The sequence below is a fragment of the Dryobates pubescens genome, chromosome 13 (assembly GCF_014839835.1).
Source record: "Dryobates pubescens isolate bDryPub1 chromosome 13, bDryPub1.pri, whole genome shotgun sequence".
In the NCBI taxonomy this organism is placed as follows: domain Eukaryota; kingdom Metazoa; phylum Chordata; class Aves; order Piciformes; family Picidae; genus Dryobates; species Dryobates pubescens.
Genome location: NC_071624.1, coordinates 18,062,357 through 18,206,535, shown reverse-complemented (window position 1 = coordinate 18,206,535; position 144,179 = coordinate 18,062,357). Strand labels below are relative to the sequence as shown.

At 42.8% G+C, this 144,179-nt stretch overlaps 2 protein-coding genes across 8 annotated transcripts; one reads left to right on the top strand and one right to left on the bottom strand.

Annotated features, from left to right (window-relative positions):
• Nucleotides 1-67,075: 67,075 nt before the first annotated feature.
• PDCD10 (programmed cell death 10) lies at nucleotides 67,076-80,769 on the bottom strand. 4 transcript variants are annotated; one of them, XM_054166673.1, is made up of 9 exons: nucleotides 80,609-80,769; nucleotides 75,266-75,358; nucleotides 74,030-74,242; nucleotides 73,368-73,421; nucleotides 71,946-72,063; nucleotides 71,265-71,391; nucleotides 70,902-70,980; nucleotides 70,521-70,603; nucleotides 67,076-67,361 (listed from the first exon to the last, which is right to left on the bottom strand). In XM_054166673.1, exons 3-9 carry the CDS (start codon nucleotides 74,123-74,125, stop codon nucleotides 67,280-67,282), a joined length of 639 nt encoding a protein of 212 aa, XP_054022648.1. In that variant the 5' UTR covers nucleotides 74,126-74,242; nucleotides 75,266-75,358; nucleotides 80,609-80,769; the 3' UTR covers nucleotides 67,076-67,279. The 4 variants fall into 4 exon arrangements, with proteins under 4 accessions (XP_054022648.1, XP_054022649.1, XP_054022647.1 ...); XM_054166674.1 differs by lacking the exon at nucleotides 80,609-80,769 and adding an exon at nucleotides 77,001-77,017; XM_054166672.1 differs by lacking the exon at nucleotides 75,266-75,358.
• Nucleotides 80,770-80,979: 210 nt separating this feature from the next.
• On the top strand, nucleotides 80,980-143,433 carry SERPINI1 (serpin family I member 1). 4 transcript variants are annotated; one of them, XM_054166185.1, is made up of 10 exons: nucleotides 80,985-81,052; nucleotides 111,114-111,242; nucleotides 113,231-113,498; nucleotides 116,381-116,611; nucleotides 119,614-119,808; nucleotides 120,698-120,902; nucleotides 131,657-131,754; nucleotides 139,681-139,767; nucleotides 140,566-140,655; nucleotides 142,626-143,433. In XM_054166185.1, the coding sequence occupies exons 3-10, from the start codon at nucleotides 113,249-113,251 to the stop codon at nucleotides 142,700-142,702; spliced, it is 1,233 nt and encodes a 410-aa protein (XP_054022160.1). In that variant the 5' UTR covers nucleotides 80,985-81,052; nucleotides 111,114-111,242; nucleotides 113,231-113,248; the 3' UTR covers nucleotides 142,703-143,433. The 4 variants fall into 4 exon arrangements, with proteins under 4 accessions (XP_054022159.1, XP_054022160.1, XP_054022163.1 ...); XM_054166184.1 differs by lacking the exon at nucleotides 111,114-111,242 and having other exon boundaries at nucleotides 80,980-81,052; XM_054166188.1 differs by lacking the exon at nucleotides 111,114-111,242 and having other exon boundaries at nucleotides 81,005-81,025.
• Nucleotides 143,434-144,179: the final 746 nt, after the last annotated feature.

Here is a 144,179-nt window from a genome sequence, read left to right as displayed (position 1 = left end):
TTGACACCCATCCATTAGATACTGATTCACATTGATAAGATCCCCTCTCAGTCTTCTCCAAGCTAAATGGCTTCACATCTATCAGCCTTTCTTTATCAGAGAGATGCTCCATTCCCCTCAGCATCTTTGTAGCCTCTGCTGGACTCTCTTCAGTAGTTCCCTGTCTCTCTTGAACTCGGGAGCCCAGAACTGGACACAATACTCCAGATGTGGCCTCACTGGGGGAGGGGGGCGGTGGTGCAGAGCAGAAGGGGAGGAGAATTTCCCTTGACATGCTGGTCACACTCTTCTTGATGCCCCAAGGTGCTATATGCACAGGTGTTGTATCACTCTTACACACATCTTGAGCTTGTAGAAAATGATTGTGAAATACTCTGTTGTGAGTTGAGAGTGGCTCTCATGGCAGATATGAACCTGGATTTTCAATTGTTTAGTGTCTATATCCAGAATTTGTAAGTTAAGATGACTAAAGATACTGGTATAAAGCTGACCTTAAGTGACACTTAAAGAATAAGAATTTTTTTTTCACTCAAGCTTGGAAGCCCAAGTCAAACTTTCCTTTAGAAATGTTGGTTTCAGACATTGACTTAGAAGTGCATTTCAAAAAGATCACCAACACCCACCATCCAAAGAGCTGCCACAGCATGTTTGTTTTCTTTTGTGGAAATCTTATTTCTCACTGGAGAAACACCATACAAAGAAATAGGATATCTCCAATGGGTTAGCTTAGCATGTAAACCTCAGCCACATTAGGGGGCTGAGGGCAGAGGGGATTTTAAAAGCATCTCACTTCAGCTCTGGAGAATCCTGCACCAAACCCATCATTCTGTTTATCACCTGTGCTGTCCTAAAGGCATCATCTGAAAAGGAATAAAGCCAATGGGACTCTTCTCATTTACTTTAATGGGCTTTGGATCAGTGCCCACACGTTATGTTTCAGAGATAAATATATCTTTAATTCAGTCAAGTTTTCCACAACAGCTTCTATGGAGATCAATAGTGAACCTACTGATCTCCTGGGAGAAGAGATGGGACTCACGCTCACTGTTCTGCTCTCCTGCTGAAAGCTTAAGCAAAAGTAACCTGGATTTAGGCAGCAGTAATAGCAAACACACTTTAAAGCATTTAACTTCCTTCTGTTAATAGCTGTCACTAACTACTGCAGCAACCTGTCTCATGTGAGTAACCATCTCTAATACATTCGCTGTTCCCCAAAGCCGTTTAAGGGATTAACGTGTACAAGTACCTGGAGTACTGTATCCCCTCCCAACCCTTTGGTTTTAAAGTAGGTTTGCCTTGAAAAATAAAGACTAAAACAAGGACACAACTAAGCTTATCAAGAGAAACAATTTGGTTAATGCACCAAGGCCCACATCAAGCAAGAGCCAGAGCTGTACTGAGAGGATGCTGACCTGACTGAAGCAGTGTTAGCTGGGTTGCCCAGGCTGCCTTTGAGAAGGAATTGATGGAGTGAGCACCTTTTGGGGTTACACAGAATCCCAGAGTGGTAGGGGTTGCAAGGGACCCCTTGGGACCATGTAGCTCAGCCCCCCTGCAGCATAACCCAGAACAGGTTACAAAGGGTTGCAATGTCCAGGCAAATTTGAAATCTCTCCAGAGAAGGAGACTCCACAACCTCTCTAGGCAGCCTGCTCTAGGGCTCCTGCACTCTTACAGCAAAGATGTTTTTCCTTACATTTAGGTGGAACTTCCTGTGTTCCAGTTACTGCCCGTTGCCTCTTGTGCTGTCACTGAGCACCATGGAAAAGACCACAGCCCCATCCTCTTGCCACCTACCCTTTAGCTATTGATGAGCATTGAGAGGATGCCTTCTCAGTCTGCTCTTCTCCAGGCTTCACAGTCCCAGGTCTCTCAGCCTCCCCTCATCACAGCGCTGCGATGCTCTCGGTAGCATCTTTGTAGCCATCTGCTGGACTCTCTCCAGCAGTTCCCTATTTCTCTTGAACTTGGGAGCCCAGAACTGGAAACTGTTCCAGAGGTGGCAGAGTAGAGGGGAAGAAGAATGTCCCTCAACTCTTCTTCATGAAGCCCAGGAGACCAGTGGTCTTCTTGGCCACAAGAGCACATTGCTGGCTCATGGTTAACTCAGGGGATGATGAGAGCTTAAGAAATACTCCCTTCTGTCCCAGTTTACCTGATACTTGTGTTTACCTTGCAGCCTCTTTTGAAAGAGAGTTCAGATCTCTGTATTAGAAAGCACTGTATTACACAGGGGTTGTGATAATCTTGTCCTGTGTGGCTCCATGGGAATTGCTCCATCACATGCCTCTTTCTTTCTTCCTATAGAAAAGGGAATCAGAAGCAACTTCTGCAATCCTCCTTAGTCAACAGGAGGGCTGCAGTTCAGCCCAGCCCATACCCAGGGCATACTACACAAATGCAAAGAAAATTCCTCAATCTGTCACTAGCTGAACAAATGAACGTGAACAAAACAGCTTTAGCCTAAAAGCAATCTAGTCTAAAGCAGAGAAATATTGCAACATTTAAAGCTCTGGAAATATATGATTGAACATCTAGAAAGCTTTTAATCTGGATGAGTCTGAGATAAGGCTGTTGTCACCTATGGGAGTCATCACAGGCACGTTGCAGATCAGTAATGTATTATCCAGCCTGTGTGTGCTGTGTCTCTAGCAAGAGCATTATTTGTGGCCATTTTGCAAACATTCATTGTCACTCTGCCTGTTTGAAATTCGAGCTTGCTCAAGCGTTGAAGGAAGAGATGCCATAAATAATGTTGGAGAAACTTCTGAGATTGACCAAAAAAGCTTTTCTGTAAATAAAGGTGACACTAGTATAAAGCCCAATATATTGCCATCTCCAGGGATTAGAAGCAGGTGTTGTGGGAGGGCAGGAATCTTCTTTGTTCAAAAGCAGAGAGATTTAATTTCAAGCCCAGAGGAGAGAAATAATCACGCCTAAGTCACTCTTGCCCATTTGCACTCACACCTGCGTGGCTCTGCTGTGGGGCAGATGTGCACCAATCACTTTCCATTTCTGGAAGGCAGGAAAGGGCATGGCTACAGCAGATCGATTTTTTAACAATTGGCCTCTGCTTGAAACTCCTCAGGTTTGAAATTAAGTTTAACTGATATGAAGAAGAAAATGTTTTGTGTGAGCATCAGGCAGTCAAAAGGGAAAGTACCCTCTGCTCCTGCGGTGCTGGCAGATACATCTTTCTGTCACCCTCCATAATAATCACCTCTCTGCCTCTTCACCCCTTCTGATCAGCCAAAGCCTATCTACTGCCACCCTGCAGGTAAGACCCTCCTGGTGATCTTTGCCACACCATTTACAATCCTCCCCAAATATTTGTGCGTAAGAGCTGCTTGTTTCATTTCACTAAGCCACTTGATTATTCTAATTATCTAACTTACAGTTGGAGTTCCTCAGAGCAAGGATAATTTTTCACCACTTAGAAAGCATCGAGCATCTAGCGTGTGTGTAATTGAGGTCCTAAAGTCATCAAAGCAATAATGCAGGAGAGCTGTAAAAAGCACAAAAATTGTCAGAGAAAATATCAGGCAGAAGATAGGAGATACAGTTCTGGAGGGGAGGGGGAAAGGAAGGAAAACAAGAAGAAAAAAATTAAATTACTAGTCATTGAGTCTTTGGCTTAATTACTTAGCTTGCTGTACTTCAAACTAAGTTCTTGAAGTATAGCAAGATTCAGCACTCCAGATTCTATGTCTGTATACATTCTATATAGATACAAAAGAGATACACAGATACTTCAGATTCTACCTCTATGTAAATTCTATATATCTCATAGATACTTCAGACTCTATAGCAACTGCTGCCTTAGTTTTAAGTTCATCTAAAGAATTTAGGGTAGGGATGGGTTTTAATGAAGCCTGCCTCTTAGAATCATAGATGGGTTTGAGTGGGAAGGAATCTTTCAAGCTCAACTTGTCCAATCCCCCTGCAGTTAGCAGGGACATTTTCAAAAGATCAGGTTGCCCAGAGCCCCATCCAACCTGACCTGGAGTGTTTTCAGGGTGGGACATCTACCACTCACCTGGATATGTAGTACATGCCTTGACAGTAGCCTGAAATGTTTCACCAGGGGAAACCAAGACACTGCTTTAGCCTAAAGAAGGCAAAGGAAGTACCATGAGCACAAACTATGATGGCCACAGCAAGATCAGAGGGCTGGAGCACCTCTACTATAGGGACAGGCTGACACAGGTGGGTCTGTTCAGCCTGGAGAAGGGAAGGCTCTAGGGAGATGTTATAGCAGCTTTCCTGTACCTGAGGTGGGCTACAGGAAAGCTGGGGAGGGACTTTTTATAAGGGCTTGTAGTAATAGAACAAGTGGGATGGCTTGAAGATGGAAGAGAGGAGATTTAGACTGGATATTAGGAAGAAATTCTTTACAGTGAGATTGGTGAGGTACTGGAACAGGTTGCCCGAGGAGGTTGTGGATGCCTCAGCCCTGAAAGTGTTAAGGCCAGGCTGGATGAGGCTTTGAGCAACCTGTTCCAGTGCAAGGTGTCCTTGTCTATGGCAGGGGGTTCAGAACTAGATGATCTTTAAGGACTCTTCCAACTCAAGCCATTCTATAATTCTGTGATCCTGTATCTATACAGATTTTAGATACATATATAATAGATACATAAATACTTCAGATTCTATATCTATATAGATTTTTGTATCTATGCCACTAGATGCTGAAATGCTCTGAATTAATGAACATCTATTTTATAATACCCATTAGCATATTACTATGCAATTATGCTCTTGTAGGAGGTTTTATGTACTTTAAACTTCACATGGTGCTGGAAAAAACCCAAGTTTTGACCTTGTAAACAGCTATACACTTGAGCTTTAGGTTTTGTAAGAGCATATGTATGTCCTATTGAATTCAGTTTGACTAACATAGCAAATGTTTGCAGGATTTGGCCAGGAGAATTACACATGCAAATTACATCACAACAGGACATTTGTGCTGATTGACTTAAACTTGAGGACGAGCCAAAATACTGATATTATTTTCTGTGAGATATGTAAATTGGTTTGAATGAAGTCCATTTAATAGTGAGAAAATGTATTCCAGCAGAAATGATAAGACAAACGCTCAACCATGCACTGCAGAGAGCAGTACTTCCTGAGCACAGCCTGCATCTGAGGCTGGAAACCAGCTCCGTGTTTTCTTCCTATAATCTGACCTTGCTCCTTAGTGAATAGCAAAGCTCCCGGTGGAAAAAGAATTAGAGCTTGAGGTTTCAGAAAAAGGACCTCTTCGAACATTTCTGTCAGTTTAGGCAAGCACTTGAATAGTCAATTACTTCTCCCAAATTTATCCAGAACAGGTAGTAAACTGGAAAAGGGAGGATATTAAGTTGTCTACAGAGCTTTCATGCCCTTTGGAGCCAAAAAGAAGATCAGAATAAAACAAAGTCGGAATACTGGGGTTGCAGGGGAGGATGTTTCATATCCAAACAGACACAAAATACTGTTCTCATTTTTCATTCCCAGGGAGAATAGCCCTGGTTGCTACGAGTGGTGTTTTGCTACCACCTAATCCAGCCAAGGTCCATATGTCATTTGCATATGGCTGCACAGCTCCAAAGGGGTATCTGATAGAAGTGTGACATCGTGTTCAGGGTCAGTACCTATTTAATCTGAATTAATGAATATCAAACCACAGGGACGGCACATGTTTTAGGAAGAAAATCTTTGCAAATATCAGCTTCCTCTCTGGCCTCAACCTTTTTAGGGTTAGAATAGGAAGCTCTTAGAGAAAGCCTTCAGTTTGGAAGAGGAATGGCAAATAACTTCACTGGACCCAAACTCTAGCTGATTTTTTAAATCAGATCTGAATTTAATCTCTCCCAGTTTTAAAACACCACAAGAGCATCTAAATGCTTAGAAACTTCAGCTAGACATCAGTCAGAGAAATATTTCAAAACAGACCCCCCCCCCAAAAAAAGAAAAATCCATAAAATAACCTCACTGATTTCAGTTACTTTGATGAAAACCACAGAACAAACTAGAGAGATGGGATCCGAGTTCAAACCCAAGAGCTGTGTAAGGATGAGATCCCAAGTAATGGCTGAAAACATTGCCCCTAAGAAGAAAGAGAGTGCATTGTAAAAACTAATAGCATGTGGCAAAGGCAGTTTCACTCTGTATATGACATTCTTTATACACACTTTCTTTTCTAAGGGGAGGTTTATTTTCCTTCCAGCTTTGCTTGCTTCTTATTTCTTTTTATCTTGCCTTCACTGCACCCTCGCTCACACAGTTGCCTTGCTTTTTGTTCCTGATCATGAATGTCTTTTGGGAACAGGCACTCCTCATCAAATGCAGCTTTCAAGGCTACAAAACAGGAGTGAATTCCACATCAAAATCAGTTATACATTTGGTGAGGTATACTGTGAAAGTCAGGCTGCTGAAATAAGAAGAAAAAAAAAAAGACCTCAAGAACTCAACTTCACAGAGAACAACACTGAATTTTCTGCTTCCAGTTCTGCTGAAAAGTTTAGCTTTGGGGTAATTTTTCTTCCAGTTAAGGATCTGAGGCTTGTTCAGACCTAAGGACCACACTGTGTTCTTCTCTCCTTTGTACCCTTTGAGTCCATTGGCCAGGTCTAACAAATCTGATGGAAGAGTGAAGATCTCAGGGAACTTAATTCCTACAAAACTGGAAAGCAGATGGAAGGGATGGAGAAGAAAAAGGCTTTCCTGTGGAGAAGTACAGCAAGGTAACTTTGGTGCCCATAAAGTAGCAGGGGAGGACAGCTCTTCTTGGGAGATGCTCCTGTTCCTGGGAAATCCTCAGCCACAGCCAGCACCTTGTTGGGTGCTGAAATCAAACTCAGTAAATCTCAAGGGAGAAATCCCTGCTGCTTTTGCAGCTCCTTATTATTTTTCTTTCTTTCCCACTTAAATCTTGGTAATAAAAATCAGCTGAAGGTTCTGAATTGACTGAAGGGAGAGGCCTTCCACCCTGTACATGCTGCCTGTACCAAAACCCACCCTGTGTTAAGCAGAACTTTGCTTTTGGTTTCTCACAGTGTGGGGTTAATCCCCTGCTCAATGCAGGGAGATGAGACTTCTCCCTTCTTTTAATGTATTATAACTTCTGTCCTGCCATTAAGAACTCAAAAAAAAAAAATTATCAAATTCTCCTCTGTTGAAATGAGAGCATTAAAAGTCTTCACTGAACATCTGCATGACTGAGCAGGTTTCCCCTGCAACCATGTATTTACATATATACGGGCAGGCTGATCTTCAGGGATTCCTTCAGTCCCAGATTAAGGACAAGATTCTATCTTCTCATGTGCAAATATCCCTCCCACTAAAGTCAGATTAGTTCATGAATAAGAATTAAATGATACTCACTGAGCTGTTACTATGACACCTGATAGCATCTCATTTAAGCAGTGTAGGCTGGAAGCCTGGGCTATTTTCCTTGGGAAAGAGGCCTGAGGAATCAACCTGTTAAGGATTTCATCTGCTCTTCTATCCTTAACAGGATGATGAGCGTTAGCTCATTGGAACATGGGTGAGCTGCAGAGATCAAAATTGCTGCAGACATTTAAGCTGAAAGGTCACTTGCATTTAACAAGCCTTGAATCCAGCAGGCAAAGACTGGATTTTATTCCCCAGTGATTGGTAATGCTGTAGAGACCACTAAAAAAATAAAATCAAAGGTACACAATAGCGAGCCCTGCTCATTACTGCTTAGGCAGGAAATGGTCCCCTCTGTGAAGAGTGGGAAACTAAGAAGCAAAAACTTCAAGACAAGTTTTTGCCCAAACTGGAATCTCACCTTACAGCTATAATTACAGGTACTTAGCTCTTGGGAATGCTACAGGAGTTTATCTATTGATTTCAATAAGCTTAGGATGAAACTTGCAATGGTTTAAAGGATTAGAATTTGAGAGATGTAAGCTGCCTTTATGGCTTCAGTTAATTAAAGGGTACATTAACCTCCAAAGCCAAAAAAAGCTAATTAATACATTAGCAGGGCTTTATACTTCATTTCAGATGCAAGAAAGCCATTTAAACACACACTAAAATGTGAACAGTTTTGACTAGGAATTGTTGAAGTTAGCTGCAAAAAGGATCTCACACAAAAGTACTGCTACCCTGACCCAAAAGGCAGCAGGGCGCTGCTCTTGGCTTTAATGGGAGATGGTTGAAAGCCTCACACAACACACCAGGTCCCAGTGCCTACATCTGCAGCACAGCCACTGCAGGAAAAAAATCTCAGTAATCAGTGTGCTTGAGGCAGAACTGGGTCCACAATGCATTAAAATACTCAGTGGCACAAACTGGCCTGACACGAGGGAGATGTCTATTAACCATCCAGCTGTTTCCTCTCTGCATAGTGGTGGCTGAGAAGCCAAGTCCACTTAGAAATAAACTGCAGCTCTGCTAACAGCTGTGCTTGTTCAGCTGGGTAATGGTGATACTCACACATTCAAGTTTATGAAGATTACACTTCATTCAAGTTTTCCTTTTACAACAGCACTGCCCACACTATTTCTGTGCCATTAAGGTTCATTTATCTCTCATTTTGAGCAACTCGCCGGAATAGGGAAGCGCAAGACTTACCCTTCTTTGGCGTGATGAGGATGAGGTTTGGGTAGTTAAAGTTAAATAGCAGGAACACACTGAAATGCTGGGATCATCTGTATTAAAATCATAGTATTTTATATCTGTTATGAGAAAAGCAGAGAGAGGTGGAGAGAGACATGGAGCAGAGGCACTGCTAATGAAGTCCTCCTTGGGAAATGACATCCCTCGGTCAGATGAAAACAGGCACCTGATTTTAAAAAATTAAAGCCCATATGACAATTAATCCTGCTTCAGAGTATTTAATGTAAAGATTGCACGTTTGGCCTTGCTGAGTCAGCTGCAGAGTGTCTAAAACAATCAGGTTCTCTCACCTCATTTCTTTCTGTGAGCTTAGCTATTAACCTTTGCTGTCCGTCTCACCGACAGCTGATAGCATCTCACAGATGAGCAGCAAATCCTGACCTTTGAATAGCTGATGTTTGTATCTCCAACCTGTGATCAATCCAATGTTGTAACGTGCATGGGTCCTAGCTTCTGATGTCCTTCACACCACAGCCAGATGGTGAGCTGTTGTGTTTTGAGAGCTTTCCTAAAGAATCGGGAGAAACTGCAAAACAAATTGCAGAGCCATCAAAAAAACCTCATCAGAGCTGAAAAGACACTAATGAATGCACAAGTCGACTTCTTTAATGAATCAAATTAAGTAGTTATACAACCCTTGCTGAGAGGCAGCCTGACATGAATGGTGCAAAGGTGTCTCTGAACCAAGACAAGACCTAGGTGGCAAATCCCTATTTTATTGAGACTGGTAAAGCTGACACTTGATTGGAACTTGGCTTGCTCAGTAGTAGGAACACCTAAACCAGAATGGTGTCTGGAGGGGCTTGGTAAAGACAAGCCACAGAAGTAATTGGGGGTTTCTAGCCTCCTTCTTAGCAGTATGTTTACTTTCAAAACATTTCCAACTTTGTTCTGTTTCATCAAACATTTCTTTTTAATGAGCAATTAAAGCCATCAGCAGGGACTTAGACATCCAGAGCTGGTCTGGGAAATGAGGAGTTGTCTGATGTTGCTGGGTTTAGATTGTAACTCAACTAAGGAGCAAATTACTTCTCAAGTCAGCCAAAGCAAATTCTTGCACAGCTTTCAATCTCCCATCTTTAGTCATTTGACACTTGAATGACGCTTACATTTTCCAAATGGACTGAGGGGAGGCTCTCATTTTATTAATCCTCAGACCTGGACAGAAATCATCTGGTACAATAGCCAAATTCCCTCTCATGCTCTTGGATTATTTTTTTATTTGATTTTTAAATTTTTTTTTCATCTGCTCACAAATGAAAATCCCTTTTCTTTGGTCAAACACATTCAAAAGTCAGTATTTCAGACTCTTTCAATTAACCTGTAAAGCCTCCTCCAGTGCCTGGTGAAAGAAGTTCTGATTTTTCCACTCAAACTCAGTAGGTAATGGAACATGTCCTGACAAAGTATGAAGTTGTTGAGATGGGATTTTACGTCTTACTACTTACTTGAAGCCTCAAATCAGCTGCTAAGCAATAAATCTTGTAGTTCTCTATTACCTTAATCTCATTTTAGCACAGATGGTAAAAGCTAGTGACCTTTATTTTTTGCTTTTCTGTGCTGAGAGTTGGAGTAATGAGACTATAATGAAGGTCTACTTATTTTCCAACAGGATAAGAAGACTCTGATTTTCAGAGCGCCACTCCTCTCTCTTTTCCCTGAAGTATTTGCTCAGGGAGAAAAACAAAGCCAGACTTGTTTGTGCCATCAATCTCCTTGAGGGCTCCAAAATTCAATGACCTAAACCTATCTTAAAAATCCAGGTTTCCTGAAAACCCAGATTCAGTTGTGCTTCTATGCTAAGATACCTTTTTTCATCTAATCTTCAGAATATTACTCTACTAGACAGACAAGATGGTTACAGGCAAAGTGTTCAGGACTCCTGAACAGATGTGCAGAATAAAGACATGATTATTTTTTGCTCTTTAAGACACAGTCAATTCTTTATGATCTTTTAGGGGAAATAAAGTTACTTTCCTTTCATAAAGCCAGATGCCATTTGAGTTAAAGAGCCAAAGCTCTGCCCGCTCTAGATGGGGTCCTTCCCGAGTGAGATGAACACAGCTACTGCAAAAAGTGCTGGGAAGCTGGGCCAGCCTCATGAAGGTAATAGTCAGAGAATCATAGAATCATTAAGGCTGGAAAAGACCTCTAAGATCAAGTCCCAGCTTCAGCCCAACACCACCATGCTCACTGAGCCATGTCCTGAACTGCCATGTCTACATGTTTTTTGAACACCTTCAGGGATGGTGGCCCCACCACCTCCCTGGGCAGCCTGTTGCAGTGCCTGACTACTCTTGCAGGAAAGAATTTTTTCCTTATATCCAATATAAACCTCCCCTGGTGCAACTTGACGCCATTTCCTATTGTCCCATCACTTGATACTAGGGAGAAGAGACCAGCCCCCACCTGACTCCAACCTCCTTTCAGGGTATCGTAGAGAGTGAGAAGGTCTCCTTTCAGCCTCCTCTTCTCCAGCCTAAACAGCCCCAGTTTCCTCAGCTGCTCCTCACAAGACTTGTCCTCTAGATCCTTCACCAGCTTTGTTGCCCTTCTTTGAACATGCTCCAGAACCTCAGCATCCTTCTTGTAGTGAGGGGCCCAAAACTGAAGGCAGTAGCCAATGTGTGGCCTCACCAGTGCTGAGTACAGGAGCACAATCACTCCCCTGGTCCTGCTGACCACACTATTGCTGATTCAGGGCTAGGATGCGGGTGGCCTTCTTGCCTACCTGAGCACACTGCTGGCTCATATGCAGCTGGCTGTAGCCCAGCACCCCCAGGTCAAACAGCTTTGATTACTACTTTGTTTTGTGAAAAGAAGCCCGTACTGATGAAAACAAGCAAGTGCTATGTTGCATTTGTTGCTGAAATAGTTAGATGTCTTTTGAAACAATGACACTAAGAGAGTCCCTTGGGAATCAGTTCAGCCCCCCTGTCAAAAGCAAAAATGTCTGGGCAATAAAATGTGAAAATGTCAATGGAAATAAATCTGTGCCTGCTCACAAGTCACATCACTCATGGCCTCCCCAGCCACAGCAAACTGAGTGTAAGTGTCTCCCTCAAGGTCAGGCTCACAGGAGGAGTCTGTTGGTATTGATCCGGGGAGCAGTTAGCCACCGCCTGCTCCCCATTGCTCACATTTAGATGGTGCACACGCTGTCGTCTGTGGGCTTTTCCTCAGCTAGGGAGCTGCCAGGTTCAGCCCTATCTGAAAAGCATTTTCAGGGGGCTATTTTTTATAAGCATATGTTTTATGTATTTATCTTAAAAATATCTATTTAGTTATCCATGTATGCAAATGTGGCACGAAGCAGATCTTTAAAGAGGCCTGGAGAAGAGGAGGCTCAGGGGAGACCTTGTTGCTCTCTACAACTACCTGAAGGGTGGTTGTAGCCAGGAGGGAGTTGGTCTCTTCTCTCAAGCAACCAGCACCAGAACAAGAGGACACAGTCTCAAGCTGCACCAGGGGAAGTTTAGGCTCGAGGTGAGGAGAAAGTTCTTCACTGAGAGAGTCATTCGCCATTGGAATGTGCTGCCCAGGGAGGTGGTGGAGTCACCGTCCCTGGAGGTGTTCAAGAGGGGATTGGACGTGGCACTTGGTGCCATGGTCTAGTCATGGGGTCTGTGGTGACAGTTGGACTTGATGATCTTAGAGGTCTCTTCCAACCTTGGTGATTCTGTGATTCTGTGAATACAGAATACCAGTTTTATTGCCTGCCAGCTACGTAGTCAGCTTTAAGCTGACAAAAACATCTTAGTGCTCTGCTTATAGATAAATGGCTTTGGACTTGATCTTAGATGTCTTTTCCAACCTTAATGATTCTATGATTCTTTTTCCTGTGCAACCTGCTCCAGGTGACCCTGCTCTAGCAGCGGGATTGGGCCAGATGATCCCCAGAGGTCCCTTCCAACCCTCACCATTCTGTGATTCTATGAAACTTTTATAACATGGCTGCAGAAAGAGGTCTGAAACTCTTAAGTGTCCTTCAGTGGGAGGGTTCTTATTATTTTGTTTTTCTCTGAAAGGAGTAGTTGAAAACCAACCTCAGAGCATTCTGTGCTTAGATATACGTGTAACAAGGGAAATTATGTCAAAATAGCTGTTTACCACTTTGCTGCTTCATGTTGTTTTGGCAATTTAAAGTTTCCTTCCTCACTGAGTTTTTTCCAGAAAATCCAGAGGGCATCTTGTGCCCTGTCTTTATCCTGAGATGGTCAGAAATTGCTGTTGTTTCAACAATAGGATGAAGAGAGGGGACATTCAGATGTGTTTGCAAGTCCATGCAGCTTCTGCTTCAGCAAGCATAAGCAACAGACCTAGTCATAGCAAATGTATAGTCAGATCAAGAAGGCCTTTAAATCCAAGAGGAATTTCTTCACCATTTTAGAGAGCTTTGGATTAGGTAAAGATCCCACTGCAAAGAGTATGTGAAATTGCCTCCTCGCACCAGCAGAAGCTAGATGTTTAGCAAGTGAGCCAGAAAGGAAACTTACATAATAAGGCTCCTAATCATCTTTTTTAAATGAAATTTTAATTATGTAAAAAATTAGTAACTTGTCTAGAGGTTTGTGCATTACCATAAATGTCTCCAAAAAAGAACATACTCTTAACAACTGCCTCACATCACTGAAGAACTGGAAACTAGGACATGTTGCTGTGATCCCAAAGCAATTTTTCCTAAAAGCACTGTTTCTCAGGAATCTGGCTCTAACAAAAGACAGGGGCCCTCATGAGCTGCCTTCTAGTAAAATATTTACAGGAACACCCAATAGCCAGTTGGTTTATTTCATGAGCTTGTAAAAATGTACCAAAAGTGGAACAACCTGAGCTATTTATCTCTAGGTACTTCTAAAACTCGGAGAAAAAAAACCCTTTGCCATCCTCTCCCCAAAGCCATCTGCCAAAGCACCTACTGGGCTGGAAGGTGGAAGAAAGGGCTGCTGGCATCCTTCCATGTTGGTTATCATGGTTGGGAAGAGGCAATAAATGGCAGCACCTCCAAAAACTGCAGAAGACTGCACAAAATGGCACTTCTTCAGCTGTTTGCTGTTTTCCTACCAGAGTAATAAAAAACTGCGGTGTTTGGCCCAGTTCAGGTCTGGTTTCTAACTGCTGTGCAGAGTGCAACCTAGGGGGAATGCTCTGAAATGAGATCCTAGGTTCTGTAGTATATTAAAAATGTTTTTCACTCCTTCTTTTTATCTGCTGCTCAGTCTAACAGGTTCTTTATCCCATATAGAAATAAACCCACATGTAACAAGATTACCTTCCATTTTAATTCATTTTGATGATTCAGATGGCATTGCTAAGATTAAATTTGTGAATGCCATCTAAAAAGTGTTTTCATACTCTTAAGTGTTTAGGGATTTTATGTTCAGGAAATTTAATGCAAGGAAGTATTTTAGTACAATTGCATTTTACTCTGCTTATATTTTGCATAGTCCAATGCTGCAGAAGGTTATCGAAGAATGAAATGCTCAAAAGCACACCAAAGCTATAAAAATTAATACATCATACTGTCAGCAGGGCTAAATATTATCTTTTGTAATGGTGTCTAATAAAACCCACATCATTTTTGAGAAAATAGACTCCATAAATGTAATAATAAAGCCATGCAAACTATATTACAGAACCACAGAACTGTCAGGGTTGGAAGGGACCTTGAGGATCATCTAGTTCCAGCCCCTCTGCCATATGGGCAGGGACACTTTCCACCAGATCAGGTTGCCCAGAGCCACATCCAGCCTGGCCTTAAAGACATCCAGGGGTGGAGCTTCCACCACCTCTCTGGGCAACCTGTTCCAGTGTCTGACCACCCTCATGGGGAAGAAGTTCTTCCTGATGTCTAATTTAAATCTTCTCTCCTCTAGCCTGGATCTATTCCCTCATAGTCCCGTCCCTCCCTGACACCCTAAAAAGGCCCTCCCCAGCTTTCTTGTAGGCCCTCTTCAAATACTGGAAGGCCACAATAAGGTCTCCTCAGAACCTTCTCTTCTCCAGACTGAACAACCCTAACTCTCTCAGCCTGTCCTCATAGGAGAGGAGCTCCAGTCCTCTGATCATCCTCGTGGCCCTTCTCTGAACATTTTTCAGCACCTCCAGATCTTTCTGGTAATAGGGACTCCAGAATTGGACAGAGTACTCCAGGTGGGGTCTCACAAGAGCAGTGTAGTGAGGACGAATCACCTCTCTCAACCAGCTGGCCACACTTCTCTTGATGAAGCCCAGGATCAGCAATCAGGCATCATGCTGTACCATCCCCTTTCCATCTGAAGGAGACATTTTCTAGCACACAGACAAGATGCACTCAGGGCATCCAGGCAATGCTGGGAAATTCCATTTGCTCTTTGCACATCACAGGAATCCATGTTCTTGACTGGAGGAGGGGAAAGCAAAGCATAGAAAAGTTGGGATAGCACACAAATTTATTTAAAATATGGTGTCTGTTAAGCTAGCAGACAAACAGATCAAATTGGAGATCCTCTCAATGTTGGTGATGGATTTGGAACACAAGCTCTATGAGGAGAGGCTGAGGGAGCTGGGGTTGCTTAGCCTGGAGAAGAGGGGGCTCAGGGGAGACCTTCTTGCTCTCTACAACTACCTGAAGGGAGGCTGTAGACAGGTGGAGGTTGGTCTCTTCTCCCAAGCAAGCAGCACCAGAACAAGAGGACACAGTCTCAGGCTGCACCAGGGGAGGTTTAGGCTGGAGGTGAGGAAGAAGTTCTACACAGAGAGAGTGGTTGCCCATTGGAATGGGCTGCCCGGGGAGGTGGTGGAGTCACCATCATTGGAGGTGTTCAGGAGGAGACTTGATGGGGTGCTTGGTGCCAGGGGTTAGTTGATTAGGTGGTGTTGGATTGGTTGATAGGTTGGACGCGATGATCTTGAAGGGGTCTTCCAACCTGGTCTATTCTATTCTATTCTATTCTATTCTATTCTACTCTACTCTACTCTACTCTACTCTATTGTTATTGAATAAAATCTTGAAGTCTTGCATTGTTCTCCAAAACATTTGGTCTGAAGTATCCTAGATTTTTTTGTCCCCTTATCCAGTCTTGACATAATAGGTCAAAGGACATCACTGCCTTTTATGAGTTACCTACAAGTAAAATTGCTGTTTATCCCCCACACCAAAGTTAGGAGATTCCCCTTCAAGAAAAGGAGTTGTTTTTCTTTGTGTCTTCATCCTCATCAGCCTTTCTTTTTCTTGCACTTGTTGTTTTCTTTTCCTTTTTGCCACATCCTTCCTGTGAAAGGCAAGAAGGTTTGTAATTTGCTGATTTTCTTCTTAAAAGTAGGGAGTGGAGAGTTGCTTGGAGCTTGAATAATTTCTTGTAGTCTTCAGATAAAATAGGCAGACTCTCTTGTATATAAATATATCAGTTGTCATCTTTCCCCCAAAGGAATACAGAGACAAAGAAAGCAAGCACACCTCTCCCCTGAGACATCTGTAGAGCTGCAGTATTTATTTCTACCATGGCAGCTCTTAAAAGTGTTGTTTTAAAAAGTCAGAATAACTGCTGTACCACAGCTACTTTGTATCTCAGATTTCTACCCAAGTACTGCCTAAAGAGGGGAAAATTGTTCCTAACATGTTCCAGCCTTCCACAGAAAGAGCTGGTAAAGCTGGACCTTGAGCTTTGCTCCAGTGACACAAAGGGATACAGAGAAGAACTAGCAATGAAGCCTCCTAGTAAGAAAATGGCAACTAGCAGGGCTGTATTTTTGCTATTAAAAGAAATATGTTGATGGATGCAAGTGCTCACCATGAGCAAAACTGCACTGTCACCCATCTGCACATGGCTCTCTGAGGGGCTAACACCACCAGTGTGCTGGGACATCCTGGGCAGCAGATAGGGCTGGGTACCTTCTCACTGGGACTCACAGAGCAGTCCTGATCAAAAAAATTACAGACAGGAAGAGTCTTAAGCTTCCTAAGGACCACTGCTTACTGCTTTTGGTCCTGGGTTTTGGAGGATTGATAAGGAAAAGTCTCCTGCTGCTAAACCCTTTTTGTGGGAGGGGGAAATAGTTTTTCTTTAGCTGCCTTTGTGATTTGCAGAATGGTTTGGTTTGGAAGGGGCCTCAAAGATCTTCTAGTTCCAGCCACCCTGCCATGGGCAGGGACATCTTCCACTGGACCAGGGTGCTTGAAGATACATCCAGTCTGGCTTTGAGCACTTCCAGGAATGGGGCATCCACATCCTTTCTGGGAAACCTGTTCCAGTGCCTCACTGCCTTCACAGTGAAGCGCTGACCACCCATTTCAGTCAGTTAAATGGTTCCCATAAACTTTGCTCATTAGCTTAGACCTGAAGTTTCAAGCTTTGCTCCATTTTCCCCTTTGCTGAAAGATAACCAAAGGAAGAAATTAAGAAATAAAGTCACAAGTAAAACCCAATTCATTTGCACTTGTCCTGTTGAAGTCCAGTCTGTGGCTCAGTTGGTGACACATAAGACCTTTAATGGGAAGGTCATGAGTTCAAGCCTGCAGTGGGCACTAGTGGCCTCCCTACTCTAGTCATGGGGTCTGTGGTGACAGGTTGGACTGCAGTGGGCACTAGTGGCCTCCCTACACTAGTCATGGGTCTGTGGTGACAGGTTGGACTTGATGATCTTTGAGGTCTCTTCCAACCTTAGTGATACTGAATAGCAATTACTGAATATACTGAATGAGAGAGTTAAATAAATAAAGAGGATTTCCTGGTACTCCACCTGTTTATTCCATACTCTCACTTGCCTGATCCAGTAGGAGACACTGGCTGGCTTTGTCAGCAGCCATGATAATGGATCCAGTTCCAGCATAAGCATCACCCCCTGCCATCAGCTTGCCTCCCCAAGGTACTGCAAAGCTTCCAAGGGAAACATAGATTGCTCCACACTGCTCCTAGAACAAAACTGTGGCCAAATGAGCAGGCTCAGCAACTCTACATTGAAGCAGTCTGCACTGTGCATGAATTTACAGTTCCAGACACTTTTAAAATATGAGACGAATCTGCAGATAAATTCCAACCACGGGAGAGTGGAAGTGCAGGTTGGTTGCTGGAAGCATTCATGTCCCTGAGCAGTGCAAAACACAAAAGAATGATAGCACATAGAAAATATTCTTTCTGAAATCCAACCTTTCTTTTCGTGAGTGCTGTGATCCAAAGTCAGTCTCTGTGTAAACAGCTTTCTCTGGAGGTTTGCAGGTAACTGGTGAAAGTGAATATAGATGGAGGGAAAACCCAGAATCAATATCCCTGCGAACAAGTTCAGATTGCTTTGCAGATGCATGAGGCAGATTTGAAAAATGCCCAATAAAAGCAACAGAGAATATATTTTACATTCTCAAGACAAAAAAAACCCCACCAGCTGGAGAAACCAGTACAAAATCAAAGCTTGCCATGATGTATGTCCTGTGCAACCTGGCTGAGGTAGGGCAATTTCCTGGGCTAGAAATCTGTACACACTACGATTCCACGTTTGCGGCCAGCCCGGTGTGGTAGGTTGAGAGAGGGCTCAGCTCTCCCTCCTCCACAGAGCAAGAAACCACAGCTAACTCAGTCGAAGAGCAAAAGCTATATATTTACAAGCATATATGGAAAGCAGGTTATATATAACACAATATATACAGGTATTTACAATATATACACAGAAATACACAGCAAAGACAAATAACACAACAAAAATCCCTCCCTCAGGGAGGGATCCCCTCTTTGGAACCCCCTCTCTCCCCCCCTTACCTCCCTTTTTCCCAAAAAAGGGGTTAGAGAGAGAGAAAGGCAAGTTACTAAGGAAAAGAGTTGTTAGCAAGCTTCAAAAGCCCATGCAGAATTAGTGTTTGCTTATCTGAAGGCCAAGTCCAGCAGTTCGCAGAAGAAGCAGGCAGGGAGAACAGGCTGAAACACCAAACTCCCCCAACTCCCAAACCGAACTGAACTGAGGAAAAAATTTTCCAACCGCTTCACAATCTAAAGCTGAATTTTTGTTTATCAACCAATGAAATTCGTTTAGAATATCAGAATGTTTTGGTTCTAGTACCAAAAACATTAGCCAGTGTGTTCCAGCAGTGTTTGTTCTTAAAGGCACAGCCTCAAACGACCACAGTCCACCCCTTTCTAAACAATTTCATTGGCTGTTCGTACTGTCCATCCAATCCAGAACAATATTTACAGTTCGTAAGTTAAGTTCATCGTCCATTCCGGCTATACTCAGATGTAGATGATTCAGAAGTCCAAGAAAATCCAAAATCAAGAAAATGGAAAACAGTTTGTCTCTCCGCAGACGAAGCGAAGAAAAAGGGAAACAGGGACTCAGGGACTCTCAGTTGACTCAGGGCTCTCAGGGTTCTCAGGGTTTGTGCACCGTAGATTCCTCAGGGACTCTTTCCTTTGGACGCGCTGTAGCTGTACAACATTCTGAAATTAAACTCTCTCAGCTAAAGTTAAATCTCTTTGTGGAATACACTGAATTTCACCATTCTCTTGCATTACCCAATAAGTGTGACCCGGACCTTCTGCTGAAACCACCCCTCGGACAGGTTTAGCCTCTCCTGAGGGCGAAAATACCCAAACAGTTTTACCTAACAGATTCTTTTCCCTAACAACAGGAACTCTATCACCTTCTACTTTCTGTAGCAGATCAGAATGTGCAGGTCCAGCTCGGTTCACTGAACCTCTACTATTCACCAGCCAGGTTGCTTGTGCTAAATGTTTCTCCCAGTTTTTCAAAGATCCACCTCCCATGGCTTTGAGAGTGGTCTTCAACAAACCGTTGTAGCGTTCAATCTTCCCTGCAGCTGGTGCATAGTAAGGAATATGGAAAATCCACTCAATACCGTGCTCTTTTGCCCAGCTCTTTACAAGGTTGTTCTTGAAGTGAGTTCCGTTGTCTGACTCAATCCTCTCTGGAGTTCCGTGTCTCCACAGGATCTGTCTCTCCAGACCGAGAATGGTGTTGCGTGCAGTTGCATGTGGAACTGCATAAGTTTCCAGCCATCCAGTGTTTGCCTCTACCATAGTAAGCACGTACTGCTTACCAGAACGAGAACGTGGTAAAGTGATGTAGTCAATCTGCCAGGCTTCACCATATCTGTACTTGGACCATCTGTCACCATACCACAAGGGCTTAATTCTTTTTGCCTGCTTAATAGCAGCACAAATGTCACAGTCATGGATGACTTGTGTGATAGCATCCATGGAAATGTCTATGGATCTGTCACGAGCCCATTGGTATGTTGCATCTCTGCCTTGATGTCCCGACGAATCGTGAGCCCACCGAGCTAAGAATATCTCACCTCGGTGTTTCCAGTCGAGATCAAGTTCAGAGTCCTTGTCTACTTGAGAAACTCTTGCAGCTAGATCTGCCTGATGGTTGTGCTGCTGTTCCTCAGTAGCTTTGCTCTTGGGAATGTGAGCATCAATGTGTCTCACTTTCACTGGAATTCTCTCGATTCGATCAGCAATGTCTTGCCACAGGTCGGCTGCCCAGATGGGTTTTCCTTTCCTCTGCCAGCCATTCTTCTTCCAGTTCTTTAGCCAACCCCATAGAGCATTGGCTACCATCCATGAGTCGGTGTAGAGATAAAGCTTTGGCCATCTCTCACGTTCAGCTACGTCGAGAGCTAGCTGGACAGCTTTTACCTCTGCAAACTGACTGGATTCTCCTTCTCCATCCTTCGCCTCTGCAACTCGGCGTGTTGGACTCCACACGGCAGACTTCCACCTTCGCTTGTTCCCGACGAGACAACAGGAACCATCTGTGAACAAAGCATACCACTTTTCATCATCAGAAAGGTCATTGTAAGGAGGAGCTTCCTCAGCACGAGTTACTCTCTCCTCTGGAGGTTTAGCACAGTTGGTATCTTCAGGCCAACTTGAGATCACCTCCACCAGACCAGGTCTTTCAAGATTTCCCATTCGAGCTCTCTGTGTTATCAGAGCCATCCACTTGGACCAGGTGGAATCTGTAGCATGATGTGGTGTGGAACCCTTGCCTTTGAACATCCAATTCAAAACTGGCAATCTGGGAGCTAGGAGAAGTTGTGATTCAGTTCCAATTACTTCAGAAGCTGCTTTCACTCCTTCATAGGCAGCTAGAATCTCTTTCTCTGTTGGAGTGTAATTAACCTCTGAACCTCTGTAACCTCGACTCCAGAAACCAAGAGGTCGTCCACGTGTCTCACCTGGAGCTTTTTGCCACAAGCACCAGGTTGGACCATTGTCACCTGCAGCCGTGTACAAAATGTTCTTAATGTCTGGACCATCTCGGACAGGTCCCAGACCCACTGCTTGTACCACTTCTTGCTTTATCTGGTCAAAGGCTGCTTGCTGTTCAGGTCCCCAGTGGAAACTGTTCCTCTTTCGAGTCACATCATACAGAGGCTTCACAATCTGACTGTATCCAGGAATGTGTAGTCTCCAAAATCCCACTATCCCCAAGAAACGTAGAGTTTCTTGCTTGTTCGTGGGATTTGCCATGGTAGAGACTCTATTTACCACATCCACTGGAATGTGTCGGCGTCCATCCTGCCACTGCACTCCCAGAAACTGGATCTCTGTGGTAGGACCTTTCACTTTGTCTCTCTTGATGGCAAAACCTGCATTCAGGAGAATGTCCATGATTTTGTTACCTTTCTCGAAGACTTCCTCAGCAGTTTTACCCCAGACGATGATATCATCGATGAACTGGATATGTTCTGGAGCACCACCTTCCTCCAGAGCATCATGGATTACTGCATGACAGATGCTGGAACTGTGGATCCAGCCCATTGGCAGTCTGTTGAAAGTGTACTGGATTCCTCTCCACGTGAAAGCAAACTGAGGCCTGCATTCCTCTGCTATGGGAATAGAAAAGAAGGCATTAGCAATGTCTATGGTAGCATACCATTTGGCCTCTTTGGATTCCAGCTCGTACTGGAGTTCCATCATGTCTGGTACTGCTGCACTCATAGGCGGAGTTACTTCATTCAGGGCTCGGTAGTCCACTGTCAGACGCCAGTCTCCATTCGGCTTTCGCACAGGCCACACTGGACTGTTGAAAGGTGAATGAGTTTTGCTGATGACTTTCTGACTCTCCAGCTGACGAATCAGATTCTGAATGGGCAACAAAGAGTCACGGTTGGTTCTGTATTGTCTGTGATGCACAGTCTGAGAAGCAACCGGCAACTTAATGTCCTGAATCTTGTGTTGTCCCACAACTGCAGATTCATCAGAAAGTTCAGGTCTAGCAGACAGCTTCAGCTTTTGTCCATCAATTTCTACAGAAGCTACTCCAAAAGCCCATTTGTAACCTTTAGGGTCTTTGAAACGCCCTTCTCTCAGAAAATCAATTCCCAAAATACAAGGTGCATCAGGTCCGGTCACAACTGTATGCTTTTTCCATTGTTTACCAGTTAAGCTTATATTAACCTCCACTTTACTTAACTCTTGAGATCCACCAGTGACTCCCAGAATAGTTATGGACTCTGATCCCTGATAATTTGATGGCAATATGGTGCACTGAGCTCCTGTGTCAACCAAGGCCCTGTACTTCTGAAAGTGTGAAGTGCCAGGCCACTGGATGTACACATCCCAATAGATTCTGTTATCTGTATTACCCCTCTCCTCCCCCTGGCGGGAGGCAGGGCACCCCTAGTTATGGGGAACATGTCCACAGGTGCAACGAGCACACTGAGCAGTGTTAGAACTGGAGTCACTGTTGGAGCTACTAGAGTTGTCCTGGGGAACTGTAGAAGTAACAGCTACCCTTCTGGTATTGCTACCTCGGGTTCTGCCACTTTGCAGTTCTCTCAGTCTCCTGAAAAGATTAGAAGTTGGTTGACCATCCCACCTGTTCATGTTCTCACCAAACTGATCACGCAGGGTAATCCAAATAGTCCTACGTGACTGCCTTGGTGGTCTGTTTTGGTTTGATCTGTTTTGGAATGACCTCCTTGGAGGATGTCTATTCCTCACAGATGAAACCTGTACCCACCTGGAGGAAGAATTGGAATCATCTCTTTGTGCCAATTGGGAGAAGGTGTTTTTAAATTCATCCTTCAGCTCTTTCATGCAATTCTCCAGTTTTCCAGACAGAGTTTCAATGGCTGAAACCAAAGAAACACGTGTCATGCTATCATCCAATTGTCTCAATTGATCAGTGAATTGGCCAACCGTAAGAGGAGCTCCACCATAATTTCTTGCTACAATTCTGCTTGCCAGAATGTTTGCATAATTAGAAGGAGCAAGCTTGATGAGCTTTTTAGTAAGACCATTTCCTACAGGAACATCATCAGGATTCAGAGATTCATGTTCACCATAGAGTACCTCTCTAACAGCAAATTCTCTCAGACGCTTGATTCCCTCATCTATGGTAGTCCAGGGCTTAGGATTCCATGGAAGATCATCTCGGGAAGGGTATCTCATGAGAACCGCCATTAGAAGGCGTATCCACAGATTAACCTTACCGAGAGCCTTGCCTAGATGTCTATCTATTCCATTATCCTTTGAGAGAGTTCCTAGCTGGGCTGCTGACTTGTCTCCAACCATTAGAGCTGGAGCACCTGTATCATAGCATCTACCAAGCCAAGCAAGAACTGGCTCCTTATCTGCTCTAAGATAGTCTTTTCTCACATTTCTAAGCTCCTCACGTGGTGAAGAGCAGTCGGTTATGTCATCTTGTTCTTGCTCCTCTGCCTCCTGTTCCTCAACTTGTGGTCCCAGCAACCTCTCAAGGATCCCTTTAAGCTGAGAAGCACCACCACTAGCTGCTGTCCTACCAAGAGATGCATCTCGATCCTCTGATGATCTCAATAACTCAGCTATATTTTTAAGACAGATTTTCTCTTCCTCCCCAGCAGAAGAACCTTGCTGTGCATCCCCGTCAGCTCCTGAATCAGCTTTAGTCTTACCCTTCCTTGTTGTTAAAACTGCTACTTGCTTTACTGGAGCTGTGTTTGGGTTTCCAGCTGCCTTATTATCAGAAGCTGATAAGCTTTGAGACAGATTAGTTGCTTTGGAGGACGCTTCCGCTCCTGCCATGGAAGAAGGAGGAAATGACTTTGCCTCGTTAATGGTGGCTGCCTGGGACACAGGAGCCGCCATGTTTGGGGCTACTGTAGCCCCTGGCTGCTTGCCAGAATCATCACCATTGCTATTCAGAGCTGCCTTGCCGATTGACTTTTTAGCTTTATCTTTAACTGACACAGATTCTCCATTATCATCCTCACTGGATGTTCCTGAAACAGAGCTAGGGTGGCGTTTTCGTCTTTTAACCCTCCGTTTTATAACAAAACATGCCTTGGACACTTTTTTCTCCCGGTACAGTGCTACCAACAAATACACATTAATTATCATCAGCAGCAGGACTACACACATCAAGAAAATCAGCTTTGGATCCCAGCCATCACTTAAAATTACCCTTTCACCGAGCGGAATCTTAAACTCTTTTATCTCAATAGGGAGTGTGCTAGATGTAACATTCCTGTACTTTTTAACATAAAAGAATTCCAGGCACTGATCATACAGAAGCCGAATCTTGTACTTAAACCACAAATATAATTTTTGCATTATATATTTACCTATCTTATCGATAATCATACCCAGGCAATACTTGTAGATCAATACACCAAAGACCGAGAAGAACAGACGCTCAAAAAGCCAAAACACCTTCATGTTTGCTCGTTCGACTTAAGCAAGCAATAAATCAAACTAATTTGTCAGCAAACCCCGAGTTGGGCAGCCAATAAATGTGGTAGGTTGAGAGAGGGCTCAGCTCTCCCTCCTCCACAGAGCAAGAAACCACAGCTAACTCAGTCGAAGAGCAAAAGCTATATATTTACAAGCATATATGGAAAGCAGGTTATATATAACACAATATATACAGGTATTTACAATATATACACAGAAATACACAGCAAAGACAAATAACACAACAAAAATCCCTCCCTCAGGGAGGGATCCCCTCTTTGGAACCCCCTCTCTCCCCCCCTTACCTCCCTTTTTCCCAAAAAAGGGGTTAGAGAGAGAGAAAGGCAAGTTACTAAGGAAAAGAGTTGTTAGCAAGCTTCAAAAGCCCATGCAGGATTAGTGTTTGCTTATCTGAAGGCCAAGTCCAGCAGTTCGCAGAAGAAGCAGGCAGGGAGAACAGGCTGAAACACCAAACTCCCCCAACTCCCAAACCGAACTGAACTGAGGAAAAAATTTTCCAACCGCTTCACAATCTAAAGCTGAATTTTTGTTTATCAACCAATGAAATTCGTTTAGAATATCAGAATGTTTTGGTTCTAGTACCAAAAACATTAGCCAGTGTGTTCCAGCAGTGTTTGTTCTTAAAGGCACAGCCTCAAACGACCACACCCGGGTTTAGACTATTTAAATTCCCTGTCAGCATCAGTTATGATCAAATCATTTCACATAAAAAGGGAAATGGATCCATAACAAGACTTACTGCTTTGTTGTTTGCAAGGCTGTTCGAACCTGCAATTAAAACCTCCAAGGTCTTCCCGGGAACTGGGATTTTTTTAGTGAGAGAAGATTAAAGATTGTTACATACTTGATAAACCAGGGCCATTAATAACTCCACTGCTCCCCAGAAGTAATTTTACTCATTATAGGCAAATTGAGCCAAGCAAGTGTACAGAAAATAGTTTAAAACACCTGTCAATGAAATATTCCTTCTCCAGTCTCGAAAGAAAAGTCTCATCACAGCTTGCTGCAATGAGTGCCAGTCATTAAAATCACCTGCAGACATTGTGTGCCTTCTAGGCCTTCTGTGAAGCATCACCACATTGCTGTTTTAGTCACTGCGTGACTAGAAGAGATATTCCCAGCTTTTATCAAGGAGCTTGTGTTTGTAAATAGGCATTATAAAACCTCACAGCTCATTTTCCCACTTTCTGTACTTCACTGCTGCATGAATCCCAATCTCTTTTGAAGAGAATTTGCACATTCGTACAATTTTATTCTAACGAGCTAAATTCTGCCATCCTTCATCGTGAGAAAGAGAATCACATCCTGGAGATTAATCACTGAATTTCAGTAGAACCATTCATTGACTAATGATCAAACTCAACAAACAAGGCAGCAGATGGTGGCCATATGAGATTTCTAGTGCCTTCTTTAATGAGCGCAAAACACAGTCTCTACCTCATTTGCACATCCCAGCCACTACATCAATGAGTTGTCTACACACAAGCAGCTGTCTGAACAGAAAAAGTGTTGCCTAATTACAGGGCCAGATCCTCAGCTAGTGTAAACTGGCCTTGCTCCGTTTAGATCAGCAGAGATGGGGAATTTATATCACTTACCTATTGGGTTCATGACCTCTGGAGAGAGGCTGTTGGGCTGTAGGATCAGCAGCAGGCACTTTTCCCAGGGAGCTTTTCCACCCAGTTCTGCAGGAGCACTGGCAATACCTTTGCACCAGCTTACTCTGGGTACCAGCAGCAGGATGAAGAATAGACCCCTAAAAGCTCAATAAGCTTATTGTTCCTTTGACATATCGGTGACATTCAGAGTGTTGTAAGCCTTCCTCCTCTAAAATATTTAGCTCCTTAGAAGCAGTCAAACAGATATGCATGCTGGCTGGCACATACACGCAGTAGATCACTTCTTTATTTCTTACAGCCCTCCTGGGTGCTGTATGTGCTGAGACAACTGCATTCCCAGAAATGGGCATAAATATCTGTATTTATTTTCCCATCATACTGACTGGGGAGTTGGGGAGAGGGAGGCAGAATAAGAACCAACATGGCTTGACAAATACTCTCGGTACCCTTCTTCCAGTGGAGTACTTGATGTTAGTTCTCATCTTCTGGGCTACAGTTTAGAGTGGGCCATAATTGCAGATCTCCAACTGGCACGTTGATCATTATGTATTAGGTGATAGCCTGTAAAGAATGTCAAACCAATGAAATTGTCTGGTTTTGAGGAGCCTCCAGGGTAGGGCTCTGAAAGACGGTTTCATGAGCAGTTTATGTTATTTATAGTTGAGAACTAAACAAGGCAGAAATTAAAGGGATGCTCCTCGCTGAAGGTAATGATATGAAAATGCTGATGTAGGTCTGTGACAGTAGACAGAAGCAATAGCCTTGAGAATTTATTGAAAGTGTGGAGGTGAACAGAGTGAGCATCACCTCAAGGCTGCTTTTTGTCACTCTGACAGGACAGAATCTTCAATAATCTGCCCCCCCAAGCCTCAATTATCAGTAAGTTGGTAGCACCCAGGATATTATATGTGCAGGAAAATGTAGCATGGCACCTCCAGTTCACAAACAAATCTCTTGGATAAGCTGTTTTTTTTTTTCACCTGATTTGGATTGCAGAGGCTTTGGAGGGTTGGCTGAGCAGTAGTGGTGGGATTGTGAGCTCTGGGCGAGTGGCTGTTTTGATGACATCAAAGCTCTCTTCCAGCTTCAAGAGTTCTATGGTTCTATTGAAGTGCAGTTTAAGGCAGGCATTTGCCATCCTGCTATTCTAAAGAACTTTTCCACCATAGTTCCCTGGACTAAATGATGTTGGCTTTAAATTAATCATCCAATCTGGACCCAAACTTGGAGAAAAACTGACACTGAAACACATTACTCAGGGAGGTGGTGAAGGCCCCTTCCGTGGAGACATTCAAGGTCAGGCTTGACAAGGCTCCGAGCAACCTGATCTACTTGGGGATGTCCCTGCTTGCTGCAGGGGAATTGAACTACATAACCTTTGAAGGTCCCTTCCAATATAAACTGTTCCATGATTCTAATATATACCTATGCTATATGAAAGTTCATTTTACAAAGGTAAACGAAACTTGCATTCACAGACTCACAGAATGGTGGGGATTGGAAGGGACCTCTGAAGACCATCTAGTGCAACCTCTCTGCTATATGTGCAATGCTAGTCACAGAAGAAAAGAAGAGAAGGCAGGGGGGGAAGGAAAAAAAGAGTGCTTTTTATAAAGATCAGGCTATTAAAATATTGGCAAAGTTTTTCTAAGGATGTGAGAAACAGGTCCTAAAGTCTTTGCTGTTCTCTATGTCGCCAGCAACTCCCGCTCCCCCCACCACTTAACATCCTTGGAAGGGAATTAGTTTCATTTCAGGTTCTCTCAGAAGGAGACCAGTCTGTCTTATTGAAGGGTAATGCAGAGCTGTGGCGTGGATGTGAAGCTCTGCATTATGAGGTTTACCTTTGGGACCATCTCAGAAATGCTCCGTGCTGCCTGTAGACTGTGAACTAGTTTCCTGCCCAGATTGATTCCTTCAGTCTTTGAGATGGGAGGATGGGAGAGATGGGCAGGAGTGAAGCATTTGTCACTGCCCCATCAGGCCAGTAATAAGGTACATTCTCAAGGGCTTTCAGTCCTGCCTCCTTAAAGTCCAGACACAAGCTTTGGCTCATGCCTTCTTTCATGCCTGTGTAATTGCCAATTCTATTAGCAAAAAATTGAACTTGCAATCTTTGCTGTCAAAAAGGCATCTAAATGAAAGACTGCAGTGCTTTACCGGCCGCCTCTGCTACCCTGAGCTGCTAAGGAACACACACCAGCTCAGCCAGTGAGTTATTTCAAGAGTGATTTAACCATACTGATGCAAAATGAAATCAATGAGGAGTAAAGATTACATAAAGCACTACATCTGAAATCTTTTTGGACCTCTTTTGTGTGTACATTGTACTTTCAGGCAGTATTTGCCACACGGAAAGCGTTACTTTGATGCCTGTAGGATGATGTGAACCCAACTGTCCTTTGAGTCAGTTGTAAATCACATACATCCATACACACCTCTGAGGGGGGGAAAAAAAAAGGCAGCTTATATTTGAAAAACAAACTTGTCCACAGAACACAAACTCACTATAAACATACATTTGTCCTTGATCTCCAAATGATTCAATTTGGTCACGTCTAGTGACTACAGCTTGGCCAGCAGCCAGCATCTCAGTCCTCCCACACGGTGATAGAAGAACCAGACTGGTGTGATAAGGAGGGCACATTCCCAGCTGATCTATGAGGCAATAAACATTCTGCTATCTATAACAAGAGTACGTGGCAGTAAAATGCAGCATGGAGGGTACGATACTGATACCAAGCCCTCCCTCTTCCCCTTCTCCACCTCACACAGGAAATTCCTTCACCTTAGCAGGTGGAAGGCTGGCATTACCCTCATAAAGGATGCACAAATGAAGCAGTCACAAGCCAATTAATCTAGTCACACCTTACTACTACAGTGAGGTGCTTTAGCAGGATTGCCTTAAATATGATAATTACTTCTAATAGGTTGAGCTGAATTTTTAACTGCATTGCCATAAAAATACTTTCTGCTGACAAACCAGAGGATAAACCAGCTCCTGCCAGGACTGAGCACTGCACCTGGCTTGCAGCAGATCCAGCCTCACGGGACTGATGTTCCCATCAGCAGATGTGTCAGTGATGTTACTGGTATGATGGCTACAGAGACCCAGATAGATATACTGTCATGTGAGTATCTCATAACATCTGTCACCAACAAAGCATAGTGACGTTCACACCAAATCATGTTCAGACCTTCAGCATGGCTATGCAGAGCTTACCATCTGAGGAAGTGCTGTGGGTGCTTTCCTAATGATCAGTCTTAGAAAGATGTCAGAACTTACACAGAATTGTATGGAAGCCAAAGACATTTCAGTTAAGCATTTCACTGATAAAGTCACACAGTCATTTCTGTTGGAAAAGACCTTTAAGATCATTGAGTCCAACCATTAACCCTGAACTACCAGGCTGCCACTAAACCATGTCCCTAAGTGCCACATCTACACAGATTTTAAATCCCTCTAGAGATGGGGACTCCACCACTTCTCTGGGCAGCCTTTTCCAAAGTCTGATCAACCTTTTAAGCAAAGACATTTTTCTCAATATCCAGCCTAAACCTCCTCTGGCACAACTTGAAGCCATTTCCTCTTGTCCTATCACTTGTTACATGGGAAAAGAGACCAACCCCCACCTCATTCCAACCTCCTTTGAGCAAGAAGGTCTCCCCTCAGTCTCCTTTTCTCCAGGCTGAACAACCCCAGTTACATAGAATACATAGAATAAACCAGGTTGGAAGAGACCTTCAAGATCACCGCGTCCAACCCATCAACCAATCCAACACCACCTAAACAACTAACCCATGGCACCAAGCACCCCATCAAGTCTCCTCCTGAACACCTCCAATGATGGCGACTCCACCACCTCCCCAGGCAGCCCATTCCAATGGGCAATCACTCTTTCTGTATAGAACTTTTTCCTAACATCCAGCCTGAACCTCCCCTGGCGCAGCCTGAGACTGTGTCCTCTTGTCCTGGTACTGGCTGCCTGGGAGAAGAGACCAACATCCGTCTGTCTACAACCTCCCTTCAGGTAGTTGTAGAGAGTAATAAGGTCACCCCTGAGTCTCCTCTTCTCCAGGCTAAGCAACCCCAGCTCCCTCAGCCTCTCCTCGTAGGGCTTGTGTTCCAAACCCCTCACCAACTTTGTTGCTCTTCTCTGGACTCGTTCCAGCAAGTCAACCTCCTTCCTAAACTGAGGGGCCCAGAACTGGACACAGTACTTGAGGTGTGGCCTAACCAGTGCAGTGTACAGGGGCAGAATGACCTCCCTGCTCCTGCTGGCCACACTGTTCCTGATGCAGGCCAGGATGCCATTGGCCCTCTTGGCTGCCTGGGCACACTGCAGGCTCATGTTCAGTCTACCGTCGACCAGCACCCCCAGGTCCCTCTCTGCCTGGCTGTTCTCCAGCCACTCTGCCCCCAGCCTGTAGCTCTGCGTGGGGTTGTTGTGGCCAATGTGCAGAACCCGGCACTTGGATGTGTTAAATCTCATGCCGTTGGACTCTGCCCATCTGTCCAGCCTATTGAGGTCACTCTGCAGAGCCTCTCTACCCTCCAGCAGATCAACTCCTGCCCCCAGCTTGGTGTCGTCAGCAAATTTACTGATGATGGACTCAATGCCCTCGTCCAGATCATCAATAAAGACGTTAAAGAGCATGGGGCCCAATACTGATCCCTGGGGCACACCAGTTCTCTCATCTGCTCCTCACCAGATTTCTTCTCCAGGCCCTTCACCAGCTTGCTGACCTTCTCTGGACATGCTTCAGCATTTCAATGTCTGTCTTGGGGTGAGAGGGCCAAAACTGAACCCTTTTGATTTCAATTTATCTATTGATTGGAAAGAGACAAACTGAACCAGACAGCAAAATTTCTGTCTCCCAAAGGGATCACAACAGCAAGATTATACAGGCTACAGGTGGCCATGGCAGAGTTATAAGCAGGGACAACAGACAGCTAATTTAATAAGAGTTTGACAGATAGAACTAGGGAGCTAGAAATAATCAGTGACAATAATCTTCTCTCTCTTTCTACTATTTGCTTTAGGAAGGAAAAAAAAGGCAAGCCAGTCCAGTGATCCCAGATGAGAACTGGTTGGCTCAGTAGCCTGGTAGGAAAAAAATAGACTGTTCTCCCCCCCCAGATGGAGACCTTTAGTCCTGTCTCACATGCAGATTACAATGAGAATGTAGCCCATCTGCAACAACATTTTCCATAGCACAGTGATGCTTTGTTGTCTGTAGATTAACATTTATTTTCTATTCACCCTGCCAAATAAACTTTATTTAAAAGAATCTAAGCCATTGTTGGAAAAAACAGCTCCTTGAAAGGACACCATAGAAAATAAACCAAACTCCATTACTCTAATTAGACCCTCACGTGCCTGTGGAATCATAGAATGGTTCGGAAGGGACCTTAAAGATCATCTAGTTCCAAGCCCCCTGCTATGGGCAGGATACCTTCCCCTAGACTATATTGCTCAAGGCCTCATCTAATCTGGCCTTGAACACCTCCAGGGAGGGGTCATCTACAGCCTCCCTTGGCAACCTGTTTCAGTGTCTCACCACCCTCATGGTAGAAATGTCTTCCTAATATCCAATCTAAATCTCCCCTCTTCCTGCTTCAAACCATTCCCTCTTCTCCTATCACTACAAGCCCTTGTAAAAAGTCTCTTCTCCAGCTTTTTTGTAGGTCCCCTTCGGGTCCTGGAAGGCTGCTCTAAGATCTCCCCAGAGCCTTTTCCAGCCTGAACAGCTCCAACTTGCATGGTCTGTCACCACAGGGGAGGCTCTCCAGCCCTCTGATCATTTTCTTGGCTTCTTCTGGACTTGCTCAAACAGTCCAATGTCCTGCTTGTGTTGGGGGCCCCAGAACTGGACACAGTACTCCAGCTGGGGTGCCATAAGAGCAGAGTTGAGGAGGAAAATCACCTCACTTGCCCTGCTGGTCATACTTCTTTTGATGCAGCCCAAGGTATAGCTGGCCTTCTGGGCTGCATTCTTTTCAAGTAGAAGTCACCTGGGACCTTGCCACACACCATAAAGTCCAGGAGGGCTGACTGGCTGCAGAGAGCTCAGGCAGAAATTCACTACTCAAATGGTTCCAGAAAATGTGCTGCTAGCTAATTTGGATTCAGTTCAACATGGTAGTCACCTGTATCTAAGCCAGCTTCCTTGGCTCTTCACAGAGCAGTTCATCCCTCCTACGTACACAAGCTAAGAACATAGCCTATGCTGGGTGGAGACAAAACCTACCTTGGCTGGAGAAAAAAGCAAAGTGGAAAAGAAAATAACATCAAGAGAAGCATTTAGAGACTGAATTTGGGTGAGTTTACACCCAGGTGTCAACTGAAAATAATGTCATAATGAGCTTTATTCTTGGTTCATTGCAAACATCACGGGCTCAGAGGTTCAAAGGAAGTTTTAGCTACTTAGGAGCCATGATTACTTTGGAGGCATGTGTGAACAGCAGCAGTATGTTCTCACCTTGCAGCTGGGAGTTACAGCCTGAAAGCTGTAAGCACTGTAAATACACAATGCAAAACAGGGAAAGAGAGGCAGCCTGCACCCGTGGTACTCTGAGGCATTTTCCCCCGTTTCCAGTGCACTGCCAATACATTTTATTGAGCATGCTTCTGCCCATAAATTGCTGGATTTATATCCTAAGAGGCACAGAAAGAGATTTGTTTTGAAAGTGTCAAAGGAGAGAAAGACACAGAAGCAATTTATCCCTTTTCATTCCTCATCTCACAGTGAAGAAATGTCACCTCTTTAGCTAAAGCAATGTCTGGTTCTTTACATTCCTGAGTTTACAAATTGAAGGTTTCTGAATTTTGTCTCAACTTTTTTTTTTTTTTCTTAATAATAGTATGAAAATTTAGCAGAGAGATGCTTTTTGTGATTCTGTTTACTCTGCTCTGGTGAGACCTTGCCTGGAGTACTGTGTCCAGCTCTGGGGCCCCCAACACAAGAAAGTCGTGGTCCAGAGCAGGTCCAGAGGAGGGCCACAAAGATGATCAGAGGGCTGGAGCACCTCTCCTCTGAAGATTGGCTGAAAGAATTTGGGTTATGCAGACTGGAGAACAGAAGGCTCCAGGGAGACCTTACAGTGTGTCCAGAGAAGGACAATGAGACTTGTGAACGGCCTTGAGCACATGTCCTACGAGGAGTGGCTGAGGGAGCTGGTGTTGTTGGGTCTGGAGAAGAGGAGGCTGAGGAGAGGGCAAGTGACAGCACTAGAGGATTAGAAGGGTTACAAGTTGTGCCAGGGAATGTTTAGGCTGGATATTAGGAAGTACTTCACTGAAAGGGTTGTCAAATGATGGAATGGTCTGACCAGGGTGGTGGTGGAGTCACCATCCCTGGAGGTGTTGAAGTAGTGTGTGGACCTGGCACCTAGGGACATTGTTTAGTGTTGACCCTTCAGTGCTGGGTCGAAGGTTGGACTGGATGAGCTTGAAGGTCTCTTCCAACCACATACAGTCTGAGATTCTGTGATTTGATTGTGATGTTGATAGGACAAGAGGAAATGGCCTCAAGTTGCACCAGGGCAGGTTTAGGTTGGACATTAGGAAAAATTTCTTCCCCAAAAGGTTTGTCAAGCCCTGGAGCAGGATGACCAGGAAAATAATGGAGTCACCATGCCTGGAGGGATTTAAAAGGCGTGTAGATGTGGTGCTGAGGGAGGTGGTTTAGTGGTGGTGACCTGGCAGCGCTGGGCTCATAGTTGGACTCAGTCTTAAAGGTCTTTTCCAACCAAAATGATTCAATGATTTATTTTTTTCCCCCACGTATAACTGTACTAGCCCAACATCCAACTCCAATCCAAGAAACTGGGGTCTGTGCATTGCCACACACCTGTGCTGGTATTCATTAATTTACAGCCTGGCTTCTACAGATTAAAAGAGATTTTGAAAAGATGCAGTTTGGGGAACTATTGGTAGGGCATCTCATTTTAAAGGCAATACAAATCGTGCAGGAATCATTTCTATTGAGAGTCATTTCAGCTGAGATGTGTTTGCCATTGAAACTGGAGTACATTTCACCTATAGATATTCCAACTTTGCATATTTTGTGGCAGGAATCTATTTCAAAGGTGTTGCATACCTTCATTTCAGGTAAGTGGGACTCAGGGAGGCTTCACCTTCAATTCTTATTTTCAAGATAGGAAGATGGAAATGAGGCATTCCCTTACTCTATCTCCCCTGCTGGGACCACAGCTTCAGGACACTCATTTAAAAAACTCTGACTCTGCTTAAAAGTTGGACTTTCCCTGCTTTATTCTTTGAAGGACCCCACCACTGCACCTCTGGGTTGTTTTGGGTTCTTTTTCCTTGTTTTATTTTAATTTTTTCTTATTAGAACTGTTCAGTCTGGAGAAGAGAAGGCTCTGAGGTGACCTCATTGTGGCCTTCCAGTATCTGAAGGGGGCCTATAAGAAGGCTGGGGAGGGACTTCTCAGGATATCAGGGAGTGAATAGGACTAGGGGGAATGGAATGAAGCTGGAGGTGGGGAGATTCAGACTGGACATGAGGAGGAAGTTCTTCACCATGAGAGTGGTGAAGGCCTGGAATGGGTTGTCCAGGGAGGTGGTTGGGGCCCCATCCCTGGAGGTGTTTAAGACCAGGCTGGATGAGGCTCTGGCCAGCCTGATCTAGTGTGAGGTGTCCCTGCCCATGGCAGAGGGGTTGGAACTAGATGCTCCTTGTGGTCCCTTCCAACCCTGACTGATTCTATGATTCTGTGAAAATAGGGCTCTGGTTTTGTGATGCAGTTTCTTAAAAGTCAGACTGGAGAGCAAGGATAATAGACAGAAGACCTGATAGACCTAATGTTCCAAGACACAACTTTTGTATTCAGACAAATCCTAATGTAACATTAACAGGAGCCTCTTTTCCAGTAAATGCCTATTATTATTACTACTTATTAGGGCTTCCCACTTCTCTGTAGTAACCTTTCTCTGAGAGCACTATTTCTTAGAGAGAGCCAAGAATTTAATTCACATTAACCTCAGCATCAGCATTCTGGATAATGGGAAAAGGCACAAGGGCATAAGCAGGATCTTTGTTACAAGATTGAGTTCAAGGCAGCAAGAACATAACATTTAAAAGACTTTGCCATTATACAGAGAAGTTTCTGCCTGTGAGGTACCTCCAGATAGCAGAAATACTTTGAGCAGGTACCTTGGGTTCAGACAGCTGTGTTTCCCACAGCTATATAGCAAACACACTACTGTCAGTGAATTTGTGGTAGACTTCAGTCAGTCCTTTTTTATCAGCAGCATCTGCTGATATGTGTGATGTGTTTTATTACACAGCTCTGCTGTGGTTTAACCCCAGCCAGCAACTGAGCACCATGCAGCTGCTTGCTCACTCCTCCTCTCTTCCCAGTGGGATGGGAAGGAGCATCCAAAAACAAGGTAAAAGGCATGGGCTGAGAGGTGAACAGTTTAATTAAAACAACAACAAAAAACATAACAACAATAAAGTATAATAGTAGTAATGGAAAAGAAGATTAAAAATGATAAATAAATGCCAATCAAAGACAAGTGATGCACAATGCAGTTGCTCACCACCCACTGACTGATGCCTGAGCACCTCCCAGACAGGTCTCCCAGTTTATATACTGGGGATGACCTTCTATTGTATAAAATATCCCTCTGGCTAGTTCAGCTGTCCTGGCCATGCTCCCTCCCAGCTTCTCGTGCACCTCCTCACTGGCAAAGCATGGGCAAGTGAGAAGTCCTTAACTTAGGGTAAGCACTACTCAGCACCAACTCAAAGATCCATGTCTTATCAACATTGTTCATAGGATCATAGAATTCCTGAGTTGGAAAAGACCTCTAAGACCATCAAGTCCAACTTGCAACCTAACACCACCAGGCCCACTAAGCTGTGTCCTGAAGTGCCATGTCTGTGTGTTTTTTAAACACCTCCAGTGATGGTGACTCCACCACCTCCCTAGGCAGCCTCTTCCAATGCCTCATCACTTTCAGTAAAGAAATTTTTCCTGCTGTTAAATCTAAACCTCCCCTAGTGCAGTTTGAAGCCATTTCCTCTCATTCTATCACTTGATACTATGGAGAAGAGACTGACACCCACCTCACTACAACCTCCTTTTAACTAGTCATAGGGAGCAATGAGGTCTCCCCTCAGCCTCCTCTTTTTCTTCTTGTGCTGCCTTGCTTCACCCCTGCTGATGACTTTGAAGGAGCAAGTCTGCTGTTGGACCAGCAGCTTTAATAGTGTGGAAGCAGAAATGGTTTAATGAACTGAAAAGGGAGTGGGATGAAAAAAATCAGTGCCAAGCACTCTGTCATTTGCATTTCAGATGTTAGTGTAAGTCCCAAGCACACGTGTACAAGATTATTGTAATGAAGATGTACATAGCCAGGCTTCCTATTTCATCACAGCTTCTGCTTTCACCTAGGTAATTAGCTCCAACGCAGGACCCACTGTTATCTTCTTGCTGACTGACAGTGGGCAGAAAACCAAGCCATTTGCTGGTTGTCATGGGGATGCTGAGTTTGAGCAATGTGGCACTGGATGCAAGCGAGACAAGGCTTTTCCCTGGGAGCACAAGTGGAATGGTAAAGGTGCAGGGAAGCCCATCCCTCTTCTTTAGCCTTCGGAGGCATTGGCTTCTCCCACAGCTTTCCCCAAACACAAAATGGCAAAACAATAGCCTGTTGCTTTCACTGCCTTGCTAAGAAAGATATTCAGTAGATCATTCAGTATCACTATATTGAAGCCATAATGCTGTTAGGGATATTGGAGTTGGATTCCATGTCTCATCTGAAACCGTAGATGTACACAGAAACCATGACATGCAATCCTTGCTTCAAGGACTGTGCAACATATGGTAGAAATCCTGCTTTTCTCCTGCTAAAGGAGAGAGGCTGTATCAGAAGCCTTACAAGCTACTGATCTCAGTAGATTTTGTTGCCCTTTCATGCATCTTTCTGTATCACCTTTTCATTCAGAGAAGAGCAATTAAGCTGGTGAAGGATCGAGAGCTCAGGTCTTATGAGGAGCAGCTGAGGGAACTGAGGTGTTTTATCCTGCAGAAAAGGAGGCTGCAGGGAGACCTTCTCACTCTCTACAACTTCCTGAAAGGAGGTTGGAGAAAGATAAGGGTTAGTCTCTTCTCCCAGCTAACAAGCAGTAGGACAAGAGGAGATGGCCTCAAGTTGTACCAGTTGTATTTAGGTTGGCTATTAGGAAAAATGTCTTTACTAAAAGAGTGGTCAGGCATTGGAATAGGCTGCCCAGGGAGGTCCTTGGAGATGCTTAAAAAACTTGTAGACATAGCACTTCCAGACAGGGTTTAATGGCCATGGTGGTGTTAGGTCAACCATCAATGATCTTAGGTCTTTACTAACCAAAACAATTCTATGCTTCTATGAAAGCCACACTCCAAGGGCTGGGGGACAGAAAGGCTCTGACTAAGGCTTGCTCCTGTGCAGACCAAGGGCACTGCCACAGCCTGCACACCACCTTGGGGTACAGGAAGTCAGAGGTGGTGCCTGCAGAGAGCAGCAGACAGGACAAGTGACCCTCAACTGACCACCAAGCGACTCCATCCCATGGATGGCATCTTCAGGATAAAGCAGAGGGTGAAGCATCTTCTTCAATGGCTCATGTCCCAGAAGGATTCCTCTCTCTATTCTCTCTTTGATTCTGATCCGTATGTTCCTGAATCCAGTTCCAGAATCCAGCTGCTGAATCCAGTCCCCATCTGCCACTGAGACTCATCTGGGACTTCCCAGCATTAGTGGTGACAATGGTGATCTCATTGCCATCAGGGCTTGGGTTCCATATTGGTTTGTATCTCTTTGTCTCTGTTTTATTGGATTGTTCTCATTTCCATCCCAGCTGGTTTAGTTTCTTTCCCAACCCATCAGCCTCTCTCCCTTCTTCCCTTTCAGGAAGGCAGAGGGGTTCACAGAGGGCCTCTGTCGCTCATCTGGTGGCCAGTCCAGCCCCAAACCTTAGGGCATAAACTAATGTTTGGTCTTAGTACTTAAGGCCATAAATATAATACCATTGCAGCAACAACTGGTCAAAATGATCAGAAATGTTTCCCTCTGTGCTTGTAAGAACTGAAGGAAACCCCAATAAAGTTTCCCTTTAGAGGCAATACTTCAGAAGCAATATTTGAGAAGCAATATACTTTGTAATTTCCAGATTACAAAAGCTGCTTCTCCCCTTAAGAAATCTCAAGCAGAGCAAAAACTAAACTCTGAGTATAACCAGATTTCTTTTTCAGGACAAATGTTGGCATTTTCTTATGCATTCTAAGATCTCTGCTGAGTATTGAAGGATACTGGAAGGATACAGATTGCTCAGAAAGGAAAGGAAGAGAGAGGAAAAAAGGAAGACATATTGTCTCATCTATTCAAAAAATCATGTGCTTCTCAAAAAATATGCTGAAAGGGCAAAACAGACCATGGCTTACCACAGATCACTAATTTCAGAAGGTTTTATATATAGATGCATATATATATATATATATATATATAGTGGTTTATGAGCAACTCACAGAATTAAGAGCAGTGAAGAGAACAATCACATAAAAAAAGCAGTAAAGGATAAAAATAAAAATAGATTTTAAAATAAAAAGGTTAAAAAAAAATACAAGGCCCAAACAGTGAGAAGTAACTTGCCAGTGAGAAAGATAAGATGAATCAGAGGAAAAGCAGGGAGAAAGTTGGACTAGATGATCCCCAGAGGTCCCTTCCAACCCCTACCACTCTCTGATTCGGTGAAAAATGTTGGTTCATTAGAGAGCAAGATTTTGGCAAAGCCCAAAATATTCAATGCATTACTTAATTAGCCTTATTAAAGATGTCAGGCAGATAGTTAACACCAACGACAGAAGGGGAAGAGATCTCCATGAAGCAGCTCTGGTCATAATCAGACAGGACAGATGCTTGCCAAGTCTGACCAATGAACCTCAATATCTGACCAGTTCTTCAGTGAGGAATCATGGAAAAAAGCATGACAGCAGGAAAGGTCAAATGCAGTTTTTCTCCTTGTCTGTTAAAAAAAAAAGGAGAAAAGAGATGGGAAAGCCAAGAAAAAAACTAAGACAGCATTACTCCCACCCCATTAAAAAAATAATCAGGACTAATATAATCATATCTCTGTTAAGCAGCAAAGGGTAACAAGAGGTGAGCAGTGGACACCAGTCACTCCTCAAGAACAAAGCACATCCCACTGCCTTTCACCACACCACTGCAGGAAGCAGCAGCTAATGTCATATGTCTTGGTATTAGGCAGACATTCTCCTCATTAGCTGTCAAGATGAAACTGTTCTAGGAGAGAAGCAAAGTGGGTGGATAGTCTGTGATTCACTGCCCGAGCGGGAGGCTGTGCTGTGTGTCAAAAGGTGGGCAGAGGTCTGACAGCCTTTGGTGGCTCCATTTACCCTCTGGTTGGTGGAAGGGATCTGGTGGCATGGATCTGGGAGGTACAGTGCCTCCCAGGGGACACAGAATTAGAAACCAAGATCATTTAGATGATTATTCTCTTACAAAATGCAGCAATTGATACATTGACCTATCTGCAAGACATGTATTATCATAAAATCTCCTGGCTGGAAAACACCTTAAAATCATTGAGTCCAAGCAGACCCTGACATCTCTCTGTACACGACTGTTAGACCATGTCTCTAAGAACTGGTGAGGCTTCCCCCGTAACCATTGCTGAAGAGAAGTCTGGCAAATATATGGATCAAGGAGAGCAAATATGTGATTGTTTTAGCACAGAGGGCCATGAAGATGATCAGAGGACTGGAGCACTTCCCCTATGGGGACAGGCTGTGAGAGTTGGGGCTGCTCAGCCTGGAGAAGAGAAGATTCCAGGGAGACCTTATAGCAGCCTTCCAGCACCTGAAGCAGGCTACAAGAAAGCCAGGAAGGATTTTTAACAAGGGCTTGTAGTGGTAGGATGAGAGGGAATGGTTTGAAGCTTGAAGGGGAGATGTTAGACAGGATGTTAGAAAGAAATTCTTTATGGCGAGGGTGGTGAGATGCTGGAACAAGTTGCCTGAGGAGGTCATGGATTCCCCTCCCTGGAGGTGTTCAAGGCCAGGTAGGATGAGGCCTTGAGCAACCTGGTTTAGTGGAAGGTATCCCTGCCCATAGTGGGGAGTTGAAACTGGATGATTTTTGAGGTCCCTTCCAGCTCAAACCATTTTGTGAATCTACGAATCAAATTATGGGAAGGAAAATCTAGTCAGACATTATAAAAAAGCTCTTTAAAAGCTTTTCCTTTTTCTTATTTTTTTTTTTCTTTTCAGGAAAATGTAAGTCTAGGATAAATTATTTGAGGAATTAATGAAGAGCTTCTAATGACACAGGGCTGTCTCCCAAGACCCCACTTCTCTGTGGCCAGCATCCAGCAAGCAGACGCTTATGGTCAAACTCACCCAAGGTAAGTTAAACAGGGAGTGTGAGAGGGAAATTCCTATCTAGTGATAAAGAAATGGGGGAAAAAAGATAAATTGAAAGAAGTGACACCAAGAAATGCAAACTCTGTTGCTGATTATGACACAATTGTCAGATAAAAGGCACACCAGATCCAGAAAACCTGGTTGCACCTCCATAAGGAAGTCAGACAGGTGAAAGAGGTATAGGACTGGGCAGTTATGATTACAGCTCCAGACAACTTCTAGAAACTAAAGTTTCATGGTTGCTCTCAGGAGATTTGATGACAAAAGCTGTAAAATTCAAGATTTACTTGATCTAACAAGCATTGTGTGGCAAAGTTAGCAGACCAGTTACTTCTCTGAAGGTTTACCTGTCCAAGCTTACCCATGGCCAGTGTGGGAGCAGTGCAGGACATGATGGCTCAGGTTGCTGAGGGTAGCATTGAATCCAGCATTAAATTCTATGCCTCACTTCCTAGCTTTTGCAAAGACTATGGTTTTTTTCTGGCTGAGAGGTTATAAGAGGTTCTTTGCCCCTCTTTGAAACAATTTCAGATAGGCATTTTTATTCATACATTTACTGGTAATTGCAGTTTTCAGCATATGGCTGCATAGCTAAATCTTGCCTTTGAAATTAGGTAGAGAATATCCCAACTGAATTACTCAGTACATGCTGGTGGAAACAGAGCTGATTGCCCAGCTTTGGCTGACCCACCACATGCACTGGCACTCTTCCAGTATGATGAGAAATGAACTTCTAGATAACACAATTCTGTGTCTATCAATGGATGATGCTGACCATGCCAAACTCAATACTGGAAGACAGACACTGCTCAGTTCAAGAGAATCAGCATCTGAAATCAAATGAGTAGAAGACTAAATAGCAGAGGGGAAAATAAAATACAGGGCAGGGAATACCAGAGGCCCATACACCACTGTAAGTGAAGATATACATTTAGAGCCCAGAAAACACACATTTCACAGGTACCTGCCCTAGATATACTTGTCTTCACATCTAGGCACAGCTCCAGATACTAAAAAGCAAAATTAGCTGTAGTAATAAACCCCACAAGCCACAGGGTGAGAAATTAGGTTTAAATCTAGACACTAATTACTCTAAATATCTGAGGGAAATAAATCTGCAATCTAGATCATAGCCATTTATAGAGGGGAGACAGATTTGCTCTCTGGAAGAGGTTGATTCATCTAAATGGACTACTAGACTTGCATTTTAAGCTTGTCTGAGAGGATTGTGTTCTCCTTTAAGCTTGTAATAAGCTTTATTACACTTTATTACAAGCTTTCCTGAAGAAGTGCTTAATTTCAGAAAAATGAACTCAAAATGCAACTCTTCATGTCAAATCCATGATGCTCACTGCAGCCAGAATGAGCTGTGCTATTTAAGCATCTATTCCCAAATCACCATGCAGCAACATCTCACCTCGTTCCTCTGAGCCTTCCCTGTAGTGATGTGAAGTGCTGGACGTCGAAACAACAGAGAGACTGACAAATGGTAGACAGCAAGCAAAAAAAGAAGATTGTTAACAATCAATAACCACCATTTCCCCTCCCCAGCTTCACATGGGGAATTATAAATGCAGGCCTAATTTCACAAGGAGATACACTTGATAGAAAGCTCAGACTATCCGAGCAGGAGCTGTTGCTATTTGTCCAGGGCAGGATTTTTAGCCTGAGTTTGGTATAGAAAGATTATTTGGAATACTGAAGGAAAAAGTACCCTGTCTCCTGGTGACAGCTATCAAGCTCTGCTTTAAGCATGACACATAGTGAGAGGACCAAAGAGGCAGATGGTCTAAAGAAGTTGAGATGCAGGATCATCACTGTCAAAAGTGAAGAAACTACTGTCTGTGCTTTGGGTATTTAACTTTTTAGTGTTACACACATCAGAACAAACTGATCATCCAAATTCAGGCATTCATCTCACTTTTGAATCTCACTATATATATATAAAAAAAATGCTTCTAGATGGTTTTGTCCCCCAGATAAAAGCATCATCCTTTCCTTTTGATTCTGGTTCTGTGGCTCACAGAACCTTTGATTTCAACAGCTAAACTGAAAACATATGTACCTGGAAAACAGCCTCCTTCTTGCTAAGTAACACTTTATTAATTTTATACTTATATATTATAAATCACTTTGAAGTTTTAATCAGAAAACATCCAGGACTTGGTCCATTGCCCAGAAAACTTTTGCCTGCTCCATGGTAATTGCATCCATATGTTTTACAGTATTAGGGTAGGAAAGGAAGACCTCTTGGTCAATTGAAAATGGAAGTGGACTTGTACAGCCACAGCTGAAAACCAGGTAGGATACCAATGCTAGGGACTCAGCTTTTTCAGAAACCTCTCCAGCCACTGCTCTGAGTTAGGCTGACCCAGCTATCCCAACATCAGATTCAAGTCCTGTATCTCCTTCTCTGCTCCAACACCAGCTTGATCTGTATACACGTTCCTCTAAGGTCTCACAGAAGGTTGCCATTACCTCTTCTGGTTCTCAGCCTGCACCACTGCTTTTGTTATGGCATGATGCATTTACCCTGAGCTTGAGACAAACAATTTTCCACTTCCATGCTGGCAAGTGACATTTTGATTCAGCTTCTTGAGACAGGAAAACCTCTCAAACACCAATCTTGCCTTCGCAGCCTGATCCAAATACAAAGTACATTTGAAGATGATAGATTTCAAGTGCACCAAAAGCTATTTGGGAAGGAAAATTCAGCCTACAATTTACCAGCATGAGCTCCAAGGAGTCTAAAAGCTGCTTTAGCACTTAGTGATGGCTGACAAAAATATATTGCAAAGGAATAATTGCTAACCATACAGGCTCCTAAGAAGAGGTTGCATTAGTGTCCCCATTAACGAAACAGCAAAGAAACTTCTTGTAAACAGAGTTTAAAACAATCTTAACTTCACTTAAAGCTTTAGGAGACATGTTTAAGAAGGATTTATTTCTGTAACCTGAAAACTCTGTCCAGAGGGAGAGGATTGTGAATTGTGCTTTCAGGCAGGTGGGCACAGATAGATGGCTTTGACAGCAAACTAGATCCCTGGCTGCTGTTCTTTGGGGTATTTTTTTTCCCCCCTGTGTCTTTTTAAATCAAATTGTAGCACTGCTGCCTCGCCATAAACATTCATCTGCACCAAACAAAGTGATGAGAAAAAGAAAAGTCCTGATACCCTGTATCAGAACACAATATGCTTTGAGGTTTGCATCTCAAGCAGTAGATAAAAGATGCGGTTTGGGCTGAGCTCTAGAAAATGTTATCAGAGGCGTTCCCCTCTCTAGCAACCATGGCTCTTCATTGAGATGCAGGTAGTGCTTCAATACCAAAGACTGCAGTGCATCATTAAAGTACTGTGAAGACAAACAACACTCATGCTGCATACCAAGTGGTTTTACATTTAACCGAATCATTTTAGTATGAATACATCCAGGTCTGACACCCTAAGCCACTTGTGTATAATGTGCTGGCAGAAATGGGACTGCACTAATTACATTTCATGCATATTTCAGAATTAACCTCAGGGATACAGAAAGGTGGCAATAAAGAAGATTTTATAACCAAGTTCATTTGCAATTGGCAGCCACATGAAGACTAGTTTTCCTCAGAGATAACGTTAGAACATCTCAGATGAGGAGTTTTATTCCTCTTATGGTTGTTTCATTGAAGCACAGGACACATGGAGGTTTTGTATCTCTTTGAAACACCAAACCTTCATCAGAAACTAAGCCCCTTTCAAAAGTGAAAGGCTGGAGGACTTCAGCTAGTGTGCCAGCTCCACTAAAATTCAGGAGAAGCAGAATACCCATATTTCTCTCCAGGGAGTGGTGCAAAACATCACAATTAGGCTACATCAATCGAGATAATTTCCTATCCAAAGTAAAAGCTTGTTTCTTTTTCATCCCTCTGAACTTTCTGAAATCTCTTCCAAGGACACACTTTCAAATAGTTTATTTTATTTTTTTTTTCCAGGCAAATGCAGCAAGGTCACTTTGCCTTTTGCCTTTACCTCTTTCAAGACCAAACTGCACAGGACACAACAGTTTTCCTGCTGCCTCTGACCCTTCTGCTAGATTCTGCTCCATTTCCAGTAATAACAGTTCATTATTAAGAGAGATAAAGGAGCATCTCAGAGCTGTATTAAAACAGAGAGAAAAATGGGATTTCAGATCTCTGGACACATGCCAACGATCTTCTGGATGCACAGCTGATGTTGAATGCCCCAGATCCTCAACACCTAGGAACACAACAGAGAAATCACCAATTATCTCCATTTTTTGCTTCAGAAGAGAGTTCAGAAATGAATAACTTGCACTGCAGAAGGTCTGCCTTGCTTATTATTTTCCTCATCTAACACTCAACACATTTTGCTTTGCTTTGCTTTCTAAAGAGTTGTCAACCACCTTTTCCCATTATTATTTGCTTTGTATCAATAGCCAGGGCCCTGCTGCACTATTATTCCTTCCACAATACAATATATTTGAGTGATACCCTGATCCTGCCAGGGCACCTTATATTTTGTGGCTTTCACAAAAGATCTTACCTTTGTCAAATAAAGCTGCAGAGAGGTTTGTGACTGGTGATACCCACGGTTGTGAGGACACCTGGAACAAAACATCTAGTGCAGAGGTGCTTGTAATTGCAGGGGCATCATCTTCATGATCCTTGTTAGTCCTTCTAGTCATCTATTTTAAGAGAGTCTTTGTCTAGACAGTCTTATCTACTGCACATTCAAAGGGAAGGGAAAAAAAGAAAAAGCAAACAGGTGATTTATCCAAGGTCATAAAGTAGGTAAAGGGCAGAGTTTGCCATCAGTCCTGTTTCTGATCTCAGCACAATGTCTCAGCTAATGAATCATGCTCGTTTTCTTCTTCACAGCTTGTGCCTTTCTCATTTGATGTGTCTGCATTGAAACATATTTGTTTTATAATCAGGCAAACGAGGAGGCAAAGCCATTATGTCTAAAACCTCTTGCTCTTGCACACAGAGAAATTTGAGTTGTCAGGAAAAAAAAAGCTGAAACATCAGCAGTGGCAGAACTACGTTTCAGAAAGATCTCCCAGGACCTGGAAATATTATACATGAGCTCTGCAGCCAGCAAGGTGTGTTAGGTAAAAATCTCTGGTGGAATTGTACAGAGGCTGATGCAAGAGACTGGCAGCTTAGACAGAAATATCCTGGCCTGTTGTGCACGTAAATGAACAGGCAATTCTAAAGCAGTATTGACCCAGTATGTTGTAAGGGGCTTTCAATAAGTGCATGACAGCACCTGCTCCAGATCCTAGGAAACTGCCCATCCTGCAGGGACAACGAGGAGGGGGTGGCCATTCTTTGTAGCACTCCTGAAAATACACAACTGCACAACATCAATAACCAAATGCAGATAAATAATCCATGTGCAGCCTTCTGCAAACAGGGTCCACCACCCATTGTCCTGGGATCCCTGCAAGAGGCCCTCCAGGAAAGACATTTTAGTTAAGGAACTATCCCATTGCTCAGAATATTGGTGGATGGCACTAGTTCTCATGCTTCAGTTCAAGACTGCTTACACATCTAGGTGTATTTGTGGAGACCTACCAAGGGTTCTTAGCATGTATTAGATGACTCTGTAGAGAGCAGACATGACTTGACAAGGTGCTGGATAATGTACATTTAGTACATTTCATCCTGTGAGATACTACACAGAATCACAGATTGATAGGGGTTGGAAGGGACCTCTGCAGATCATCTAATCCAATTGCCCTGCCAGAACAGGTTCAGCTAGAGCAGGTTGCACAAGACAGCAATCTAAGCAGAGATAAAGACTCCACCACCTCTCTGGGTAGCCTGTTCCAGTGCTCCACCACCTTCAACGTAAAGAAGTTCCTCCTTATGTTTAGACATAACTTCCTATGTTCCAGTTTGTGCCTGCTACCTCTTGTCCTGTCACTGGCAGTGACCCTTACAGGCTCAAAGTTGCAGGAGATCCTCTGTTTCAGAATGTGGTGAACTCCTGCCCTGCTGTGTATAATATGCAGATTATATAGTTAGGATCCACATAGAAAGTGAATGACTCTGAGCCACTACTTCTAAACCATTGCCATTTATTTTTAAACACAGTTCTGAAGTGATTTGTCATAAATGACCTCACTTTTGTCCCTGCTACTAGGCTCGTTAGTCTTCACTCAAAGCACAACTGATGCCTGATATTTACATTACACACCAATTATCCTTCCAGGCTGACTCTGCAGTATGGTGATGGGATCAAACCTGAGAAATCTTCAAGTTACTTTTTTTTTTTTCTTTCCTAGTTAAAATCCAAATGCATTTTTAATTTTTGCTCTTCAGTCCACATAGAAGGAGAGCTGAGGAGATTTCAAAGCCTGATTGCTGCTGAAGGACTTGAATCTGCAAGGTTGTAAATAGCCTTTGCACGAAGTTGTGTTTCACGAGCTCGGTAATTTGCAGTTTGTTATAGAGACATAAACTCGTTTCTGACTAAATTGTATTGTAAGTCATGCTCCTCAGAGAATGCCTGACTAAAAGGTGATGTTAAAGTAATTTCCATAACATCAAACTCTACAACAAGCTAAAAACTTCATAGAGAAAACTGGGGAAAAGGTGCAGGCTGAGCTGGAGTGAATTGCTTTACAGTGGTGCTCGAAAGGGGAAAAGTCAGATATTGCTCTGAAAAATGCAATGCTAAATCTGTCTTAAAAAGCACAGCATTTGATTTTCAGCTGTTTGACAGTGACTGGCTTCACTCTTAGACATAATTTTCCAGCAGCATCCAGACACTCAAATCCCCCTCCAAGGAGCGGGCTCCTGGCAGGAACGCACCAACACAGCCCTAACATGCTTTAGAGTTTCATGGCACAGGTATCTGGCCCCCAAAGTTATTTGCAGATTGCATTGGGTTGGAAGGGACCCTCAAAGGTCATCTTGTCCAACATCCCTGCAGTCATCCCAGATACCTCCAAGCAGATCAGGCTGCCAAGGGCCACACCAAGTCTGTTCTTTAATGTTTCCAAGGATGGGACCTCAGTCACATCTCTGGGGGACCTGTTGCAGTATTTTACCACTCTCATTGTGAAGAACTTCCTCCTTCTGTCCAACCTAAATCTACCCAGATGCAGTTTCAGTTTCATACCATTGCCCCTTATCCTATCACTGCAAGCCCTGCTCCAGCCTTCCTGTAGGTCTTCGTCAGGTATTGAAATGTAGTTATAAGCACTCCCCAGAGCCTTGTCCTCTCCAGGCTGAACAGTCCCAATTCTTTCAGCCTGCCTTCATAGCAGAGCTGCTCCAGCCCTCTGATCATCTTGGTGGCCCTGCTCTGGACTTGCTCTCTTACAATATGTAAGAAATGTATCACTGAATCGTAAGATGCTGGGAATTACAAGAAGGAAAAAGCCCCTCTCATGGCATGTAGTCCACTTTAAGTAAAGGATTGAACCTGCATGTACTCCAGCAATCATAACTGCTCGCTGCAATAACGTGACATTTGGAGGGGAAGGATATTTGATCATTCAATAAAATAAGAAAACCTGCTTCCTTCCTCTTGTGAAGAACCAGCTGATCATTTGAATGAGGAAACCAGAGCAGTGGAGACAATAACTCACACCTGCCAAAGACCAACCTAACTTGAAGAGGAGGGGGAGGAAAAAAAAAAAGGGAAAGGTTCTGTCAACCTTGAAATGTCAAATCGAGACGTTTATCAAGGCAGCTGCACCAACTGCAGCATGGAGATCCTGTGCTATTAACAATCCCTGGCTGGCAGGTCTTTAATATCACTGCTGTGGCTATTTTCCTTAATGAGACAGGAGGGGGTTTTCTTCTGAGAGAGGCCTAGATGTGTACAACTTGGGTATGTGACAAATAAGGGGGTGACAAACTGAGAGGCAATGAAGGCAGCCAGCATAAATAGAGGAATCCCTGTTTAATACAGTACAGTGATTATAAATGTGAGGGATGGTTATGCAGCAAAGATGAGGGCAATTTATCCCCAATATTGGAAAGAGCTCCAACAACGAGACTGAATTCATGTTCTGAGCTGTCAAGGCAAGGGACTAAATGACAGGAGAGGGGCTTTTTTTCCTCCTGTAATTTCCATCATCTTATGATTCAGTGATGTATTTCCTTCCTACCTTTGCATTTCATTGAAGATAGGATTAGAATCACAGAATTGTTAGGGGTGGAAGGGACCTCAAAGATCATCCGGTTCCAACCCTCCTGCCAGGTACTAGAACAAACCTCCTCAGCCAGTGGGTCAAAACCTGCGATTCTATGAGCAACAAAATCTTTCCAAAAGCTTCACAGTCTCCCACTCCAGTGCAGTAATGCCACTTTCTTGTGTGATAATTTGTGTTTTCTTACAGTTCCCACTGGACAGCTGCACTAAAGCTAGCTGCCCTAATGGTAATTGCATGCCTAAATCATTCAAGGCCAGTTTATGTATGTTCTTGTGCCAGTACTGTCCTTTCACATGACTTCATCTTTTCACAGCCATTTATTACCCTAAAATATAGATGAATGTCATGGCAACCTCCCTCAGCTGAAAAAAACCCAAGCCAACCAACCCTGTTTACAAAAAGCCACATGCTTTCTGCAAAAGATGATGGTGAGAAGAATGAGGAGCCTGCCTTCTCATTTACTCAGTGAGATACTTCTCATTTGCTCAATGAGATGCTTTCCATTTTAAATTTAATTTAAGTTATTATGGGATTTTTATCCAAACACAATTATGACCTTGTGTTTAAAGTGCTAATGAGTGACCAAACATTAGTACTGCCAAATGTTAGAATGACTTCATGCTGACCATAAGCTCTGTATCAAAACAGTAGCAGTGCTCCTGGACAAGCACTCCTGGACAGTCTGTGCTGGGAAGAGTTCTTGATAGAATTTGGGGTACAGAAGCAAAGCTCTTTAGGTAGAAGAGTCACCACAAAGGAAAAAGAAGCACTCAAAAACTTCATCATGGTTTAACCCCAGCCAGCAGTTCAGCCCCAGGTAGCTGCTCACTTACTGCCCTCCAGTGGGATGGGGATGAAAACTGGAGAGGTAAAAGTGAGAAGACTCACAGGCTGAGAGAAGAACAATTAGACAGGTAAAGCAAAAGCTGCTCTCACAAGCCAAGCAGAACGAGGACTTCATTCACCATATCCCATGGGCAGGCAGGTGTTCAGCCAGGAGAGCAGAGCTCCATCATGCATAATGGTTACTTGGGAAGACAACTGTCATCACTCCAAATCTCCTCCTCTTCCTCCTTCCACCAGCTTTATATGCTGAGCATGACATCCCTTTCCTGAGCCTGGAACATCCCTTTGGCAACTTGGGGTCAGCTGTTCAACTGTGCCCCCTCCCAAATTTTTGTGCATGCTCTCTGGTCCTTGGTGGGGTGGGGTGAGGAGAAGTCCTTGACTCAGTGTAAGCACTGCTCAGCAGCAATAAAAACATCCTAACACAAGTGCTCAGAATTACAGCACCAGTCCTGATCTCACCATAAACATTGGCAGGCTGTGCCAAGGTGTAGTAACGATCCAGTGAACAAAAACAAAGACACACTTACTTGTGAACCTTAGATGGAATTGATAGTTCTGGAAACTTCCCTGACATGAGTATCCACTGTAAGAGATGAAACATACACACCACCAATTGCTCTAAGCTACAACAGTAGGGACAAGAGTGGATTTCATACACTGTTTACCCCCCCCCCCCCCAAAGATAATTCCAATACTTTCAAATTCCCTGGGGGATATACAGTGGCATTGGCTTCTCTGTGGGCCAGTCACTCTGCTGAGACTCCACAAGGTGTAAATTAATTCCAGCTCTAAACTTATTTCAGATGATCTATTGAGTAGCTGTCAGGTGGTAACGATTTTTGGTTGCTGTGCTCAACCTGATCTGGTGAAATTGGCTGGAAGCTTCTGCATTGTATTAGTAATCTCCTAAGCAATTACCCCTCCAGCACACATTTTACCTTCATTTCTTCAGTGGTCCTCTATTAACAAGAAATATGCACTTTGGGCAGGGTGTAATGGGAAGGCAGTGGAGAATGAATTTAGGAATTTCTTCAGTGGTCTTTTATTAGCAAGAAATATGCACTTTGGGCAGGGGGTAAGAGGGGGGCACTGGAGAATGAATTCAGGAATACAGTCCCATCTCTTCCTGGGAAATTCCTGTCCTGTACCAATAAATACTCTCATTTTGGTGCTAAATAAAAATCTGAGAAATAAAGAGTAAAACTCAGATGCATAATCCTTGCATAGATAAAAAGATCACAACTCATTCTTGAATCAATGCTATTAATGTTTTCTTACTGCTATTTCTGCTAGTCTGTGTTTGACATTGCCATGGTTGTCTAGACTGCAAATGCCACACTGGGAGAAGGACTTATTTCACTCATGGCAATGAGGATCTTTGCTTTATGAAATTGCAAATATACTCTGATTGTCTAAGGGGCTAAGCAATCCAGGAGAAATGCTTTACCAGGGGGTCAGTAAGTGCAAGAGAGAAGAATTCAGGTTGTGTCTTGGTGGATGAAACCTTAAGTCAAAAGGAAACGAAAACACAAATAATTTTTCTCATCATAGAAGAGCAGAATCATTTTGGTTCAAAAAGTCCTTCAAGATCATCAAGCCCAACCCTTCTCTACCTCTGCCAAGTCTGGTGCTAAACCACAGCCCTCAGCACCACATCTCTGCATCTTTTTAACACCTCCATGGCTGGGGATTCAGCCACCTCCCTGCAGAGCCTGGTCCAGCATTTGAGAATCCTTTCAGTAAAGAAGTTTCCTCTAACATCCAACCTAAACTCCCCTGGGGCAACTTGACATATAAAAAGCCTTCATGCTGAATCATGAGTGGTTTTTGTCCTAGAAATGGTTTAATTCAGACTTACAAAAAAAAAGAATCAATGCCTAAAAATTTAAGTTCTAAATGTAACTTTTTTTTTTCCTCCCCCACAAGGGTAAAACTTTTTGCAAGTGTTGAACTAAGTAATCTTGATTATTTTGTTTTAAACTATTATTCCCCCTCCTTTAGCTACACATTTTAATTTTGCTGGTTAAATCTAAACTTGGATCCATTTTTACAGCTGGTTTCAATGAATCCAAAGCAGCACTTTCTATTACAAAGGATTTTGTGGTTGAAGAAGCTCACTTAGCTTTACACCAGAATGGAGCTTCAGTTCATCCATTCAATATATCATCACACACTCCAGGTCACAACCCACTTCCAAGCAATTTACAGTTTCTAAGAACTCTATAGAATGATAAAGGGAATTGCCCTTATCTTACATCTCTGTAGTACATCATACACACACACACACACAATGAGTTTACACTATCCAGGTGCTGAGGCATTTATGCCACCAGGACAATCAGCTTTATCTCTAGCTGGCTGCAGCTAAATTATTCCATTAGGAAGTGAGAAAAAAAAAAAGCCAAAATATCCTCTCTGCTACACACATACATACCAAAAAAAAAGCAAAGAAAGCAAACCAACCCACCCACCCCAAAAAAATGGAACTCCAGTACCTAAGGAAGGGGAAGAAAGTGGATTCCTGGCCCAAAACAGTGCTGAGCAATAGCACGTGATGGCTACAGTGCAAATGTTTGTGTGGGAAGCAGTCACTCACTAGCCTTTAACCCTCTGCCCTTAGGTACGGATAAGCCTCAGGTATTTATAGCCTTTATCTAATTTCCTGTCCCCAGGCTCTCCTGCTCAGTTACACAATGTCTTCCAAGAACTCAAATTCCACCTTAAGGCCATTTACGTTCTTTTGCCTTATAAGATGCACAGAACACCACAAAACTTCCTCAGATAAGGAGGGAACTCGTCTTGTAGTAGCTAACAACTGTAGCCATCATACTATCGTTGTTTGATCATACAATCTTGTCAGCTTCTAGCTGAAGCAATTCTCTTTTTATCTATCCCAAATACCTAAGTAGCGATTCATAATCTCTTTTCTGACCTTGATTAGATTTTGAACAAGCCAAACCCTTAATCTCTCTTCATAAAAAGATTAATCAGTTCTGTTGATCTTCTTAACTGCCCTTCTCTGGTTCTGTTTCCATCCAAGGCAATCTGACCGTAAGCAGCCAGAGCCATACAGGTGCTTTTCCAAGTCATCTTACCTCTGCCCATTACAACTCTGAAATACTTCCCTGAGTCTAAAGGTGTTGGGCATGATTCATCTAATCATGGGATTCTCTCTCATGGCTCCCACACTGATGACCGCAGTAGTTCTTCAGTCAAGATACAGCCCTGAACTGTTCTGCATGTTGCCTGTGTGAGATATGAATCAATCTGCCTTTTCCAGCATAGGGCTCTCAAAATGTCATCTTCAGGTTTAGCAGAGGTCAGGCTACTTACAAGTGTTATTTTGTAGTCAAAAGGGGGAAAAAAATGAAGTAATTAGTTATTACATACATACTACATGAAGATGATGCAATGATTTCCCAAGACAGGCACCAGAGTTTCATTTTTATTTTCAATAGACACAGGATTGAAGCCTTGATTAGGCAAAACCAAACAACTTGACATATTGAAAGCACAGAATTAACCATGAGGACAGTATGTGCCAAACCATCTTCAGAGCTGGATCCCCAAGTCTAACCTACAAGGGGGAATGGGGGGAAAAAAAACAGAAATGGGGAGATTCAGATTGGATGTTAGGAAGAAGTTCTTCACCAGGAGGGTGGTGAGACCCTGGCACAGGTTGCCCAGGGAGGTGGTGGAAGCCTCATCCCTGGAGGCTTTTAAGGCCAGGCTGGATGTGGCTCCGAGCAACCTGCTGTAGTGGAAAGTGTCCCTGCCCCTGGCAGGGGGATTGGAACTACATGATCCTTGAGGTCCCTTCCCAACCCTAACAATTCTATGATTCTAAAGTAAAAATACTTTCTTCTATCTGTTCTGATACCTTCCTCTCACTGCCCTCTTTTTCCATTCCATACTGCTTTGGACTAAATTTGTCTCCAAAGAGACAACTTGTCTCAATTACAAAATGAAATCATTAATGAATTTGCACAGCAGCATTGTTGCTATCTCCTGTGAACAGCCTCTGAAGCAAAAGGTTAGATATTTTATATTAACACAGCCAATTTGCCCTGCTCTCCACTGTTTTCTGCCTGCTATCAGCTTGTAATGTGAGCTAAAGATTAGGAAAAGGCAGAATGAATAACCAGACTGCAACTTGAAGTCAAAGGCCAGTCTGTTCCCTACCACCACCTCACACCAAGGGATTTGTTAAAGTTATTTTTATTAAATATGATACTGCAACTTCTATTCCTTTGTGTGATTTTTCTGTGACATTCTACCCTAGCAGTCTTTATCAGTGTCACAGGATAGGGTGGGGCTGGCCATTAGACAAGTGACAGATGCTCTCTATGAACCCTGAAAGGGAATATGGACTGGGAAAGAAAACTAAACCAGCTTCAATGAAAAGAAGAACAATAACATTGAAGAGATATAAAAGATACAAACCAGTAGAGAACCCAGCCCCCAACAGCAATGTCGTCACCATCACCACTGACGCTGGGGGCAAGCACTGGGGAAGTCTCAGTAGCAGGTGGGAGCCAGATTCAGGAGCTAGATTCTGGAACTGGACTGAGGAACACATGGATCAGGACCAAAGGCAGAACAGAGTTGTCCTTGGATGCCAGCCTTTCTTGAAGAAGTGATCACTCAGTTCCATACTACTTATGGAATGGATCCCTTGGTCAGTTGAGAGTGACCTGTCCTGTCTGCTCCTCCCCACAGGTGCCACCTCTGACTGTCTGCACCCCAAGGCAGGGCACAAGATTCAGAGATTGCATCCCCTTCCTAAGTCACCTTGTCCAACCCCCCACAGTCAGCCCAGACACCTCCAACTAGATCAGGCTGCCCAGGGCCATATGGAGTCTGAACTTGAATGTCTCCAGGGACAATGCCTCAACCACATCCCTGGGCAACCTGTTCCAGTATTTTACCATTCTTATTGTAAAGAACTTCCATATGTCAAATTCAAATGTGGCAGTGCTCTTGGTCTGCACAGGAGCAAGTCTAAGCCAGAGTCTTTCTGCCCCCCAGCCCTTGGCAGGCACTCTCCCCATCATCATTCTCACTGCTAGACGCAGCCCCTGGCAATACAAACCTGCCCTCAACCTCACATAGTGCAGAGGCTGAGCTGGGAAGTCAAATCCCTGACCAGAATTGATTCTTATCTAGCTTAAAGCAGGACAATCACTGAAATCAAACAATAAGGCAGTTTCCCCTTGCAGAGGCAGGTTAGTCTATAAAAACCTGACATAATTCAATCATCTGGACAAAGGAAAGCTAGATTCTACTTACGTGATGCCAGTAATCTTCAGCAAAACTTTCCTCTCCTGCTCTCTGAGTCATACTGTTCTGAACTCCAAGCTCTTTCAACCCCAATTTGTCTTGTATCTCTGCACAACATGAAGCATAACAAGGCCCTACTCTGAACTGACAACTTGCAGTATCACAAATCCATCAATAATGCTGGATTGCTGGAAGAAGTGGAAAATGGAGACCACCCAGGAATGGTTTTTTCAGGAAGATGAAAAGCTCCTGCTTTAGTCTTAAAATAAATACTAATAATAATTAAAAAAAAAGATGCTAAAGAAAACATTTAGCTCAAGTCCTAATCTTTAGAAAAATGAAGAACCTCAGGCATTCTGTCTGTGACAAAAACCAAACCTATTTGACCATACAGGGAGGGAGGATAAGACCCCCCTCTTTTTTGGTTCTCCTTCCTCTCTTTGGCAGGAGGGAGCTGGCACATTATGGAACAACCCCAGAAGCCTTGTGTCTGGATTAAAGCAGGCATCACATCCAATGTCTTGAAGGACAATTCATGTTAAGGTACTTCCAGATGCCACTGCTTGAAGCCTGGAGAGGAAAAGGCCATGTGGGCAGTAGCAATGGGTGGCTGCAAGATGTCCAAATAATGTCACGGCCCAGAGAGCAGCACAGAGCTGCAGGGAAGCATAGATCAGTTCCACCTGGCACCTCTGCAGGTGCTGCAGTCAGGAATGAGCACTTTGAGACATCTTGGCATTTGCCTGCTCTGGGAAGAAAACATGCAGTAGACATTTTAATGAGAGAGTAAAGATTTTTCACCTTCCACAGGACAATTTCCTACAAACTATGACTATTCTCCACCAGTGTTTGCTTCTCTGATTTTCTTCTGGCAACATAATCCATGCAGAAAATTATCTGAGTTCTTTAGCTGAGAGATACTGACTTATTTATTCTCCCTCAATTCTAAAATATTTAGAGGATACCAGCTAGTTTTTGTGTGTTCCCATACTGTGATTTGCTGCTGTTGCTCACATGAAAACATCTCTCATTCCAGAGACTGTGCAGCACTCTCCGACGTGACAGACTCATTGGCTTGCAAATCTCTCCTTTATGCTTGGGAAATTTTATTATTATTACAGTAATGTAGCTGAAATCAGGGCCCCATTGTGTGTGCTCCTTAAATAATGAACAGGGAACTGAGGCACAGAGAAATTAAGTGCATTGATCAAGGTCAGACAAAGGTTAGCATCACTGGAACTGCAGGGTCACCCTCGTTCTCTGCTAGTCTTTGTGGTGGTGTCAAAACAGCCCTGCCACCAGAGACAAAACAGCTGATCCATCACTTTTAAGGAGAGACCACTTGTGCCAGTCATACAACAGAGATACAAGTGAGACAAATGCATGCACACATCCAGTACAAACTGGGTACACTCAGTCCCACATCCCTGCTCTCCAGGGCTCTGTCCCAGCTCTTTATCCAGTCTCTAGTGGTGTCCCCCAGGGATGTGTGTTGGGCCCCATCCTGTTCAATATCTTCACTGATGATCTGGATGAGGGCATTGAGTCCATCATCAGTAAATTTGCACATGACACCAAGATGGGGGCAGGAGTTGATCTGTTACAAGGGTAGGAGAGCTCTGCAGAGGGCCCTTGCCAGGCTGGACAGATGGGCAGAGTCCAAGGGCAGGAGATTGAACACATCCAAGTGCCAGGTTCTACACATTGGCCACAACAACCCCATGCAGTGCTACAGGCTGGGGGCAGAGTGGCTGAGAGCAGCCAGGCAGAAAGGGACAGGTTGATAGTAGGCTGAACACAAGCCAGCAGTGTGCCCAGGTGGCCAAGAAGGCCGATAGCATCCTGGCCTGCATCAGGAATAGTGTGGCCAGCAGGAGCAGGGAAGTCATTCTGCCTCTGTACTCAGCACTGGTTAGGCCACACCTTGAGTCCTGTGTCCAGTTCTAGACTCCTCAGTTTAGGAAAGATGTTGAGTTGCTGGAATGTGTCCAGAGAAGGGCAACAAAGCTGGGGAGGGGTTTGGAGCACAGCCCTGTGAGGAGAAGCTGAGAGAGCTGGGGTTGCTTAGCCTGGAGAAGAGGAGGCTCAGGGGAGACCTTCTTGCTCTCTACAACTCCCTGAAGGGAGGTTGCAGCCAGGTGGGGGATGGTCTCTTCTCCCAGGCACCCAGCACCAGAACAAGAGGACACAGTCTCAAGCTGTGCCAGGGGAGGTTTAGGCTGGATGTTAGGAAGAAATTCTTCACAGAAAAGAGATTGGCCATTGGAATGCGCTGCTCAGGGAGGTGGAGTCATCATCACTGGAGGTGTTTAAGAAGAGACTGGATGGGGTGCTTGGTGCCATGGTTTAGTTGATCAGATGGTGTTGGGTGATAGGTTGGACTGGATGATCTCAAAGGTCTTTTCCAACCTGGTTAATTCTGTTCTCTTCCATTCATGCCACAACAGGCATGAATCCAAGCTGTCCACTGGGTCAAAGAGATGCTGGCTGGCAACTCACAGCAGACATTTCCAGCTGCATCACATGGAACATAACAAGAGATGACCTCATTCATAGAAAATGGGAAGTAAATCTTGTGGTTACACAAATGTGCTGGCAGTGCCTCAAAAAAAAAAGTTTGAGTTTGTCCTTGAGAAGAGTGAGGAATAGGGATTAGTTTCAGTGGGTGGTTAAAAGATATTAAAGGGCTTTTAATATTTATTTTTCAAGTGTTACACTGATGGCAGTTTTGACTTGGGTATTGAATACTGCAGCACAAAGGAGGGATTTGTCACAATGAGATAACTGGTCCCCCACAACAGTAATCCATGGAAAAGGGAAACTGAATCCTCTTTGCACCTGCAAATGACACTGGATTTGATGCTCCTTTTCAGCTTAGAGTTACCTATTGAGGAATGTTCTACACAATGGGAAAAGCTGATGTGTTCTGGATATACAGTTATATGGTGTCAGAATCATCAGGACTGCAAGGGACCTCAAGAATCATCCAGTTCCAACCCCCCTGCCATGGGCAGAGACACCTCACACTACAGCAGATTGCTCACAGCCACATCCAGCCTGGCCTTAAAATCCTCCAGGCATAAGGCTTCCACGACCTCCCTGGGCAACCTGTGCCAGTATCTCACCACCTTTATGGGGAAGAACTTCTTCCTAACATCCAATCTGAATCTACCCACTTCTAGTTTTGCTCCATTCCTCCCAGTCTTACCATTACCTGACAGCCTAAAAAGTCCTTCCCCAGCTTTCTTGTAGCCCCCTCAAGATACTGGAAGGCCAGTGCTGGCAAAACAAAGATCCAGCTTTATTAACTACAGGCATAGCAACACCACATCTAAGCTAGGAGGCAGTTGTGGGATGTGATGAAGCAACAGCAGGAGTTACTCCTGCTAAAGCCAGTGCAGATTTCCCTACACACCAGCACTTGCCTTCAGAAAAAGGCTCCTGACTGTCACTTTTCTTAAGACAAATGTAAATTCTTATTTTAATACTTAATTATGGAATTTCAAACTTAGTACTTCCAATTTTCAAGTTCCACTCTCCCTAGTGTGAATTCTTCTGTCCAACTTTGAGTTCTTCCACTGAGATAGAATAGAATTAACCAGGTTGGAAAAGACCTTTGAGATCATAGAGCCCAACCTATCACCACACACCATCTAATCAACTAAACCATGGCACTAAGTGCCCCATCCAGTCTCCTCTTAAACACCTCTCCCCAGCTTTGTTGCCCTCCTCTGGGCATGTTCCAGCTACTCAACATCTTTCCTGAACTGAGGGGCCCAGAACTGGACACAGTACTCAAAGGTGTGGCCTAACCAGTGCTGACTACAGAGGCAGAATGACTTCCCTGCTCCTGCTGTACCAGCAAAAAAAGCAGCCTTTCACTGCAGAGACTGAAAGACAGGATTTTAGGTGATTCATCTGTGAGAGATGGAGATGAATTGGCTTCTTGAACTCTGATAGCTCAGGGACAAAATTGATAGGAAGCGTCTCTTTGCTTTCTGTTGTTAATTCATCTACAAGAATCTGAGCTATGCAGCAGCTTCTACAACTCCTTTGCTTCATGGGAAGGAGAGAGATTTCAGCACAGCAGAGACAGTCTTGTAGTTGCTTCTAAACTTATCCACCCAGAACATGTAAAATCCCCACACACTGAACTGCTCCTACACTAATCTACACTGTTTATACCTTACAGTTAAACTCTACCAACAGTACAGTAAAAGGCAATTAGAAGAGAAGCAACATCATTCCAGCAACCAGTAAGCATAGAGTATCTGCAACTAAAAACATTATCCAGCTTCTACTGTGGCAAGTAATCACACATTCATGAATTCAGGTGGGGGAAAAAATAATAAACCTTTAAAGTATAACTAACTTGTAATGATCATCCCCTGACCTGCAGGAAAAACAAACCCAAACCAGCCAAGGCTAACACTTACCAATATGAATGGTCTGCAGAGATGGAGAAAACAATGTAAAGGCTAAGAGGTTTTGTTCATTTCTACCCCATTGTTCTTCTCCAAATTGTTGGTTTTCAGAAAGAGAGAAGTGATGAGAAGCTTTGCCTTCAAAGCATAAATGTAGCAGAAGGTACAGGTTTTGAATTAGCTTTTAAGTAGTCAGAAAGCCAACAAAACTGCCAACTCCTAAAATTTAGTTCCAGGCACTTGATTCAGACAGACAATCTAGTGATGAACAGCAACCTAGTGATGCAACAGCAGTGTGCAGCTGGACCATTCCCCTAGTAAAATCCATTTACTTCAGGCATTTTTGATGATGAACTTTTCCCACTTGTTCCTAAAGTTAGGCTGAAAGGACAGTGACTAATAGCTCTGAGAAGAACTGAAATTGGAGCTTGCAGTCTGAACACAGGAAACCAAGCCCAACGACTGCTGCTACAAAAATAAATGGCAGTGTGGAGGTGTACCTTGTACAAATGAACTCCATCCATTTTAAGCAGCCTCAAAGGCTACAGCAGCAGAAGAGGCTAGAAACAAATGAGAAGTGCATGGTGAAAGTGATGCCCCTAAGCTCAGGCTGCTGCCCTGCATGGAACAGCTGGGGACAGAGCAGAGACCTCTAGCCCACTTTCACTCAAGCCTAGACCCAGAGACCCCTGGTGCTTCTCTAAACCCAAGAGCCCTACTGAGAGAGAAATTTGTGGCCTGTGGAAATAATGAGTGTTTTTGTACTAAGATCATTAAAGAAAGCCAGAAAGGTTTGCACTTGATTCTTCTTCGAGTTCCAAATTGCAATATCTAAGAGGAGGATGAGGTGGCAGCTGCTCATTGACTGTTTCAAGAATTGAGTGGAAAAAGCCCAACATCAGCTCAGAGTGTGTGTGTGGGGGCTGTTGATTCCCTCCCCTAGCAAAGACAGCAAGAGAAAACCAAGCATGTCCTGCTGGGCTGAACGTCCTTGCAGATGAAGCACTGGTACAAGGTTACACATCATACTTGACACCTCAGCAAATGAGAATTGGCCAAATGGCAGCTTTGATCTCTAATTATTCCAGTGCATCAGCCTTGCTGGTTAATTTGTGTCTAGCAGACACGATTACAGCAGAGGGGTTTTTGTGCCTCAGCTGTATTTTTTTTCTTATGCATTACTCTGCTAATGCAAGTTGCTCCCTTATATTGGCAGAGAATTACTGAGGCATTATTGCATGTTCATGAGAAAAAGAGAAAGAGGTCAACAGGTTGAACTTCACTCACTTTGGCATTGTCAGCAATTGTCACTGCTTGTATTTCATGATAGAAAGGTTTCTTAAGCTGTGAGAAAAACCAACACCAAAAAGCATGGAGTTTTTTGGTCTTGCTGAATGGATGTTTTGTTTTGGTAGAGGAGACAGATGGAGAGTTGGGGCTGTTCAGTCTGGAGAAAGCTCCAAGGAGGCCTTATTGTGGCCTTCCAGTATCTGCAGGGGGCTACAAGAAGGCTGAGGAGGAACTTTTTAGGGTGTCAGGGAGTGACAGGACTGGGGGGGGAATGGAGCAAAACTAGAAATGAGTAGGTTCAGATTGGATGTTAGGAAGAAGTTCTCCCCCATGAGAGTGGTGAGACACTGGCACAGGTTGCCCAGGGAGGTGGCAGAAGCCTCATCCCTGGAGGTTTTTAAGGCCAGGCTGGATGTGGCTCTGAGCAGCCTGAACTAGTGGAAAGTGTCCCTTCCCACAGCAGGGGCTTTGGAACTAGATGATCCTTGAGATCTCTTCCATCCCTGACAATTCTATGACATTTATTTACTCTTTGAAAAGAGCATCTTAGTTTTCATTCAGGTGTTTGAGAGAAGATACTCACTTGCACAAGGTTTTATTGCTCAGCCTTGGGGCTCATTGAAAGTTTCTATTTAAATTCATATTTTAATATATTTTGAACTTTGCCATTGAGTATTTTAAAATACAGGTAAGAGATCTAAGTTTTCTTTTACCCCTTTAACATCATAATTCATATTGACTAGAAGCAGATAGGAGTTTTCCTTCCATTACCTGTAGCAGCCAAAGCTCTTTGTGTGGCTTCAGACAAACTTGTATTAAATCTGAGGTTGACAAGGCTCAGCTTAGCAGCACAGCTTCCTAAATATAATATGCCTCACATTGCAGCATCCCATACAGGAGAGCTCTACTTAGGTACAGCTATAACAGACACTGTCCAGATTCAGAGGAAGCTTACAGCTAGGATTGCGTTTTGCTTCTTAACTTTCACAGGCAATATTTATGAGGCCCCCGATAGGAATTTCTCATCTCCCACTCAAAACCACTTCAGCAAATTCTGGCTGTCACTCATTGAAGTGCTCTAGAAAACCACAAAAAATTGTTACCACCACATGGCTATGCAAACAGCAGTGAGAAATGGTGGTGCCACATTTTCCTCGATAAGCAAGGCAAAATCCTCCCAATTAACATTTTAATTAGAAAATTCACTTACCATGAAAGTGTCCTGCATTTTCTTAAAGGTCGTAACTCGGTCTCCTTTCAGATTCCTCCACAGCATTTTTCGCTGTGGCTCTATCAGAGATTAAATACCCAGCAGCAAAAAGGGAGTTTAAGCGAGTTATACTTTTAGCTCATACTCTGTTCTCTTTAAAACTTCAGGCACTCAGGCTTCTTTCACCCATCACTTGCCCTTGAAGACTAAGGCAGCTTGATTGGGGGGGGAGGGGGGGGGGAGGAAAAGGCAATTACCTACTGGGCAAAGTTTAGTAGTTACAATTATGAAATAACAGAACAGCAAAGGCATCTAATTTAGATCTGGGGGTTTAAACTTCTTGGCTTAGTGAAATACAAAATATTCTCTACCAATCATTATCTCCATCAGGTACAATGACCCCTTTGTGATACCACATGCAAATTCACAAACACTTTCACAGCCTGAGCGTGCATGAGAAATCAGCAATTGAAAAAAAATCTGGTTTGCTTCCTTTGTCTCCAATGATGGAGGTGTGGCACTGACAAAGGAAGAAAATGTCTCTCCTTCTGGAACACTCTCAGTAAATAGAACACTTTTGTCTCTAGAGTAAGAAAGGTTTAAACACTCACAGCACTCAGTCTTTGCTTCCCGTCCCACTGGTGCTCACAAGTCTCAAAGTCCCTACAACAACAACTGAACTTCCTTCCATGGCCACCTTGGTTATTATTTCAACAGCACAAACCCGATTCCAAAGGAATAGCAAAGTTTAACCAATGACACTTGGAACTGAAAATGTCTGACCAAATTAATCTTTACCCAACAATGCATTTCCTGGAGCACTAGACTCCTAAATTGCTGATTTTTACTGGACATGCTGCCAAGTGAAGTCTCACTGATCTTAACAGTTGGACCTGTGATAAGCAGCTCTGCAAGATGGCAGGAAAGGGAAAAATATTAAACCCTTTATCATATAATCCTATACTGAGAGTGTCCAGGTAGCCTTACACCACAGCCTGAGCTTTTTATGATGACTGCAGTGCAGGCACAAATAATTCTTGCACCTCAAATGTTGCTGAGCTGCATTCCTCAGCCTTACAGAAAACATTAGAAGAAGCCATGCACCTGCACTGATCTGGCAAAAATAGCTGTGAGGATGGCATGCAATACATGCTGAGAAGAGATGTGATGCTGAGGGGCATGGCTTACTGGTCACCTGGCAGTGTTGGGTTAACAGCTGGACTCAAAGACCTTAAAAGGTCTCTTCCAACCCAAACAATTCTGTGATCCTGCAAACAATTGCTGTGCACTGTACCTAGCCAGAAGCATTTTGAATTGTCTCAGAAATCAAGCACTACATCTACAAAATCATAACCAAGTTGTGAGGCAGGAAAGAGGGACAGAGAAGCTGAGAGATCATTTCCACAGAAATCTCTAGGTGAGCCAAACCCTCCTCCTCTGCCTTGCAGGCACCACTGCCAATGAATTTTGTTGCAAAATTCAAGCTTGCACGACAAGCAGCAGGACAAATTGTTTTGTCTGAGCCTCAAAGGACCAAATTAAGCATTGTCCACTACCTCTGCTGCTTTCAGAGGTACCAAAAACTTGGGATTGTGGATCCTGAAAAAATGAAGCCAAAGCTCATCCCATAAAGTTCGTCCCAAGATGAAGTGAAGAAGAAAGGAAAAGAGAAAAATCCATTGTGGACAAGGTTAGTGAATTCTTCATCATAAATTAAATTTATGCAGCATATTAAATTTCAATATTTGAAGGTAGGTTTCTCTTCTTTCAGCCTGTTTTAAAATGACATCTAACAAGAGGAATGAGGACAAAAGCTAGTTTTAAGAGTGGAACTTGACAGATTTATGGCCAACATTACGTGGTACTTTTTAACTTCTGCAACAAGAAGCCAAACTTGGTGACCTGGGAGCATCCTTACAGTGCTAAGTTTGCTGTGAGGAAGTTATTCTGTTCCTGAAGCACATTTCCTGCTAGTCTCTTCTCAAAGAATCATCTGCCCAGAGGCGTATGAAGAAAACCAAAACAGTGAAGTGAAAAATGACAAAGTGAACAAATGCACCGAATCATTATGCAAAGCTGGAAGAGCTCCCACAGCTCCCAAGAAGAAACTTCCTGTAAAACCTTTCTTTCAGAAGGCACTGGTTAGTCCTGTGGGAAGATGAACCATGCTGAGCATGGCAAAGCAATGTTCTCAAGCAGAACTGTCAGTGCCTACTCCAAAGGTGAGTGATAATCGGTGCCGTACCAAATCCAATTAATACTCCACACATTGTTACATTCATTTTATCTCCCTTCCCTAACAGAACAATCTAAACCTTGACTTTGTGGCAAGCTTGTCTAGATAACCTTCTTTTCACTCCCCACCCAATTCAGAGAAGCATACCCAGTCTCTTTGTGAATGACAGCAGATCACACCTGCAGAATAAACAAGGCATATCTTCTCCTCACACAGAGAAAGAGCCCAAAAGAGCATTAAGGAAGAACACTTCAGCGGTAATTGAGATTAGATTGTATGAAGAGATAATGCTTAGCTCTAGACTGATACTATCTCCCCTTACAGTCTGAATAAATGGAAGTTCTGACACCAGAACACTGAAATTTCATACTTACCACTCTGTGTCAACTCAAGATAAAACTTATAACAAGCTGAGCACCTGCCACAGCCTACAGACTTTTAAACAAAACTTTTTATTAGTGTCAAGCCACAAAACTTCTAACCAGAAATAAGTCCATCTAAGCTGTTCCTCATGTCTTTATAGGCTGAGAAAGATCAAAACAAGTGATTAAGACATTGCTTTGCTTCATTAACAAATATACAAAGTTTTATTTTATTAGATTGGTTTTCTGTATGTTAACATTATCATATCAGTTTATAACCCACATTCACAGCAGAAATTCTCTAATAGTATTTTGCAACACTAGCTGCTGTAGTAGAAATCCTCAAGAGAAACTCATCTTCAGCTACTCAGTAACTTGAATAAAGTGCAAAACCACAATAAAATTTGACAGACATCTGCTCCAGCTCATAGTCAGTGGAAATTAAAGTCTGTAAGACCACTAGATATGGATTCACTGCACACAACAGAAGAGTGTGACCTGAAGACATCAGTTTTCAAGTTTTCCCATTACCAGACATCAATTACAATGAATAAATTTTCCATTACTTTCAAAAGGTAACAAAAAGAAATCACAATAAGGTTACAAATGAAACAGAACATATTGGCCAGACTACCTGAAGCTTAGCCCAATACTTGGTACCTTTCACCCAATAGAGGGTTTAGGAAGAACTGATGAACAGGAACAGTTTATTTCTTGATACCCTTTGATTTTAACTTCAAGGAATCAGTTTGCAGGACATGACACAACGTCCTGTCTGGGAGTCAAGTCATACTTTTATTTGACTGTACCTGCAGAGAGAAACATGGTATCATTCCACTAATGACTGGCAACACTAGCTACTGTTCCTCTCAACACAAGAAGATAGAAAAATCAGCATTTTATTGGAATTAAGTCCAACTCACAAACCCTAACCCAGGCTCTTGTCTGTTCTTACAGCCACTGGTACACTCTCACTAGATCTAAGCGTTCTTTTCATTAAGACAAATGAAGTGCCAGAAACTTTGGGTGCCTTCCTCTTTCTTCTACCTCAGTCTTCATTAAGCCCTTTAGTGCTACACCTGAAGTAACATCCTCCATAAGGAGAACTACTTCACCTTTTTCCTTGCAGAATTCAAAGATACAAATTAAATACTACAATTTATCCAGACTGCCTCCTCAGTAGCTAACATTCTCTCCTGCCACATTCCAAGGAGTGACAGCTTAGCATGCCAAGTTTTAAAGACTAACAAACTTTTCATTGTAGGTTGTATATGCCTCCCCCTGCCATGTTCCTAAGCTCAATTTCCTGGTATACACAACACACCACTGTCACAACAGAAAACAGCCTGAACAACGAGCTTTAAGGACCACATCCCATTTTATAACCAAGAAATTCACAACATACATTCCCAATAAGTAATTAGTTACATCATACTCTCCTTCACATTTGTTATATTTCACTATTTCAGTGCTTTCACCAAGGAAACGTTTCCATGCACAGACAGATGGCAGAACACCAGTGCTGTTTTGGAGGGCTGCAGACAGCATTTTCCCCTTTTTCATCATTTAGGCAGATAACCAAATTCTAGGATCCAGCTGTTGTACTCTGGATAAGGCACTTGCCCCAAGTGAGCAATACAGCACCAGGCCAGTGTGCAAGAATAGTCTGGATGTGCCTTTTCTTCACCATTTGGACTCAAACAAGGAACAGTCTGGTAGCAACTGTGCTCTTTCAGTCTGAAGCGATCTTCCTGCAACATGTTGTGCAGCTTTATTAACTGCTTCACATTCTTTCCTAAACTTACTAGTTATGGCCACATAAATATTTTGAAAACTTTCAGAGGTTTGTTCTATAAAAAGTATATTTCAAAATAAACAAGGTGCACTTCAAAGGGGCATGCAAGGTATTCATTAGAGCTCGTGAAATAGAACCATGAAGTCACAACAATAGTTTGAATCTGTCCACCAGCAGTTCTTAACCATCTACACAGAGACATTTTTTCAGTTGAGGCCTTACATGATTTCAGTCCCTGAAGAAAAAAAAGTTGCCTTAGGGCATGCATAGTATAGACATCACTAGTTCTACCTGGAAAAGTTCTATCTTCTCCGCTCCTCCCTCCCCAAAAGGGTACCAAGATAAACCCCCTTTATCTTAACCTTTTAAATTCACCCTTTGCTGCATAGTCAGCTGCATATATTTAAAGCAGTCCTCTGCTCAAAACCTTGGAGTAGCCTAGAAAGTAAAACCTGTTAACCCACCAAAGAGGAGATTAAGAAAGAAGTGAGATTTAGTTTCTGTCAAAACCAAAAGCATCTCTCACTTCTGGGATTCTTTACCCATTTGTCAAATTATCTTTTAATAGAATGATTCTGGTCTAGGATCAGATCACAGCCAAAAAAAAAAAAAAAAAAAAGGAAAATCATCTCAATTTCTCATTCTGCTATGTTGTTTTGAACTGCCAGGAGCTCTAAGCACCCAAATCATTTTAATCATTTATTTTTCTTTCCCCCCTACTTAATGAACGTTCTGCAGTTCCAGCAAGATGAGCTCTGCATTTTTGTTGACATACAAAAAGACAGTCTAACAGATGTAAACTATTTATTGAGTATTTGCCACCAATGTTGTTAAATACATAATCTTGCAGTTTCCTGTTGTGGTTTCTGTTGGTTTTGTTGTTGTTGTGTTGGTGTTTGTTTTTCCCCCCCCCCTCCTTTTTTTCCCCCCGCCCCCGCTTTCAAGTGAAAATTGTCAGAACCAGACCACCCAATATTTACAGTTCTCCGAAGGAATGTTACATAATGACACGTTAAGGCGTAAATTCTTTTGGCTTATAATTCTGAAAAGAATGAGAAGAGCAAAAAAAAAAAAGTGATGCAAAAAAAAAAAATTCTTCCTCGTGAGATTATGCTCAAGCTACAATGTTTTACAAAAATATGGTGTAAGATGGCAATAAATCCCATTCAAAATCCTGCATCAGGGCCCCTCACCAGGGGCTGATAATTTATACAGTCAAACCTTTTTAAAATTTACATATAAAGGTACCCTATCCACCATTGAAAAGTACAACTCTCCACATATACAGCTTTCAGGCCACAGTTTTGAAGGTCTGCAGTATCAAGTTGGTTTGATGAATTAGTCGGTTGGCACTTATGAACACGTTTATTGCCCTGGTGAAAGAGAAAAAGATTGCTTCAGACAGCTGTAGGGAAATGCCCTTCAGTTAATTCAGCATCATAGTTGGGTAGCTAAACACACTGCCATTCAGGCTCTGCAAACTGGGAGTATTTCAGTGCTTGGTATCAATACAGGCTGGGGTGATGATACATCAGCCCTGCAGAAAAGACATTGGGGGTACCAATGGACAAGAAGCTGGACATGAGCCAGCAGCGTGTACCTGCAGCCCAGAAGGCAAACGGCATCCTAGGCTGCGACAAAAGAAGTGTGGATAGCCGGTCAAGAGAGGCGATTGCAGCCCTCTGCTCTGACCAGACCTCATCTGGAGTGCTGTGTCCAGCTATGAGACACCCAAAACAAGAGAGACATGGACCTGCTGGAATCCAGAGGAGGGCTACCAAGATGATCAGAGGGCTGAAACACCTCTCCTATGACAACAGGCTGAAAGAGTTGGGGCTGCTCAGCCTGGAGAAGTGAAGGCTCCAGGAAGATCTTAGAGCAGTATTTCAGTATCTGAAGGGGCCCTACAGGAAGGCTGAGGAGGGACTGTTTAGAAGGGCTTGTAGTGATTGGACAAGGAACAAAGGTTTTAACTGGAGCAGAGGAGATTTAGACTGGACATTAGGAGGAAGTTCTGCACAACCAGGGTGGTGAAATACTGGAACATGTTGATCTGGGATGTGGTTGAAGTCCCCTTCAGGAGACATTCAAGATCAGACTTGATGCAGCCCTGGGCAGCTTGACCTAGTTGGAGATGTCCCTGCTGACTGCAGGGGTGTTGGACAAGGTGACTTTTGAAGGTCCTTTCCAACCAAATGCAATCTTTGAGTCTGTGAATATTGATGTCTGCCCCTATCATGATCTATCTGAAGCTTACTGCTGGCAAACAGTATCCTCAAAATACTGCTTATTGGCAGGAATGTAAAGATTTTGGCTCTCAATCACCATTGGCATCTCAATCATTTAATTCTGGGGGTTTAGTTAGCTAGGAAAAAAGAAAGAGTGAGGCAGATGATTGTTAAATGCCTTTTACTTTCAGAGCTGAACACTTCATCCCCTCGTAATTTTGGAGTCTGCTATTCTTTCCTCAAGAAATACTAAGCACACAGGCACATGAAAGGAACAGGCTACTTTAGTTATATTTGTTAAAGGCTTGGGGGGGCCCATTGAGTTTTCCAGCTCAGTAATGACATCTGAGCCTTCCAGTATTTGAAGGGGGCTACAGGAGAGCTGGAGAGGGGCATTTTGCAAAGGATGAGGGGGAACAGGCTGCCCAGAGAAGCTGTGGATGCTCCAACCTTGAAGGTGTTCAAGGCCAGGTTGGATGGACCCTTAAGCAACCTGGTCTAGTAGGAGGTGTCCCTGCCCATGGCATGGGGGTTGGAACTAGATGAGCTTTGAGGTCCCTTCCAACCCATTCTGGTTCTACAACTGTTCTGTTCAGTGCTGTTACTTTCTGATGGGAGCAGGGTATCATTAATTTGACATGGAGTTCACAAATTTAAATGACTTCTGAATCCACAAGGATATGAATACAAGCCTTAGTGTGGGTTTCTTACAATGCTGCTAATACCCAACACTTAGCTCATGCTCACAGTATGCAGCACAGGATTCACTTCACAGACCAGATCTGTTTAGCTCTCTCTGAATCACAGGGGTACATGCACAATACTTCCAATCCTTTCCCTGTTTTTTCAATCAAAGAGTTTTCTAACCATCCAAGAATTTACGAAATCCCAGCATGGTATGGAGTTAAAAGGGACCTCTGGAGATCATCTAGTCCAACGCCCCTTCAAAAGCAGAGTCACCCAGACCAGGCTGCCCAGGATCACATCCAGACAAGTCCTGAATCTCCCTAGAGAAGCAGACTCCACAATCTCTGGGCTCCTGGTCCAGTGCTCTGCCACCCTCAAAGCAAAGAGGTTTTTCCTTAAATTTAGGCAGAATTTCATATGCTCTAGTTTGTGCCCCTTGCCCTATCACAGGGCACCACTGAAAAGGGTCTGGTTCTATCCTCTCGCCCCCTGCCCTTTAGATGCTGATAAGCATTGATAAGATCCCCTCTCAGTTTGCTCTTATCCAGGCTAAACGGCCCCAGATCTCTCAGCCTTTCCTCCTCAGATGCTCCAGGCCCCTCAGAATCTTTGTACCCACTGGACTCTCTCCAGTATTTCCCTGTATTGAACAGGGAAGCCCAGATCCTGACAATTCCAGATGTGGCTTCAGCAAGGGGGAGTAAAGGGGGAGGAGAACCCCCCTCAACCTGCTGGCCACACTCTCCTTAATGCACCCCAGGACACCAGTGGCCTTCTTGGCTACAAGAGCATACTGCTGGCTCATTGTGGACTCTCAAGAGTCCTAGCTCATGTGAAAACTTACCTATACATCAAAGCTATCATTTTGGTATCATAACCAAGTTGAGTTTCCATTTCAATAGAGAAAAAAAGAATGCTTTGATAGAAGCAAGGTAGTATTCACAGCTGCTCTCAACTTATCTCTTTAGCAGACATGAAAGTTATTTCTCATCTTTAAAATAGTAGCACATAGAACACTTTTGCACTATCAAAATCTGAGGGTGCACTCATCCAAAACAGTTACTACAGTGAAATACAGAAGAACAGGGACTTCAAAACCTGATAGGAGTTGTAAAAAAAGCCTCAGTTTGAAGGCTAAAATGTTCAAATATGAAAGGATTAATCATACTACAAGCACTGTAAGGAGCTATGAAGAGAGGACAATAAAAATGCAAATCAAGGAAAACACTGCACAGATATTTAGTGTTTGCACTGCATTTCAAGTAGGTAGATTACATTTTTCAAAAAAGCACCTTTTTTTTTTTTGGTCCTCATAGATACACCAAGAAAGGCCACACAGAACCATGAAATTTAGCTTCACCTATTCAAGTCTGAAGTTGGCACTGTGTATGATTGTTGTACGGTGATGCATTTCACAGAATTTCTTTACCTCAAATGCCTTACAAAAAGAGTAAAAGTATTTCAAAGCAGTTATGACAGTCTGAGAATGCAGGTGAGGGAAAAATTGAGCAGTCCAGAAAAAGGTAGCTTACAGCCCAAAGCTTGTCCTATTTCCCCCCTGTTAAGCCACTAAAGCCTTTCATTATCTAAAAATGTTAGTACAAAAGTTGTACTTACTTTCCATCTTTAAAATAGGTTTTCAGAGTATCACTGAAACTTTTGGAGTATTTTACAAACTCTTTCTTTTGGTGCTCAAGTGCCTAAGAAAACAAACACTAGGATCAGGTCTCAGTTCACATTTTGTTGAATCCAGTGAGAATCTCGAGGTTAAGCTGATACAAACTCAGCAAGCATTACGTTAGCAAAAATGAGGTATTTCAGAAGACACAGAAATCATCCTCTCCCTAGCAAACTGCTGAGATCTCCAATACAACAACAATCCCCTTATTAAAGTATTATGTCATTGACCAGTTAAGCTCTCCTATTCATCCCTGGATCAAAAGGACATGCTTGCTCTTAGACTGCTGAACCTGCTGTCTAAAGAGGCAGTGCACATACCCGCCGGTTCTGGTACTGGTATTTCTTGAAGACATTATTTACTGTGTCGAGAAGTTCCTTTATTGCACTCGCGATGTCCCTGTTTGGCAAAGAAAAGACAGCTGTAATATCCTGCAGCTATCTAAAAAAGGATAAATAAATGTTAAACCACTAAATGCTAAGACCTAGACCAGTGACACAGGATTTCCTAAGGGGGAATCGGCAAGTTAAGCTTGGTCTAGTAACATGGGATTCTTGTGAGAAGTCTTAAGCCATCCACTCATTTATGAGTGAGGATCAGACTCCTCAATCATCTGAACATTCAAATTGAAATAAGAAGTTTGACCCCACAATCCACAAGAAAGTAGATAGCACAGTACTTACTTGATTGTCTGAAGAAACCTCACTCTGTCATTGATCTCATCAGGAATCTTACTAAGAATCTGTTTAAGTGCTCGTGCCTTTTCGTTAAGATCTTGGAATTCTGGTTCTGGTCTTTCAATCATATACTCTAACAAGAAGAATATATTTAAAAATACCATTAGTTTTTACTCAAGTCTCTAGTGGCAGCTTGAAACTACTTCAAAGGTTCAGCAGTATTTCCAGGTTACATTTGAACAGCATGAAAAAAAGGCCATGGCCAGAAAGCTGCAGTGAATGCTGTCTGCATAAGACACAGTGCAACAATAATCTTTAGTGCTGTAAGATGGGCTCTTTTTCCAGCTTGAAGTGAGGCACTGAAGACACTCAAATGTACTATTAAAATAACTGAAAGCCTACTGTATCCTCCCTTTTCTGACAGTATAACTGCTGCTTTTACTTTGAATCACAGAAAAGGAAGGTGAATGTTGAACTCCACAGATATTTCTCTGGTGTTAGCATTGCCGAAGGCGAACGAGGCACCCACATAAACAGAAGAAAGTTCTAAACACACATTTTTCTACTAGTCAAGTATGGGTTTGGGGAAGATTTAACTGCTCCAAAAGAGGCACAGAGAAATGCATGTGCCTTGTTAAGAGTGTAATTACAAAATACAATTATTCAACCTAAGAGACAAGATACTACCTTCTACATCATCAGCTGCCATACGCAGAAGAGACTCTGTGAAGTTCACATCCACGCTTTTCTTCTCCAAAATCTTCATAATGATGTCCTGTGTAAGACCTGGATTTTCTTTTTCAGCCTGCATGGTAAAGAACATTTTTATTGTTCAACATGTAAGAGCAGAATATTGCTAACAAAGGCAGATTTTCATGTAAGCTTGCTTCAAATAGTGAAAGAGTTAGTTGGCTAAAAACTTGGAAAGTCTGATGGCTTTCAAGTGATAGATTATATTGAAAACCATTCTCCCACAACAACATCCAGTTTTCCTGGATTACAGCAGCAGCTTTGCATGAAAAACTCTTCCAATAAGCTTCTCCACTCAGTTCAATTTGAGGAAAAAAGTTTTTCATTAAATTCTATGATCTGTTGTATTTCCATAAACAGTAAGCTTTGAGACAAAGATGTTGTATCCATTGGAATTCAATTCACTCAAACACTGGTGCTACTTCCCCATCTTCAAGATGACATTTTCTAAGCATGCCTCTTATCAAGCACATCATATGTTGAAACACCATCTTGGAATTGCTTTTTCCAGGGGGGGAAAAAAACCCCACCAACCAAAAACCACAAACAACTTTTGACTGATGATGTAACAAAGTAAAGCTAAGCTAAACTAACACAGGAGGTATTCACACTACCTGTGCTGAAGAGGAATGAGATTATGTGGGGTTTTAGTTTGCACTGCCATTTCCAACAGTATCTCAGTTTTCACATTTACATTCAGCTTAGCTCCTTACTACCAGTCATAAAAACATTTAGTTATATGAGGACATCTAGGTGCACTTAAAGATTTAAGTATAGAAATAGGGAAGTATTAGTTGTACAGCTAACACCTTAAAATACATCATGTCTATGATTATTTTTGTGTAAAGAATTCAAGAATATCATAACTTTGGTGAAGCTGTATATAAAAGAACACCTGCATTTTCATTCTTAAGGAATATGAAAGTCAGAAGAATCTTTTTTCCCCCTCCCCATCTATTGCTGAATGCAAATGCAAATCTTGAACTTATCCTCATCCACAAAATAATAATCCCATTACCACTCACTTTGTAAAATGTTCTGAAAGTGTGCTGCATGCCTTTTCCTCATGAGCATTCTACACAATCTTGTGATATTTAAACTAAGTTTATTATCTTATTACCTTCACTGGTTCCTCGTTTAAACTTTTGTGCTACATGGACAAAATTGCTCAATAAGCTTGTACCATTCAGATTTCTACTCACACCATTTGCAGATATCTTAAACATAGTCCATGCAATTGCTTTATTTTTAGACTATCAGATCAAGGATGCAGTCTTCAAAGACAAGGAAACATGACTTTTTAGCTCCATCATAAGTGATACACCTTTAAATGATCATTCAATACAAGGTAATTCTCACCTTAATAAAAGCTGCTCTCAGTGTCTGAGCTGCAGATAGATTTACTCTTTCTAGCTGCAATAAAAGTTTAGAATTATTAGCAATTCTAATGTTACCAGAACAAAGCAAGTCAAGTACCCATGCCTTGCCTTAGCATAATGAAAAAAGGAATGGACAGAAGCATTCAAGTTTCTAATCTCACCAGAGGAAGAGATACTGTAAAATTTAATCCCAAAGGAAAGACTTCACCCCAAAATAAAAACAAAAACCAAACACATTGCTAGAAATATTTTGCATTTGTCAGCAGAAGTCTGACGGGTTTGGAGCACCTTTTGGCAACCTGATTACCCACAGAAAGGCCCTAAATATTCCATTAGCAGTAAAATTAAAATCTATATAGCTGTTCACAGGTACATACTCAATTGTACACTACTCCCTGCCATAGAATGACAGACCTAATGTTTCTTCCCTTTTACCTCTGCAAAAGGTAAGACGGGAAAAAAGACCAGAGCCATGACAACTAGCAGTCTGTGATGAGCATGAAATAGTGTTCACAGAAAGAAGGATAAAACAATGATGGTGTTAGGCACAAAGCTTCCCCAGTCGAGATAAGCAACCTGTTACTGTGATTGTACTAAACCCCTTTACACTGGGTAGTACATTCTAAACAAAATATAGCTTACCTCATTAAAAACAGGGTACATAACAGCATAGAGAGGCATGGAAACCATAGAAGTGGTCTCTGCTTCATTCTTCATCTCTTCCATTGTCATCCTCATTCAAAGACCCACTTCTCAAGGAAAACACTATAGAAGCAAAAAACTCCTCATTCACTTGAAATGTTTCTTCCTTTTCCTCGTTGTGCAAGAATACTTGAACTTGGAAAATATCTTCCCCTTAAGTTGTGTGAGACAAAAACAACACACACAAAACAATGATGATTGCTTGTGAGTGACAGGATCCAAAAATGCAAAGGCACAGAGCGTTTGTTTATTACTACCTAGAAGTTAGGAATTCTGCAATGAACTGAGTAAATATGGAATGACTACTTCATATAACTTGAAAACCCTAACCAGAATCTACTAAGTGAACAGGTATTTTAGAGAGTAAGGGACTACAAAAAGATATTTCACTTTAAGTCCCTATGGAATTTCATTTTCTCATAGAACTGATTTATTTGCTATTTATTACAAAAATCTTACACCACTCATCAGCAGTAGTGCAAGCTTTCTGACAACTCATAGAAAAAGCTTTAAAAGCACTGCATATTGTAAACCCAAAGCCCATACAGATGCAGTATGACCAGTAACATCAGGATTACCTATAAATACTCCATAGTTCTGCACATGCATCAAGCTGTGATTCTGCTGGAGATCAGTACCTCCTTTCTACCCATCTGAATTCCATGTACTACATCTTTGGCCTTATATAAGCAAAAGTCTTAAGTCATGTTTCCACTCAGGGTGTGTCAACAGCTATGTTAACTCAATGGAAAATTATTGTTCCAGTAACTGAACCCAGGTTTTGGAAGTTCTCCACCCAGTCCAGCTCAGCATACCCAACATGGAGTGATCATTGCTCAGACCCAGAAACTACGTGGAAAATAAAAACCATCACCCCACAGTTAATGAAAAATACTTGTTACAGCTTCCTATATTTTCTGTTAATAAGATTCCTTTAAAATATTTTTTTATAACATAACTGAATTTTAAAGAGCTAAAGTCCAAGTTAGGGCTAAAGAGACACAGAAGGAGATTAACAGTTCAGTACTTAATACACTAGGGAGGTTTTTACCTCCTAACAACCTCCACACATCAGGCATTTATATGTTCATGTACTGATTTTATTGATATTTCAGTAACAAGTGAAAAAAAGTGGAACTTTTAAGAAACAGAAGCTACTACAGTAATCAATCTCACCTCCCAATAGTTTGAAGAGATTAAAAGAAATGCCAAGATTTTTCTTCAAGCTATATTCCTCATTATGCTCTGCACTGGCGAAAAAACTCTAGGCTGTTTAAATAAAAGAACAGATATTTTTCTTTTCCCAGGGCAGGTACACAGTAGTTTAGCTATAATTATACAAGTCAAATTTGTTATTGATTAGTCAGCACAGACGACAAACATCATGCATGTCTCACTGAAATGTGATTAGGCAGTATCAATATACCCAAAAAGTGAGACAAGTGAAGAAATGGTCATGCTCCAGAAACAGCCAACAGTTAAAAGCTGTTTTAGAGACAAATTCAACATGACCACAGGAACAGCTCTTTATGCAAGCCTTCTGACATGGACTACTCAGTGCAAAATCTCATCTTTGTTTTACTGTCCCAACCCCTCAATCATGATACACACGCGCAGATTCCTACGACCACAGAACAGGATTACTAGGACTTTAGAAGGGGTCTGTATAGATGAGATGTCCACATGGATGCAACAACAAAAGTGAGCTCGCTTACATTTTTAATCACCTAGCCATAGATATTTTACAGCTGTCAAGAACATGGAAGAATAGAAGTGAATATTCATCCTTCCTAAAAAGTTGAATAACTTTAAAGAACTTGTTTCAGAGTTACATAAATTCATTCAAGGTCTAGTCATGGGGGGGAGGGAACTTGTCTGAACAAGTTTTCACTCACAACAGCAAGTACAAGCTGTCCCATTTATTATACATGCAGATTCCCTGCAGTAAAGATGCTGGCATGTACAGGGCAAAGTGGATGGAGAGCTGTTTACTTTACTGTTCAATTCTGTGTTTCTGGAAGTTCACTAAAAATATGTACATACTCCTGCAAGATGCTACACTAACACCAATGAGGACAGCATTCACAGATTGACTTACTGCAAGTTTTTATCTAGACTACAGTATTCTCACAGTAGGTGTTTAACAGTTAAATGAGGTCATCTAATATTGTTTTAGTCTGCCCAAAAGACTTTTGATCATAGGAAGAAGGGCAAAAAAAGACAAAAGAACCATTAGATATAATTACTTTGGTTTTAAATTAATGTCCACAAAGAAAAGGAAATACTAACTGAAATGATGGATTTCTATGATGAACACCTATCACACTGTGGACTACCATGAAGAACTCATTATCATCTAGTGTTACTAACCCACAGCACAGTTAAATCCCTCATACAGAAACAATTATACTCTAGCTATTATTACCTCTTTACCAGACAGTGACACTCTTTAAACCAAACACAAAACCTTGGATTTATATGAACACAAAGAATACACGTGGTTGCAACTAGGGAGACGATGTAGATCCTATTTGTCTTTGCAATCAGGGATCAACTGTACGTCTTTCAGAAGTTAATTCTGATGCGCTGGAGCCTCTGCTAATGTTGAATAGCTGGGACACCTCCCAGTTTTATCTGCACTACAGACACCTGGTTTGTCATAACTGCAGAAAACCATGTATTTTAGAACTTCTCAAACCCAGTTATGGACCCAAGCCCCATGAAAACTGAAGTTTCTGCTCTATTATTTAGATCAATTACTAGAAAGTTCAGTTACCTTCAAAATGGCCTTAAGTTTAATGCACATCATGCAGCAAGTAGGAGCTTTCAGTATTTCTGTTGGTATGTGATCAAAAGCAGCCATCTGCATAGCTGCCAAGCTTTATGGCAACACTGTCTTCCCAAAGCTTACCTTCATTTCACTACAATCTCAAAGAGTCTTTCATTTGAGGCAAGTTCACCCTAGTTTCATCTGCCAACTGAGGTTTTTTTTTACTTTCTCAAAGAAAAAGACAGAATAAGATTCCAGGAGAAGCTGATCTATTACAACAGCACAGAAAATCCTGGCAAATCACTGTAAGGTGAAAAAAAAGATGTTACTCTGCTGGCAAACCAGTTAATTAGCCTGAGGAGGAAGGCAAAGAGAAGGTAGCAGGATACTGCCAAATATTTACTTCAGCATGCAAGCCTGATCAATCTTTCACTTGATCTTTCTATGCAATTAGAATCATGCTTCGTGCTCCATCATGAAGTCAACCATCGGAGATTGTACAGAATGACATATGGAATTTGAAGAGAATCTAAATTTGAAAACTATGCTAAGATACCAGTTAAAACAATCCTGCTGCTCAGTTTTTGAGCACATAAAGCTGAATTTCAAGAGAGGTACTAACATGGAGAATATCCTTTCACTGTCAGCATAAATCTTACATTCTAACCTTTATGTTCCAGCACTACAACATTATCCCAGCTAAAAATTGAGAAGACAGGTATGCTTTAGATCAGGAATCAATTTGAAAGGATTCCTCAATAGACCTATATCCCCCCACATTCACCCAAAGGTACTTTAAACCATTCAATTGAACTTCATCAGTAGAAAACCTACATGAAGATAACCTTTCTGTAAGCCAAAAAGGGCAAACAGCAAACCCCACCATACTTCCCAAAATGTACAGCTACTGCTATTAGTATCTAAGGCGATAATTTGCTTTCTCTAATCAGTGTCATCTACCAACTAACTTTTGGTCATGCACTGAAATCAAGTAGCAGAACTACAGAGCTGCTTCATAACACTATAACCATCATAATACAACTACACAGCCCACATCTGCTCATTGGCCAGTGTGAAAACAAGCAAAGCATCCATGAAAATTGTTTAACGCTGTCTTTTGAAACAGTTTTGTAAAGACAAGAGAGCAGTCTCATGATTACAACCTTCAAAGAGTTTTAGACCAACAGAAATATGAGGCATCAATTGGCAGGATTTCAATCTTCAGTTGTCAGCAGTAGATCTACCTGTACACTGATGTCTCTATTCCCTCTTCCAGGCTCCATCAACCTTATATCTGGAAAACTTTAAGCACTCAGACATTAATACTCTTTCTCAGAACAGTACTAAAGAGGAGCAAGGCCTGAGGCTGTGATCTACCACAATGATTAGTTCACTAGTTGGCTTCAGCAAAAGTCACAGCTATATTCCTGCTAGGAAAGGCTACCTCTACTGCCAGGAAGTTCTGCTCCACTTTTTGAAGTGAGCATTCAGGAGGTTTTACCTTTAATATGATCTGAGACCCCTAAGATAAAAGTGACTTAAGTTCAGGAAGAGTGGGGGAAGGGAAACAGCAGCTTGAATTCAATCTTGAATTCTGAGGCAAAGAGCTTGGCTCCTATTTGTAAGGGCAATGTGCATGGGAGGAGGGGGTTTAGGTAATTCACTAATTATAGTTGCAAATTTTACAGAAGTAAAAAATTGCAAAGCATGCTTTTTTAAGTATATGCATACCCCACACATTGCTTGGCAACTAAGTTTGCTTTACCTTACTAATGGTCACTTGAAAGAAATCAAGAAAATACTCTACTTTTCCTCGTCAGGTGGTAGCTTACCTGCCAGTGCTGTATTTCTATTACAGACTGCAATTATTCCCCACTGTATAATGTACACTAGATGGTACAAAGCTTAAAGGCTTTGTGCTTCAGATACAGAACTACATTCCTCTTCTTAAAATCAGGGGACTTCATGGCAGTATGGTTGAACTCACTGGAACTGGCATACAGATCAACTGCTAAGATAATATCTGTATTTTAAAGATCAGTAGAGACAACAAGAAAACTTTGGGAAAAAAACACCCAAAATCTACTGCACTGATTTTATATTCCACTAACTCTTACACCCAGCAGTTTCACTAGAGAGTTAACAAAAGGAATGTCACCCAAAAAGAGCATTAAAGTTTCAAAAGTATTTTTAAATGCCTCTCACTAGAATACATAGTTTTCAAATGTCTGCATGAACATATAATAGTCACAGTTGACTTCACTCTGACAAAGCATAACTGCTTATGCATTTTATTATTGTAGTAGTAATTCATATGACTAATCCAGAAGTCACACGACCTTGCAATAAACCCAAGGTACCTATTTTTAGAATGGTATCAACTTAAAACACCAAAACCCAAGCCTGCTCAGAAGTCGGGCTTACAATTAATTCGTGTTCTCTTGCAATGCCGAGCTTCAAAATGGAAGTAATTTAGCCTGTCCTAATACACTTAGATTTTGTGTGTGCCCATCACTACAGCTTCCTGCACTGTGTCCCAGTTTCACCAGTTAGCAACATTAAAATTATTACAGAGGATAACCAAAACAGGTCATGGTTCTTAGTATTTATAATCAGTTAGCATTTATATCCCTGTTTCTTTCTTCACCCCCTGCTTTAGGAGTATTAAAGCACAGCTATTACTCTATGAAACACCAAGAGGTAAGACACTTTCAAACAGAGAAACACATTCTAACGAGTAGACAAATACCAGAGGGCAAGTAGCTCCTCTGAACAGGAATAGCACAAACCTGGCCCAAGGTTTCAGGCATCAGCCAGTGGCCCAGTATGTGCAAGCTACAGGAAAGGAACCAACCAAGCTCACCAGTTATGTGAGCAGCTTAATGGAACACTCAAGCACTGAGCGTCACCTCAAACTGCTCAGTCACTAAAAAGTGCAGAGCCTAGGGTATTTGCTCTCCCTGCCAGGCACTTTCGCTTCCCTCTGCGGCGGGGGGTAGCCCTGAAATCGCCTGGTTTGCAGGAAGGAGCGGAGATGCCCTTTTCTCTCTCCCACCTGAGGAAGCACTGACCGCGCCGCTGCCGCTCACCGCAACCACCTGACAGCGCTCCCTCCGCTCCGACGTTAGGACGAGCTAAAAATACTACACATCCGGGCCTACGCTTCCCAGGCCCGGGCGTGCCCCCCAGCCTCCCTCCCGGGACCCAACAGTCAGCGCGGGGCGGCTCAGGCCGAGGGGCCTTTAACCGGGCAGCCCCTCCTCGGCCGCTCCCCCAAGCCCAGTGAAGGGAGGGCCCCAAACCACGCGCTGGCGCAGGGGTACAGAGGGCTGCGGGAAGGGCAGGGAGAAGGACAAGCCCACGTCCCGGTGCACCTCTGCCTCAGGGCGAGAGGAAACAGGTCCTCCGCTCGGCAGGGCCGGACCCCCTCCCCGGCAGGCAGGGGAATGGAAAGGACAACCTACGCCTGCCCCACACGGCGAGGCCCGAGGCCGCGCTCACCTGCGGTGGGAGCTACTGGCGGCCCCTACCATTCCTCCGCCAGCCTTGTCCTCCCCTCCCCGTCGCCCCTCAGCCAGGCCCCGATGCTGGAGAGTTTAACGCTCCTAACGCGGCACAGCCCTGAAGGGCGAGGCAGGCCCTACGCAAACACACCAGCGGACTCTCCCCACCCTCCGTCCGCCTTCGCTTCTCCGCGGGCATACACCGAGGAAGAAAGGGCAGCGGCGAGGCACGACATAGCACCTCACCTCCCGCCGACCCACGGAGCCCTCGAAGCTCTCGAGGGGGCTTCACCGCCGCGCCGGAAGCGCCTGCGAGAAGGAAGCGTTCGCCGCTGTTACCACACACCAGGCGTTGTCCGGAACTAACCGGCAGCCGTGCGGGGCCCTGGGCTTTGTAGTCCGCCAGCCTCGACTACAACGCCGACAATGCACCGCGACACCGGGATGGGGGGCGGAGACGGGCGGGGGAGAAGGAGGCGGGAACTCCCAATCGGAGTGCGGGGCCGGCGGAGCCTCGGCGGGGCGGGGCTGGGCTCAGAGACTAGCCAGGCGTTGGCGGCTGGGGGGAGCCCACACCCGCGGCGGAGCGCGAGGCGGCGGGTGCAGCAGCGGGAGGAGGGGGGAGGGGAGGGGGGGGCGTGGCGTGGCGGCGGCTCCGGGCCGGTGAGTGCGCTCGTCCCTTCGCTGCAGGTGTGTCTTCTGGGCGGCGGCTCCGGTTCGTCCCTTAAATGGAGAGAAGCTTTTTCGCTGCTCCGTTCCGACACGCGCGTGCGGCTGGAGGGAGCGACGATGTGGGGGGCCGCCAGCTCGCGCCGCGGCGTTCCGTTAGCGCCTGAGGGGCGGCAGGCTGCGCCCGCCTGAGGGGAGAGGCGGCGGTGGGCAGCTGGGGTGTTTCTTCTCCGGTCACAGAACTTAAGGGGGTGGGGAAACCAGACGCAGAACCTCTGCAGGTGTTCGGTCGCTTCTTGTCCCTCCATTGGCGTGTGCTGGTGAGGAGGCGGCTCGCGCGTCCCTCAGCCCCGCTCCCCGCCGGCTGCGCCTCAGCACCAGCAGTTTGTTTGCAAGTTGCGCTGGGGTAAGTGTGGCGGCAAAGGTAGTTCCGAAAAGCCTCGCCGTGCCGGAGAGGCGGATGTCGTGCGGGTCGGTGTGGCTTTTCTGGTCGCTGCTCTACGGGAGCTGTCCTTCCGAAGCCGATGTTTGAGGGTCTGCCCCCGTCAGTGACAAACTGGTTCCTTTTACGTCTTCAGTGCTCTGCAGACTGGATATGTATACGGAGTATCTCGTCTTTTGGCACCTAGAAAAAAAAAGTAAAGTTGTGTTTGTCGAGGTAATTGTGTTACTGGAAAGCCGTAAGAGTTAAATGATCTTTAACCGTACGTTGAATTGCTAAGGCAGTTTCGGGTTTGTATCTGCGTTTGCCGAGGCACCGGTATCAAAACTTGCCTTTTAACAAACCCTGGTTAGCGTTCCATGTGTTAGTAGGGCGCACGGATTCCCATGTGAGCAGCTGAATCCATAGGTAAATGATTTAAACTTGTCAAACGTGCGCTTCTTGCAGCTGTGAGGTGGCCGAGTGGGAAGACTTGGATGTCTGTCTGGGGACAGGCACGGATCATGTGCACGTATCCTTGTGTGTTACTGCTCCCGGTCACCTTCATGAGAGTGAGCAAGAAAACGGAGTGACCCCAAAAAAATATAAAATTAAATAGCAACTGAATCGTCACACTTCATTAGTGGATTGAATTATCTTCTTCCCGCACCACCTTGTGTTGTTTTGATCAGCTCTCTCAGATATCAAATACTCCACACATCTTGGTATTGAAGGGCTGCTTAGAACTTCCCTCGTAGGCATGTTATTAATCACCCGCTCTCTCTGATTCACCCACTCTTGTCTCTTTGTTTTGGGTGATCAATGCTTTAATCTGATGGTAAATGACGTGGTTCTACTTAGGTGAGAGATGTTTGCCAAAATGCCATAGCATGGATTGAGCCAAACGTGTGTCGGTGGTAGTTTATCCTTTCGGAGAAATTAACGTGTTTTAAAAGTAAAGCTACAAAGCTGCAGTCCTACAGGTGCTCAAACTTAAAATAGAATATGTAATCATCAATTTTGTGGTAGACAGAATCTGAAAAACTGTTTTTTAGTCTTTTAAGGCAATGAATTCTTGGACTGGATTCATGCTTTCATATGTAAGCCCGTTGTATTTTTCAGAAGTAGTGTGGCTTGGTGAATTGCTATGGAGAGTAGTGGCTGTGAGAGGGAGGGAAGAAGAATGATTGTGGGCTTTTTCTTTAAGGCATGGGTCATCTGCAGATTACACAGGCAACTTGAGAGCTAATACAAAGTGAAGGAGTGTGGCAATACCAAGTTTGCTAATAAATGCAGTCATGAGTTCCCAAATTCATCTTTACAAGACTGTCTATCCTATATATTCACATTCTCAAGCTGAGTTTAAGAGTGAGTTTTTAAATTTGCTTTGACTCTGTTTCCCCATCTGCCATGTTCAGTGAATGATTTGTTCACAGGTATGTGAAGGTATTCATGAAGTTGTCACTCATCTACTTTCACACTTGTTGAAACCACAGAATAAGCTCTGTGTCTGTTGGCCCACTGAATGGTTTAACTACAGCACTGCTGGCTGAAGTCAATTCCAAAGATGGCCTAGGATTAACGCAGCTCTGAGCTGCCGAGTGACTTGTTCCCTGCAGGAGTGTGCTGGAGTGGTGTGGTTTTGTGTTCTTCCTTAAGACTTGGGTCTCTTCTTGGTTCCTCCCCTCTCTTCCTCTCAAATGGTGGTCTCTTTCTCTCATAGGTGGTCTAGCAGAGTTCTAGGAATGCAGTGTTGTTATAGCTCTTTTGAAATCTATTCTGTAAGTGTGTTTATGAATAGCTTAATTCAAAATTTAATCTTGTGTATCACAAAATGTATTAGTGGAGAGGGTTTAGTGCTGTTAGGACTCTTCACATTGAGATCTAGCTACTCTGGACTCTTTAAAAGTCCTTTTCAACTAACGCATCTCATGTTTTGGTTTTGTGGTGGGTTTTTTTTCCCCTCAAAATTTCAAATTTGTTTTTGGGCTGCTCATCAGCCATGAAGACACATTTTAGGCATGGCTGGATGCCTCTTACAGTAGTTTTGACAATCCATGTTCTGCGTAGGCAATACATTACTTTGCCTTTGCTAAGTGCAGGCTGAATAAGAATTGATACAGGGTACATCTGTCCTGTACTCAGGACTCACCTAATTATGCTGTGTGTTCAAAATAATGTTAAAAATTAGTGTGTAAACATGGCTTTAAAAATAAATATCTATTATTCTTTGTTTTCTATACACCCTGTACAGTCAGTATCTCTGGCTACAGGCCACTGTAGTGATGGTAGGGAGCGATACCTGTATAGCCAGTTGTGATCAGTGGTAACTTTCTGGTTTTCCTCAGATGCTCAAAACACCAGAATAGTTACCTTAAAGTTGGAAATATTGTTTCAGTTCTTGGGTTTTAAATCTCATCTTTTGAGTGCTGCTGGTCTTGTGAACTGAATGACAAAAGGGTTATTGGAACTTGGTGGTGGTAGAAAATAATGTAACAAGTATTTTTGCAGGAGGAAAAGAAATGCTTTCTGAATCTTAAATTACTTGACAGAACAAACCTTTCCCTTAAACTGCTTTGAAAATTGTGCTGGAGATAATGAAGTTAAGCACCAAAAGAGAACAAATTAATCCCATAATTCAGTAATAACTGTAAAGTTTGGGTCTTAAATACCAAGTGCAAAGATAAAATTTAAAGCAGTACACAATGTCAGGGATGTAAGTAAACTGCATCAATCACATTAGGAATATATGTTTTTATACTGTAAATACCTCAGTACCATTATTAGAAAGGAGGTTTATGCTGGAGAAGGTCTCTAACACTACAGAATTCAAGTAGGACGGGTTCCTGTATGAAAAAAAATATCTTCCATTTCCAGATGTCACTGTAAGAATGCCAGGTCATCTCTCTTGTTTTCCTTCCCCCAAATTCTGTTTCTAAAGAGATAACTGCTTATTACACTAAACATAAATGTGGATAAACAATCTATGCTAATAAGAAAAGCTACACTACACTGCATTATTTCAAACCATAAAGCTTCAGTTTCATTTTACTGTTAGTCTGGTACTTATGCACACATTCTGCTGCTTGTTGATCGCTCAGCCCAGCCAAAGTGAGGCGTACATACATGTTGGGAGTTGTCTGATGACTGCATTTAAAAGCAGGACCCCTCCTGGCAGTGTGGTCACTGTCTAGCTTCCCCGGGCTTGTGCAGCACTGGTGTTCATTGCTGTCTGTCTGTGTTTTGAGCAGTTCTGAATAGCATCTCCTTTGGTGGCCTTAATAAAGTATGTATGATAAAAAATTGTTTTTATATGGTGTGATTAAAATATCAACTGTAAGGTCATGTCCTCCTTTGTTTAATACACTTCAAAGCTAATGATTATGCAAACTGCAGACTGTGGCTAATGTGATAAAAGCTGCGTGAGTTATCTGCATCCTTCTCGGTCTTTCAGAGTCATTGCAAAGCAGCTGGAGCTGTGAGATGGGAAGGGAGAAAATTTCTTACTGATACCAGCTAATGACTTAAGTATGTGTCTGGCTTTTGGGTTAATAAGATTTGATCTCCTGGCTTGTAAAGGATTTTTGGTTTAGTTGAGTGTTTAAATATTATGATAATTCTTGAGAAATATGTTTTCAGACCTTGAGACTATTCTTGCAGGAAGAATCAATAATGACAAGTAATATACAGTCTGGAAGAAGAAAGTTAAACCCGTGGGGTTGTGTTTAGTTTTGACCAAACAGCCAGCCTGTTAATCAGGAGATGTCTTTCCATTCATTTATGTACTTCAGCCCTGCAGTCTTTCACCATTACCATTACATCTGAACAAATAATTGCTTAATAATGTAAGCTGTTTCCAATCTGCTGTGTGTGTCTGACAACTCTAAACCTATGATGACTTGATGAAACTGCTTCTAGAAAGATGTATTCTGTCAGAATTTAAATTGAAGCTGTACCACGTGTGCAGTGGGATTTCTTACATATACAAACCCAAGCACTTGTTAGCTAAGACAGCTCTCTCCAAACCTTGGAAGAGCTTCAGTTCCTCTGCTCTTCTGCTTTTATCTATTTTTGTCATCCATGTTGCTGTATTCACAGTGGGTTTGGGGGACTTCCTCATCTGAGAAGTGTGAACTGTCACTTCCTTTCTAACTTTTTTTTTTTTTTGAACAGCATTTTTAAGTTTTTGTTTTACATTCAGAATTCTAACTGAATTCTGAGAGCTTTGCTTAAACACCAGAGGAAAGCAAACACTTTAATTGCCTTTGCACTAAGATAGTCCACCCAAACACTTCCTCACTAGTTGAGTTTTGCATCTGTTACTTTTTGAGCAGCAATGCCATTCCCTTGGTTCTTCTGGAGAAGTTTGGAGTAAGTTGGAGAACTTGGACATCTACTTTTCAGCATGATTTTTTTTAACTGACTGTCATGTCAGAGTAGGGTTAGGAGCGTGGGTACTTTGCCAAAGACAGCCTGTCTGAACTCTTCACGATCACTTAGCCACTGGAGAGTGCCTCCTTCCTTGACAGAATAGCAAAATGATGTTTTTTTCCAGTAACTATTTCTAACTCTGAGGTAAGGTTTGCTGCCCCAGTTTTCCCCATACATTTCAGTTATGTAAGTTGCAGTTATAAAGAAAATAAGTTCAAAGATTTAAGACATCTATTTTAATTGGTACACTGAAACTGCCCTTTTCAAATGCTTTTCTTTCCACATTTAAATGAAAGCCGTTCTTGGAGCATTTAATGATTGTGTACTTCACATAGCAATTTGAGTTCACTGAAGCAACTCATGTTTTCTCTCTCAGCTATCTTTTTTCCAAAGAAGCATTTGCTCTAGTTTCTAAACTATTTAAAGCTATTAATCAAAGCCGAAGACAACATGAACAGCTTACTGTGATATCAGGTCTTCAACTTGAGATCCTCTTGATGTAAAGGAAAGATGCTGGGGTCCCTGCCCAAATCGCTATAAGTATCCATAAAGCCTGTAGGTGAACGAGATAACCTTTTCATCTGCACAGAGAAATATGAGAAGTGGGAGGAAGAGGAGAGGGGAGCCAAGTTATTTTTACTGTAAATATGTCAGTTTATTGACTTGTTAATTTCAGATTTATTCAAAAATGCAGGAGGAAGAAACAGTAATGTCTGCCAAACCCAAAGTAATTAGTGGGAGTTGGAAGATATGTAACGATCCTTACAAGTACTCAAGAGAAATAAACTAGTCTCTTAAGCTGGATATGGACTTCAAAAACACAGTAGTAATTCTATTTTGCCCTTAAAAGCATGTGCAGTTATGTATGGTGAATGAACCCCTCTTTATTAAAGTAACATTATTTATTCAGGGTTACATTGCAGGCAGCAGGTGTTTCTGGTATTTAAAAAAACAAACCCAAGCCCACCAAATCTGGCTCTGCATTTCTAGAATGAAGATTCAGGTAATATTTGACAAAGCTGAGGTTTGAGTTGAAGATGACTGGAGAGACTTTTAGTTTAATACTTAATGTGCCGGCTACACTTCCTGGTCTAGCATGGAAAGCTAGATCTTGCTTCACAACTGCATGTGTGATGAGCTGTCATCTTTTTTCCCCCCCATTGTGCTGTGACTCTGGCTCTGATTAGTCCAGTCACAGAATTCACAAACACATCCATTCTCACAGTTCTCTCTATCCCAAGAAGCTGCAAATTCAGGAGCTGGGAAGAGAAGGACAGAAGGGTTTTCAGAATGTTTTAATCAAGGTGTTTGGAAGAACAACCCTCTAGTGCTTAAGCTGCAGACATAGGAGATGCAGTGCTGAACCCTTCTCATTCAACGCTGGTTTGGTTCTTGCTTGCTATGATCCCATTTTCATCCTGCAGTGAAACTGACCTGTGATAGGATAGGGATTATGTGTTGTCTGTCTGTAACTGAATACCAGTGTAAGTCTGGAAGTGGTGGTTTGACTTTGATTTTAGGTCATTCATCTGCATTTGTGGTGAGCCTCCTCTCTTCATCTGCTTGCCTGTTTTATTGGTCTCTCTCAATGCCCATGCCTAACTGTAAAGAAGGGTGATGCCTGGTAGGACTAAGCAGTCTGAAACTATATTTTTCTGGTGCTTTGTAGCTCTAGATGTTCTCATACTTCCTGGGGACAGGTTCTGAAGCCTCACATGCCTTGCGTGCCTGAATGCAGGTCCTCAATTTACCGTCTCCTGTGTGGTCACTGCACGCTACTACCATGCTTGTTCTCCATTACCAGAAGGAGAGTGCCATCGATAGGCCTCCTTGGCACCTCTAAGGCGCAGAAAATGTCATGGTAGCACAGAAACCTATGTGGATTTTGGAGCTTTTGGAGTCTCCCTTTGCACAGAAGTTACTTGGCATCTTCTATATCTGGCAGTTCCCATCTGCTCTGAGTTGAAATACCATAGAAAGCAAGATATTGGATCTGAAGAGATACCAAGAAAAGCAAATATCAGGAAAATGAGCAAGCAGAAAAGTCTAATTTTGGGGGATATGGAGCAGCAGGGCCTGTAGTGAAAATACCCATAAGAGTGAGTAAGAAACAAACTGACTGTAAGTAGATTTATTTTGAGGGGATGATATGCATGAAGCAAAAAAATGCCATTGGTAATTTTTCATATACGAATGTGAGGGAAGAAAATGTACACACAATATCAAAACACAACACACTTGTGAATTTAGCATAACTGATGCTGGATCTTCATATATGAAGTGACAGCAAAATCCCCTTTAGCTTGAAGAGGGCTAGCTTTCACTCAGCCACAAAGCAAATAAATTTTTGAAGCAAATTTCGCAACAAGAGCACTATGAAATCTTGTATTTGAAAGGAGAGAAGTCAACATAAGCTCAAATCTGCACCTCAGGGTTGTTACACAGAGGTAGGCTGAACAGGGTATCATCCTTACCTGTAGTAAAAGCCCTTTAGAGGCAAATTTAGGATGTGTTTCCACTTGTCATTTCAGGCTTGGTAGAAACTAGAGGCTGGGAGAGGAGTGGCTGGAAAAGCTGCCCAGCAGGAAAGGGCCTGGGAGTACTGATCAACAGCTGGCTGAATTTGAGCTAGCAGTGTGCCCAGATGGCCAAGAAAGCAAACAGCATCTGGCCCTGTATCAGAAATAGTGTGGCCAGCAGGACCAGGGCAGTGATTGTCCTCCTGTATTCTGCACTGATGAGGCCACTGGGTTCAGTTTTGGGCCCCTCACTACAAGAAGGACATTGAGGTGCTGGAGTGTGGCCGGAGAATGGCAACAAAGCTGGTGAAGAGTCTGGAGAGCAAGACTTGCCTGGAGTAAAGGAGGCTAAGGCAATACGTTCTCCCTCTACTACTCTCTGAAAGGAGGTTGTAGTGAGGTGGGGATCAGTCTCTTCTCCCAGGTCACAAGTGACAGAACGTGTGGAAATGGCCTCAGGTTGTACCATTGGCCATTAGGAAAAAATCTTCCCTGGTTAAGCCCTGAAAGAATGGTTAAGCCCTGCAACAGGCTGCCCAGGGAAGTCACAGAATTGCTGTCCCTGGAGGTGTTCAAAGAACTTGTAGACAAGGCACTCAGGGACATGTCTTAGTGGTGGACTTGGCACCATTGGCTTATCAGTTGGACTCATGGTCTTGGAGATATTTTCCAGCCCAAACAATTCTATGATCCTGTGATTCTAATTGGATTGATACTCACCATCCTTTCCTAATCCTTATCTATGTAACTATCATATCTTTGAATTATTACTTAATTCCTTATGAATTGTAAGGCTTTAGGAGAATCCCCAGAAATACTGCTGAAGCACCAAGAGAACAAGGACAAAATTAAATTTTGCTCTCAAAGACTCTAAGGCTTGTTTTGGGAGCTCAGAGAAGATAACACAACTGGATAGGAACATTCTAAAGGCAGAAGAAAAAGAGCTGCTTTTTAGATCCTTTGGTAGTGAAGTCATTTAATCTATACTTAACCTGTGCTTCTCCAATGTAAAATGAAAAGAGATTCTTCCTACTCATAAAATACAATCCAGTAATGAGTGTGAGGCATCAGGGTATTAGTTTGTGAAAAGGTAAAGGTCTATTTGAATGTGATTAATACTTTTAACAACCTTAATGTATTGTATATAAGCCGTGTAAGCAACTAAGGTGGTCATATAATTCATCAGGCTTGGCAGCCTTTGCTGTCCTAGAGCAGCTGGGTATAGATTTTTAGAGATATTAGATCATTCATTTTACTTACTGTAAGGATAAATGGTAACATTTATCATGGACTTTCCATTCTTATTTTGTAAATCTTTCAATACAATGATTGAATAACACTTTGAAAGCTAACAATGGTAAATCTTAGAGATTGTGTGACTTGTGGAGGTATTTTTGCACTGTCCTGCTCAGAGTAACAAATATCATCAAGAGCCTTACACAACAGATAAATATTGCTTACGTTCAAGAAGGCTGTTAGGGTGCAGCATTCATTTACAAAATGTTTGAGATAATAACACACCATTCACTCACAGAAAAATTCAGTGGTGAGTTAAATTTCACTCAAGGCTGTGAAAATACTTGATATCCTTTTGAAAGGAGAAATTGTGCTATCGCTGGAGTCTTGCAAGGATGTGCATACGACAGGAAACAGCATATTAACATGAAATTTCCACATTTTTCATGCTTAAATGGAATAGATCTCAAATCAGTTCATTCAACAAAACAGCAATTTGGAACTGTTTCATAGAACTCACTTGAGACGAGGTCCTCTCGCTGATTCACTTCAAATATGGATTATGAAGACTGCTGAAGGTTATTTTTTTTCATATTTAAATTACCACTCATTTTATTTTCTTACATTTTACCTGGTTGACTAGAGAAACAATTTCCCCCCCCCCCCGTCTTCTGTCTTACACAAAATAGAGTTAATTAAGACATGCTATACTTTCTCCCAAGAGTCAAAGTGTAATGTTCAGCTGGCCAACTTGCATGAATAATCCATCACTATGAATCATTAATTCAGAAGACAAGCTATGGTAATTGATGTCTTTATGCAAGCTATGGAAATGCTTTGGGAAATCACTTTTTTTGTTGTTGTTAGTGGTGGTACATTTGTTAATTTGTTTTTGAGTATTTCTAGGCCTGAGCAATGTTGGGCTGCAGCCTCTGAAATGGATTCAGCTGAGACTGACTGTTTCTGTGGGAACCTGATCTTTTTCTTGGTCTTGAGTAAAAATCTGTATACTTTTATTCTGAAAGAAATTTATTAAATCATAAGATGATCCAAGGGCTGGAACAGCTCAGCTGGGAGGATGTTGTTCAGCCTAGAGAAGACTCAAGAGGGACCTTAGAGCTGCTTTCTAATGCCTGAAGGGATCCTACAGAAAAGCTGGAGAGGGACTTTACATAAGGGTGTCTAGCAGTAGGAGAGGGAGAATGGTTTGAAGCTGAGGTTTAGATTGGATCTTAGGGAGAAGCTCTTTAGTATGAGGGTGGTGAGACTCTGAAATCAGGTAGTGATAGGACTAGGGGGAACAGAATGAAGCTGGAGGTGGGGAGATTCAGGCTGGATGCGAGGAGGAAGTTCTTCACCATGAGAGTGGTGAAGCTCTGGAATGGGTTGTCCAGGGAGGTGGTTGAGGCCCCATCCTTGGAGGTGTTTAGGACCAGGCTAGATGAGGCCTCTGGCCAGCCTGATCTAGTGTGGGGTGTCCCTGCCCATGGCAGAGGGGTTGGAACTAGATGCTCCTTGTGGTCCCTTCCAACCCTGACTGATACTATGGAATGTGTTGCCCAGGGAGGATGTGGATGCCTCGTCCCTGGGGGTGTTCAAGGCCAGGTTGGATGAGGCTTTGAGCAGCTGCATCTAGTTGAGAGGTGTCCCTGCCCATGGCAGGGAGATTGGACTAGATGATCTGTAAGGTCCCTTCCAATCTCAGCCATTCTGTGGCTTCTTGGGCCAAGCTCGTGTGCACAAACTGAATGAACCACTGTTTAAGTTCTGGAGTTTTCTTTTTAAAAGTCCTGGCATAGTGGTATTTAGCAGTAGCCATTATGTGCTATAAAAATCATGACATTATTCTATCTGGCAATGCAAGCAGAGACTGCAAGCACTAATGCATACTGTGTAAGCTGGTATTTAGCCCTTCCTGTATGCCCATATGTTGGAGATGATTACCTGATGAGTTACAGCACGTTTCTGCATCCAACCAAGCACATCAAATGCTGGAGATATGTAAATTTGTTGGAACATTTCAAGATAATTTAGTACACAATTCATAAAGCTTGCTTATATCTTAAAATATACCATAACCATCGTGTCTTTATGGCATGAAAAATGACCAATTTTAGTTCCTTTGTAGGAATCTCTTCACTTTCCTTCATAACTGAAATACTGGAATTTCTAGTCTCCAGCAGTAAGTACAGTTATTTACTCTGTTTTCAAAACAAGAAAGAGGCAGTGAGGTTGGTGTTTGAGTGGGAGCCCAGAGCGTGCTGGTGTCTCAGTAGCAGAGCATTGGTAGCCTGTAACAAAGCATCAGGTTGCTGAAGTAAAAACACCAAGTGCCAGTGCTTTTTGTGTTATTACAGATCAAAGCAGTTTTGGCCTTTTTTTTCTTTCTTTCTTTTATTGCTGGTGTCTTTTGTTTGGAAGTCAAATGTCTGTGCTATCTCCCAAGTTTCTGCTGTAGCAGCAACCAAAGATGGTCTTTGTCTTCAGTTTGTGTCTTTTAGCTTTGTGCATTGTATTGCAATTGCAGAAAGGTTTTGTGCTCCTCCTCAGACTGACTTAGATTTTTTTCATTACTGGGGGAAAAAAAAAAAATCTATTTATGAACTTAGGAAAGCTTTTTAATGTGTGCACACAGATTTCATATATGCAAGACATGAGATAATTAAAGTCTTTCAATTCTTTAATGAGTTTTGGATTAAAAATCCATGGTACTGTGATATTTCCTGTTCCATAGAGGAAACTTCTTAAACACTGCTTATGTGTTCAGTAAGTGAGATGCGAAGTGGAGCATTCCTTCATATCATTTTTAAGTTGTAATGGTTCTGAAAGCAAGTAGTCATACTTTTGTGGTGGTGTTTGTCTTTTGGTGGTGGTTGGGGGTTTTGGGGTGTTTTCGTTGGGGGTTTTTGAGTTTTTGTTATTTGCTTGGGTTTTTTACCCTGGAGTATTTATCTCGTATTTAGGCTCCAAAATAGAGGCTTGTCTTATCTCACGTGCTTAACTGCCCCCATTTGTTTTCAGCTGAGCCCTAGTGTATGTATGCTGCACTCTCAGAAAGGCAGCCCTGACTTTTGACATTATATATGGGAATACATAGAATACATAGAATAAACCAGGTTGGAAGAGACCTTCAAGATCATCGCGTCCAACCCATCAACCAATCCAACACCGCCCAAGCAACTAACCCACGGCACCAAGCACCCCGTCAAGTCTTCTCCTAAAAACCTCCAGTGACGGCGACTCCACCACCTCCCCAGGCAGCCCATTCCAATGTGCAATCACTCTTTCTGTATAGAACTTTTTTCTAACATCCAGCCTGAACCTCCCCTGGCGCAGCCTGAGACTGTGTCCTCTTGTTCTGGTACTGCTTGCCTGGGAGAAGTAACCAGAACATGCCTGGAAGAAAACCAGAACATAGAATCATAGAGTCAATAAGGTTGGAAAAGACCTCAGAGAAAATCAAGTCCAACCTATCACCCAACACCTCATGACTAACTAAAACATGGCTTCAGGTGCCACATCCAGTCCTCTTTTGAACACCGCCAGGGATGGTGACTCCACCACCTCCCTGGGCAGCACATTCCAATGGCCAACTCCTCTTTCTGGGAAGAACTTTCTCCTCACCTTGAGCCTAAACTTCCCATGGCACAGCTTGAGACTGTGTCCTCTTGTCCTGATGCTGCTTGCCTGGAAGAAGAGACCAACCCCCACTTGTCTACAACCTCCTTTCAGGTAGTTGTAGAGAGAATAAGGTCTCCCCTGAGCCTCCTTTTCTCCAGGCTAAACAACCCCAGCTCCCTCAGCCTCTTCTCATAGGGCTTGTGCTCGAGACCTCTCCCTAGCCTCATTGCCCTTCTCTGGACACGTTCAAGTGTCTCAATGTCCCTCTTAAATTGAGGGTCCCAGAACTGGACACAGGACTCAAGGTGTGGCCTAACCAGTGCTGAGTCCAGGGGTAGAATGACTTCCCTGCTCCTGCTGGCCACTTTATTTCTGATGCAGGCCAGGATGCCATTGACCTTGGCCACCTGGGCACACTGCTGGGTCATGTTCAGCTGCTGTCAACCAGTACCCCCAGGTCCCTTTCTGCCTGGCTGCTCTCCAGCCACTCTGACCCCAGCCTGAAGCACTGCATGGGGTGGTTGTGGCCAAAGTGCAGCACCTGACACTTGGGCAGAGTCCAACATGATGGCATTCAACAAGTCCATCTGTCCAGCTTGTCAAGGTCCCTCTAGAGAGCCCTTCTACCCTCTATCAGATCAACACCTGCTCCCAACTTGGTGTCATCTGCAAACTTACTAACAGTGGACTCAATCTCCTCATCTAGATCATCAGTAAAGATATTGAATAGGATTGGGCCCAGCACTCATCCCTGGGGGACACCACTAGTGACTAGCTGCCAGTTGGATGTGGCACCATTCACAATAAACTGACATCTGAGCTAAATTCAAGTAAGTTTAGCCATTTTTGGCTCAATTTCATAAGGTATGAGAAATATCAGATTGCTGATACTTCAGTTACTGAAAAATAGTAAACACAACTTGTATGAAGTGAGATAAACCGTGATCATTCATGCCTCCTGTGGACAAGCAGTGACTTGGCCTGGGGGCATTAAATGCCTAATTGGGTTGTGTAATTAACTTTTTCCCCTTTATGGCTGAACACACAAAATTTTCTGAGTAGCTCAAAATATTTTTGTGTAGTAGTTGAAGCCAAGGGGAAGAAAAAAAAATTTTTCTGGTCTTTTGAGTAAAACCAAAGATACAAAGTGAACAGAACTTGGATCCTCATAAGGTTTACAAGCTAGCCATAGATCTCACAAACAGTTACTACTGTGTTACCATACCTGGCACAGAACAGGCTTTTGAACCTTACCTCCTTGTCTTGCCAAAGAATTCCAGAATCATTGCATCAAAAGAGACTTTGAGCTCTTTCTTAGTTTTCTCTTAACAGTTGTTTCATTTTGCTTACAGCATAGATCCAGGAGCAGGCTCCTATTTCTTGCAGGTTTTTGTGGGTTTTTTTCCCCCTTGCTCTCTCTCTCTCATGCCTCTTCCATGTGAGCGCACTATAAATTAGGCGGATAAAGTCCTTTGCAGCAGTTGTTCATAGTTTTATGTATTTCTTAAACTGGGGCCATAGAATGTATGTGGGTGGAGATGTATGTGTGTGTGTGGACATAGATGCTTTTGCAGTATGTGGAGGATGAAGAAAATGCACACTGTATTCAAGGAGCTTTGAAGCTCACTCCTAATTCATCTACTTTCCCAAGTCACAGTCAACCATCTCTTGGCTTCTGATCTGCTTGTCTAATCTTTCTAAAGGCATCTAGTGAATCTGAGTAGATCTAGAGTCTTTCCCAGGCAACTTGGTCCAGAGCTTCCTTGTCTTTGCCAGTAAAAGGCTGTTGTAAAATTCAACCTGATGTTTTGTTATTGCAGTCTGAGATTCTTCTCGTCCCATCCGCTCTGTGTACGCAGTCAGAGGAGTATCTTAATTTTCTTCTTTCTGTGATTGATATCAAAGAGATACTGAAATAAAACATCCCCAAGCTGGCAAAATTTGACCTTTTAAATCCATATTACTGTCATACTTGGATTCCTCAACTGGCATCATTGTTAGTCCAGTTGACAAATAAGCACCTTAAGGAATTCTTAGCTAGATTGGTGTCACAGTCAGGCTTAGGAGAAAATTACTTAGAGAAAATACTTCTGGTTTTGAAAGGCACTGCTTGAGAATTATAGCTTTTATTTCAGAGTAAGGAACTTGACCTCTTTGACAGTTCATTAAGAATATCATCACCCAAATATACTGAGACACCCACAGTTTGATCAGTACATTACAGTGAAAAGTACCTAGTCTGGTATGCCTGGAACTAGTCATCTCAGCAGTTGTTAGAGCGAGTGGTGATGTCAAACCACAGGTGAATGTGACTGAAGTTCCCTTCCTGAAACAATTCAGCACAAAGGCAGCAGAGAGACCTATGAAAATCTGAACAACCTGAGGACTTTGAGTTAGGTAGTGCACTAGTTTTGCAGTGTCTTGGTCTGAGCCTGTATAAACAGGTTAAACTAGTAGAAGTTTCACAACAGGTACAAGGAAATGCTTGTTTAAAAAGGCCAAAGTTGTCTGTGTTTTTTTTCTTCCTCATGCAGACTCAAGGACTGGGAGTGTTTGTGGTTAGGGATCAGCTGTGGCCACTGGGGTTTGTAATTACAGCTGTGATAAGTATGTTTTCAAGTGTTGCTGTACTGAGAGCTTTCTTAATCCAGTATTTTACTAGGCCTTCCATTGCCCCTCCTAGTACTTTGTAAAAATTCCTGAAACTCCATGAATCATGGGAGAGCAAATGTTAGACCATTAATTTCTGGCTCTTTGGAGGCATAAATCTTACTTAGGCAAGTGTGTGGTCATGTCTGACATCATTAGTACTGTATTTAGCAGCTGCAGTAAGCACACAAATAGTGCATCTCCACATGTAGTGAGAAGTGGCTTGTTGCAAGTCTAGCTTTGTAGTTTAGCACTAGGGGGGAAAAAATGTGTAGTAACCTTTTAGTCCATTATTATTAATTGGCTCTGTTGCTCCCAGCTTTGGGAGCTAGGAAAAAAAAAAGTCTCCTGTTGAAGGTTTGATGTTTGCTGCAATTTGCTTTCCTATATTTTTATGAAAACAAGCACAAAGCTGATGTCTGGCTGATTACTGTTTGCTCTTTAAGCCATGCAGAAATCCATGCTGTTGAATGTCAAACAGGATGGGACGCCTGATATACCCGAGCTGCTTCCACCTGTACACAGGCAGTTTACTGCTTAAAACAACAGATCTTTGAGCTTTTATCTTCTGCCTGGGATGACTTTGAACAAAGCTTAAATACCCTTCAAAAGAACTTTAGGTGGGTAACTTCATACTGTGAGTAATCTTCCCCATTTAAATTCTACCACCATGCCTGCTTTGCCTCCTCTAAGAGGAGGCCTAAGTGTAATTTTAAACAGTATCTTGTGTATCACAGTGATAAACTTTATCTGATGTTGAGACAGAGGTGGTCCAGTTTCTACAAGGAGTACAGTTGATCTCCATGTGCTTCTTCGAGGATTAACAGATTCTTTGCATGATTACAGAAGAGCTTTTCCCCATTTACACCTTGGAGTATATTTACATCCACTAGAATAGCTGTTCTGTGGTGAATAACTGCAAAAACTCTGCGTGCTTTAGGCAACACTTTGCGTACAGCTGCACCAGCTCCAGGAGGTCTGTGTGAGGCAGTGCACGAGGCACGCACGTTCTGGTTGATTATTGCCTAATGAGTTTGCTGCTGAGATATATTGATTGCAAATATCTTTTCTGCTGTGGCCTTGTTAATGGAACCAGTTGGCACAAGCTGTGTCTAAATTCCTTGCTTTGAGGTACAGCTGTCACCCTTGCCTACTTGACAACTTAATTTAGACTTAACAATGAGATACATAGAATAAACCAGGTTTGAAGAGACCTTCAAGATCATCGCGTCCAACCCATCGACCAATCCAACACCACCTAAACAACTAACCCATGGCACCAAGCACCCCATCAAGTCTTCCCCTGAAAACCTCCAATGATGGTGACTCCACCACCTCCCCAGGCAGCCCATTCCAATGTGCAATCACTCTTTCTGTATAGAACTTTTTCCTAACATCTAGCCTGAACCTCCCCTGGCGCAGCCTGAGACTGTGTCCTCTTGTCCTGGTACTGGCTGCCTGGGAGAAGAGACCAACATCCGTCTGTCTACAACCTCCCTTCAGGTAGTTGTAGAGAGTAATAAGGTCACCCCTGAGTCGCCTCTTCTCCAGGCTAAGGAACCCCAGCTCCCTCAGCCTCTCCTCATAGGGCTTGTGTTCCAAACCTCTCACCAACTTTGTTGCTCTTCTCTGGACTCGTTCCAGCAAGTCAACCTCCTTCCTAAACTGAGGGGCCCAGAACTGGACACAGGACTCGAGGTGCGGCCTAACCAGTGCAGTGTGCAGGGGCAGAATGACCTCCCTGCTCCTGCTGGACACACTGTTCCTGATGCAGGCCAGGATGCCATTGGCCCTCTTGCCTGCCTGGGCACACTGCAGGCTCATGTTCAGTCTCTGCCTGGCTGTTCTCCAGCCACTCTGCCCCCAGCCTGTAGCTCTGCATGGGGTTGTTGTGGCCAATGTGCAGAACCTGGCACTTGGATGTGTTAAATCTCATGCCATTGGACTCTGCCCGTCTGTCCAGCCTATTGAGGTCCCTCTGCAGATCCTCTCTCTACCCTCCAGCAGATCAACTCCTGCCCCCAGCTTGGTGTCGTCAGCAAATTTACTGATGATGGACTCAATGCCCTCGTCCAGATCATCAATAAAGATGATAAAATCATCATGATAAAATCATACAACGTTAGGGATTGGAAGGGACCTCTAGAGATCTAGTCCAACGCTCCTGCCAAAGCAGGATCACCTAAGGCAGGTCACACAGGAATGCATCAAGGCAGGTTTTGAAAGTCTCCAGGGGTGGAGACTCCACAAACTTTCCGAGCAGCCTGTTCTAGTACTCTGTCACCCTGACAGTGAAGAAGTTTCTCTTCGTGTTGAGATGGCACCTCCTGTGTTCTAGCTTGTGCCCATTGTTCCTTGCACTTTTACTGGGCACCACCAAAAAGAGACTGGCACCTTCATCTTGATGCCCACCCTTCAGATATTTATAGACATTAAGATCCCCTCTCAGCCTTCTTTTCTCAGGACTAAACAGCCATAGTCTTTGTTCATAGGAGGGGTCTTCAAGTCATCCTCCTAGCTCTCCCTTGGACTCTTTCCCACAGATCCCTGCTTCTCTTGAATGGGGGAGTCCCAAACTGGACACGGTATTCCACGTGCAGTCTCTCCAGGGCAGAGCAGAGAGGGGAGGAGAGCTTCCCGAGACCTGTTGGAAACACTCTTCTCAATGCAACCTAGGATACCATTGGCTCTTTTGGCCACAAGGGTACATTTCTGTGGAGAGATTGAAAATTTGGATCGTGTACATACAGGAGAAGACTTTAGGTTATCCTATTTAGCTTGCAAGCCACGCCAATTAAAAAAGATTAACCTAATTTTTGGTAAGAACGTGCATATTAGCCATTGATGCAAACTCTCAGACGCACATGAATCATGGCATAGGATACCAAAAATGGGAGTAGTGTTATGGTCTGACAAAAGGTGCAATTAACATTAACCTGCCGTAGGAAATCCTGGAATAAGTACCTACGACTACCTGAAAGGAGGTTGTAGTGAGGGTGGAGGGTGGTCAGTCTCTTTTCCCTTGTAACAAGTGATAGGATAAGAGGAAAATGGCCTCAAGTTGCCCCAGGGGAGTTTTAGGTTGGGTGTTCAGAGGCATATTCACTAAAAGGTTTCTCAAACACTGGAACAGGCTGCACAGGGAGGTTGTTGAATCCCCATCCGTGGAGGTGTTCGAAAGATGCAGAGATACGGTGCTGAGGGACACGGTTTAGCACCAAACTTGGTAGAGTTAAGAGAATGGTTTGACTTGGTAATCTTAAAGGTCTTTTCCCATTTAAATGTTTCTGTGATTCTATGAACTGCTGGAAAACAGGGAGTCTGGTTTTGGGAGGGGGAGGCAGTGAGGTTTCAAGCCTCATTTTTCATTTTGGATGTTGGAAACAATAACTTTCTGTAAGGTAATAGAGCTTCTGAATTCTAAAACCTCACTTCAAATCTTAAGGAACAAAACACAAACAAACCAAAAACAAACCCACACAACCCCCAAAGGAACCAACTTAAAACAACCCAAACACCTTCTGTACAATATGCCACGAATGTGTTCATACAGCCACAGGGAGAGTGCATAGATCTGAGCCAGTGAGCAGCAGACATGGGCTGTTCTTCAGTGCTTCGTGATTGCTCTTGTTCATCTGAATTGCTTTAGCATTTAGAGTCAGATGTAACGTGATACAAACTTCTCTGTGTGGGAGAATAAGCAAGATTAAGACAAATTCGGCTCCCTGCATGTGTTGTTTAAATGGCTCATCACAGAGAGGCTACTTGGAACAGCATCACTTCTCATAAACACAAACCAATGAGGCTTGAACAGTGATCCACAGAAGTGCACTTCAAGGCCAGATTCCCCCTTCCAGGCACAGCTTGAATACTGGACTCTGAGCTGTTCTGCCCATGGTGAGCCAAGAGGGGATGTATCAGTAGCTGTAAGTCTCCAAGGCCAGGATAAACAAAACTATTAGAACAAAATTGTGAATAGTTCCTCTTTTTTCTTTCTTTCTTTTTCCTTTTTTCCCCAAGTAAAGAGAGCCTTGGGTTTTTTTTGTCTGCCTGAAGAAGTTGTACTAACTTTAGTTGCTGCATATCTTCATTTGTAGATACCTGCATGGTTTGGTTTTGGTTGGGTTTTGTTGGTTGGTTTGGTTTTTCTTCTCTTTCTGTTTCTGACTTTCCCATTTATCTCTTGAAACTGTTCTCTGAACAATTTCAACACACATGCAGGGTGCTGAATTTGCTTCTTTTTTTCACACCCTGCCAGCTCACCCAGTTTGAACAATGAGACCACTACTGTTTTCTTTTGGTGTTTGCGTTTTTGGTGGTCGCTTTTTTTCTTACTGGTAAGTTCATGGGTACTGATTAGGAAACAAGAGACAGGAAGGACTTGAATGATGAGGCAGAGAGAAAAGTGAGACTTCTGCTTGCAATTTTGTCCACCATGCCATGCTAGCTGTTTTTTTCACCCCCCCCTCTCCTGTCTAGATAGTCTGTGAGTTGATGGGTTGCCTGTATTGGTGTCTGTAATTGGGCAGATGCCCTGGTTGCCTTCCCAGAGCTCCTCTCAAGTGGCAGCAATACAAAATTGGAGCTCTGGAGTTGAAGAAATTGTGGAGATAAGAGGGGGGAAATGAAAATATTTGAAAATATATGAAAACTACTAACAGAGCAGATAGCAATGGTGCTGAAGCCTAAGAGCCAAGAGTTGGAATTGGCCTTAGGGTAGAAGGAAGGAGAAGTTTAATTTTCTTCTGTACGTGGGCTTTCCATGCTTCTCACTCCTTTGGGAAGATCAGTGATCAGCATCCTTCACATCAAAAAGGAATCCTTGTCATAAGCCTTATTTAGAGCTTTCCACTGTGTGAAATAGAGTGAAAAATCCTGCTACTTGCTGATTTTTGACTCCTGATTATTCTGCAATGTTTAGAAAAACATCTCTCTTGTAACAGATGTTGTGTTATCTTAGAGAAATATTCGCAGTGCTGAAGCTTACACAGTAGTGCTAAAATTTTATCTCAGTTACTGAATTTGATGAGATGTACTTTTTAATTGACTCCATTTTGCTCATTCAGAAGTAAACATCCTCTGAGTGACTGACTCTCATCCTTTTGTCTCTGAAGTTTTTGTGCAAGACCAGCTTTACAGGCTGTTTCCATTTTGATTTTTGTATCAGCTGGGGCTCTGTTGGTCAGGCGCAGCACACTTGCCACAACAGCTCTTTCAGCTGGTTTTAAAAACAGCCTTTCAGAGGTCCTGTCCAGCTTCAGCTGCTGTGCCAGGACAGCTCTATTAACTGGCTGGTGATGGCCTGGCCCCCTCTGCCAGCACACTCCCCTGGCTTGCTGCAGAGCAGCTGCCAGCACGGAAGGTGCCAGGGCTGCCGGGGTGGCTGGGGAGCTCTGCTGGCACACTGCTCTGCTGCAGAGCTGGTGTGGGCCAGCGTTTCGTACCATGCTGTTGCTGGCTGTCAGGACTGTGGCTGTCATGACAGACTGTCTGATGTATGCAGTTGCTTCCGAGAATAATTGGAACTGGCTGCAAGCTCACCAGTGGCTGCGACTGCTGCAGTCTTGCTGCTTCTGTATAGAAATGGACCATGAAGCTGAAAAGCGCTAGGGAAACGATGCCTGTGCATTATCAATACCAATCTTTGTCCTGATGAATTGCCATTTGCCATTAATCAGGGTATAATAAAAAATGCTTCACTAAAGATTTCTTCACTGAAAGTGTCATCAAGGCCTGGAACAGGTTGGCCAGGGAAGCAGTTGAATCATCATCCTTTGGAGGGGATGTAGAAGTCTCATAGACATGGTGCTTGGGGATGTGGTTTAGCAGTGGACTTGGTAGTGGTGGGTTAATGGCTGGGACTCCATGATCCTACAGGTCTTTTTCAGCCTAAATGGTTCTATGATTTTGTATCTACTTTTAATACCAGGGTTAATTGTTTGGGATTTTTTTGTTTTGTTTTGTTTTCCCTTAAAGCAATCTCTATACCATATTACTGTAAGAAACTAAGTCTGATCTAAGTAGCGTTAACATAAGTGGATAATAACTTTCCTGGTAAGAGCAACATTGCCTACATGTAAATGGAGCCCAATGCTGAATGCAAGTCTGAAGCCAGAGTTGTTTAGCAGGAAAGCAAACTGGTTTGTCACACTTGCATTCAGTTTCTGAAATGATGGACTTCTCTGAAATCCTGATGCAACTGGATTAACTTTCTTCATCTTCTTGACAGCTATATCCATAGCTTGATCTTTTTCTTTCTGAGTAAAGAAGTTCCTCCTCCTTGTGAAGGGGAGCTGAACAATGTAGTGAAGAATTAAGTCCTGCTCTGAACTTGGAAACACTGTTTCACAGCCTATATATATATATACATACCATGACTTGTTATTTGGAGATTATTTAAAGACCATCCTTCTTCATTGTATTTTGTTAAGAGACATTTAAAAATCTCCCCGAGTTGGTTGGTAGGCTTTTGAGATGCATTCAGCAAGTCTCCTCCAAAGCAAAGTGACTTGAAGGTACTTTGGCTGCAGTATTCCCTATTCACTGAATAGTGAAGAGCTCCTGTTCTATTTTTGTTTATCCCTATTCCTTCAGTCCTCCAACTTTTGAAGGTTTAAAATGGGCTGAAAGTGCTTGTATAATTCCAGGCAAAGGATCTAGTCTAATGTAACATATCTTAAGTGACTTTATGCATAAATACAGAATTGCAAGAAAAACTGCATGGCTCTCCAAACATTGTAACCTTCCCTTGCTGTAAATGCTTTCACAAAATCTATTATTAATAGCTTTTTATTCTACTGAAACTGTAGTATCATAATGCATTACAGCACTGTCTGTGACATAAGTGACAGCTTTCATCACATATAAAACTACGCTCCAGTACATGCAGTAATGTCGCCCTTAGACCTAAACTGCAGTGATTGCATCTGGCAGTTGCATATGGTGAAACTTAGCTACTGCCCTTTTAATTAAATTACAGTTGGAAGCCTCCTTCTGGGAGCTTGTTGATCAACTGCATTTCACAGTAGAATAACAGAAAAGTGACTTCTTGTAAGGAAGGGAATTTGCAATACATGCAAGAGCAGGAAAGACATTGTTCTTGTATCTAAACTGATTGCAGAGCTGTCTCTCTGCTTCTGATGGAAAATGACTGCCACAGAATTGGACAACACCCCTCCTCTCCTTTCCTTTCTCAAACAGCCCTAAAGAAATGTGAGGGAGGAAAAAATCATAGAAGCACAGAGCAATTTGATTTGGAAGGGACCTTAAAGGTCATCTAGTTCCAACTGCCCTGGCCACTGTCTCCTTTGAGGTCTCTTCCCTTTGTGGTTGACCTGTGTGTGAAGTACTGTGTAGGCCTTTTCAGATGAACAAACAAACTCCAGAAGGGGAAATTGTCAGACTTTGTTCTTGAGAGCCTCTAAGACCCAGCTTTGTGTGATATGTCCAGGTGTTGTCCTGCCTTCCATAGTAACAACAGGGTGACAGCTTCACCACAAGACCAAAATGCCTAAAAGTGATCTCATTCAGAGTATGGACAGGACTGACAACCCTCACTGAAACATTAGATATGTTAAAAAAAGGAAAAAAACATTAAAAATCTGTGGCTGATTGAGCTGCTTCTCTGGATCTGGACAAGTAGATCCCTTTTTGATTTGTTGAAAGCAGATCCTGTTTGGAAGGTCATGAAGATGATCCAAGGGCTGCAACACCTCTCCTATGAAAATTGACTGCGAGCATTGTGGTTGGAGCCTGGAGAAGAGAAGGCTTCAGGGAGACCTTTAAGCAGCTTTCAACACTTTGAAGGGGGCCTACAGGAGAGCTGGAGAGGAATTTTATTACAAAGGCATGGAGTGACAGGATGGGAGGTGATAGCTTCAAACTGGAAGAAACTTGATTTAGATTAGACAAAAGGAAGAAACTCTTCTCCAGGAGAATGGTGAGGCACTGCAACAGGTAGCCCAGAGAAGTTGCTGAGGCTCCAAGCCTGGAAGTGTTCAAAGCCAGGCTGGATGGGGCCTTGGGCAACCTTTTTTAGTAGGAGTGTGATGGAATGAGATGATTGTTAAGGTCCCTTCCAACCCAAACCACTTTATGGTTCTATGATTTCAATCTGTTCTTGAAGGTCTCCTAACCAGGCTTTGCTGACTTCTTCAGAAGTGCACACCTCCTCTTCTGAACCTTTAGACTCTCCAAATACTTCAAACTTTCTCCTTCACAGAGCTTCTTGGTTTTGTGTTTTCCTATTTATAGGTTTTACTTCGTGGGATGCATTGTACATGCCACAAATAAAAGCCCTCTGACAATGAATTTCACACACTTTTTCTTCCAGATAGAAGAAGCAAACAGAACTTGTACGTGGGTCCTCAGAAGTGCAGGCCTTCTAGTAGCAGGTTTTGAAATATGCCCACCTTTTCTTAATTGTCTAGACATGAATTTAGATGTTTGCTTTAGGCTATTCAAATTTAAGTATTTTGGACATAGCTTCTCAGCATCTCTTTTTATTTTTTAATTGGAGCTGAGGGATTATGCTTGCGGAAGCTCAATTAAGACAACTTTGGCTTGCATAATTGCCTCAGCAGGTTGGTGACTCGATGCCAAGCTCCATGAAAGTTTAAAAACATTTGGGATTTAATGGTAGAAATTGTCAATGTGAAAGTTTTCAGTGTACTGTTTGCCTGTCAGGTTTTCTGGAAGCTGTTGGTGTGATGGGGTCATTTTAGAAAGCAGAAACAAAAGAATCCTGAGGGACATGCCTTGCTGTGTGAGGGAGAGCAAGCTGTTAGTATGGCCCAAACACTTCTTAGAAAGGTGACTCTTCTTTGTCTTAATCACTGTATACTGGAGGTTTAAATACTGCAGTATTTTCTATATTGTACTGTGCTGCTTTCTAATGAAATTAACCTCAAGGTTTCCTGCTCCAGAAGGCAGTGACTCCAGCATTGACAGATGGTGATAAAATCCCATCACTTTATTGCTAACGTTTGTGCAGATTGAAATATGGATGTCAGTGCACATGGAGCAACCTGACTCAGCCAAGCTTAACGAATCTTGATGTGCCTGTAGAATCCCTGGTCGACAAGGTCAGACGCTCAGCTAAGCTAAGGATAAACATTTTAGCTAGTTAGTTAGTTTTGCCACACAGGAAATGTAAATACCCTAATATGAAGGAGTTGACTTGCTGGCTAAATGGGACCCATCATAGCTAGCAGTTGTGTGCCTGCCTGGTATCAAGAGATCAGTATGATTTCATGCTACTGTCACCACTTCCAATAACCAAACTACTTCTAATAACCAAAGTACTTTGTGGATGTCTTCCTGTTCTGCATGCACTGTCCAGTATGGCCATTTTATGGATGTCTAGTTATTCTCCCATTTCCTTGGGTCTATTCTTCTGGCTATAAGCAATAATAGCTCATGGATTGCATATCTGTTGCTCTGAGAATTGGAGTTTTCATTTAACTCCCATCACCTTCAGGCAGGCTCTCCTATATCTCGGCTCCTCGTGTAAAGCATGCCCTGGTGGATTGTGTAAGGAGACCCTTGTAGCACTTGGTGGGATGTAGATTTCGTGTTCAGATGCTTGATTACAGCAGTTACCCTTTGCACTGCTGTCCCCCATGTACCTGCCTGCTTTCACTTGTTATGTAAAAGAAATTGTTTTTCAGGTTAAGTCAACTCGGGTTAGAGCTGTACTTCAGAGTACACTCTCTGTCATTCCCTGTGCTGGAGGGAGAGAGTGGCTGAATGACTGGGAGGACAAGGACGATATACAAAGGAGCTGATGTCAGGAAGTGGCACATGACTTCTCTGGGATTTTCTAGGGATGAAACCACAACATTCCACCTGTGAGAGTACTTTTGCTCTAGTAATGCTAGCTGGAGATGCTAGTTTTGCCCAATCTTTAAATAAATACAGATTTTCAAGGTTGAGTTCTGGGACAAAGCAGAAAGGATTGAAAAACAAAACAACCAGCCCCAATGTGTAGATTATTCTGCTGCACAAACTAATGAAATGGGTTTGTAAGAATCTTGAGATTTGTGGTAGCAGCCATCTTTCCCTGTTGTTGCAGGGCAGCATGCCTGAGGCAAGCCTAAACCAGTCCAGGAGCTCTTCCTCCTTTGCACATCCTTCAGGGTAGCCATGACAACCACTGCCTGGTCCTGGTGAACAGCTAATGATCTTGCTAACTGCTCCCTGCATCTCTGCTCAACTGGTGTTCACTGGTTTCTTTTTGGAGGGAGAGTTGTGCTGGTTTTCTGCAGTCTTATTACAAGTCGTGCAGTCCCTCCCTCTGATCATGTGGTGTTTGAGATGACTGCCAGCAAGAAATCACCTGAAGTAAAGGTGTTACTAATGGCAAAGCACTAGTGGCTGAATGTCACCAAATTTATATCCTTTCATAGTTAATCTGTCACAAACTTGAGGGGAAGGAGGAAGCATCCAGCTCCTGCCTAGGTGGTGGGGTTTTTTTCTTGTCTGACCAGCAGGGCTTGCTCCCTAAGGAAACTTATTTCTTGCTTTATCAAATCATTCTGCCAGACTTCTGTCTGTCTGTTCCTGCAGATGCACATCTTTACAGGAGAGTGTAATCAGTCCTGTTAGCACACTTGCTTTTCTCCTGAAGCTTTTCATGTACACATTGATCAGAAGGAATCAGCAGTTCTTCTCAAGCAGTGCTTCCCACACCTTTGGTGGTAGCTTGCATGTAGCCAAGAGTAATTGTTGAGGCAGCTAATCTTAGTTCAGTTTCTGTGTGCTGAGGAGCTAAGGTGATGTATCACAGCTTTGTTTGGTAGATTTTTAAAGCTATAAATGAGTTTCTTTATAAACCCCACAGTCTGTAAAGGGGTAAAAGACAAGGAAATTATAACCCTTTTCTTTCAACCTGTCTGGCATACACAAGGTATTAGAATTGAACCCTCAATTGAATTTTTGTCGCCTTCCTACAGTGAGCCTGACTCTTGCCGTTCCAAAATTCGTGGTACTCTGTATCTGTGAACTCCAGGTTGAGTTTGTTGATATGATAGCTCTCAAAATATCCTGGCTTCCAGAGGATGCTTGCCCCTTTTGCATTTTTCTGAAAGCATATGTAACAAGCTGAATAGTTCGGAGCTTGTGGGTGTGAGGGGGAGATGTTGTTCTACTTCCTCTTAGTCATCCCAGCCTTATGCTGGGGGAAACGCAAGAGCCGTAGTTAATCAGTCCTGTATTCTAACCTATGAATGTTACTCTTCAAGTGTTACTAAAACTCATGCTCCTTCTGCCTGTGTGCAGGAGTACATCTGTGCTGGCCAGGGGGTAAACCAACAGGAGTGCTGCCTCTAGTCTGAGGTGGTTGAGAGCTGTTGTGGAAATGTTCTGGGCTGGTTGAGAGCTGTTGTGGAAATGTTCTTGGCTGGATTTCAGGACTGATAAAACCTTTACAGAAGGGGTCTGAAATTTTGGATGGGAAAAATTTCACAGGAATTAAAGTATTTGTGGCCTTAATGCACTTAACTACTGAACAACATATACCTAGAATCTCATTTTAAGTAATATGTGACAAAAGCAACCCAAAACCCCCAACCAACCAAAGCAACCACACAAACAACAACAAAACTCCCTGAAAAAAACAACCCAAACACCTTAAAACCCCCAAAACAAAACTCAGAGAGAAAAGCTTTCATGTAAAGTGGTTCCAAGAAACTTCAACCCTGTACAGATTGGTATCCAGGAGCAGAAGAATTGTTTTGGTTGGAAAAGACCCCTAAGATCACTGAGTCCAACCATTGACCTAACACCACCATGGCCATTAAACCATATCCTGAAGTGCCATGTCCACATGTTTCTGGAATACCTCCAGGAACAGTGACTCCAGCTCCCTGAGCAGCCTGTGCCAATGCCTGACCACTTTTTCAGTAAAGAAGTTTTTCCTAATATTCAATATAAACCTCCTCTGGCACAATTTCAGGCCATTTCCTCTCATCCTGTTGCCTGATATTAGAGAGAAGAGGCCTCTTTTCAAGTAGTTGTAGAGAGCAGAGGTCTCCCCTCAGCCTCCTCCAGACTAAACAATCCCATTACCTCAGCTGCTCCTCAGAAGATTTATTCTCCAGACCCATCACCAGCTTTGTAGCTGTTCTTTGGTCATGCTCCAGCACTTTGATGTCCTTGCAGTGAAAAGCCCTAAACTGAACACTGTATTTGAGGTGCAGCCCAAGATAGAACATGTCTCTGTATCTAGAGCAGAATCACTCGGAGGAATCACACAGGAATGTCAAAACTGAGTGGAGCTGGTGTTCAAGTGAAGTGTTTGTATGTCAGGGGAGGCCATTTAGCATTGAAGGTTGTAGTTAACAATCACCAAATAACTCCTGCACAGGTACAGCTCTGCACTAATGTCTCATCTGGAGGTACAGGCATTGCTCAAGTTTTTGATGCTGATTTTTTACTGAGAACAGTTGTGAGCAGGAACAAAAGGAATACTCTGGCAAACCTCTGTAGCAAGTGATGGTTTGTGATACTTGATTGTCACTCAAGAAGAGGCTATTGCAGGGATGGTGTCTTTGTCTGTTTGCAGTGATTCTTTGATTACCTGGTAGGAGAGAGTGGTGCTCATGCGTCAGTTAAGATAAATTGCACCAAAACTTAGATTCAGCCCAGCACTGACCCTCATATGCTGGGGTGGGTCTAGAGGATGACTACAAAGATGATCAGAGGACTGAAGCATCTCTCCTAGGGCTGCAGGAGTTGGGGCTCTTAAGCCTGGAGAAGAGAAGGCTCTGGGGAGATCTTAGGAGTGGCCTTCCAGTACCTGAAGGGGGCCTACAGGAAAGACTGGAAGGGACTTTTTACAAGAGCTTATAGTAGTGGGACAAGAGGAAATGATTTGAAGCTTGAGGAAGGGCAGATTTAGACTGGATATTAGGAAGAAATTCTTTACAGTAACAGGTTGCCAAGGGATGTTGTGGATGCCCCCTTCCTGAAAGTGCTCAAGATCAGGTCAGATGAGGCCTTGAGCACACTGGTCTAATGGAAGGTGTCCCTCCCTGTAGCAGGGGGGATGGGAATTGGATGATCTTTAAGGTCCCTTCCAACCCAAACCAATCTATGAAATGAGAAACTCTTATCGATGTGATTAAGGAATGGAAATAATTTTAGCAGTATTTTTTCACTTATATAGGTAGTCAGTACATGTGAAATGCAGGTGGTAACATTTAAAGTTGGTGGTTCACAATCTTTAAGACATTGTTCAGTGTGGGCTTGGACTCCTTTTCATCCCACACTTATTTAACTAGATTTCATTGGTACAGAACAGCAATGACAACCTGTACTGCTGATGACTTTGAGGAAGAGTCTAAAAAGACTGGCTAAAAAGTTTGATACCTGTGGGAATAATTTGGCTTCCTGGGCAGCCATTACATAATGTTCAGATTCATCATCTTCTCTCAAAGAATATTTGTGAATAGGGTACAGGCAATTTAAAAGGAGTTCTCTATACTGCTGCAGAAACAAAGCAGAGTGCCCTCAACTCTTCCTGAAGAGCGATGCTGAGAACATTCTGCACCATAAGTGCTCAGCTGTTCCTTGGATTAAGACCTGCTGTATGAAGAGGTGTGAGGAAGCATAAACCCAAAAGTAATATTCCCTAAAGTTAAGGCAGAATCAGAGAAGCAATAACTGTAGTGGCTAGAGTGATAATTAAGAGCTGGATTCCCAATTGTCAGAAGAAAACTGTACAGGTATACCAGAAGAACAAGAAGAATTCAAGTGAAAAATTTACCATAGACTTCTTGGTTTAGGTGGACAAGATTCAGCCAGTTTTACATTGGCTGGCAAGGACTGATCAAATATCTGGTCTGTTTAACAGTCTTCTCCCCTCTGACCATCACTCATAGGTCTTCAGTTTGCTTTGAAACCTCTTTCCTTGCCTTGTAGTCTTGTATCTGGAGAGGGCACTGCCAGCAATAGAGCTGGTCACACCCTCTGCCTATATCTGGGTGCTCATTCCCACCTCCCTGGCTCTCTTGCTTGGATGTGTGCATAGGGAACTTCACAGTGAACTCTCAGAAGACCTCTGTAGACTAAAAATGCTGTGGAAGGGGCAGGGGGGTAAATAAAAACTAGTTGTCTTGAATTCATTCCTGCTGGGAACTGTAATTCTGTGAGGTTTAACCTCTCGCAGTGCCATTGATGCTATTTAAAAGTGTATGTAAAAACTAAGTTTAAGTTTGGTACTTTGTCTTGTAAGAGTGTTTCACTGGAGTTTGTATTTGTCCTCAGCTGTCTGCTTTATTTTCTGCCCAACTGAATAACTAAAAATATCCTAACTTGCCTATTTCACGTGAGGCGCTTTTCCGGAGCGGTCAGAAAGAAAGATGACTTCGATTTTTATATGACTTGATTTTCTTTTTTTAGCATGATCTGATACCAAATGTTTTATTAGCATTCAAGTAGTCTAACCTACAAGTTAAGCACTTCATTTAAGATGCATAAATTCACCACCCCACCCCCCGCCCCCTCCTCCTGCAGTTATTTAAGCCTGTCTGGCAGTAGCACGTAAGATCGGGGCTGAAGTGCTGAATAGCTGCCTCTGCAAGTAAAGGGCTGGGGAAATTTCCCTTTTAAAACCTGAAGATTATCTTGTGTCTGTTGGAGCCTTGTCAGGGTCTCAAAGTGAGCTCAAACAGCTCTTGATAGGAGGGGGGAAATCTTGGCTATCTCTGTAATTGCGTCCACATGGAGCATCGCAGCTTGTTTGCTTAGATTAGGATGGGAGATTCCCCAGATTTGCTGGCCAGTTTAAAAGCCACGCTGATGCTTTGGGTTCATCCTCCACAAAAGAAAGATAAGCTTCTGCTTATCTGGTTTTTTAAGGACCGTTTTTGACACTGCTGTAGACCCTCCTGCATGACGTAGGGTTTTAAGCCTTCCTTGCCTTGTACAGCTTTTTCAGGATGGGAGGCTAATACCTGGGCTCAGACTATCACAGCAGTGTGCTGAATGAAGTGAGATGTTATGTAACTTACAAAGATGAAGTGATGGCAGCATAGAGGAGGGCTTAGAGAAAAAGCGGGGCATATTTCTTATGGATATGGAAACAATCCTCAGAAAGGAGATGTGAGGCAGGGGAGAAGCAAGGCTGTAGGTGGTGTGTTGCACTAAGCGCCTGTCCTGAAGCTTGTGTGGTTGCTGCATTGGTTCATCTCTTTAATTTTCTCAGTGCAAAAATAAGCAAAAGGCTGATCCGTGGCTGGGGGACAGGAAGAATCTTAACTAGAGACTGCATCAGCTGCTGCCAAGGCACGTCTGTGTACCCTGTTGCTTTTATACACTTTCTCAGCTAGAAAATGTGAGTAATAATGCTTAAATTATGCATCATTCAGTGTTGTGTGAGTTAATTAGGTAATGCTACATAGTCCTTTGATGATTAAATGCATAGTGTAAATGGTGTATAAAGCTTACTAAGGGTCTCTGTGTCAGGTGTATAGAAACTCGTGGTAGCTGCAGACACAGGAGAGCTGGGAAGCATAAGGCAGAGGCACTTGGGCTGGCTGCATGCAAATTGACTTAAGTCGAGGAACAGAAGAGCACATTCACACGAATTTGTCCCATGCTGACAAGCCCTGCAGACTGGCACAACGACATGTAAACACTTCTGGACTAAAGCTTTTAGGCTTGTACTCTCCAACCTACAGCTCAGGAATCTTTTGCTTTGTTATGTATTGGAGATATCCTAAGTGGCAAAGCACAGGAACTGAAATGCAGGCTGGCTGGCTTGATGTTTCTGCCCCAAGACGCTTGGCAGTCAGATGCCAAGGTAGCCTGAAACTTAAAGGACAATATAGAAGGAGGGAGACATACTGCTCCAGGAGCTGGACTTTTAATATCAGTAGTTGCTGATACAGTGTGAGAGCTGTTGCTTTCTGAAGCATTTTAGCAAAGCTTGGATTAGTCAAAAGCATTACTGCTAACCCTTTTTTCCACTTAGTTTACTTCCTTATTTTCCCTGCTGGATCTTTCTCACTGCTGTACAGTAACTTTATCTTCTAAAGATCACTGAGCAGATTTGTCTCTTAGCTAATGTAACTACCCAACTTTTCACCAGTATTTACTAACAAAAGGGATTTCTTTTGGTAACCAAGACATGATTTATTTTTCTTTCAAAGAATTTTTGGCTGCTTGCCATCTGTTGTACAACTGAGCAACAAGACAGTACATTTCATTTGTCATGGGTGGAAGCAAGCTCTGTTACAGTGCTTCAAAAAGTTGAACTAGTTTGGGGCTCAGAGTGACAGGTGACTAAGAAGGCCAGTGGTATCCTGGGGTGTATTAGAAGGGATGTGATTAGTAGGTCAAGAGAGGTTCTCATTCCCCTCTACTCTGCCCTGGTGAGGCTACATCTGGAATATTGTGTCCGGTTCTGGGCCCCTCAGTTCAAAAAGGACAGGGAACTGCTTGAAAGAGTCCAGCCACAAAGATGCTGAAGGGAGTGGAACATCTCCCTTGTGAGGAAAGGCTGAGGGAGATGGGGCTCTTTAGCTTGGAGAAGAGGAGCCTGAGGGGTGACCTCATTTGTGTTCGTAAAGATGCAAAGGACAAGTGTCAGGAAGACAGAGCCAGGCTCTGCTCAGTGATGCCCAAGGATGGGATAAGGGGTAGTGGGTGCAAGCTGGTGCATAGGAGGTTCCACATGAACACAAAAACTTTTTCCCTGTGGAGGTGACAAAATGCTGAACTAGGCTGCCCAGAAAGGTTATTTGAGTCTCCTTTGGAGACATTTAAAACCTGGCTTGCTGTGTTCCTGTGTGACCTCCTCTGGGTGATTCTGCCCTGTCTAGGAGGGTCAGACTAGATGATCTCTTGAGGTCCCCTCCAACTCCTAATGATCTGTGGTTCTGTTGTCTTACTGGAAGGTCATACGAAAGAAATACAGATTTGTAGGTCCTCTTGATGAAGAAGTTCATAAGCCCCAGTTCCAGATCAGCCCTGCCCAACAATAACAGCAGCAGAATTGAAAAGTTAAAGTAGGGAAGGTCTTTGTAGTCTTCTTTTTTTTTTTTGGTAGAAGTTGTGTTTTGTTAATCTGTGGCTGAAAGATTTCAGAACCATCCAGTTACATAACAAAGCAGAGGAGAGATCATTGTGCCAGTTTTAACAGGATTTGTGTGTCTCCTCCAAAGAGCTGAGCTGTGCACTGAACTCTGCCTGGTTTTTATTCCACACAGATTGAAGATTATTTGCTATTCTTTTTTTCTTTCTTTTTTTTTTTTTTCCTCAGGTTGAATCTTTTATGACATAAACAAGGTTAACTTGTTTTCTCTGAAATTCATCTTGCAGATCTGAGAATCTCAAGACATGTATTTCCTTGGACTGTTGTCTTTGCTTGTTTTGCAAAGCAAAGCTTTCAAGACAAATTTTCCTGATGAAACCATCGCTGAGCTTTCTGTGAACGTTTACAATCAGCTGCGAGCTGCAAGAGAAGATGAGAATATTCTTTTCTCTCCTCTGAGCATCGCAATAGCCATGGGAATGGTAGAGCTGGGAGCCCATGGAACCACTTTGAAAGAAATTCGACATGCCTTGGGTTTTGACAGCTTAAAAAATGGTAAGGCCTTTTAATCATGTTTTACTGTGGGGCTTTTTGTCGTAAAGAAACAGATGGCAACGCCTGAACAGCGATGGAAGTGCTCGGTCATGTCCATGGGTTATTAATCAGGAGGCTTCTTGGCATCCTGTTTGATGGCCTGAGCGTGCTGAGGCATGTGTCAGTGGCTTCTGCATAAGCTGAGGGATGCTAATATACACCCTGGCCCTAGGCACCTGAATCTCAAGCAATTACAGTTAACTGTTGATCTTGGTTTCCTTCTGCAAAACAAGCTTGCCTTGGCCTCCGGAGTCATGAGAAGACTTCTAGGAATACAATTTTTAGGGATTACAATGAAACCTGGGAAGGAAAGCAGTAGTTTTACCAACATTAATTCTCCAAAAAGTGTGAAAATCACAGCAATTTAACTGGAAATGTCTCTGACACAACTTCCTTGGCTCTTTTCTTAGCTTTATGTCACTAATGTTCTGTCTGCATTGCATGATGTTGCGTACAGATACACAGGCTAATTAAGGATTATTATAGTGATGCTAATTATAAGCATCTCAGCTGTTTCAGCATGATACACTCCATGTTCCCATCAGCCTTTCAGAGAAACAGGATCCATTTCTTTAGCAGAGAGCACCACCACCACACTGTCCCATTTGTAGTGTGGGGTAAGCTAAGTCACACATCTGGGTGTAGTGCTGTGCTGTGGAGTGTCAGCACACCAGGAGTGCAAGTAGCTGGAACAAGTGCAAATGGAGGGATGAGTCAGTGACAAAAAATGACCTTAAGGAGGCAATTTCTATGAATTTTTAATATCTGAGTATTTGATTTGAAACCTGAATGCAGTGTTACACTCACACAGTGCATTGGACTTCTCAGTCTTTGGGGAAAGGATCTTGGGGGGGAATTTCTGAATATAGTCTTCAATGAGTGTTCCCAGTACTCCTGCACAGATGATGGCTCTCTGTGTAGACCAGAGCACATACTGAGTTCTACAGTTTCTGTCTAAAACATTGGTAAATTATTTCTTACCTATAACTGAAGAACTTAGGCAGTTGATTGGAACTGGGCCAGTCGCTGGTCTTGTATATAAGCGGTATTAGGGAAAGTACTTGTGGCTGGAAGGCTGCTCAGCAGTGAAAGACCTGGAGGTGCTGATTGACAGCTGGCTGAATGTGAGCCATCAGTGGCCAAAAAGACCAGTGGCATCATGGCTTGTATCAGGATTAGTGTGACCAGCAGGACCAGGGAAGTGATAGTACCTCTGTACTTGATACTGGTGAGGCCACACTCCTTGAGTATTGAGTTCAGTTTTGGGTCCCTCACTAGAAGGACAATGAGGTGCTGGAGTGTGTCCAGCGAAGGGCACAAAGCTGGTGAAGGGTCTGGAGAACAGGTCTGGTGAGCAGCAGCTGAGAGAACTGGGGTTGGTTAGCCAGGAGAAAAGGAGCCTAAGGGGAAGCCTTCTCTACAACTCCATGAAAGGATCATAGAATCATAGAACTGTTTTGGTTGGAAAAGACCTCCAAGATCATGAAGTCCAACCTTCAAGGATGTTGTAGGCTGGTGGGGGTTGGTCTCTTCTCCCAACTAACAGGGGAGACAAGAGGAAATGGCCTCAAGTTGCACCAGAGCAGGTTTAGACTGGATATTAGAAGAATCTTCTTCACTGAAAGGGTTCTCAAACACAAACAGACTCCCAAGGGAAGTGGTTGAATCCCCATGCCTGGAGGTGTTTAAACAATGCAGAGCTGTGGTGCTGAGGCATGTGGTTTAGCCCCAGACTTTGGTAGAGTTAAACAATGATTTGCTGTGATGATCTTAAAGGTCTTTTCCAGCCTAAATGATTCAGTTATTCCATGATTTCTGCTTGGAAGGCAGCATTGCATTCAATTTTTAAACTTCATGGTTTGTTGGTTGGTTGGTTAGAAATTTCAGCCTCAGTTAGACAATGCAACAGCACAAGCTTCCTTAAAACAGACTGCTCTAATCCTACTCAGGATTCTTCATGTCTCACACAAATGATTCTGTGCTACCCCATGCAGGATCCTCACACATTCCAGACCTTTTTAGTTTTCCAGAGATAAGCCTGTGGGGAAGTCCTTAGCTTTAAAATTTCAAGTCAATTTTTAGGCAACTGACTTTCAGGACTGAGAGAATTGGCAGGTTGAGAGAGTTGGGGTGGTTCAGTCTGGAGAAGAGACCTAATTGTGGCCTTCCAATATCTGTAGGGGGCTACAAAAAAGTTGGGGAAGGACTTTCTAGGGTGTCAGGGAGTGATAGGTCCAGGGGGAATGGATCCCAGCTAGAGGAGGGGAGATTTAGATGACATGTTAAAAAGAAATTCTTTCCCATGAGGGTGGTGAGACACTGGAACAGGTTGCTCAGGGAGGTGGGGGAAGTACCACCCTGCAAGTTTTTTAAGGCCAAGCTGGATGTAGCTCTGAGCAACTTGATATAGGGTGAGGTGTCCCTGCCCAAGGCAAGGGGGTTGGGGCAGAATGATCCTTGAGGTCCCTTCCAACCCTGACAATTCTCTGATTGTGTGTGACATAATGAAAACCCTGTTGAGGATTTGTGGTGCCAAGACATACAAGTGTGACTCACGAGAAAAATTCCTTTTATTTGCTCTTTTGATGTTCAAAGAGATAAATCTGTGAGGGGATCCAAACTTCTTGTTAATTATGCTAATTGTAGGTAGCTCAGGCTTGTAGATTATTCTTTCAGGTCTGAAGGTGTGTGTGGGTTTAGAAAGAAGTTTATTTTTAAAGAAAGGACACTTTTTTTTTTTTGGGGGGTGGGGAGGTGGAGTATAAAATGTCTGTGAATTTCCAGCAGGAAAAACATGGAATAATTTTCTGTTCTGAAACACTAAAGCAGTTTTCTTTCCTCAGGTGAAGAGTTTACCTTCTTGAAGGACCTTTCTGACATGGCAACTAATGAAGAAAGTCATTATGTTCTGAATATTGCTAACTCTCTCTATGTGCAGAACGGCTTTCATATCAGTGACAAATTCCTGCAGTTGGTGAAAAAATACTTCAGAGCTGAAGTAGAGAATATAGATTTCAGCCAAAGTGCAGCTGTAGCTACCCACATCAATAAGTGGGTGGAGAATCACACAAATAGTAAGTCCACATGGTTCTTCTATGCTTCCTGCAGTAAGTGTTTGTGTTTCCAAAGTTACACAAAGTTGTTGAATTGTTGCCTTGGCTTTTATCTGCTCTATCAGAGACTAGAGTGTCTCCTCCCATAAAAAGAATTCTAGTAGCAGCTCTTCATGAAACTATGGTGGTTTTCCTGTTCAGGAATGATCTGTCTTTAATTTTAGTCATTGCTAATGGTGTAGTAATACTGCCCAAATATTTTTTTTTTTCCTCCTGTCTCAGTATCTGCAAGTTCCTGTAACATTGTCTCAGGAGATTCCTTCAGGGAGGGGAGACAGGGCAGGGAATTGCTTCAAGGGTTTAGGAAATGTGGGGGAACTACTGTTGCATGTTAATTGAAGGAGAATATTTTAAAGATAGGCATTTTAATAGTGTGTTAATACTGATTTTTGGTATTAAATTAATAGACTACGTAGCTAAGTACTTGAAAGTGCTTTTCTGCTAACTGCAGAAAAATTGTCTATGAGTGAGTTAGTGGCTTTTGCATGTGTGGAGTATCACTAGTTCTCTGAGGGAGCTCATGATTACAAGGTACTGTGAAACAGAATGCAAAGGAAGACAAAAGATCATTTTAAACCACAAAATCAGACTCTGTAATGTAATCTTTTCTAACATGAGGAAGCTAGATAGCCTGTTGAAAGAGCAGTTGGGTTTAGGAAGGCTGTCAGCAGAATTTCACAACAAAAGTTTGCAGCAAGGGAGTAAGCACAAAATTACCATTGTAAATATGCATGTTCAGAGCTTCTTGATGTAGTTTTGCTTTGCTTGTGGAGTCCCAAAGATGTGACACATTTTTTTGGTGACTACATGAAGAGTCTCAAGGTATGGGAGTGAAATTACTCCCCTGTTGCAGGGATCAGAGCATAATCTTATTCTAGTTCATCTGGTACACTCTGGAGATTGATATTTTAAGAGTAATTCATCAGGGTTCTGGCTCTAGCGTTGGTTGTGCCGTTGTAAATATGAAGGTACTGGAATCCCCTGTATGGAATGAACACATGACAATGTAGTCTGAACATTTAAGAATCTGTGATAGCAATGACAGGATGAGAAGAAATGGCCTCAAGTTGCACCAGGGGAGATTTAGGTTGGATATTAGAAGCACCTCCTTCACTGAAAAGGCTCTCGAACACTGGTCCCTGTGGCAGTGGCTGAATCACCGTCCCTGGAGGTGTTTAAAATATGCAGATGTGGTGCTGAAGGAGATGGTTTAGCACCAGCCTTGGTAGTGTTAGATAATGGTTGTATTCACTGATCTTAAAGGCCTTTTCCAATCAAAATGATTTTATGATTCTATAATACTTTATGGAAACGTCTGGCACCAAAGTGGAAAAACATATAATAATGCTTTTATTCCATCTTGGAAATTACCTGTTTTGTTCCAAAATGGCAGCTATTATGTTCATAATAAATTCTGCCCTTTATCTCCAACTACAGAAATAGAGGAGCTGTAAGGGGTGCAGCAGATTGTGGAGTGTTTTCAGAGAAGCATAGTGTCTGTCTGAAGGAAAGGTAACATTCTGTCAGAAAGAACAGCAAGTTCTCCTGCTTAATCTGCCACATGTGCTGACTGAGCTCATAACCACTGCCCTGGAAGAAGCTGTGCAGAGCTAACAAAGGAGCTGTGAGTCTCTTAGCATTAGGTTGCGATAGTAACAGTCCCTCAGCCTGGTCTCTGACCACTAGATCTCGTTCTCTCCTACCTGCCAGCGCTGCCTGAAGAGGCTCATTTTCTCATTAGGAATAGGGGTACAAAACAGGCAACTTTCCAATCTCAGCGTGTCAAGTGTGATGAGGGGATTAGAACAGCAAACCTAACTGTCAAAGGTTTCTCTGGCCAAAAAACTCTTAACACTTCATTAGTGATTTAACAAGATATGGCTGAAAAATTCTAGGGAATATGATGTACCAAATAGAAACAGAAAGACTGGAAGTGCATTTCTTCCTAGTTGTCTTCTTTCTGGCAGTATTGATCACATCGCATTTCTAAGAGTGTTCTAGATAAGATGAAGTACAAAGAGCAAGCCAGAGGAAGTACTACCTCATGCTACGCAAATTTCACACCAGTCAGTGTCATATGCTCCAGAAAGCAGAATTATTTTCTATGCTAAACCATGGATTAAGAGGTAACAATCAGACTGAGGAATGTGTTTGTTTAACACCTTGCATTGCAAAGTTAGTTAAAAATAGAAGCGACCAAAAAAGCTGTCTGAAGTAGGCTGCAGTTCTTCAAGAATAGTGACAAATCTGGTCAGTGCACCAAATTTAACAAAATCAAGATGATTTTGCTGAAAAGCAAGCCATTTAAGATGAGCTAAAGCAGGTAACAGACTGGATTCTAATGTAAATGACTTATTTAGGAGTAGGAGCTAAGCAGCTGCCAGGCTCAGCTGACACACCTCCCATGAACAGAGCAGATGCTAGATAGCTTTTTGGTTTTTTTGGTGTTTTGCTCTTGAGAGAAAAATGTTGTGGATTTATGTGGAATTTTTATGATTAGTCCTTACATTCAGTCATGTCCTCCTGACTTCACACTGAAGCTCCCTTCAGAACAGGACAGGGTGAAGTTCCAGTTGGTGTGTTTCTACGCTTAAATTAAGCATCCATTTAAGAGCTTGCTTTGGAATGGAGCCAAAGCTTGTAGAAGTTCTGATTATAGTGCTGTATTGTAGCAGGAGTGTAAGCGTTGCTTCCATGATTCCTTTTCCACTTGGTTTCACTGAGGGTTATTTTGTGATCCAGAAACAGTTGACTTAACAAGTACTTGACGGAAGGGTTTCCGTGCCTCCGGTGTGATTTAGGTTTACAAAACACTGGCAGTTTAATTTGAGAGTTAATGAAACATTTGAATTGGAAATTGCATGTTAGCACAGCTTTTTATTTTCTTGCATTTTTCAGGCTGTCTTAAGTTTTGATTTAATGCTCAATTTGACGTGGAGACTGACAGTTGCTTTCCTTCCTAGATATGATCAAAGATTTTGTGTCTTCAAGAGATTTTGGTGCTCTAACTCACTTGGCTCTCATCAATGCAATCTACTTTAAAGGCAATTGGAAATCACAGTTTAGACCTGAAAACACAAGAACTTTTTCTTTCACTAAAGATGATGAAAGTGAAGTGCAAATCCCAATGATGTACCAGCAGGGAGAGTTTTATTATGGTGAGTTGGACCTTCAGCAATTTAGAGCTTTTAAGTCTTCCCTTAATAGGTTTGTTGCAGCAGTACTCATTTGTGTTGTTGTCTGTTCTTTCACCTGGACTTTTGAATGTGGTGTTTGCCTGAGGAAGGGACTCCTGGTTTTATAATGTCTTTTTGTAACTTGTGTGCTTGTGCATTATAACTAAACAGCAACATTGATGATGACCTCTTTCCTGGTTGCCTTTTTGGGTCCAACTTTGGTGCCACAGGATGGATGTCAGAACGTTCATCCACTATATCCAACCTCTTTACAATTCTTGAGCCAGTCTTGCTTCTCACTGAAATGTTTTTCTTATGTTGAACATTATTATTAAAATGAACAATGTCTGCTAATGACTGTTGTAATATCCTTAGAAAGGTAAAATAGGGATTCTTAGAACAGCAGAACTAATGATGGGTTTTTAGCTTGAGCTCCCAAGTGGCTTCTCCAGTATCTAGCATTGACAGTGTTTTACTCAGTCTTATCACTTAAAAACTACTTCTTCTGAATTAAAAAATAAACCTCTACCCATTTCCTTGAAAGTCTTGGCAGCTTTAACAGCTTTCAGACTTCTCTCAGTCTAACCAGTGGAAGTTTAGGTGGTAGGTTCAAAAGTATGATTATGTACAAACTGTGTGATTGCATAAGCTTGGATTCTTCCATAATGTGGATGTAAGCCTCAAATCCTATGATGAAGAAACCACAAGAAATTGTATACAGCATGCCACAAAGTTTCATTTCTAGTTCCACTATCTAATAAATACCCCAATATTGCCTTTCTGTTTTTCCCCCTACCTCCTGTGAAAACAAAAGAAAATACTTCTAATAGCTTTTTTGTTGTGGCTTTTTGTTTGTTGGTTTGTTTTGTAGGCGAGTTCAGTGATGGCTCCAATGAAGCAGGTGGCATCTATCAAGTTCTGGAAATACCATATGAGGGAGATGAGCTTAGTATGATGATTGTTCTTTCCAGACAGGAGGTTCCACTGGCCACATTGGAACCACTGGTCAAAGCCTCGTTAATTAATGAATGGGCTAATTCTGTAAAGAAGCAAAAAGTGGAAGTGTATTTACCAAGGTAAGAACAAGCTCCTGTGTCAGTAGAAGGGGAAAGATTGTGTTCAGCCCATCCAAGTAGCAGAGCAGGTGAAACTTGAACGTCTTGATCAAATCTGCAGTTATGTAGCACCCACGTGAAGGTTGCTTTGACAAGAAAGCCCAGAGGGTGGGTGCAGTACAGAATGATGGCTGCTGGAGCAACAGATGAGCACTGCATTTGCATCCTTTTCATATGTAAGCTTCAGAAAGGAGAATTTAATCATCAGGGATATATTCACTCTAAATGATGTTCAGGGTATTGCAGAACTCATTATGGACAAGCTCCATTTAGACAGGAGACACAGAAATATTTCAAGGCTAAATTACAAAAGCTAAAATGTTTCATTTAGGTCCTAGTTAGATTTCTGTGTGCTGCTAATTTAAAAAGTTCTAATGGTGTATGCCTGTGTAGATACAAATGGTTTGAGTGTGGAGAGGTAATTCCAGTCAGTTTGTGCCTTTTGTCTTTTTTCTTGGCCGTAATAAATGCTGGTTTCTCTTTCCTTAGGGGAGCAATAGAATAACAAGATGTTACTACCAGAGGGGATGAAACTTCAGTCAGTTCATGTAGACATAAGTTGTGTGTGCTCAGTGGCATATTTGCTCACATACACAGCTTAGTTATCTCTCTTAGAATTCTGTTTCATCTACCATCAAATATTTTCCGTACTTGCCCTGCACTCAACTTAGCAACAGTGCTGTTTACTACTAAATGTCACTAATAATGTAGAATTGGATCTTGATGTCCTCCAAGTGAACCATAATGATTTCACTGAAGTGTTTATACAAGAGTATGGCATAAGTTTGATGTGACTTGTTTCTGCTTCACTTTTGTGCCACTGTGGACTGGCTACATGGCAACAGGAGAAACAAACTAGAGGGAACCCTTTTAATCATTAAAACAGTTCTTTGTTCTCAGGTGACTTGGAGATTTGAGGTTGTTATATTTCACATGTAACGAGATAGACTGCTGGGATTCTTGCCTATCAGCCTTCTTTCCAAAGCAAAATCCACTTTCAAGAAGCTAACTGCAGCTGAGCACCATAAAACAAGGCTAGGCAGGAGAAATTAGGTTGAGATGGACTGGTGCTGTCAGCATGCCCTGGTTCCAGCTCGAGATGGAATTCCACTTTGCTTTAAAGCTGTTACACTTGGAGTCAGAGCAAGTGAGGAAACAGCAGCATGGTGGGGTTATTTAGTAAGAGTTCTTTTTTAAGTAACATTTCCTTTGAAGAAGCAAGGAGAGCAGCAAAGAGCTGCATTGCAGGTTTTACACAAACTCTGCACACTATGCCTGTGATTTTTGTTTTTATTTTGATCTTGGAGCTTGAAGTCCCAGGAGCTTTAGTGTTAACAATCCCCTCAGACACAGGGGAGGGCCATTTCTCCTAGGATATTTTTCCTGTAAGCTTGGCCAAACCTTACCTAGATGTTGATGAGAAGCAAAATACGAGGATTCTTCCATCCCTTGAGCTTACCTTTTATAACTGGAGTGTTTCACAGCCTATGCATCAGATACTGAAGTTGGGCATCTTCTCTGAAGGAATTTCTTCAGTGGGAGACCCACAACTGAAGTATCTTCCTGTTGATCGTATAAGGAATCTCTGAAAACTAGCTTCCAGATTTTAAGAAGCTTTAATTCCTCAAGTTCAGCATGGGAAAGTCCTTGAAAACATTAATGATGTGCATGAGCTGAATAAAATTTACAACAATGGGTTTTGGGGTTGGTTTGCTCTTAACCCAAAGCAGAGACTGCAACGTTCTCTGTAGCCAGGCTCTCAGACAGGAGTTTGAGTCCTGCTTTTCATGTGGTCATAAAATGTCTTTTTTAATTCCATCCTCAGGCTAGTTGTCATGCCTGTTGCTCTTATCCAAGAGCCTCAAAACCACTTGTGAATTGAAGCTGCACAAAGGCAAACCAGGTACAGCCAGGTGCTGAGTACCTTCAGTATTTTCAGATTAGAAAAGATAACTACCCTGAGCTTGCAATTCCATATGGTAATGCTGCAGTTGCCTTACAAAAAATGCCAAAGATTAATTGCCTGCTCTCAAGGTGTTGGATTTTCATTAGGGATTCAGAGGTGATCTACAGGATTTTATCAATGCTCTAAATAAACACTTCATAAATATTTTATGCTCTGACTCAGAAAGACATGTTATGAAATGTGGCCTGCGGGCTCTGTCCTCTGAGAAATTGAAAGCAGCAGTGGAATAAAATTAAATTTTTATATCTTGAAAGATGCTATCCAATTATAAAGTGAACATTTTTTAAACTTATACATTTGTAATAGGACCTGAATGAGTAGCCAAAGCAGAGTTAATCACAACTTTCCAATTTCTGTTGGCATTATCTGTGTGCAAATGAAATTGTGTATTATTCCTTTAATAGCAAAGGGGAGATTTGTACGGAATTGTTAAATTATACTTTCTCATTTTCGGCCTCAAATCATTGTTTCCAGCTTAACCCAGACTAAAGTGATCAACATTTTAATCCACTTTTTGCATAGATGTGAAACAGACCATGAATCTAATTTACAATGCTATCTCTCTACCATAAATTATTTGAAGAGCACAGGAGGAACTAGTGTCTAGTAACAGTGCTATGGTCTGCAGATCTTCTCTTAGGGATTGTTCCAGTATACCTGGCTCTCTAATGACCTCCTTGCTTCTTATTCTACACTTAAAATATCTTCACAATGCCTTAGATGGTTTTGAAATGATGCTTTTTAAAATGAGGGTCATTTTCTCTCAAAAACAAAACAAAATCCCAACACACCAAAAAACCCAAAGGAAAACCCACCAAAACAACCTCAAACCACAACCCTCCCCCCATTTATTTATTTAAAAACAAGATTTCTTGAGTTCCTTTTTCATGAGGAACAGACCAGACCAGTGCTGATGGGTTTTGAGATAGTCACAGAAGAGGCATAAAACCATCCCTCTGAAATATGTACTTAGCTAACTTCTGCAGCCCATGGAGCTTGCCAGTGAAGGAACCAAAGTCTGCCTTGCTTCACTTGCTCAGAGCAGCTGCATAAGGGTTTTGATTTGGATCATATTTTTTTGTTATTAGTGAAGAGTTTGTGGCTTGCTTGTTTGTTTTGGGGCTATTAAATCATGCAGGCTTAGTTCAGCACTTCAGGATAACCAAGGTGAAATTCCAGCTGAAATGTTGGCATTGATACCAGCTACCAGCTCGGTATAAGGCTGTCTCAAGATCTCCTGACCTTGTCCTCATGGGCGACTTCAACCTGCCTGACATCTGCTGGGATCTCAACACAGCAGAGAGGAGGCAGTCTAGGAGGTTCTTAGACTGCATAGAGGACAGCTTCTTATCCCAGGTGCTGCGTGAGCCTACCAGGGGCAAGGCTATGCTTGACCTCCTCTTCACCAACAGGGAAGGGCTGGTGGGTGATGTGGTGGTCGGAGGCTGTTTAGGGGCCAGCGACCATGAAATAATAGAATTTTCAGTATTCAGTCAAGCTAAGAGGGCCAGCAAGAAGACCTCCACTCTGGACTTCCGGAGGGCGGACTTCAGGTTGCTCAAGGAAACAATTCAGAGGGTTCCTTGGGAGAAAGCCCTTAAAAATAAAGGGGTCCAGGAGGGCTGGACCTGCTTCAAGAAAGAGCTGATGAAGGCTCAGGAGCAGGCTGTGCCAGTGTGCCGGAAGAGGAGCCGCCGGGGCAGACGGCCAGCCTGGCTGTGTAATGAACTTTTAATTGAACTAAGGGAAAAAAAGAGGGTGTATAATCTTTGGAAGAAAGGTGAGGCAACCCATGGAATGTTTAAAGAGGTTGCTAGGGCATGTAGGAGGAAAATTAGGGAGGCAAAAGCATATTTGGAACTTAAACTGGCCTCTGATGTGAAGGACAACAAAAAGTCCTTCTATAAATATATTAATAGCAAGAGGAAGGGCAGGGACAACCTCCACTCCTTGGTTGACATGGAAGGAAATGTTGTAACACAGGATGAGGAAAAGGCAGAGGTACTTAACACCTTCTTTACCTCAGTTTTTACTAGCTGGAAAGAACGTCTACCAGACAGCTGGCCTGCAGAACTGGCAGAGGGAGCCAGGGAGCTGCATGGTTTCCCTGTGTTCCATGAGCAAGTGATAGGAGCTCTCCTCAGCAGCTTGGACCCCCACAAGTCCATGGGACCAGATGGGATCCATCCTAAGGTGCTGAGAGAGCTGGCAGATGAGCTGGCCAAGCCACTCTCCATTATTTTTCATCAGTCCTGGCTCACTGGAGAGATCCCAGATGACTGGAAGCTGGCCAATGTGGTGCCCATCCACAAGAAGGGCCGGTTGGATGAGCCAGGGAATTACAGGCCTGTCAGCCTGACCTCAGTGCCAGGAAAGATTATGGAGCAGGTCATCCTGAGTGCAATCACGCAACACTTAGAGGATGGCCAAGGGATCAGGCCCAGCCAGCATGGGTTTAGGAAGGGCAGGTCCTGCCTGACCAACCTGATCTCCTTCTATGATCAGGTGACCCGCCTGGTGGATGTGGGGAGGCCTGTGGATGTAGTCTACCTGGACCTCAGCAAGGCCTTTGACACCGTTCCCCATAGCAAACTCCTGGCCAAGCTGTCAGCCCATGGCTTGGATGGGAGCACACTGAGATGGGTTAGGAACTGGCTGGAGGGCCGAGCCCAGAGAGTGGTAGTGAATGGTGCCACATCCAGCTGGCAGCCAGTCACCAGTGGTGTGCCCCAGGGATCAGTACTGGGCCCCATGCTCTTTAACATCTTTATTGATGATCTGGACGAGGGCATCGAGTCCATCATCAGTAAATTTGCTGACGACACCAAGCTGGGGGCAGGAGTTGATCTGCTGGAGGGTAGAGAGGCTCTGCAGAGGGACCTCGACAGGCTGGGCAGATGGGCAGAGTCCAATGGCATGAGATTTAACACATCCAAGTGCCGGGTTCTGCACATTGGCCACAGCAACCCCATGCAGAGCTACAGGCTGGGGTCAGAGTGGCTGGAGAGCAGTCAGGCTGAGAGGGACCTGGGGGTGCTGGTCGACGGTAGACTGAACATGAGCCTGCAATGTGCCCAGGCAGCTAAGAGGGCCAATGGCATCCTGGCCTGCATCAGGAACAGTGTGGCCAGCAGGAGCAGGGAGGTCATTCTGCCCCTGTACACTGCACTGGTTAGGCCGCACCTCGAGTACTGTGTCCAGTTCTGGGCCCCTCAGTTTAGGAAGGATGTTGACTTGCTGGAACGAGTCCAGAGAAGAGCAACAAAGTTGGTGAGGGGTTTGGAACATAAGCCCTACGAGGAGAGGCTGAGGGAGCTGGGGTTGCTTAGCCTGGAGAAGAGGAGACTGAGGGGTGACCTTATTACTCTCTACAACTACCTGAAGGGAGGTTGTAGACAGACGGATGTTGGTCTCTTCTCCCAGGCAAGCAGTACCAGAACAAGAGGACACAGTCTCAGGCTGCGCCAGGGGAGATACAGGCTGGATGTTAGAAAAAAGTTCTATACAGAAAGAGTGATTGCCCATTGGAATGGGCTGCCTGGGGAGGTGGTGGAGTCACCATCACTGGAAGTTTTTAGGAGAAGACTTGACGGGGTACTTGGTGCTGTGGGTTAGTTGCTTGGGCGGAGTTGGATTGGTTGATGGGTTGGACGCGATGATCTTGAAGGTCTCTTCCAACCTGGTTTATTCTATGTATTCTATGTATTCTATGTATTCTATGTATTGTAGGCTGCTTGCTAGGTTAAAACAGGTATTCAGATCCTGAGGGCCTGTCCTCCAAGCAGGAATATTGTTGATTTCAGGCCATGGTTTTGTTTGGTTTTTGTTCTGCAGAGTTTAATATGTTAGAACCAACCTGAAAACCTGCAATTCCTTGCTTTTGCTTGTTCAGCACTGATATTATAGGCTTTGGCTAGGCTGGATTGCACTTTTGTTGTATGTCTAGGAAGTGCACCCTAATCCTCCTTGATCCTGTGGATCCTGAGCATCTAAGGACTTCATGGAAAGTGCAGCATTTCAAAGGGGTTGCACAGCATTGTAAAAAGATGAAGCCATCATAATTTTTTTTTTTTCTGTCTTGAATGTCTGTAAACCAGAAGAAAGATGGTCTGATGTGGCCTGTTCATGTTCTATGCAAACCCTAAATGCTCAGATACATATAACTAAGGGAACTGTCAATGACACAAATGCATCATTTTAATCTCATGCCTGTGTGAGTTTTAAATTTCATTAAAATATCATCATTCTCTGCTAAACCCTCCAGAGAACTGTTTGTTAGAGTCTCAATCTAATTCTACTTCCTAAGCATCTCATTCTGTTCTTCATTTTGTGTGGGAGAGATCCAAAGACAGTGGAAATTAAGGGAAGTATTTTTGTTCAGCTATTTGGACTGCACTTTACATGTAGGAAGTGGGGAGCCTGCGTTGTAAAAATAACTGCAGAGCTAACTCACATCTTCATTCTTCTTGATATGCAGAATCACTCTTCCTTAAAAGCTTTCTACTCAGTGCTTTTTAAGGTGGTCTGTAGAAGCATACATCCATGAACATGTGTGATGGAGAACCTTCTAGAAGTGCTTCAGCACGGAAGCTCTTCTCACACCAGACCAGGTTTTTTTTGTGCTCCCAGTTGCAACTGTTCCATGACTTCTAATACTCAAGTATTGAAATGGTGTTTTGGTTTGTTGGGTGTTTTGTTTTGGTTTTAAATTTGGCTTCTCTTTTTTTTTTTTTTTATGGTTTCTTTTAAGAGTATTTTTAGCATAAGAAGCACATAAAAGACTCTGGAGAAAAGCCCACCTGGTTCACTCCCTGCAACAAACCCTGCAAATAACCATGTGTCAGGGTTAGTGTCGTGTGGCTCGACACTTCCAGAGTCTGGAGATACACCAAATGCCTGGCTTGGGAAGTGAGATTGAATGTCCCTTCTGTGTTCTAGCTTGTCAGCTTTGATTCTGAATATCTGCATCACTGTCTATAAGGAATGCAGAGAAATCCAGATAGGGCTGGGGGATAAGTCCTACCAGATGTTTATGTCAGATTGCATAGCCCAAAAGTAAATTTCAAAGTGTAAAGGAACCCTATTATTTTTAAAAGAGGCTGGTTCTGATGTCAGCGAAAATATTTGAAATATCATTAATAGCTTATCTGTAACTCTCACTGACCTTCAGAGCAGGTGGGAAAGGATAGGAGATACTATTTTGAACAGTGCTTCAGAGTGGGGTTTTATCATGGCAAAACTAAAAGGAGAGAAGGTAAGCAATTAGTTTTATTGTCATAAAGGGCTAGTTTGGTATTTATACAGCTGATGTGATATTTTCAGTGTACTTTATTTGCCATAAAAAGCCAGAGCTCACTTGTGCAGATACTGCAGAGACCTTCACTCGTCCATCTGTTCCCTGTTTGCCTTTCCAGAGGTTTCAGTCAAGGGGGTAGCCTCTATCCAGTAGTTCTATGACTGCTACAGCCGGTCCTGTAGGTATTCTTTAGCAGTATAACAAATCAACTTGTTTGCATTTTCTTCTGTCAGATGCATATTCAGATGAGGCTTTATGGGTTTGGTTTCCTTTCTTCAAAAACATTTCCCAAGCCTCTTCCTTGATTAGCATGCAAAAGCATCTTTTGTCATGCTTGCTTTCTGGGTCACAACTCATCAAGTAGCAGATAAATGTGTCTAGTGGTCCAGAGACTTAAACCCACCTGATTTCCATTTGTATCTTGTAGTGATTCTCTGCAGTTGGAGGAAAAATGCTCCTTTTTTTCAGTTATTTTTCTTATTTGTCACCTCGCATTTTGCTTTTCTTGCAGACTTTTTCTTGCTGCTGCCCTATCCTGCTAATCCTGACTAGTTTGACATTGCTGGTTAATAGCTAAATTGTCTTGAAAGCTTGGCATGCTTAATACTAACTGTGGTGCAATAAAATCAAAAAGGGAAAAATACAGCACTCTGAAATGTTTATAAAATGCATTTTAACATTGATTTGCCTTTTCTGCACGTTTGTAAGGCCAGGCACAGCTGGATGTGTTCTTCAAAATGCTATGATGTAGTTTTAATATAGGAAGAAATACTTCTGGATTAGTTCAGTCTGGATTTATTCCATGTCCACCGGCAGCACCTCTGCACTGTGTAACTGCAGTGAACTCTAGCATTAGGAATCCAGACTCAGTTCAGTTTTTAAGTTGTTTTTTTTTTTTTACTGAAGTCTCTAAAATAGATCTAGGCCTACTTTATAAGTGTGTAAGTGAGAATAAAACTGGTCTGGAGGTTTGGAGCCTGTGAGGCAGCGAAAATTTAAAGGATGAGCAACGTAAATCTTTGCTGGTCTCTTCTGATTCTTTTGAGAGCTGCCAGAACAAAAATCACAAGAATTGGTTCCTGTGCTTTTATTCCAGGCTTATCCTGGAATTCATCTGGACAGGCTACATGAACACCTGCAATGCCACCACTCATTTATCAGTCCTGAATTATCTCCAGATCTTTTTTTTTAACTTGCATAAAATTCTTCTCTGACTAATGCCTGGTATCTGTTCCATCATAGATTATTTTTCTTTTGGCTTCTAATGGCATTTCTAAGTTCATTATGGATGTAGATTGTGTATTGGATTTTTCTCTCTGTGTAAATGTTGTAAGGGATGAAGATCCACTTGACTCAGATCCAGTAGTCTTGTGATGTCCAGATAATTCTTTTTCAAGCTGCCAAGGCTTGTGCGTGCCAAGGTATCATACATCAGCTCTTCATTAGCTGTTCTCTGCTCAGACTTCTGGGCTGTAGTTTGTCCTGAAGGGAACATGTTCTTCCCTGTACTTGAGGAAGTTTAATCCTGAAAAAGGCTATAGCACATATTTTCTTTGGTTCTGGAACAGGTAAGGCCCAGCACTAAGGACTGCAGTGTAATTGCAGAGCCGTCTCTGAATGGTTTGCTGGAGAAGCTGCAGCAGTACCTTGTGGACTGTATATTTTGTGTTACATAGTTCCAGCTACTCACAGCCAGCATAATGCAAATCACTGATCATTTGTTTGGTCATGTTACAGAAAACCCACAGCTCACCCACAGCAAGCATTTGCAGTTGGTCTCTTTTAGATATCTGGAGAGTTACAGTGTTTTCTGGTTGAGGCTGCAGTTCTTAGTATTATTTTGACATCTGTTTCCCCAGCTGTGTCCAGTCTGGTTTTGGCCATACATGAGGGATTTGAGTCTTTGTGCCTTACTGACACAAGGCATAACTTTTTTTTTTATTTAATGTTTTAAAAGCAATTTTTGTCAATAAAACAAGCTTTTGCCCAAAGTCTTGCCCTCAGGGTAAGTCTCCATTTGTCATTCCAGCATCTAGCCCTGAAATCCTGCCAGGTTATGCTCACCTGTGCTTTTGTGCAAATAGCTTTTTGTTTCCCCTGTTCTTTGCTCGCAATCAAAACCCAATTAAAATTTTGCCACTAGAGTAATTAGAAGCTGAGTCAGAAATGGGTTTTATTCCTGTTCATAACTGCAGGTCTTTGTTTATATTGTCTAAATAAAAATGGAATATGCTCTTGTCTGCCCCAGTGAGGCCACATCTAGAGTACTGTGTCTGGTTCTGGGCTCTTGGTTCACAGAGCCAGGGAACTACTGGAGAGTCCAGCAGAGGCCATCAAGATGCTGAGGGTACTGGAATATCTCTCTGATGAGGAAAAGCTGAGACCTGAGGCTGTTCAGCCTGGAGAAGAGCAGACTGATATGGGATCTGCTGAGTGCTGATCAATAGCTAAAGGGTGGATGGCAAGAGAATGGGTCCAGGCTCTTTTCAGTGGTGCCCAGTGGCAGGACAGGGGGCACCAGGCACAAACTTGGAACCCAGGAAGTTCCATCTGAACAGGAGGAGAAACTTGTTTGCTGTGAGGGTGCTGGAGCCTGGAGCAGGCTGCCCAGAGAGGTTGTGGAGTTTTCTTTAGATTCAAGCAACCAGCACCAGAACAAGGGGACACAGTCTCAAGCTGTGCCAGGGGACGTTTAGGCTCGAGGTGAGGAGAAAGTTCTTCACTGAGAGAGTCATTCGCCATTGGAATGTGCTGCCCAGGGAGGTGGTGGAGTCACCATCCCTGGAGGTGTTCAAGAGGGGATTGGACATGGCACTTGGTGCCATGGTTTAGTCATGGGGTCTGTGGTGACAGGTTGGACTTGATGATCTTTGAGGTCTCGTCCAACCTTGGTGATTCTGTGATTCCAAACCCACCTGGTTGTTGTGATCCTGGGCAAGCTGCTGTGGGTGACCCTGCTTTAGCAGGGCAGTTGGGCTAGATGATCTCCAGGGGTCCTTTCCAACCCCCATCATTCTATGATTCTTGCTTTCCTACTCCTTTGCCTGTGAAATTCATGCTGTCCTTTGCCTTATTTGATATTCTCCTCTGGTATGCACGCAATTAAATTCAGTTTTTAGAGTAAACCTTTTGTATAAAAAAATAAGCATTTACATTAGCTACTGCATAATTTTTGCACTGAGGTTTTATGTCAGGAACTGTACATACCATTAGCATATTTTTTGATTGCTTTTGCATTAGGGGGGAAAAAAAAATCCAACTGTGAGAGTAAACTAATTTGCTTTTAAGCATTTTTGTAGAAGGTCGCACTATGCTATGCAATCCCTGCTGAATCTCCTACTTTCTATTATCTACTTCTGTTTCAGTTGTCATTACTCAAAATTTTTAACCTTCTAATAACAATAAGTATTGCTTACAGCTGGGCTTCTTGTAATTATCTGTTATGTTCTCCAGGTTCACAGTAGAACAGGAAATTGATATGAAAGATGTCTGGAGGGGTCTCGGAATTACAGAGCTGTTCAGCAGTAGTGCTGACCTCACTGGGATGTCTGGTAAGAGGTTCTTGTATTGTCTTTCAAGGCACATGAGGAAGTACTGAAATTCCCTTAAAGATAACCAACAAGCCCTTCAAAGTTGTTTTATGGGATGGCAGTGGTTTTGATCCCTTGTGATCTCTTTGCGTGCTGTGAAAGTGTGTGTAATGTCAAAGTGTGTTTACTGTAGGAGCAGTAGGATCAGTGGAGAAATCCATCTGGGGGTGTGGTTCTGGGGAGGGATTTTTGACCTGGGAAAGTTCACTCTTGAGTATTTTAGAACTAGAAATAGAAAGTATAGTACTGTGCAAGAGGCACATCCACATTAGAGCAATATATGGCTTCAGTGCCTTGATGGCAAATGGGATTCACGCAAGGGGGTTGTCATCTTTTATCTCCAGAGGCTATTTGTTCACAGCGTTAAGAGCATTAAGCTGTTGTACAATTAGTCATCTCCCCAGATACCTGCTGTATAGAAGCAGCACAGGAAAGGAAGAGTTCTGAGAGTAAAGCAATTTAGCTACCTATGCAGCTTGCCTATTTCTATATGTTGTCAACACTTCGTTTTCAAAACTTGAAACACCCAACCCATTTAGAAATCCAGGTGGAAATGAGAAATTTATGCTCTTAATACCTCCTTAAAGGTATTGATATGGCACAAAGGTAGAGGAGTCATTTTTTCCTGAAAATTTCTTTTATTCTTGCATAAGACACAAGCAGTGTATGTAGTATGGTTTGTCTAGACCTGAGTTTTGCTAAAGCCAGTTCTTGATGAGAAGCTCACCATGAGCCAGCAGTCCTGGGCTGCATTGAGAGGCTTGTGGCCAGCAGGGCAAAAGAGGGGATTCTGTCCCTTTACTCTGCTCTGATGAGACCCCACCTCAAATACTGCATCCAGTTCTGGTGTCCCCATCAGAAGAAGGACACAGAGCTGTTGTAGCAAGTCCAGAGTAGGGCCACAAAGATGATCCAAGGGCTGGAGCACCTCTGCTATGAGGAGAGGGTGAGGGAGCTGGAGTCGTTTAGCCTGGAGAAGATTCTGGTGAGATGTTAGAGTTGCCTGAAGGGAACCTGCAAGAAGGCTGAAGAGGGACTTAAGGGTGTCTAGTGATTAGGCAAGGGGGAGTGCTTTTAAGCTGAGAGACAGTACGCTCGGACTGGATTTTAGGAAGAAGTTCTTCACTACGATGGTGGTGAAACACTGCAATAGGTTGCCCAGGGAGGTTGTGGATGCCTCCTCACTGGGGGTGTTTAAGGCCAGGCTCAATGAGGCCTTGAGCAACCAAGTCTATTTGAGAGATGTCCTAAGGCATTCTGTGATTCCTTGTCTAGAAGCATGGGTCATTGTGAGACAGCTGTGATGGTTACTGCCTAATCAGCCAGATAGATCCTTGGCTGGTGGCAAATGCCTGTTCTTCTTAATGGTCTGTCTCTGCAATCACACCCCTGTGGCTTATTCAAAATAAAGGAAGTGAACCTTCCTCAAATTCACAGCAGAAATGTTTGTGATTTCCATCTCCTTTTCACTTTTAAGTTTGAATTATTGTTTATAATGTGTCATGGAGCTGTTTATAGTCTGTCACGGAGCTGTTTTGCCACTTCCACTTTTCCAGTGAAATTGTGGGGAAAAAAACTAGTTAGCAGATGTGAAAGGAATTTGAATAAAGGAAAAATCCTTCTTTAAAGCAACAACGTTTCTCTGAAGAAAAACACCTTCATTTTCTCTGCCACCCCAAAGGAAGCTTTCCAATAAATTCTGGTCTATATATAGCAAAGTATTTACTTGAGGAAAAGTACTAAGGAGAATGGAAAATACACAGAGGAAACAGAGCCACAAAGGCAGAGTTTGGCTTTTATCTAATTTCATGTAAAATTCACTTATATATCAGGGCCTAACTCTGTAGTCAGGAGGTTAGCAGACAGATTGGAACGTGCCCGTGTTACAAAGCATGTGACTAATGGTTTGTTTAAAGCTTTCTCTCTTTGACAGTTGTACTGTACAAAATCAAAATACCACATTTTGCATGACTGGAGGGACTCCTCTGCCTTTTAGAGGGTAACTTGTTTATGAAGTAAAGTAGAGCAGTGTGTAGAGAGAATGCAGGAGTTCTACTGTAACATTCTTGCTGATGAAAGGTTGATGAAAGAGTCTTTCACAAATGGTGAAGAAATAATTTGAAAGTGATGAAGTAATGAACCCCCCACAGTTGATGCTATGAAGATGAAGTTTTAAGTAATTTAAATACAGAATCTGACCTCATTAATGTGATTGTCAGGAGGACAGCTCCAGGTTCTTCCCAGTGATGTCTAGAGAGAGGACAAGGGGCAATGGGTGCAAGCTGGAGCAGAGGAGGCTCCACATGAAGACCTCCCTCTGGAAATATTCAAAACCCACCTGGATGCATTTCTGTGTGATCTGTTCTAGGTGATCCTGCTCTGGCAGAGGGGTTGGACTGGATGAGCTTTTGAGGTTCCTTCCAATCCCTAATATTCTGTGACAAGGATAAACTTTTTCACTGTGAGAGTGGCAGAACACTGGAACAGGCTGCCCAGTGAGGTTGTGGAGTCTCCTCTGGAGACATTCAAAACCCACCTGGATGTGTAGGTGATCCTGCTCTGGCAGGGGGGTTGGACTGGCTGATCTTTTGAGGTCCCTTGCAACCCCTAACGTTCTGGGATTCTATTTCTGATTTTTTCCAATGTAAAACGAGGGGGAGGAGGAAGTTAAAAACAAATGATGCAGAAAAATGTTGAGAACCTGCTTTTACAAAGACCTGAATGCTGCACCCAGTAACAGAGAACTTGGAAGCCAGAATTTTACCTGCACGTCAGTGTCAGCCCTCTAGAAAATTTCTCTTCATGAAACTTTAAATGCTGATAATTGTCTGGACACTTTTAACACAGCCAGTACACATCATACAAGCAATTAAGGAGACTTTTGAGAAATTCTGTTGCACTTACAAATGCTCTTCTCTTGCTTTTGGATTCTTGTCAAGGAAAACCTTCTGTGATTTCCACAATGGCTCTAATCCTGTAATCAGATCCAGGCACAGATTGTTGAGTTCAGTGAAATCACCCATGTGGGTTTAGTGCATATAAGTCAAATTGCAGCATTACAGGCTTGCTTTTCAATATTTAGATCCCCTTTTTTCCACCACTCAATCTGAAAAATGGAAATAGATGAGTCAGCTTTATCTTCCAGGTGTCTGATTGTGACAACCAAAGAGAAAGTATTCATCCAGATGCACATCTTAAATGTTGCTCTTCTTGCAGAAATTAAGTTCTTTGTCAATTAGCACAGGTGAGTAGGAGGAGGTTCTTATTTGGCTGCCTAGTTGCCTGTGTTCTGATTCTTAGTTCCAGTGAAAGACTTTGACAAGTTTTAATTGCATCTCTGATTCCATCAGGTGTTCAAACTAATCTTACAACAACTTCTGGTTGTTTATAACTTACACATAATTTACTTCTGGATTTTATAATTTAGACAATGCATGAACTTGGTGCTTGATTCTTTTAACACCACTTAGGTCTTCCCTTTAGAACTATCTTCAGTGCTCAATTTCTCCTTCTCTTCAAAATGATGATTTTTTTAAAAATTGGTTAATAATGTCTTAAATGGCAATTGATTTTAATCTCAAGGTGACCTGCATAGCAGGGATGTCCTCTTAATTAATTACTTCCACTGTATGTTCAACTCTGCAGCCCCCAACACAAGAGGAGCATGGGTCTATTAGAGCAGGTGCAGAGGAGGCCATGAAGATGATCCAAGGGCTAGAGCACCTCTCTTCTGAAGACAGGCTGAGAGAGTTGGGCTTGTACAGTATGAAGAGAAGGCTCTGGGGAGAACTTAGAGCAGCCTTCCAGTCTTTGAAGTGGGCTCCAGGAGAGCTAGAGAGGGACTTGTTACAAAGACACGGGGTGATGGCAGCCAATTGAAGGAAGCTTGATTTGATTAGATGTTAAAAAGTTGTTCTTCCCTATGAGGGTGGTGAGACACTGGAACAGGTTGCCCAGAGAAGTTGTGGAGGCTCCAAGCCTGGAAGTGTTCAAAGCCAGGTTGGATGGAGCCTTGGGCAACCTGCTCTAGAAGGAGGTGTCCCTGCACATGGCAGGGCAGTTGAAACTAGATGATCTTTAAGGTCCTTTTCAATCCAAACCATTCTATGATTCTCTGATATAAAGTACTTTGAAGAGCTATTTGCTGGACTGATGTTCTTCAAAGACTTGACTGAGGTAGGTATAGTATTTCTGGGACAACCTAAGCTAGAAAAGCCAGTAAACTTGAGTGCTTTTTAAAAAGGAGATGTGCAGAGCAACCAGTTGGCAGCTATGAGTAGGAGTCTGCAAACATATGGAGTGTAATGACAAATGAAGTGTGATGTTAACAGAGTCATGTACATTAGAAGGCAGCATCAGATTACTCCCCCACACTAATGGATATCTAGGCTAGGGTCCTGCAGAAGGCTTAAGCTCTGCCATCAAAGCTCCAAGGGACTTCTCTGAGATGCTAACAATCAAATCATGTTGGTTCTAATAAAAATGCAGATTTAAAGAAGCTGCTAGAGAAGAACAATGTGATAGTAGATATTCAGGTAAGCACCACCTTATCCACAGTGAAAGCCATAAAGGAAAGATGTATAATAGTGACAAAGACCTGTATGATATTGACGCTTTTCAGTCAGTGCTTGGACAGTCACAAAACAAGAGACAAAGAGAAGGCTGCCTGAATACTCAGTGGCAACTTTATCCTTCTATATGAAAATAGATTTGTTCACTTCAGAGAGAGATGACTGAGAGGCATGTGATAGTGACAATAAAAAGAGAAAAGTCTAGACAAAGTAGATTGGGATGTGGAAGTTGCTCTTTTCAGCATCCAAGGACAAAGTTACCAGATGAGGTGAAAGGCAACAAATTGAAACCAAAGAGAAGATATTTCTCTTGGGAGAAACTAAACCACAGAGATCTTCACTGGTTATTCCTTAACCTCATGAGATCAGTAGGATTAAAAAACAACTAAATTGTTTCAGAGCAATCAAAACTATCAGTGCTGCATAAAATGAAGGCATTCTGCAGATTCTGGATGTTTTTGCTTTGTAACTTGTTGTTTTCATGTGTAAGGCTGTTTCTGTCTTGTCCTGAAGCAAGAACAACACTACACTAATTGGCTATACTGCTCTCATCTGCACTGTCCTTTCTTATATTCCTGACAACTTAACAAAATTTAGTTGTTTTTCTTTAATAGTCACATCCTGACTACATTTACAAGTAGACCTACTGTTATGCCTGGTAGTAAACATGGAATACTGTGTCAAATTTTGGGTTTCCCAGTTCAAGAGAAAAAGGGATCTGCTGGAGACAGTCCAACAGAGAGCCATGAAGATGATGAAGGGATTTAAGCATCCCCCTTTATGGAGGGAAACTGAGAGACCTGGGACTGTTTAGTCTTCGGAAGAGGAGAGGGGATCTGGTCAATGTCTATAAATATCTGAGGAGTGGGTGACAAATGACAATGGGGCCAATGGTTTTTTTGGTGGTATGCAGTAATAAGACAAGAAGCAATGGATACAAACTTGATGATTTCACATCACAGTGAGGCGAAACTTCTTTACAGTGAGGGTCACAGAGTGCTGGAACAAGTTGCCCTGAGAGGTTGTGGAGTTCCCTTCTCTAGACTTACAAAATCCACCTGGATGTGTTCCTGTGTGGACTACCCTAGGCGATCCTGCTTTGGCAGGGGAGTTGGACTTGATCTCTGGAGGTCCCTTCCAACCTCTATATGTTCTAGGATTCTACTCTCGGAATGAAGGTCTATAAACCCTTCAGATGGAGACCAGTCTTCTGAGGTGCTAAGTGGTCTGACCATAAATAAACCTTAGGCTAACCACATACACCACCAAACTATGTAAAATGAAGTGTTCAGGATGAAAATCCAGATTATTGCTGTGAATATTGCAGGTCACAGGGGCAGGCTTAAGTGCTGTAATAAAAAAATAACACCCTGTGATTGAAATGAGTGATTAGGCTCAGCTGGCATTTAGTTATTAAGCATAAAAATGTATTGAGGTTTAAGATGAGGAACTCCATTTAGCCAGCGTTTAGTGATCAAGCAGCATTCATACATGGAGGGTGCAAAGCTGTATGTGCGGCTGCTCAGCAGGGCTTTGAAACGGACTCGGGTGAGGATAGCAAAGTACAGCTGCCTGGAAGGGTGAATTTGGGGAACCAACCAAAAACCTTACCAAGAATCCTGCTTTAACTGCCTTGTTTACAAGGGCAGCACGCCCCTAACGTGAGCCATGGACAAGAGGAATTGCTGCTGTGCATGCATCTGTCACCCTTTTTGTCCTGGCTGTCTATTCCTCATCACCCATGTAAATATTCTTGCATATCCAGTGCTTGCTCCAAATCGTTTTGTGAAAACTTGGGTCTTAATGCCTCCATTATGGCATGGAAGCTTTGGGGGATAGCTGTTTACCGCTGCATGGTAGTAGTTAGTTAGTTAGTTGGTGGTTTATTTTTTGCACTTAATGGTTGGAGGTGATGGAAGTGTTGGAATGCAACCGCACTGTGGCTTTAGGTGGCATTCATGTTAGCAGTTAGGGAGACAAAAGACGTGAGAATCTGTGCTTAGTGTTCAAAATAAGAGAATGCTGTATGCCCCACCTTTCAAACTAGCAGATTGGACGCCTTATCCTAGCTTTCAAGGTAAGGCTACTGAGGCTTGGAGCTGAAGCCTGGAATTAGGGCAGCATTTAGCAATCTCGTTTATATTTTGCTGCACACAGTTCCAAAGGGAAAGATTTGGAGCTTTTGTTGGTAAGGTTCAAGTTAAGCAGTTGAACTGAGGAGGTTTACTTCAGTTTGGAGTGTGTGTAGCAGTAATGAGATCTGCTGGGGAGAGACATTTTAAACTGCTGTCTCTTGGGGGTTTGGCTTGCATTAGTATTAGACCTAGTGGCTATTGGTGTGAGAGCCAAGATAAATGGGGAACGATTAGATGAATAGTCCCAAGCTTTCCCTCCTTCATGAGCCTTCAGCGAGAGTTTTAGTGTTGAATGTTTTGTGAGGGATCAGGAATGCAGAATGGTACAGCTGTCTCACTGGGGTGGTTAGGTTAGTTTTTCATGTTCGTGTATTTCCCCATTGAGAAAGCTTTTATTCCTTTCTTAACTGCCGGTTGTGCTGTCGTCACTGTGGATTTTATGCAGGTGCAATGAATGTGTATCTCATCCTTGTTATATCTTACTGATGAAACTTAGTCAAATGGATTAAATGTCACTTGTCTTGCTTCCTGCAAGGTCCTGAGTGTTCCAATAGCTCTGATCATTTAGCCACTGAAGAAGAGTAATGAAACCTCCACTGACTTAAGCAGGAGTAGGCTTTGACCGTTATTAAAATACTGACAAATAAGGATGGAAAGCAAACAAGACTGAAAGGAAACAGTTCCATGGTGATATTTCCAATAAATATTTATCTTCAGCTTCTTTTAAGTGTAGTGACAAGAAGGAAAAAAAGCCCACTTCATTTTCCTGGAGGAAGTCTATATTGTACCTAATGCAGAAAGAAAATTCTTTCTATATAAATATTTGCCATCTAATGTCATAACCCTGATTTCCCAATGGTTTCCACTCTTGTGTTCAAGGGCAGTCATTTGATTCTCTCTGGTGTGCTGATGCTCTAGGCAGTGCCAAGCTATTTTAATATCCATAGTATAAGAGAACACTACAAATTTAAGTGAGGTAAATAGTGCTATTAAAGGTATTGGCAGGAGGAATTTTAATGCAACTGCTATGCACAAAGCTCTTACCCTTCCCTACTTGGTACAGAAGGTGGATAATAATGTTGGGGGGGGGGTTGGGGGTTGGCAATGTTTGGGGTTTGTTTTTTAAAATGCTTCAATCTTACTGTTGAGACACTTGAAATGTGTTTCCTTTTCCTCTCCAGATAACAAGGAACTTTACCTTGCAAAGGCGTTTCACAAGGCATTTCTAGAAGTTAATGAGGAAGGATCAGAAGCTGCTGCTGCCTCAGGTACCTGTCTGAAAAGCAGGAGTAAATCAACTGTCTGGGCACTCTCTGTTAATTAATTTTTTAAAACTGACTTGCTGTGTAGCCAGGAAAGCTAAACAGCATGTAGCATGAAGACCCAGAATAGCAAGGATTGTGCTTTTCAGAAGAGAGTTCTGGAATTGAAAAGTGTTTTCATTACAGGCATGCATGAGTCTTTGTTAACAGTGCAGGAAGATGTAAGAATAAATGAATCACTGGGAAGTAATACTGATCACCTAGAGAAAGCCGTTCATTTCCAAGTAAAAATAACAAAGAGCCCAATTCTGCCCGATTCCCAGTTAATTTTACTTTCAACCTCTGCATTATTTAAAGGCTCCAGCTAAAAGCAGCAAGATCAGCCCATTTAGTTGTTGCATATTCCATAGTTATTAAAGGTTACCTTTCACTACCAACTCCAGGCTTGGAGCTGTTTTAAGACAGGTCAGCAGGGCTGTCTAATGTAATGCATTTTCTTTCTACAAGTGAGCGGGAGTCGTAACTCCTCTAGAGGTTCTGGATCTTAAAATATATAAGCTGCTCCCTCAGCCTGAGATGTTGTGCCACTCTCCATTGTTCATCATTGTTAAAGCACAAACAGGCCCTGCAATTATTCTGTAGGGCTCCTTTATGTTCGTTTTTTTTATCCTGTTTCTTGGCGACGCTTAGTGCGGAGAGTGTGGGACTTCAGTGTCTGCTCATGAGCTTCACAAGTGTCTGTCATGAAGAGCAAGAGAATGTGCAGTGATATTTAACAAGTTGCCTGTGTTTTCTTTCCTCCAGGAATGATTGCCATTAGCAGAATGGCAGTGCTGTATCCACAGGTTATAGTCGACCATCCCTTTTTCTTTTTGGTCAGGAACAGAAGAACAGGTGAGGATATTGCAGATCCTGCCATGTGTTTCACAGTACCTCAGCAAGGACACAAAAGAAAAACGCATATTTTGACCAAGGAACTGGCCCTTGTGTTGTGAATTTTTCTTAACCTATTTTAAAATACCTACTGTTGAGTGACTCACCTTTCCTGTGTCCCCTTAAAATGTTTTTCCAAGTAAGACAGTAAAATATCTGACATAATCCTGAAAAAGATTCACAATTAAGTGATTAAAAACCCCAGGGAAGAAAAATTAATCATTTTTCTTCAGAGAACACAGTGTTACTGCCCTGAATACCCATAATCATTGAATTCTCTAAGAGCTTGGCTGAAGTGAGACCAGTGAGATACGTTCCTGGTACCTAATGATTTGCATAATGGACAGATATTACAGCAATGAATAATTCTGTTGTGCTCTCGAAGTGTTCTGTGGCAGGCAAGGGATGAGAACAGCACTTACTAGCCAAATGGACAATGATTAACTAATTCCTTAGTTTTTTATTTGTAATTTAATGATGTGGATGTGCCTGGATAACAGAATGTTACTGTGTAGCCACAGACTGCCCTATAGGTGTGTGTTGTGGTATCTTACATGTTGTACAAACAAACTCTAGTAGGTTCAGTTTGGTAGTTTGGTTTTTTTTCTGTATTTGAGAACCTTGTTGGTAGATACCAATGTTTATTTAACCATTTAGATTGCAACAATGCTTACAGTCTAGCTACGGAGGGTCTTTTGTGTGGAAGACATGATGGCCACTCTAAGGGAGTTTTTAACCAAAACTAAGTGGAATATTCTTGCTGTTGTAGAGGTACAGAATCATAGAATTGTCAGGGTTAGAAGGGACCTCAAGTATCATCTAGTTCCAACCCCCCTTCCATGGGCAGGGACACCTCACACTAGATCAGGCCTTCAAAACCTCCAGGAATGAGGCTTCCACCACCTCCCTGGGCAACCTGTTCCAGTGTCTCACCACCCCTCATGGTGAAGAACTTCCGAACATCCAATCTGTATAGTTAGGCAAAAATGTCTCTAGAGTAGGGTATCTGCCTTTTCCCCTACTCAGTACAAAAAAAATCTCCCCCAAAAGAAGTTTAATTAGAACAGAGTAGAGCTTGGTAGCTTTAGGGCAGTTCTTAATGTTGCACTTAGAAAGAAATTGCCAACAACTATAGTTAAACATTGAAAGCTTGTCACTGGTATGGAAATCTAAGGGTGGGAAACTTTGGAAACAAAGCTGTGATGGTTACCCTTCTGCTCAAAAATACCTCAAGTGCTCATGATTGATGACTGTATTTAAACAGGTTAGACGGAAATGTATGAAGTGGGAAAGATGTAAATGGTGATTAAGTAGTGTAGTGGAGCAGTCTTCATAGAGAGAATTCCTTATTGTGTGTTGTATGCTTCAGCATGGCGTAAACCTGTGAACTCCAAGTGTCTGTCTGTCCATAATTCTTAATTGATTGGTGTGCAGCTTCTGGGGCTCACTTTTAATTCTGAGCAATGTTATCTAGCAGCTGTGAGGCGTGTGAGGGGTCAGAAGTGACCATGAAAGTTACTCTGATTAGCTGTTCACACTTCAGTAAAGGTTAGCTGCCACCTTGGGAGTCCCCAGCCTAGAAACCAGTACTTTGTCATAGCCATTTGACATCGGTGGCAATACATCATGGGCCTTCAGCACAACCATAGAAATGAAAGGGAAGCTTCCTGGTGATTTCTGGTGGATTTTCAGTCAAGCCTTCAGAATAAGCAGAGGAGCACCGAAATTCACCTCTGAATACAAAGAGATCCTTTTCTCTAGGGCTAGTGATCCATTGCCTTTCATGGCTACCCAGTTCTGAGGTGTGGGTCCTTAAGGAGATTGTGCACCACACTCTCTGGAACTTACTCTGTGTTCATTATCTTCTAGCTTCAAGTTGTTCTGCTTCTGACATCTTTCTTTCCCGTCCTCCCTTCCCACTTTCTCCACAGGTACTGTGTTATTCATGGGAAGGGTAATGCACCCTGAAGCAATGAATACAAGTGGCCACGACTTTGAAGAGCTTTAACTGCCACCAGCTACCAAAAAGAGGAGATAAGCACATAAAGTTTGAAGTTAATATATTTAAGGTTTGCTGTGTTTCCCTCCCCCAAGACACTGTTAAAAAGGCTTTCAGATCTAACTGTGTGCAAGTCAGTTTCCAGAGGAAAGCTTCCAGTATTAAAGTAATGGTTCTGTTTCTGTCATTGTGATTGCTGTGTCCTTAAAATAAATTTGTGTACATGTCAACAGCTGTTCCTTGTTCCAGTGGATTGTAAAGCAAAAAAGCTGCAGATCCATTATTTGTAATTTTTACAGTCCAAAGCCTGTCTTGATCAATGAGACAGGAGCGGAATGTGTGCAGCTCTGAATAATGCAAGCAGCAAACCTTGATGATAATTTATAGAGCTGAAGAGCTACATCTGGATAATGTGATCTCTTCCTGTTCCTGTAAAAGTAGTAAACAGACTGCAGTATGCTGTCTCATCAAAGTTAATGGAACCAATTAAGCCGAGTGGATTTTAATCTATAACTGTGGTAGACTTTGTATGAACTCTCCCACCTATGGTTCTGAAATGTTGCTTTTTCTCTGAGTGCTCCTGCATGTGACTCTGCAATTCACCTTCCCTTACTGTTGATGCCAATAAAATCTGATCGCATGTGTGTTTTGAGACTAGTCAGTGTAGAGTAGCTTTGTATGTGACTGAAGTAAAACAGTTGAATAGTAATGTCATTCTGTGCACATGTTCTTTCTCCCCACCCCCCACCCCCACCCCCTTCCCCACCTCACCCCCTCCAGGAGCTGTTCTACTTACACCTAAGCGTTGTGGTATCTCGCTTCAGGGATCTAGAATGATCTTTCTCAAAGTAACAAAAAAACCCCAAACCCAACCAAACACTTTCATTTTAAATGTCAAAAAAAGATCTGTTCATAAATAAATGTCTAAAAAAAACCCCAACATAATCCTTTTTATTCCCTAATTTTTGGTTGGTGTTTTTTTTTTAATCAAGCGTAAACTGAGAGGAGAATGTCACATACCACAAGTAAATATTAGCAAGGGAATTAGTTGCTGTTTCCACTTCCAAGAGGAGGAGAAGTACCAGTTGTCACCAAAGAGGCCTATAATTATTTCCTCCCTCATTGTGCAAAATACAAAAGGAATAGAAGTTATTTAAAAGGTAAGAGAAAAGGAAAGGGGAGGGGCCTCTCTGAAACAGATCATAAATAAAAACTTCTGGCTAATAAGTGGGTTTCTTCTCAATCAATAGGAGTTTTGTCTTTTGAATTCTATGAGAGCAAATGTGTATTAGCTGAACTTGTAATTATAAGCTTCTCTGGCATGCAGTCACCCCAGAACCGCACTGATACTGCTCACAAAGTTACTGTTGCAGGGAGCGCTTCCCAAATTTGATGCATTGGTCACATTTGTGTTCTGCTGCTGGTGCAAATCATGCAGGGTTAAACTGTGAACTGATGGATGTTCTCCATGGAGACTGGTTATGCT

What these genes read in the sequence shown, in the direction of transcription:
- SERPINI1 (XM_054166184.1), top strand. Translation starts at nt 113,249, where the DNA reads ATGTATTTCCTTGGACTGTTGTCTTTGCTTGTTTTGCAAAGCAAAGCT. An exon ending in TTTTGACAGCTTAAAAAATG is followed by an intron (nt 113,499 to 116,380) that starts GTAAGGCCTTTT and finishes TTCTTTCCTCAG; the next exon opens with GTGAAGAGTTTACCTTCTTG. An exon ending in GGTGGAGAATCACACAAATA is followed by an intron (nt 116,612 to 119,613) that starts GTAAGTCCACAT and finishes TTTCCTTCCTAG; the next exon opens with ATATGATCAAAGATTTTGTG.
- PDCD10 (XM_054166673.1), bottom strand. Translation starts at nt 74,125, where the DNA reads ATGAGGATGACAATGGAAGAGATGAAGAATGAAGCAGAGACCACTTCT. An exon ending in AGGTTTCTTCAGACAATCAA is followed by an intron (nt 70,981 to 71,264) that starts GTAAGTACTGTG and finishes TTTGCCAAACAG; the next exon opens with GGACATCGCGAGTGCAATAA. An exon ending in ACCAGTACCAGAACCGGCGG is followed by an intron (nt 70,604 to 70,901) that starts GTATGTGCACTG and finishes TTGTTTTCTTAG; the next exon opens with GCACTTGAGCACCAAAAGAA.